At 48.8% G+C, this 126,040-nt stretch overlaps 2 protein-coding genes across 5 annotated transcripts; one reads left to right on the top strand and one right to left on the bottom strand.

The window, feature by feature from the left end:
* The first annotated feature begins 6,241 nt into the window (after positions 1-6,241).
* On the top strand, positions 6,242-88,813 carry efr3a (EFR3 homolog A (S. cerevisiae)). Of its 4 annotated transcripts, XM_030362652.1 has the most exons (25): positions 6,242-7,148; positions 40,189-40,265; positions 43,981-44,108; positions 45,049-45,199; positions 48,980-49,101; positions 50,241-50,390; positions 56,125-56,277; positions 56,681-56,759; positions 57,121-57,256; positions 58,383-58,454; positions 59,865-60,032; positions 61,929-62,043; positions 65,848-65,899; positions 67,090-67,262; positions 67,583-67,658; positions 70,766-70,927; positions 72,615-72,746; positions 73,193-73,260; positions 73,556-73,683; positions 75,864-75,914; positions 82,888-82,967; positions 83,059-83,107; positions 83,259-83,362; positions 83,465-83,514; positions 84,234-88,813. In XM_030362652.1, the coding sequence occupies exons 1-25, from the start codon at positions 7,139-7,141 to the stop codon at positions 84,337-84,339; spliced, it is 2,592 nt and encodes an 863-aa protein (XP_030218512.1). In that variant the 5' UTR covers positions 6,242-7,138; the 3' UTR covers positions 84,340-88,813. The 4 variants fall into 4 exon arrangements, with proteins under 4 accessions (XP_030218512.1, XP_030218513.1, XP_030218514.1 ...); XM_030362653.1 differs by lacking the exon at positions 75,864-75,914 and having other exon boundaries at positions 82,882-82,967; XM_030362654.1 differs by lacking the exon at positions 58,383-58,454.
* Positions 88,814-89,377: 564 nt separating this feature from the next.
* On the bottom strand, positions 89,378-107,097 carry oc90 (otoconin 90). The gene is made up of 19 exons (XM_030363349.1): positions 106,428-107,097; positions 104,922-104,982; positions 104,067-104,135; positions 102,711-102,885; positions 102,159-102,271; positions 100,763-100,894; positions 100,149-100,307; positions 99,682-99,759; positions 99,196-99,519; positions 98,747-98,818; positions 96,434-96,646; positions 95,583-95,760; positions 95,225-95,415; positions 94,036-94,161; positions 92,992-93,087; positions 91,962-92,148; positions 91,162-91,268; positions 90,478-90,733; positions 89,378-90,115 (listed from the first exon to the last, which is right to left on the bottom strand). Exons 2-19 carry the CDS (start codon positions 104,968-104,970, stop codon positions 89,755-89,757), a joined length of 2,886 nt encoding a protein of 961 aa, XP_030219209.1. The 5' UTR covers positions 104,971-104,982; positions 106,428-107,097; the 3' UTR covers positions 89,378-89,754.
* Positions 107,098-126,040: the final 18,943 nt, after the last annotated feature.

Here is a 126,040-nt window from a genome sequence, read left to right on the forward strand (position 1 = left end):
TGGTCGGCTGAACACACACAAGCTGGAAGAAGAGAAACCATGAATCATTGGAGGAGGGGTTTGCACAGAGACCAATCATTTTATGGTTATATTATCCAATCCAGTGGGAGTAATGGCAAGTGGTCAGCCAAAACGTTTGACCTTGGCGCGACCTTGCATGGTTACCAACTTTGGGACTCCGGCTGGAGTGAGACAAACAAAAGAGACCGGGGGTACATGTATGTACAAGTACAATACATTTGGATATTGTGATATATATAAGTATCAGCTGTCTGTTGAACTGCAATTGCTAAGTGCAATGTACTATGTTATAGTATAGTTGACCCAAGCTGTCTTACTCTCCTAGCTGTCTTACTCTCCTTCCTGTCTGTCTGTCTGTCTGTCTGTCTGTCTGTCTGTCTGTCTGTCTGTCTGTCTGTCTGTCTGTCTGTCTGTCTGTCTGTCTGTCTGTCTGTCTGTCTGTCTGTCTGTCTGTCTGTCTGTCTGTCTCTCTCTCTCTCTCTCTCTCTCTCTCTCTCTCTCTCTCTCTCTCTCTCTCTCTCTCTCTCTCTCTCTCTCTCTCTCTCTCTCTCTCTCTCTCTCTCTCTCTCTCTCTCTCTCTCTCTCTCTCTCCCCCTCCCCCTCCCCCCTTCTCTCTCTGAGGATCAGAGTGTATTGAGGAGGTGTTCTTAGCAGGTCTCCATGTGAATATAGAAGACAAATCAGAGAGGTAGGTCTCACACACACACACACACGTACACACGTGTGCACGCACGCACACACATGTGTACGCACACTCACATGCACAAGCACAAAAATACACACTGCTTTCATTCTCCAATACAGAGACACATATTGAAGATAGTCGGGGCGCGAGAGAGAGAGTGGGATGGAGGAGGGAGGGAGGGAGGGAGGGAGGGAGGGAGGGAAGGAGGGAGACGGAGATGGCGGAGGGAGATAGACAGAGGGATGGAGGGAGGTTCCTTCTTCTCTGCATCTCTCGCTCTTGAAGGAGAGAGGGGAGGCGAGTGAGTGCAAGAGAGAAAGAGAGAGAGACAGTGGGTGAGAGATATATAGAGACGGAGAGGGAGAGAGAGAGATGCAGAGAAAGAGAAGGGAGAGAGAGAGAGAACTCAGGGAAGACTGTGGCCCTGAGGACATATGAGAAAATATGGCCTCATTAATATTCAAACGTGCAATTAATAGAATCCGTCACAGTGTGATTAGTTCACGTCGTTTAGGAATATATCAAATGAAATAGGATTTATTTATATTCATCCATATTCTGTTCAGGGTCTTGAGATGAGTTAAAAAGCTCAGGAGGTTTAGTGGGTTGGCTTGTAACCAGAAGGTTGCTGTTTGATCCCCGGTGATCCCTCCTCCAGTGTCAAGGTGTCCATGAGCAAGACACCTCACCCTAACCGCTCCAGACGAGCTGGCTGTTGCCTTGCATGGCTGACACCGCCGTCGGTGTGTGAATGGGTGTGTGAGTGTTAGGCAATATTGTAAGGCGCTTTGAGTGGCCACTGGTTAGAAAAGCGCTGTATAAATGCAGTTAATTTACCATCGGTGAGAGGATTGATTGATCAATTACAGGGATCGCTTTCCCCATCATCACCGCTATCGAATTTATATATATAACATCAGTATACAATCAATATGATCAATAAGATAAGAGAAGTGGAGCTTTTTAAGGGGAGGAGAGAGCTACCCTCCGTTCCTAGGACAGTTTCTATTCAGGCTGAGTGGATTAATTAACACTTTCCATGGGCACCACAGCCTGATGTATGTGCTGTGAGACAGAGACACACACACACACACACACACACACACACACACACACACACACACACACACACACACACACACACACACACACACACACACACACACACAAAAGCACACAGGCACACACAAACATACAAATACACAGGCACACACACACACAAACACACACACACACACACACACACACACGCACACACACCATCACTCAACCACCATCATGGTCTTATTAATACGAGAGTCACTTCAGACGCAATTTGTCTAACCTGCCGTCTAAAGAGAGAGCTGCGTCTGAGGCGCACAGAGAGTGTGCCTCAGACGCAGCCTCCCCTGGCCTCAGAACCCCTCTCCCCTCTCTCTCCCCTCTCTCTCCCCTCTCTCTCCCCTCCCCTCTCCTCCCCCCTCTCCTCCCCCCTCTCTCTCCTCTCCCCTCTCCTCCCCCCTCTCGCTCCCCTCTCCTCCCCCCTCTCTCCCCTCTCCCCTCCCTCCTCTCTCCTCGCGGTGCAGACTCCAGGCTATTCTCGGTGCTGCGCTCCCGGAGATGAGGCTCCACGTGTGACGGCTGACAGCCTTTTAATGAGGAAAGCACAGAGCTGTTGTATTATGGGATGTTATACCGAGAGAGTCTCACCTGGCTGAAGGCGAGATGCGATAATATATGTGTGCTTCAGATTACAACACAATGCCAATCAACACCGTCAAACCCTGAGGTGTAAGCGATTTACCTGTAGGTACCCCTCAATACGAGGGGGGGGGGGGCAGACGAGGAAGAGGGATGACTCAATTAGGAGATTAGATCAATGGAGATGGATTGTACTGGCCAGGCCAAATCTTCCTTAGCTCAGATAAAGTCAAACTAAATTCCATTAATTTGTATGTGTGTGTGTGAATATATAAGATAAATGTAGTATTTTTGAGTGTGTGTGTGTGTGGTTGGATAGGCTTATATAAATTGTGCGTGTGTGTGTGTGCGCGTGTGTGTGTGTATACGTGTGTGTGTGGATTGACTGAATCGACGGCACCGGGAAAGAAGGAGCCCAAATGTCAGCGGGTTGGAGACGAAATGTCAACTCTCTCCGAGAGAGGAGGTACCGGAGAAAGAACCCCCCCCCCCCCCTCTTCTCCGCCTCCTATCTCCCCCCCCGGACCCCCGCGACGGCCTACAAAGACCCGCCAGGCGCAAAACGTCTGGTCCGACAAGGAGAGAAAAACGCGACCATCGATTTCTGATGCTGGCGGGAGTGGCTGAGGAGCGGAATAATCCATGCTATCGACGGGCTGCCGCTCTGTCGCTCCGCCGCTCCACCACCGCTCTACCGCCCCGCGTTAATGTCAGCGACGCTGGAAGGCAGAACGGTCTGCCTTTAATGCTGCCATAATGCGGTCGGTCCACAGACACACACGCACGAGCACGTACACGCACACACGCAGCGAGCGAACTAGCAGGTTTTTCCAGGAGAACTGAAGTAGAAATAGCCCAACACAAACATCACACACAAAAAAAACAACTATAAATCTCTGTTGATCAAACTTCTCCACCAACACCAAGAAACTGACTCCATGATAACCCCAACAAGCAGAACCGGAACGTTCTACTGGAACATTCCGGTTTGGGTTAATTTAACCAAGTGGACATCGGGGGACAAGCAATTTGTTCCAAAACCTTTTAACAATAACCTGATCGGGTCGGGAGATTCTGACCCGACATCCTGTTGATTGACTGAATTATGATGATCTTTTTCTTTAAACCGTGTTAATACGCAGTTTAGATTCAAACAATGACAATGTGGAAGACGTGTCGTCCGGGCAGCTCGTGGGGGGACAGAACGCAGCTGGGCAGACACACTATCCAAAGTTGTGTGCAGTATTGCTGTAGTCTGCTGTTCTCTAGCTCGTAGCGTCATGCATGTGTATAGCAGAGGGGCTTAGCTCATTCATTAGTGGTGCTGGGTCAGGTCAGAGCTCAGGGGTCAGGGGATGGGTCACCAGTCCGTTGAACATTATAAAGCTTTTACAGAGAGGTGCTGACGTAGTCCAGCCATACAAAACACGACGCTACACATGCAAAACCATACTTGGTACATAGATCAATGACGTCATTCCGGGGACACTCAATGAATTTGGTGATCAATGAGCTCTAGGGGGCGCTCTAATTAACGAAGACGTGTTTTAACTCCTCTCTCGTCACATGAGTATATTTCAAACTTATTTTCAATGTCTGGTGATGCTGTCAGACTGCCCAATATAGCTCATAAAATATTTCCCATGGCAACATCAGAAATTGGCCGCCATGTTGAAAGTTGTCAAAATCTATAATACATATCCACTGGCCACTGGTCTTCCAAAACAGAACTCACTTGATGAAATGCTCATGGCACAGAGGCCGGACAGATGAGAGTCACGTGTGTTAGTAGGTTATAGGATATGTAGCAAGCTAGGACACTCCATAAGTTAGTAAGTAAGAGGTTAGTTCTTGGCAAGTTAGTTACTTAACATGTTAGAAGAGTTAGAAGTGGTTGGTTGATAATAGTAATGATAATAATAATGTGTCTGCACATGAAGACACTGCTTACGTCTGCTAACGAGCTGACAAGCTGGCTGTCACCTTGCATGGTTGACTCCACCTTCAGTGTGTGCATGTGTTTGTGAACCATTGTAAGTTGCTTTGGATAAAAGCCTCTGCTAAATGTAAAAATGTAAATGCTTATCATCTAAACAAGGAGCGATTCATCTGATTCACCGGCAGTTATACACAAACACATATCGTCTCATCGGACAAACAAGACATCAAACATCTCTATCAATCGCCATCACATCCCATTCATGCATAAAAGGAAACTTCACTTTTCAGGCCTGCGGGCTCCCGTTTTGGCAGCAAGCCCCGCCTCCTCGACCCCTGAACAGCTCTGTGGGGCTCCGCCCACATGCGGGACACACGGAGGTGATGGACGACCCGTTTACCTGCAGGTCGGGAGACGTGACAGAGGGAGCAGCAGGGGGGACCGGCCCCGTGTCAGAGCTCTTCCTCGGGGTACGGTGATGGATGATGCAGCCCGTCTCCTGATTGTCCACCGCACTACGGGCGTGCAGCATCCCCCAGGCCCAGAGGCTAACCCGTCGGACTCGGGCCAGGTGAGTCTGTTTGAGCAACCGGCCGCCACCCCCACACACACAGACAACCGCTCCAAACGCATACAAAATACACAGTTTATATATCACATGTGTCACCACGATGACCTACGTCTGACCTGGTTGTCACAGCAAAGGTACACACACACACGTCTAAACGGTATATATTTCACATGTGTCACCACGACGACCTACGTCTGACGTGGCAATGACCCCGTGGCCATGCTTCCTCTGTTGGTTGGTGACGTGTACCTCCGCACGCGATCCGAGGGTAATCCACTCAGACGGGCCGACGGATCAACAGGAGTAAACAGCAGTTAAAGCGATGTTTATTGCTTGATAAGCAATCAATTTAGAGCCAGCAGCTATTATCTCTGACATTTATCATGCTCAGTGACACGACATAATACACAAACAGACATGCACATATACAAACAAGCACACACACAAATGTATAAAAACAAATATACAATAATACAAACACAAACACAGAAATACAAACACACAATAATACAAATACACACAGACACACACAATAAAACAAACACACACACACACACATATATTCAATCACAAATAGAAAACACACAATAATAACACACACATAAAAACGCACACACACACAATGGGAGATTGAAGCGGAATTGACATTCAACCACTCAGTATACATTTTTTGGTAAATTTGATGAAAAACCTTTTACACAAATTTGATATACAAGAGGATATAAATGGTACCAATGTAAAGGCCCTACAAACTAAGAGAAATCAAACAGTGATTGCCATATGATGCCTTCAGCTGGAAGGCAGGCCTGCAGAATATCTAAACCCTTGCTGCTGTACAGCTATTTTGAATTAATAGTGTTTGACGGTAAAGGCCGTTCACGGTCTAAACTAAGGCTTTGCTTTGACAATATCATGACCGCTCCTTCCCTCCCCTCAGCCCGCCCCTCTGCTATGATGGGGGGGATTTCCTCTGAAGATTAATTGCTGAGATATGATCTTTGTTGTTGGGTCGGGTGTTGCGCTTGGACTTAGCAGATGCCTGGGATTCCGGTAGCTCTCGCTAAATCCTTTAATCAGCTCTGCCCGCGAGCCGCCTGAGCAGCAAAAGTCCAGAGAGGATTAGCGAGCCCACACAACTCTCTCTGTTGGTCATTTCACTCTGTGTAATACCTCACCTACCCTACACTACAACCACTCATTTCGGATTATTTGACCAAACTAAGGCTAGTTTATGTAGAGAGTTCAACAGGCTAGATGAACTGGTCATTTAATCTGGCTTGTTGCCAAGGAAATGTTGGAGTAGAAATGGCAATGCCTGCTTTTTTTTTTTTTTTTTTTTTGCCTGCTTCTTCCTTCATATAGAAAGGGAATAAAACCTTAAGATGTCAGTGTTGTGCCAAATCTGTAGAGCAACAGGCATATAAAGATTATCATTATACGGAAATGCAATTTAAAAAATATATATTTTCTAAAAACTTTAATAACAAACAAACAAAAAAAAAAGTAGCACATTATGAATTATATATAACTGGAATAACAAAAAAAATGCATCTACTCTTGGCAATTATTTTTTAACATGTTTTTACAGAGTTTTGACAGCAGGAAATGCACTATACAAAAGAAAAGAAAAGGCAATTTAACTTTAGTAACAAACACATTTAGGTCATTTACCTACTCTGGAATAGCAAAAATATTTTCAAAAACACGTCTCGGAGATCCCTGTGACGGAATTTAACACGTTAACATGTTTTTTTAATTGGGTGTATTCTGGTTAACACCCAACAAAGACAGGGCCGAGTTTGGATTTCCGCGTTGTGCTTGAACGCACCGCGTCGCGAGCAGGAAGCGTTGAGACTCGCGGGTTAATCTCCCCTCGCGCTTCACAGGTATTCGTACTAATTACCTCCCCTAACACCCCGTGTACGTCCAGGGTACCATACCCGAACCCGACGTCGCTGGGGAATCGATCCGCTGTCGGTCAGGTTCAGATCGAGGGTGTCGAACACAACACTCCCGGCGGGTATCGATCTCGGGAGTCGAGTCAAGTGTAGTGTGCCAACAATTAACAACACCTCATCCTCGGCTGTCAGTCACGGTGATCCGCGGAGAGACCCGGGTCCGATGCTCGACGACGTGAGACCCGGGGACGTTACCGGACAGGAGGGTACATGTTATCGGTCGACTGACCGGAGACCTACCGGTGTTCAAGACAGAGGAACGGCGGTACATTAACAGCCACAGAATGCCAGCAGGTAAGCGATGCGTGTGTGTGTGTGTGTGTTTGTGTGTGTGTGTGTGTGTGTGTGCGTGCGTGTGTGTATGTGTGAACGTTAACGTATGTGTGTGATTACGTGTCTGCAGAATGACGTAAACGCCAACGTTCGTGGCAGTTATTGTGTGTGTGTGTGTGTCTGTGTTGATTGTTACCCCTCGCTCTACAACGCTCTAAAGTAGGCCTAGTCCTACGAAACGTAATTCGTGAACGCTTTTGGGGCGCTGTGGTCCGAAGGGGGATAGGCCTACTGCTACACCGAGGCTAGCGGTGTGCTGTACGAGGCTCGGTCGGGTTTAGGACGAACACAAGGACGCTGAATAACGTTAACACACCCACCGTGTTGTGTTGCGTTAAAGAGCCGACATGGTGGACACCACCCACGGGGGCGTGCAGGGCCCTTGTGGGAGGCGGTACCTCACCCTCAGTGTACCTCACCCCGAGTGTACCTCACCCTTGGTGTACTCTGTAGTCAGTGATCAGGACCTGCACAGCTGCCGTCCAAAATGTTCACCTCCACCTCCTTAGTACTGCCTCTTTGTTAGTACTGGCTCTTGGTATGATGACCCAGCCTAGAGGCTTTGTGATCAAGGGTTGGCTTAGCTCAGGAGGTAGAGCAGTTTTCTTGTAACCAAAAGATTGCTTGTTCAATCCCCAGCTCCTCCTAGCTAGGTGTCGATGTGTCCCTGAGCAAGAAACTTGACCCTAAATGCTCCTGACGAGCTGGCCTTGCAGGGTTGACTCGTCGGTGGGTCAATCTGTGTAATAAATTAAATTGTTTTGGATAAAAGCGTCTGCCAAATGCCCTGATTGTGATGGCAGAGAGTAGATGGGCCACACGGGAGTTCCCTGGAGAAGTTCTGGTGATCTTTTGTGTGGTACTAATTTTAGGACTTAATCTGGCTCTTTTTGCCTTTTGGGACACTCTATGACACTTATTGGATTGTAAGTATGCCGCCCCACTATTTTGTGTGTGTTCTATTAACGCCTTATGTGTAATTATTAATTGAAGTGACTTTAATGGCCTCCTTTGTCTTGAACACAAGTCTGTGTCTCAGGGTCACAGTGAATTGTGCTATTAATTATAGCTACAACGTGTGTCTGGCTGCTCCAGTTAGCCAGGCGTTTGTGTGTCAGTGTTTGTGTGGACTTGGACCTTCATTAGGCCTAAAAAAAAAATTTGTTTGGTTCCCGTTTCCGACCGACCCTGTCCATTTGTGTGAGACACAAATTATTTTATGAGCTTTAAAAAAAAAAAAAAAAAAAAAAAAGTTTTTTTTTTGATGCAAACTATAATTACGTTTTTGTACAGCACCTCTTCATTCTGTACAAGGATGAGCGCATTCTCTCGTTTATAAATGAAAACAACCTACTTATCATTCGCTGCCGCTGGAAAAAATAAAATAAATTCCCTACCTACCCATAGGAATGCGCGATATAAACGATATACGATATCAACGATAAAAAATGGCCTACGATAGAGATTTTAGTTATATTGCTCTATCGCGATAATGTATGTTTGACGCGATCTATCCATGACTCGCGAAATATAAAGAGCCACGAGCTGCAACCGTCTGCAACGCATCGTCCGCGACCCGCGAATTTTAAAAAGGGCCACGAGCTGCAACCAGCTGCATCGCATCATCCGCGACCCGCGAAATTTAAAGAGCCACGAGCTGCAACCGGCTGCAACGCATCGTCCGTGACCCGCGAAATTTAAAGAGCCATGAGCTCCAACCGGCTTCAACGCATCATCGTCATCTAAGTAAATATGGCTGAAAGCGAAACGGAGGAACTGGTGATTGCGCTCATTTCATGTTCATTTCAAAATGATATGCGTTCATTTTGCACTTGTTGTTGTATGTTTTAATAGCAAGTATCTGTGCACACACTTGGAAGATTTTTCTTTATTTAAAATCCTTTTACAGCCAACGTCATCAAATAGTTGCGTGCGCATGCCGGCAACAGAAGTGGTATTGTTTCCCAGTCGTTCTGACTCACACAGGAGGTAGCAACTGACTAGCAAGAGTTTATAAGTGGATCAAAAAGAGTTTCCAGCATCAAAATGTCTGGTTGTTGCGTATATGGTTGTCAGAATCGATATTCCACCGGCGGACTAAAGTTGTATAGGATTCCGACAGGATCACAACCATTTAAGAGCAACCGGCGGCGTCTGTGGCTGCAGGCGATTAAACGTGTTGACTGGAATGAGGACATAATACAAAATTCTGATTTCACCACATAAAACTCTAGTCATGTCATTGTATTTGACGTTCTGTACATGACCACAGACAACGTATTCATAAGCATCATCCAGTGACTTATAGGCTCGTAATTTCTCTGGTGTACAAGCTCGGTTTCTCTATTAAATACGTAAGGGATAATGTATAGAACGCCGGTCATTATCGAGAAAATAAGCCCCGACAGGGCGAACAGGACACCTCCGCTGCGCGTCGGTGTCCTGTTCGCCCTGTCGGGGCTTATAAAAATAATTCACCGCCGGAAGTTGTGAAGTGCCCATGCAAGTGAACGGAACGTTGAAAAGACCCGTGTAATAAGTATATATATATCTGGCCACTGTATATTCGGCCACTTGCTGACTTGCTTGTCTTCAACCCATTCATTAATAGTACACGGATCTGGAAGTCGAACACCATTTGTCAAAGTCAACTTGTTGAAGTAAAATTCGCGATCTTGTGATAATTCCCTCGCATAGCTTAACAAGCTGTTGATCTCTGCCATACTTCTGTTGCCGGACTGCGCGCGCATGCGTTCTACGTCATCATTGTGTACAAACAGTAAAAGGACGTGGACGTATTTCCCTAATTCACAGTATCCGTTTCTTTATTAACAAGACCCCACCAGTTTTAATTTCATTAAGAGAAGTATACGTCATTACACAGAAGATTTCTTTCTTTTTTAAAGTCTCTGCAGCTACAACATTATGTTGTATGATTAGTTTTGCAATAAATGTTCTCAAAACGACATACTAAGTTTCTTTCTTCTTTTGTTTTATACATTTAGCAGTTTGACTTTCCTTAGAGTCTATGTAACCTGTTCTGAAATGGTTCTATTATGATTTATATATCGTGATATATATCGTTATCGCAATAGGTTGCAATGTATATCGCAATATGGATTTTAGGCCATATCGCCCATCCCTACCTACCCATGACCTCAACTGACAACCAACATTTTTTTTTAGGCCTTACTTTCAAAGTGTGAAGCGCCACATTCAAGTGATGATGGAGTAAGAGAGGCCTTGAAGGAGAGGCAGGATATTCTAGTTGGGTGCTTGTCTTGACAGGCAAAAGTTCCATCCCCAATATCAACCACAGTGTACATTTTAGAATCCTAGAGCAATATGCCCCTTACCCCTACCTGCTCCTCAATGACCTGTCTCTGTACTGTCTAACCCCTACCTGCTCCTCAATGACCTGTCTCTGTACTGTCTAACCCCTACCTGATCCTTAATGACCTGTCTCTGTACTGTCTAACCCCTACCTGCTCCTCAATGACCTGTCTCTGTACTGTCTAACCCCTACCTGCTCCTTAATGACCTGTCTCTCTACTGTCTAACCTCTACCTGCTCCTTAATGACCCGTCTCTGGACTGTCTAACCCCTACCTAATCCTTAATGACCTGTCTCTGTACCGTCTAACCCCTACCTGCTCCTTAATGACCTGTCTCTCTACTGTCTAACCCCTACCTGCTCCTTAATGACCTGTCTCTCTACTGTCTAACCTCTACCTGCTCCTTAATGACCCGTCTCTGGACTGTCTAACCCCTACCTAATCCTTAATGACCTGTCTCTCTACTGTCTAACCCCTACCTGCTCCTTAATGACCTGTCTCTGTACCGTCTAACCCTTACCTGCTCCTTAATGACCCGTCTATGGACTGTCTAACCCCTACCTGCTCCTTAATGATGCGGTTGATTGGTGAATCAAGGGCTCTAGATATCCGCGGTATATTTGAGTTGTTATTGTCTTATTGCGGATGTTAACACTTCTAGGTTTTTTAATATATGTTTTAGCCATTGAGATGAAAAAAAAGAAGAAGAAGCAATCGGATCCATTATAATAAGAGCATCTTCTTTAGTTGAAATGTGTGGCGATTTTCAGTCTTTAGAACGTCCTAAATGCCAACGTGCGAGAAACGGGATGCTATTAAGATCTGTCAGCTGGACAGCGAGTGGAGACTGTGACCAGTGCCCTGGGACCACACGAGCTGTCCGGGGCGAGACCACACATCCATCTCTCTCCGTTCTCACCACTTAGCCTGGTTCCTTTTATGATAACATTCTGATGGGTGGTGCTACTCCACTAGAGGAGGAGACGCAGACCGGGGCTGAAAGGAACATTATTTGGCAGCGATATTCTAAATATATCAGTTTCATATCTAAACAGCGGCAAGGACGGGAGATTTCTGAACTTTGGCAGGCCCAAAGACAACATTCCAAAAGTACAATGTGGACCCTTGACCCAGATGATGATGATGATCATGTTACCGGAGCAAAGTCCTACGCGTTACTCTCCAATCACTATACTTTACTTTCCATGTGTCTGTGTTTTGCGTTTACCTTGATTTGAATGAATTTCATGGCAGATTTTGCCCTGTATTTGTATAGAGAGACTGTAGCTCTGTGTTACACCTACTGTGTAGTTATTAGCCTCCTGACTAACATGTTGTTAGCTAGCTGTTTCTCAAGGATGTTCACGGCCGTAGCAATGGATGTTCATCAGCCCATTATTAACTTGTCATTAACTCATCATTAGCTTGTTATTGACGGGAGACCCTGAACAAACAAAGGCAGGATTGACAAGCCAAACACAGACATAATAATAATGATGAGTATTTTACATGCAGTATAGCGCTGGTCCTTTGTTATTCTCTAGACTGCTTTGTTGCCTCATACTGTCTTTGTAACAATGCACCGTGTTTCTCTCTGTATGCACCAAAGTGCTGAAGGGTACAGTGAAAGTTATTATGGTCTGCCGGTACTTAAAGTATTCTAGATGAAAAATCATTGACACTAAAAATAATGATTTATAATGCTCAATAACATTAAATCATAAAGGATTTTATTGTAGCTAAGGAAGTTCTTCAGAGATCTTTAGGCCGTAGCCAGCTGTAGTCTGACCTTATTTAGACATGAAAACAGAAGTTGTTTGACCTCTTTGAGATATTTCTGTAGTCTTTGCTTCAACTCTATGGAAACGGGCAGATATCACTGACCTGGTCGACACATGAGGAAACACTGGCACATATGTGGAACGACCAAAACTAAATTATGTTCCCTAGCGCAACAGAAATAAATAAAGTCAATAAGCAGAAGTACCAGGCTTTGACATATATTCCTTGCAGCCTGAGGAAAGCCACTATAACAGACTGTATTAAAGATCTACTTCTAAGTTCATCAGCATCAACAACCGTCGCACTTCTGAATCAAGAAGGCGTGCATCACTTCAGTTCTGGCATCGTTGCAATTGTCTGTGCATGTCTGCCTGTCTGTCCTTCAATCTGTCTTCCTTGCATGTGATTTGCATGCATATCAGTGGATGGATGTTGAGCAAAGCAGGATTCACCTAAATATAACTTCAAAGGAAGAAAGAGTGTGTGTGTGTGTGTGTGTGTGTGTGTGTGTGTGTGTGTGTGTGTGTGTGTGTGTGTGTGTGTGTGTGTGTGTGTGTGTGTGTGTGTGTGTGTGTGTGTGTGTGTGTGTGTGTGTGTGTGTGTGTGTGTGTGTGCAATGCATGTGTCTTGCCTGCTGGTATGTGCGTCCTCCACACTAGGTTTTGTATGTTCAGTGGCTGTTTGTTTTCCTGCATTAATTGGTTGTGTGCTGTTCTGTATGTGTGTGGATTGGTAATATATAAGTGTGTGTGTGCGTGCGTGGTTGTGAAAGTGTGTTGTGGCAGCAGTCAACATGGAGGTGCTTTTTGAAACGTTCCCTAACGGACGAGCCCAGCTGGGTTGGGTTCTGCTGTAACCATGGTGACGCGGGGTCAGTCTTAACGCACCCTTCCTTTCCCACCTCCTCCGCCCACCGTGGTGTGGTTCATACACGCAAGGCGCGTGATGAGGTCATCGCTCTACAGCAAGCGCATACGACTCCTGGACGACCTTGGGCCAACGCCAGTGTGCGTACATGCTAGTGTGTGTGTGTGTGGATGTGATTGTGGACAGAGAGGAAACGGGATAGACTAGTAGTGCACTGAACAGAAGGTCTGCTCTCAACAGGGCGCCCTCTCTAGGCAGTAGGGCTGGGCCGTGAGTCAATACTGTTGTTCACCTTTTGAATGGGGTTATGTCATCATGAAATAATGTCATAGACTTCTTTTGAAGCCCAGTTGTATAGTTAGCAATTATCCGCCGAAGGCGAAGTGAATAGATTCACGGAGCCTGAGGTGAATAATTGTTTTAGTATATACTACACGTGAACACTCCAAAAATAAACAAGACAACACTTTTTGCTGGGATTTATTTGATTTTATTAGCGTGACGAAACGACCGTCACGCAATATCCCGAGTTTAAGATCTCAATAATGGGATTACCCAATAAACAGATAGCAACCCAATCAAATTTGCGCCATTTTAGGAGGTTCAAGTGGAGCTTATACTAATATTAATTATTCACCATGTGATTATATACCCCTTAAAATTATTGTTTAAAGTGTCCAGGAGAAAGGGAAACTAGTATAAGTCCCCACAACTATCGGTGTGTTTACAATGTTCCAAATCCCCCAGCTTTGCTAGGAAGTAGGGATGGGCACGAGTAGTAAATTCCAAACTCGAGTGATCGAAGGAATTCCTCGAGGATCAATCGAGTACTCGTTTAATCGAATCTATTTTTAGAATGCAACGCATCTGCAGCAGGAATAGGCCTGATGATGAACGGCAATATTACCAACCAAACATGTAATGCTTATTCTCCATCAAAACAGTCAGTTATCAGAGTATTCATTATTTATTTTTGCAAACGTTTAAAATACATTTTCCTTACAAAAATAAATAGGCGTCTCACAATTTAAATCACGTCGAACCAAGGCCTGTAACAGTTTTAAAAAAAACAAAAACGAAACAAGTAGCCTAACCATTGCAAATAATTTAAAGCTGCAAATAAAACGGCAGCAAATGGACTATGGAAATACTCAGCGTTGTGATCTTCTCTACACGCCCGGGATTACAGCTGCGTCTTGCGGCGGTGAAAATAGCCGACACACTTGGTTGCTGCGGGACGGCTTTCCCGAACTCACCGTTGTGTTTCAGGAGCATATGTTGCCGCATAGTACTTTCTGGTAGCTCGATTTCGCTTGGCATATTGTACATTTCACCTTATGATCTCCTATTTCTTTAAAGTATTTCAATTCTTCGCTGCGCTTTGCTTTAACCGCCATCTCTTAACTTTTTGAATTCTGGCGTGCCTGCACACGGCACGGAACGCGCCACACAGAAATGGATACATTTCATTTGCTTTGTGCCCACTGCATGCGTTAGTGGCGCCGACCGAAAATTGATACATTTGCTTCAGAAAACTTTGTTTGTGTGTGTATATGCAAACTCGAGTTTGCCTGTCCACCAACCGAGTTCATTTGTAACGAGGAGCACTCGAGTAATCGATTCCTCACGCCCATCCCTACTAGGAAGCATGCTAGCCATTCAGGTGAAGCCTCTGTCTGAGTGGGCGTGGTCAACCATCATATCTCTGAGTCCAGTGTTGACATGAATGTGTTGGCAGCAGGGAGGCCTGCTTAAGTTTGACAACACACCCTTGACTCACGCTGTGACTCAAACTACAGCCTCTCCTCATTGCTCATTAGGATGTAGGAACTAGTTTAACAGGAAGAGGCAGTGCCTGCTTCTATGATGACGATACACACCTACACATACATGTATATAAAGGCACAGAGGGTGGGGTCAGCATCCTGTCTAGCAGCCAAGGGCCCCGTTTCCTGAAAGCATCGTTAGCCTAAGTGGATCGTGAAGTGCGTCGTACGAGCATCGTACAGTTTTCACACCGTTTCCCGAAAGCATCCTTGGTAACGAACGTCGTGAAAACGCTCGAAGCTAACGAGGACTCCAGGGGTTGGATGCTATAGCCTCAGTGGCGTCACCAGCGGACATTCCGTGTATTGGATGCGTTTTATTAAATCACATCCAATACCACGGAATGCCCAGCTGGCGCGATTTCGCAACAAAAAACAGTGGTTACCGCCGATATATTACTCATGGACTACTGATAGATTTAAACAGTAAAGATAGAGCCATGTTAGAAGTCAACAACAACATAATTTATTGCAGCAATTTAAAATTCCTACACATGCGCAGCCGAAATGTACCGATCAAACGCCACGTCACAAGGCGGCATATAATGAAATCAAATGATTCCATTGCTCTTGTGTGGGAGGTCGCTTTTGAGCTGCACTTGCTGTCTCTCTGATTTTAATTCGACCATCGTGGTTAAAATGACCTCATATTGATCAATGGCAGAAGACATAGGCTACTGTAGACATGAATCATGCTGAGACCAGCGGGTGTCAGAGAATTTCTGCTGGCGTTTTCTGTTGCGATTGTTTGCATTAAGCACTGTAGGCGCTTCGGTGAGGCTGTGATAAAGTTAAATATTTATTGGACCGTACTAGACAGTAACAAACATCCCTGACCATAGTTAATCGCGTTTGTAGTGTACACTCAGACGTAAACTCATTATTGCATGCGGGTGTCCTGATTGATAAAAAAATTAAAACATTCGGGAGTTTGCAAAATACAAATTATTCTAAAGAGGTCTCGACTCTGTGCCCCGCCTTCTCCAGTGAACCGAGAAAGCCCGCGCCTTGACGAACGGGGGATTTGACCCCCTCGGTTTTTACACAAGAAACTTGAGATAAGGGGAAATCGCCGGGCGTGCCAAGCTGTGACCGAACCGGCTTGGCAGTGTAAAAAGACCTAGCCTATAGCCTACATCATCCGGCCCAACAATATGGGAAGGATCTAGACCAACCTCTCCTAATCGGGTCAGCAATTGCCGTGCATCAATGCCTAGCCTCTGCGTTTGAATGATAATGAATGAATGGAACGTTGCATTTTTAATGTCTAGAAATATTCTAGACTAGAGAGTGTGCACCAATCAATGAAATCGGAATCAGATAAAGTCGGCTCTTTGCTGCGCAAAGCATGTTTCAGAAATCAGCACGTTAAGATAAATGTAGTTGTCACACAAGCTATTTTTTATTTTTGTATTATGGAATTATTTCAGGGAAAAAAAATGTACGCACAGGGCATTCAGGATTAGGGCTGATATCGGCCTAGGCTTAATCAATTGTGTTTTAATATTTTTAGCATTCATATTATTGCAGTCTCTTCTTTTCGTAGGCTACTCTGCTGTTGGCCTTGATGGGGAGATATTTTAATGCTTTTTAACCCCATTTTCATGCGACATTTCTGCGTCTCCCCCATCACACGGTGCCCATTTCAGCACCTTGTCAGTAGGCAATCCTACGAACGTCGTGAGTGCAGTGAACGCGTGTTCATGTTAAAGGGTGTTTCGGGAAACGCTCCTAAGAAATTTACGATGGATCGCAAGATCCATCGTGAGAATGATCGTACGAGCGTGGATCCGTCGTTATCGGGAAACAGGGCCCAGTCCAGAACCCGGACTAGTATGGTCTGGTGGAGCATAGCCCGGTCCAGTACATTGTGGCCTAGTCCAGAACAAGCCGGTCCTGTCCAGTATTTTCTGGTCCGTAATAGTGTGATGTATTCCAGTATAATCCTGCCCAGTCTGTTATGATATAGTCCAGTATAATCCGGGCTAGTGTAGTTCAGTCCTTAATAGTGTAGTGTAGTCCAGTATAATCCGGTCTAGTGTAGGTCAGTTCAGTCCCTTTGCAGGGTTCTGTGGATCTGTATGGCTATTACAATATATAAATAATGTGTTTTCATTGCTTCATCATCACCTGTGTGTGCACACGCATGCGTGTGTGTGCGTGAACATTGTGTAATCAACACAGTCACCATCAGCATAGTGTGTGTGCGTGTGTGTGTGTGTGTGTGTGTGTGTGTGTGTGTGAGATTTGGTGCGACGACCTTGAAACCGCATCATTTTCTAACAATAGTGTGTCTGGCCACCAGGAGGATGAAGCAGCCACATACACACACACACAGGATACTAAACCGACTGTAAAACTCGTCTTCATTGTTTCAGCTGCCTGTGATTACTCTGTAATCAGGATGATTAAAACACCTGCAGATCACTGCCCTTCCATGACGCAGTGTTACCAAACCAACACACACAAAGTACTCTACTATCATTTCTTTATGAGCTAGCGTACACGCAAGTGCGCATACAGCCTAAGGTGCCTGTGAGCTGGCGTGCATTTGAGCTAGTGTGCGTACATGCTAGTGTGTGTGTGTGTCACTGGGAGGCAGTTGACATGCTACCCTGCGAACATGCAAGGGCGCCTTTGAACTAGTCCATGTATGTGCTTTCAAACTAGTTTGTTTACATGCTCCATGCTAGCACGTGTACCTGCTGGTGCAAATTCAGGAATGGCTTTAGCGTTAGCTGTAGCTGGTTGCCCTTTAGGATGCTGCGGTCACTTTGACTCTCTCTCTCCCCCCCTCTCCCTCTCAGAGAGAGAGAGAGAGAGAGAGAGAGAGAGAGAGAGAGAGAGAGAGAGAGAGGGGGCTGAGGGAGAGAGGGAGGGAGAGAGGGGGGGGGGGCAACAACGAGAGAAAGGGATACCGATGTGCAGTTGGTATTCTAGAGAGGATGAAACGGAGAGAGAGAGAGAGACAGACAGATTGAGTTGCAGTGGGCGAGAGACAGCAGAAGACAGTGGGTCCTGTACATCACCTCCCCAACAAGATGGACCAAGAAAGCTACGAGTCTGGTAGAGTGCATATTTTTCGACTTGTGTGTGTGTGTCTGTACTCACCTGTGTGTGTGTGTGTGTGTGTGTGTGTGTGTGTGTGTGTGTGTGCTTGTAGAGAGTGAGAGAGAGGGAGAGAGGGGGAGCGGGCGAGAGACTATAATGTACTCCAGGTTGTGAAGGACTGCAGCAGGACTATCGATCTGCCCTCTGTGTGAAGGAGCCAGCCCCCTCGTCGCCGTCCTCCAATCATACGGCTGTTTCCATCTGACGGACCTGCCTAATGACCAATGACATGCCGGGGGTCTGGTGGTGACAGCAGTGATGGAATGCTCGCGTGCTCCAGCTCAGATTTATCACCTTAGTTTAGCCCCGCCCCTACTAATCCTCCAAAGCCAATCCGCATCGAGTTTCACCTGATTGACGTTTCCCTCTACAATGACGTAACGTTATGAAAGGTTTAAGCTTTTTGTTGCTTTGTTCCCATAATACACACACGCAAATATGCACGCAAACACGCACGCACACACACAGCTGTGCAGAAACAGATGAGTGATTGACAGCTGTGTTCCGCAGAACCAGAGGTCGTCTGTTGTCATTCATGCTCAATTAGTTCCGCACCCCCTTTAAGTGCAGCCTGCTAGAGGATACACACGCATAGATCTACCCAGATAGACAAGATACACGCATAGACAAGATACAAACACACAGACGAGACACACGCATAGACAGGATACAGGCACACAAATAGAGGAGACGCGCACACACAGACAAGATACACACATAGACAAGATACACAAACACGCACACAAAGACAAGACACATGTCTGGCTCCACCTGTCATTCAAAGGCAGAAATGCAACCATAGATATGAATAAGACGGAAACGTTGTAACGATGATGGCAGACGTGGGTTATGCCGTGTTGGCTGGGTGTTGTATAATTGTCTGTGAAGATTTTGATGCGGACTGGAGAGATGCAGACCAGGGAGAGGTCTGTTGTGTCTCCTGGCTCCAAGGCCCTTGGGCAGAGCATTTCAGGACTCGGTGGAGAGGTTGTTAGTTTGTGGCTGGATGTCAGGTTAACTTTGAACGACCCCTGACCTGATGTGACCCTAGGGGCCAGCCCTTCAAGGTGCTTAACGATTGGTCGAGGACTCTATTGATGACAAATCCTAAAAGCTTTCAAGGAGTCGGACCGCGGACATCAGGGGAATCGAACCCGGAGCCCTTTGGCCTTGGAGCCTGACCCCCCTGACCCCTTTACGTCACCCATCAAATCCTTGCTCGACTCCCCTGATCCCTGACGCTTATTCGACCAACGGGACCAATGGGAGAGCTCATCTCACCTCCAGCGCCTTGTTCCCGCTCCGATCGTTAAGCTGGAGAATTAATGAATGAATGAATTAATGAATTAATGACTGAGTCTGGATGATGTCGCTGCTCTATTACTCTAATTCAGCGGCTGGCAGCGGGGTCAGAGTGGATGGCTGCTGCTCTTGTTGTGTGTTCACGGGCAGCTCTGGTTCGGTAACGTCGCAGTCACGAGATTAAACCGACATTTGAAGTTTAAATATGATCCCTCTTGAAATAGTGTTGGAACATATATTTAGATTTCCTGGGATTGAACCAAGATGGCTGTGAGGTGCGTCTCGTCCCATAGATGAACCGGAGCACCCTCAAAGGGCAGAGGGGGGTGGTGGGGTGTCACGATCAGTACGGTCAAATTTACAATGCATATTAGAATATTATTGCAATAAAAAAGATAAATTAACGTGGAAATTGCTAAATTGACCAAAAATGTACCTAAGACTTGAGGGTGGAAGAATCAATCATGAAAATCTGGACCTGTGACCTGACTTTCTCCCCCTGATGTGAGGCTTGAGTGGGACCCCCTGCTGTGAGATGTGACTTGGACTTGTTTTGAGTCTCTCTGGGGACTTGAAGGCCGAAACGTGAGTTTCTAAGGTCTGTGATAAATGACCAGGGTACACATTGTTAGTTTATTGCATTGTTATTCCAAAAGTTAATGCAACCCCCCCCTCCTTATTCATGTGAAGACCAAAGCAAACGGAACCGTTTTCTTCTTATTCATAGCACGGCGACACAAACAACAACTTGAATCATGTTTAAATAACTCGCATTATTTCCGGTCTTTTTACATTAATTTGGGTGAATTTGATTGTTGGCTGTCGTTGATGTCACACGTGCCACTGCTCTGATTGGTTGAAGAGGTCTGTCCAATGGTGTCCAGTGTCGCGTTTTCTGCGCTGTTGATAACAAACCTTGAAAATCGAAAATGAACCAAGAGGTCCCAGACTTACACACATTTGCAAATTGCTCTGCCTGTGCCTGCTCTGTCGGGCTACATCAATGACGCATTTCATGCAATTTTTTTGTTTTATGCATATTCAACATGAACATTCAAATATATTCGAATCTCCGTCCCTTTTTGGAATGCAGTATTCAAATGAGATGTGCTTGTCACAGGCCGCTGGACAGCCCTTCTCAGGGGGAGGTTCTGGAGGAAGCAACAGTATTGTCTTCTGGAGACGGGCATCAAGCCAGCGGCGCTGCTGTCTGCTCCATGGACAGCAGATGGATGTTTCAGCATGTCTTAACCCAGCTGACATCCCATAAACACAACCATATGGTGGAGCCGCCCCCCCCCGCTCCCTGTACACCCCCTGCCTGTCCTCTCGGCCGGGCTGAGGGATGGATGCCGGTCTGCTGGCGTCCTGCTGGAGGAGGCCTTCTGTTCTCCGACGGAGAGCCATGCACAAGAGGAGGCTTCTTTGTAACCATCCACTTTGCCAAGAAGATGGCGGTTGTGCCTTACATCTCCGTCTTTTCTTCTCTCTACTGTGAACTAGAGTTGTACAGATACCGATACTGTTATCGGAAATTACTCCGATACTGCCTAAAATGCGGTATCGGCGAGCAAGCAAGTCTAGGCACCGATCCCATACCTTCACATGACTAGCCCCTTTACCCACTATACATTGCTGTCATCGTAAGAGAACCCTTCAATAAGATCAAGTGCCATTAGTAGTTACAATGCTAGATGCTGTATTCGTACTTTGTATCGGCCGATACTGAAGTTCAGGAATCAGAATCGAAAAAAAATGATCGGAACAGCTCTGCTATGTTGTGAACTGGGGGTCTGAAGATGCAGTAGAGCATGAAGCAAACAGGATGTGGTGTATGAGCAAAACCACAACGGTATGAAAATTTAACCTCACGGTTATTGTGACCAAAATGATCACGGTTTTCGGTATTATCCAAAATATGCCCATACTTCAGATTTAGTCCTCTTGAAGGTGGGGGATGGTCAACGATCGTCGAATAGTCGGTGTCACGTAGAATATCGAATAATGAATGTGACTATCATTATTTATTACACGGCTCTTCTCAATGATGTTGAATGCTCTGCTGACTTGCATGGGCCTTCACAACTTCTGGTGGTGGATCATTTTTTGATAATTCACCGTTGCTAAGCATGTAATAACCGCTGTTATTACATGCAAGTTGATTTTTGTTTTTCTATCGTATCACTCCGCAAGTAGTCCGGTAACTTTTCAACCCCAGCGTCCTCGGTTGCTAAGCGACGTCAAACTCTTTGGCTGACTATTTCTCTGCTGATTTCTCTGCTACACTACGAATGCTGGTAACAAATAAATTGTTGGTTTTTTTGACGTGTGTAGGTCACCGTCATGCAGGATGTGTTCAGTAAAATAAATAAATAAATGGCGATCTGTTTTCGGCGCATGTAGGCCTATCTGCCTAAGTCCACGTTGAAATAATTTTGATGTTAAATGTTTATGGCGCAGTTGCTGAAATAAACAGATTGATTTCATACAAATCATAAAAGCCCCCACCCTGTGTCATTGTTTGCGTGTATCCGAGGTGCGTGCGTGCGTGGGGGGTTCTTGATTGACAGATTTTCGAATATTATTAGAATACTTCTCAGCGAATATTGAGTAGTATTTTTGCCAGAAATGCACATCCCTATTCAGTGTTTCCCCTAGAATTTTTTTTAGGCCCGGTGGTAAGAGCTGATAGTGTGATTTGTTATACATGTTTCATGGGATGCCAGAGTATTTGTTGGTTATTTCCATATAAAACACTTGCTTAGCCATCACAAGTTGGTTAAGTTATGGACATATAAAGAACGAGGCTAGTGTTTTGCGGGGGCGGTAAAAATGCCCATGGTAACGGCGGGCTGAACCAATCAGACGTCGCATTTACGCGATCGGTTCGTGGTATAGTTCTTCTGCCGGAGAATAAATGTACTCTCGTTTGGCGCCGTGTTTAGGAAGAACCTTGAAATACCTTTTTGTCCTTCATCCCTTTTAAGTTTTTTTGGTGGTGCCATGCTAATGATGATATAACTTAATGCTGCCGCATTATTATTTATTTTTTTCTTCACTTTTTTTTTTTTTTCTCTTTTTCATTTTTTTTTTTTTTTTTGGCCGGTTGTTGGCCTGGCGGGGGCGCTCATTGGCCTGGCGGCCCGCCAGGCCTGAACAATGGTAGGGGAAACACTGCTATTTGAAGGCTGATGGATGTCTTGAGCGCTGTCGTCTCCTCCTTCCACCATGATTCCAACTTCAAGAAACTTAAACACCAGACTGAGGTTCCAGACTAATTGCAGTTTGCAGTTCGTCTGGCCACGCCAGGCTAACTCCCAGTGATGGAGTGGGTAAAGAGAGTAAGGAAAGGCTGCGATGTATCAGGAGAGGGCCAGAAAGCCCGGCTGCCATACACTGGGTTCGCAGGCCAACTTGGCCAACCGCTAGATCGATGACCACGTAGCCACCTGCTGGTCCTAGGCTACATGGCATTCCCTCTCTCCAACAACCCACTCTCCCTGCCGCTTTCATCGCCATGCCCGTACAAATCAAACATGCATAAATGGATAAAGAGGAAGGTTCTTCAGACGTCCTTTATGAATGACCTATACCTTCTCCCCCTTTTCAGGATAACCAACCACCCATCCGATGGATCAGGATATTTCTTCTTTTTTTTTTTCAATCCGAGGTAAAAGTTTTGAAAAACCCATAGGGCAGGTTTGATCCAGATCAAATGTAAGATAGGGTTAAATGATCTGATCTCAGTTCGGAATCCCGCTTTTGCATTGAAAAACCCATTTCCAAGATTTGATCCGAACCGTGATCTGATATCCCACTGGATTACTTTTGAAAACTGGGCCCAGGAGATCACAAAATCTGCTGTTTTAATTAGGGCTGAACGATTAATCGAATCAAATGGTGTAATTACTAGTCATGTGAAACCTGGCATGAAATCCTCTGGATTGTAGCAGGAATCTGTTTAATGTTATGTTTTGGAATTCTAAGGTTAGTTTCTTCAAATATCGCCATAATCACCGTCTCACAGGGCCTCCCAGGAGAGATTAAGGGTGTCCAAGGAAACACCCTTAATCCAGGGGAGGAAACTCCTTTAATCCAAGGGAGAACCAACCCTCCAAGCGGTGGGTAGGATGAACGGGCAGACGTGATCTAAAATAGGAAAAAAAACTCCTGTAAGACCCAGTTGTTAGAAGCTCGGTAGGAGTATTGAGTTAGAATTGAATCGTCAATGTGAACTAGTTTCTCTAGCACACTCAAAGAATAAGACAAGTCTTAATCTCTACACGGTTCACAGTGGTATTTAGGGCTGTCAAAATTGCTCAAAAATGACATTCGAATGTTCGTTTGGAAAAAAATCACGAATTCGAACTATTCGAATATCTGGTTGCTTATTTTACGCAGTTGCCGTCAATATGTCAATAATGCGACAAAACCATGGTTCAAATTAGTGGGATATATATATATCCTATAAACAGCCCAGTAACGTGGGGGCCTAATCATAAGAAAGCAACAACTTTGTATCGCTTGCATTTCACCACTCACCTGCAAGCGCGCAAACTATAGTAATCTGAAGAAGACGCCCGCTTCTGAATGTTACAAAGTATGCTAGTGGTAACGTTCCTTGCTTTGCTTACCATTTATCGAGAAGGCCTATTAAAATCGATAAAGAAAAAGATGCATGTCGCCTACGTCTTCCACCATGCCAGCGAAAGGGCCAGCACTACGCACCGTTCGGATTCATGAAAAAAAAGCTGTCTCGGACTTTGCCGAGAACATTGCGTTATAGCAGCTTTCACCAGCCAGACTACTAGCTCCCTGAGCTCTACTTCGGATGCTTATTGAATGGCATAGCCGAGCTGGAATACCTATATCCAAGTACGGAAACCCCGAGGGGATAAAATACATTCGCTCTTCACAATACTAGTCTGTTGCACTGGATTGCACCGCGGGAGTGTTTTTTCACATTCGAATATTATGAGGGACATCGCGAACAGACAGAGGCTCATTCACAAAGCAGATAGAGGCGCTTGTACCGCGGGAGTGTTTTTTCACATTCGAATATTAATTTTCACGTTCGAATTCGCGTTTTTGGATACATTTCGAACGAATATTCGAACTTCGAATATTCGTTGACAGCCCTAGTGGTATTACAGAATGCTAATATTATGTTTTGGATCCTGTATGATGCCCATTCTGACGTCAAGCAGTGTCATCGCTAGCGCTTACTAATGCTAACGCCCGATTATCCTGACAGCTGCAAAACCTCAAACATCAAAGGCCTCTGGGTGGGATACCCGGTGAGTTGTGGCCGGTGTAGACCACCTAGGGTAATATATTAAACAGCCTCTTCTAGCCCCATCACTCTTAAAGCACCACCGCCTGGCAGCGATGGTAGCCTCACCCTGCTCGCATCCTCTGGGACTGCTGCTTGGCTAGCCTGCACCGTAACCTCGGCCACTGTTCCTGGAAATCCAGCTAATTGTTGGACTTTTAACGTGACATTTTTATACAGAGCAGTCCCAGGCCCTGAGTTATCTATGCCTGTTATGAAATGATGTAATTTCAAGTTAAAAGCCTTCTGCCCCTCACAGACCCCCCCCCCCCCCCCCTATAGATGCATGCTGGGAATACATATGTCAGCAGCAGCTACTCACCCAGTCTGTCACGCCTGTTATTTAGGAGTGGAGGGATGTGAGTCAGACGTGGTGGAAAGGAACATGTTGTTCTGAAGATGGATCTATTTTCACCTCAGTCAAATTTCAGTTTGAATTGAAACATTGAAACATTCTGTTCCCTATGCACTTGGAGACAATTGCCAGAACATCCAGTACCCGTTCTGTGTCTTGATGTATTTATTGGAAAGCATTGCAGAGGTTTACTGTCGTGCACCGTCCCCCCTTGCTCAGCCTGCCTGTATCTGAAAAGATCTCGCCTCGGTCCCTATAGCACGCACACACCCACATGCATACACAGTACATGATGCTTGTCATACGTCATACATGCATCTTACTCTGCCTTTCCCATTTCAAGCAAGCACAAGTGTGTATGTGTTAGGTTGAGTGTGTGTGTAGGGCGTGTGTGTGTGTGTGTGTGTGTGTGTAAAGCATTTGTGTGCCTGTGTGGTGAGTTATTCATCGCAGTAATGACCTCTATCTCAGTCATGCTTTTCAAGGTGGGAGTGACGATGATGGAGGGATCTAAAGGTGATCCATGGATGATGAGTGTGTGGATGCATTTTTAAAATGGCTGGACAGGCCTTGGGCTGTACGGTATGGACTAAAATGTATTCACTCACTGTATGATTTGAGGCATAGACGGTATGGGCATTATATCACGGTATGTTCTTTTTTTCTTCTAATTTTGATATAAATGATTCTGAAGGGTTCAAATACTGGTTAGCTAGCAAAGCTGCATGATAAACAAATGCAAAATCTTTTTCTCCAGTTACTTCCATCTCGGAAAAAAACTAATGTTTAATGGTATGGATTTCTTTCTCCACTTGCTCGCGGACCTTGCGGTCTGGTTTTGGCATCTCAATTTGGCTGACGTGTAGGGATTAGGGCTGTCAACGAATATTCGAAGTTCGAATATTTGTTCGAAATGTATCCAAAAACGCGAATTCGAACGTGAAAATTAATATTCGAATGTGAAAAAACACTCCCGTGGTACAAGCGCCTCTATCTGCTTTGTGAATGAGCCTCTGTCTGTTCGCGATGTCCCTCATAATATTCGAATGTGAAAAAACACTCCCGCGGTACAAGTGTAACAGACTAGTATGTGAAGAGCGAATGTATTTTATCCCCTCGGGGTTTCCGTACTTGGATATAGGTATTCCAGCTCGGCTATGCCATTCAATAAGCATCCGAAGTAGAGCTCAGGGAGCTAGTAGTCTGGCTGGTGAAAGCTGCTGTAACGCAATGTTCTCGGCAAAGTCCGAGACAGCTTTTTTTTCAGGAAACCGAACGGTGCGTAGTGCTGGCCCTTTCGCTGGCATGGTGGAAGACGTAGGCGACATGCATTTTTTTCTTTATCGATTTTAATAGGCCTTCTCGATAAATGGTAAGCAAAGCAAGGAACGTTACCACTAGCATACTTTGTAACATTCAGAAGCGGGCGTCTTCTTCAGATTACTATAGTTTGCGTGCTTGCAGGTGTGGTGGTGAAATGCAAGCGATACAAAGTTGTGGCTTTTCATGATTAGGCCTCCACGTTAGTGGGCTGTTTATAGGATATATATATATCCCACTAATTTTAACCATGGTTTTGTCGCATTATTGACATATTGACGGCAACTGCGTAAAATAGGCAACCAGATATTCGAATAGTTCGAATTCGTGATTTTTTTCCAAACGAACATTCGAATGTCATTTTTGAGCAATTTTGGCAGGGATTGAGTGTTTTGACCATCTCTCGTTCCACCGCTGACTTTTTTGGTCGTAAGGACTAGCTTTGGAAAATGCCTGCGGAAGCGATGTCTGTGGAAGAGATGCAGAGACAGCTTCACGGCGTGCTACCAGTGTCTGTCTTGTACGGTGTGGAATGAGAGCTTGTGAAGGGACTATTGCGCAAGCATGCCTGCGCGCTTTCTTAATAGCATACTGCTTGAGAAGGCAGTATCGCTGTCAAATCTGTCCCTGGGAAAAGTAACGTCGCGCCGAATTGAAAAAGGAACTACGTTTCGTTACCATATTTTCAGCAGTTACGCACAACTTTACTTTTTACATGAAAAAGTAGTTGCGCTTCTTTATTAACTTGTTACTTACTTTGTCACGCGTTACACACAACACTGTCTACCGGTCACACCGGTCTCACGGTAACGTCTAAATCCATACAGTGGCACCAAATTCACACCAGTGTACTTTCCATACCGTTTATACTAGGGCTGGGTATTGCCAGGTACCTCACAATTCAATTTGATTCTTTAGGTCTTCGTTCGATTCGAATTTTGATTCAATATTGATCCAATTGCTTCGATATCGATTCAATAATGCATGCAGATGACAAAACTACCTAAATATTATTTAGAATTAACCATTTCATAATGAATTAACCATTTCATTGTGCTTTAACTAGCAAGAAGGGAATACACCATTGTATAGTATTGTTCCCGAGCTAAACTTGCAGCATAAAAGTAATAATCATAACATGGACAAATGTAAAAGGGCATGTACATTTAGGCATACTCGCTTTTAAATTACAATGACTGAGTATATATATATTTTTTTTTTTTATGGAAATAATCGAGAACAAATAAATTGCAGTGCATTGATGAATCGATATTTTCACCCAGCCCTAGTTTATACCGTACACCCCTAGACAGGCCATCAAGGTGTGCCCAATCAGTTTTTGCTGCAGGTGTTGGTGGATCTTGGCCAACAGCGCCCCTAGTGGCTCAACCCAATCATGACATGTTTATAATGATAATGTTCCTTTTTATTGCACCTGTCTCTCCTCCTGTAACAATAGAACAATTCTATTGGATAATAAACACTATCCAATCCATGTCACATGATTATGCCCCCTGTGAGCTCAATGGTCGATGCTAACAGACCTCTTCTCCTGTTCTCCATCAATTTGCCTCATTTGGGGGGGTGTGTGTGTGTGTGTGTGTGTGTGGGGCAGGTGTGTGTGTGTGTGTGTGTGTGTGTGTGTGTGTGTGTGTGTGGCAGGTATGTGTGTGTGTGTGGCAGGTATGTGTGTGTATGTTTGTTTGGCAGATATAATATGTTTGTTTGTTTGGCAGGTATGTGTGTATGTTTGTTTGGGAGGTATAGTATGTTTGTTTGGCAGATATGTGATGGATGTTTTCTCTGATGGGATGTACCCTTAATCCCTGGTGGGTATTGACCCCTTCCACCCTGCGGTGTTGGTGACCCGGTGTTGAACCCCCACTGGGATTACAACCCATACCCCGTCTGGTCCATCTTATCTCAGCCCCCTGCTGATGCAAAGCGATTCACCTGTCATATCTTATACCACACAAAAGTGCGTCCTTGTCAGCGTCTCACAAGCAAGTGGTTTGTCAAGCTGTCAGCCATGTTCATCACTGGTTGTCATGACCACAGGATAAATGGCCTCAGCCAAACTTCAATGGATCTCTATTCTGGGAAGAGTAACCCCAGCCAGGTGGAACTCAGACAGCAGGCAGCAGGACCCAACGGGGAGATGAGCACTGCATGGGCTCCTCTGGGCGGCCACAAAGCCATCGATCAACACTATTGATTATGAACCCATGCCATGACCTGATTCACAGGAGCGTTTTGTCAGTGGGTCTGAGGTGTGTTGTTTTTAATCGTTTAGTTTTTATTGAATAGAAAGTGTCTGAAAGGTTGGGGGAACGGTTCAGGAAATACCGACACACGATGACAGGGGGGGATGACATTAGACACACACTGTCCTCCGTACTGCTCACCTCCTCTGAGCGCTCGCTCCTGATATCGCAGCATCGGCTCGTTTATTTGATGAAGTCAATGAGACTGACTTTTTACCTTGTTCCCTTCAACTTTGGAGTAATAATCTGTTATCAATCCATCTGAGCACAGACTGCTGCTTGAGTCCGATCCCAATATCCACTTGGGTATTATTGAAATTGAAATGATTGCGATGGAAATGTGAGCAGCAGCCTAAAACCAGGAGACGGGTGACTTCCATCTCTTGGCAAACCCTAGCAACTACCCAATATGACTGTTACATAGTGACTCAAACGCAATGTTACGACTACAACATGACTGTTACAGTGATTTAACCGCTATGTTACGAATACAACGTGACTGTTACACAGTGACTTAACCACTATGTTATGACTTGTTTTAGCAAGGGGATTTTGACCACTTTGACAAGCAGTCATTTACCCCTACCAACAATATTATCTTTTATTTCTTTTGATTTTTTTGAACTCTCTCGTTGGCCACGCCCTTCATCAATATTCATAGGAGGCGGGGTCGGTGGCTTCAGGTATCTGCTGCGGTCATCGCGGTGTTTCAGTCAGATGAAAAACTTGATCGGGACTAGCGCCAAGATGGATGATCTGCCCCTCCGATGCCATCAGATGTCCTCTGGAAGCTTCTGAATTAAGGATGACGATGAAGATTCAGAACTGAAGCGCACACAGATTAATAACCTCTTGCTACGGTGGCTGGCCCAGACAAATAAAAACAGAGAACAGGGACTTTTTCTAGAAGTACATTTGTTCAAAACAAAGCAGTGTGCCAAGCCAAGACTGGGCTGTAGCTCAATATTCCCCTTAATCATATTCCAAAGGCATTGTCTCAGCACCAACTTCGAGGAAAATAATAGGATCCAAATGATTGATTTTGGTTGCTTTAGTTTCGTAGCCGAACGGAGATGTTAGGGGGGGGGGGGGGGGGGGGGGTGTGTGTGTGTGTGTGTGTGTGTGTGTGTGTGTGTCACTAGGTGGCGAAGTTGTTATATTAGCATGGAGCTATGGCATTTTGTGTGCGTGTGTGTATGTGTCTTAGCATGGCGCGGAGTTAGCTAAGGCAGTCAAATTAACATGGAGCTATGGCCTTTTGTGTGTGTGTGTTTGTGTTAGCATGCTGCTGTATGTGTTAGCATGGGCTTATGGTCCTGCTCCATGCATAGCTGTGTTAGCGCAGCCTGGAGGAGGGGGACAGCCGCAGAGCTGGTGATGGACGACAGCAGATGGTGTTGATACATCAAGTGAATACTAACACGGTAGCACACACACACCAACACATACACACACACGTACTAACACACACACACACGGTGTGCAAACATTAACACGCACGTGTGCAAACACACCAGCACGCACACGCGCACACACGTGTGCAAACATAAACACACGTGTGCAAACATGCACACACGCAAACATTAACACACACAGAAAAGGATGCGTAAAGACATATCGGAGCACACAGGCCTGCTGCCCCGGTTTATAAATCTCCCATACATTTATTGCATTATTTAAAAGGCTGGTACGGAAACAGACCTCCCTGTAGGCAAGTCATTGGTTGGCACTTCTGAAAGGAAAGAGGGCCCAGTCTTGTTTTATTTGAGGGTCATCCGCGACCAGATCACTACCCAAGCAAAGGCTAATCCAGCTAATCTCCACATTCATTAAACACAACCGCCTAACTCAGAGGGAGAGATCGGGAGGGGAGTACCATATCGTTTGTGATCGGTCTCAAGAAGTGGGGCGAGGCTGAGATGGGCCGACACAAGTGGCCTAATTCCAGTGGCCACCCTGACGTGGAGCGGAGCTCAAGTGGTTTCGTTTCACCACGGCCTTTTGAAGAGTGCACTAGGTGGAGTGGCTGTGACCAAAGTGGTCCCGCAGAACGTGTAAATGTACTCGCTGAAGAGGCCCTCCATGTAAACCCCGACACTGCGGCCCTAGTAGGTCGCCGTCCGGAGGGGTGGGCAGGGAGAAAAGACACAAAGTCCCCCCCTCCCCCCGGGGGGGGATGACTTTGTCTTTTCTCCGGGCTGTGGGGAAGGTGAACTGAGCTGTCGCCGTGGCAACACTCACCTCGTAATGGTTCCGTCGAGAGACCCGGGGGCTGCCTCCTGATTCCTTTAATCGTGGCCCACTGAGAGCCCAGACGGGGGAAAGAGGGGCACAGGCTGTAAATAAATCCACCCCAGACTTCGGTGGGTTTGAAATAGGCTACCGTACGGGCAGATCACAGGCCTGGGGAGAAAGGCGGGAAAACGTGGGCCGTCACGATTCCCCCCCCCCCCCCCCCCTCCTCGGATGGTGCATGAAGGTCGGTGAAGGTGAGAGGCAGCAGCAGCCAGACGTCGCCTTCCAGCCCGTTTAACCCGGGGATGGAACATGACTCACTAGGAGTACAACAACAGAGTAACTGAGTAACTCGGAAACTCTGCCTGATGCAACCTGTGGTCTTATGGGGAGAAATGTATATCCTGCTCTGAGGTGTCTCGTCTTCATTAGAGGACTGATCGGGGTTTTGTAGTAAATGGACTGCATTTATAAAGCGCATTTCTAACCAGCGCCACACATGTGCTTAATATTCATACACACATTCACTCACCGACTGCGGTGTCAGCCTTGCAAGGAGACAGCCAGCTCGTCAGGATCAATCAGGGTGAGGCGTCTTGCTCAGGGACACCTCGACACTAGAAGGAGCCAGGGATCGAACTAGCAACAGATTACCAGCCAGCCCGCTCTACCACCTGAGACACATGCCGCCCCCGTTTTCCCTCCCCTGTCCGTGGCTCTCTGTCGGGCGAAGTGTATAAACAAACCTTTCTTTGATCAACCTAATTATTAATTCTCATAATTATCTCATCCGTCATGTCCACTTTGAACAGAAAACGCCCTATGTCCGTTGCAAACTATTCGGCTGTAATTGTAATGCTCCGGGTGCCTTTATTATTTGATTATTGAGCCTGACCTTCCCTCGCAGCCGTGTTAATGGTCTACTCTGTCTCGTTCCCTTTGGGTGTTGAACCAAAGCAAAACTAAAAACCACAGTGTGACTTCAGTGTCAGTCTGTGGGTCTGAGTACAGAGGTAGCCTGGAGCCCGACGATGATACAGAATCCCTGCCCTGGACGGAGAAGCGTGGTCGAGGGAGTGCTGGAGGGACAGGGACTCCCCGGCGTGAGAAAGATGTCGTGACTCATGCGCTGGGCAAAGAGCAGAGAAACACTCCGGGCGAGGCGTAGGCTAATCTCTTAGATTAAGGCTAGATGAATGACCGACAGCAGCTGCAGCCGTACGGTTTGCAGAGGCTGAACCCGCATGACACTGGCACTTCTTCTCCTCCTCCTCCTCACCGGCTCAAGTGAGGAGATGAGAATTGATTCGACAAGAGTTGAATCGCATAGACCTGATGAGGAGATGACCCCCCTCCGTCCAGAACCACAAAAGAACCTTGACAACATTGTTTTTGTCCCGGCCGATCTGAAGCAGTGAAAGTGTCTATCGTTAAGCTCCCATTACCTCATCATTTCCAGGGCTACTGTAACCAATAGCAACCGGACCCAGATCTGATCTGTTCTAGTGTTCCTGTAACTAATAGCGACCAGACCCAGACCTGAACACGGGGCGGCCATCGCAGACGATTCTTATGACATACTATTGTGTGGCGGGTCTGAATTATTCACTCTCCGGACTTTCCAAGAACAACTGCGCCTCTCTCTCGTTTGACAAACGGGGGCCGGGATGTCGAGGAATGATGTGTCGTCACCGCCGATATCTCCACTGAGATGTGCTGTCATGCTTCAAGGCTTTCACCGCCTTGACCAGGGTGTTCTCCTTCCTCCACGTCACGGATGAGTATCCATTTCAAAGTAAAATGAGGAGGACGGGTTAAAGGTAAACCCCGGGTGACGGCGTTCAGAGGGGAGGGTTCGGCCTCCGCTGAAGGTCGGCCCAGTCCTGGTTTTACCTCTCTCCCCGCTCCTCCGCGGAGGCTGATACTCCTCCGCAAGCGGAGAGCGTGGCGAGGAAACCGGAGACGCCCCACGGACGAAGCACTCGCCGGTGTCTCTTCCCCCTAGCAGACCTGCTGGTGCTGGGGGTGATGGGGTGGGGGTGGGGTGCCCAGGTGTGGACAGGCTGAAAGGGCTCCAGCCGGCAGCCGATTGGTCGCGTTCCGTTTCCGTTGACAACGTTGACCGTTCTAGAATAACCTGTGGCACCTTCTAGAAGAGACGTGTTGAGGGGAAAGGCCGGTCTTTTAAAATGCAGTGATCCTTGCGTTTACCTTCACTTGGGTTCTGGTGGCCACTCAGGTGTTTGCAGATCTGAGCTGCGTGCTGTCATTTTCTGAATGGAATCAATCTCAGCTTCTACTGGACTCTGGGTTCGTTTGGATCGATGGTGGCTGGACCCCTGAGATGTTTTGAGGTGTCCACTGGAAAAGCTTGAGAACATTTTTAACGCAACATCAACCATCAACCAGTGAAAGTGCCTTTGCTGAAGAAAATATTCAAAGCCAAACTTTTTGAACAGAAAACCTTTTGAGGACTAGACTTGTGAGGAGCTCAATCTCAAAGAAGCACCTGTGTAGGTCTGCCAGGTGGCCATGCCCTCCTGCTGTGAGCCTCTGAGGAGGGGCTTGTTGCGGCGCTACAGGCAGGTCCCGCGGGCTGAGGCCGACAGAGCCTTCCCCTACCGGGGCCGGGGGTCCACCAACCGATGCCTGGTACATTTCGGTAGGTCAAACATAGCCCCCCCCCCAGCACTGAGCTCTGGATCTCCCTGTCCTCCCCCTGCCTTCCCCTTCCTGGTGTTCCTCATGGTACAGGAAGAGGAGGTTTCATCCTTCATCAATAGTCTGGGCAGGGAGTAAAAGATTGCAATTTTATGTCACAGACTAATTATCCTGTTTTATTTTCACCAATATTATATTGAGTGGGGAGGGCTATGCAGAGTCTAGGTGAAATCTGGGCACCTTGGGTTTAAATTTACACAAACATGCATCCTGTTCAGTTTAGTCCCAGCTGGGGGAGATTTGATATTTTGTTTAATTTCAAGACAATATTATATTGAGGAAAATATTAATATATTCAGATTTTCAATATTGTTCAATATGTTTTGATTAGAATTATTGACAAATGGTTTGTGGCAGTATAACGTGTCTGGCTTGATTGGCTGGACCCAGTTGTCGTTGTATTTATCACAGCTATAACGGTATTGTGATCGAGAGTAAACCGGTTTGTCAGAACGACAGAAGAAGAAATGCCGGATAAACCGATAAATTGTATAAAAACTCTGTTCTTCTTTGAGCATTGAAATGTTTCAAAAATCGATTTAACTAATAAAAATGTCTTTGTTATATTTAAAAAGATCACATTACGAAACAATCTATCGATTCCCTGTAGCTCCCCCTACTCTCTATGGACTTTCACAAGTTCATCTCCAGTGAGTCTAATTGACTGTCGCATCGACTATCTCACAAATGGAGTTTGATTTTGGGGAATATGAGCGCTGATTAAGGCGTTTAGTGCCCTAATCTCTCCGGTGCCTTCTGCTCTCCTGTTGTGCCAACAATAGTTGAATCACTGATCTGAAGCCAATCCAATGGCTAATTAAACGTTCTGTTAGCTTCCAGTCTCAAATGCTTCAAATACGTTTCCCATCAATTTGAATCAGTAACTTCATGTCGGTCAGGATTAGGGATGTCCGATATTGGCTTTATTGCCGATATCCGATAGGCGATATTGTCCAACTCTAAATTTTCGATTCCGATATCAGCCGATACCGATGTCGATATTTGGGTTATTTTTCCTCAAACCTAATTTAGGTAACATTACATATCTCCTGTTGTGGAATTAACACAACATGCTTAATGTTATTGTGATGCCCCACTGGATGCATTCTTGAATGCAACAAGGCTTTCCAAATGTTAACATTGTCTGTGCAAAATAAGAAAAATACTTCAACTTAATTTAAGGGAAAAGTGCCATGTTTATTTTTATTTTTTTAATGGTCTCAGACAACAGTTTGGATTACACTCTCCCTTAGATAATCTTGACAATGCCCACAACAAATAGGGCAAACTTGACTTCACAAATGATAAAACATTGTACCTGAACAACTATGTGCAACATAGCAGTATGTTTCTTTAACTAAAACTCAATAACCTTAATTGAATAAATGCACAAATATGAGTCAATTACAATGTGCACTGTACTGCACAATTTTGAAAACATTTATTTGAGCTATAAAAAAAATAAAATAAAATAAAATCGGTTTTAAGGCAAAAAAAATCCGATACCGATATTGACAGATATTACATTTTTATGCTAATATCGGGCCGATAATATCGGTGGGCCGATAATATTGGACATCTCTAGTCAGGATTCCTTCAAACCTCCAGTGACGTTTCTATTTTTGTTGTATGAGAATCATGGTCTTCTTTCTAAATTCACTGAATAGTCTTTCTGTTTATCACCTCAGCTCCTCTGTGAGTGCACATTGTGGCGCGTGGATCGTAAGTCATCAAAGTGATATCAACGGATCCTTTGTCTGTGTCCTTCAAAAGACTCAGAAGCCACTTCTTCTGTGAAGATATTCACCCCAAACCGATCCCTATAAACACACTAATATCGAGTGGACGGCTCAGACAGCCAGCACCGGGCTTATGGGATCCACCCTTTGTGTTCACGTGTTATCCCGCAGGCTCTTTGTTCCGACTGGAACCCGACTCCCCTGCTCTGAAGTGGATAGGTAAATGGTTCCCCTATTGTGGTTCCTGTTTCCATGCCGTCACTTCCTGGTCCTCTGCCTCATCTGATTACCGTGCAGACCGTCTGATACCCGATGCTGTCCGCCCGGATCTCGTCTCAGCCGCTACGTCTGCCCGGTCAAGATTGTGGGATACTGGTAGTGTTTGTTGGACTGGGACCCCCTGCTGAGTGACTGCAGCCATGAGGTTTAAAAGACAGTGTTCCGAACATTCAGCCGATTGTATTATTAGTATGATGGCAAGTCATTACAAAGAAAATAATTGTTGACTATTTGTTGTGGGGTTTTGTCTTGGAGACTATAAATACTGTTATTTTGTCCAATAATAATTTAGACCCATCGGTAGTTATCTTTACAAATTGATTTGCAGATGAAAAAGGGATATGGAAAGAATCCATATCCCGAGAGGATATAAGGGACGGAGAAAGGATGGATGCTGTACCAGTTTTCTTTGAGCCCATTCTAATCTCATGGCGTCCAACTCTCCTGTAATCAATCTGTTGAAAGCATCTTGTTGTTGTCATGGAGGCGCGACCAGGAAGTGGAGAAGGAGGAGGAGAAGCAGGTGGAGGAGGTGTAAGGAGGAGGAGGAGTAGGAGTTGTTAAGGAGTATGAGGCATGACTACCAGCTAATTGCCTGACCTCTTCATCCTCATCTGCATCTCCTCACGTCGTTCTCAGTTCTGTTGTCTTGCGGGGAGACCACATTCACGACGGCTTCTCCTAACCTTGTACACGAGTCTCATAACCATCTCTAAGGGTAGTCCTTGAACAGGTCGGAGAACTGCAATGCACTTGACACCAAAAACGCCACAGCATCTTAAAATTCCATTCAGATTCACTGATTTCACTGACTCTCAGCAGCCTTCTGATGGCCCTGGATCAGCTAAGGGAATGGTTCTTTGCGGGCGCCCCACGTTTGTCTGTGAGGGATGTGGGGCTTCGGGGTTATCGTTTACTTTCAGTATTCGTTCAAATCCCCCTGGCCCGATAGAGCTGCATGGCTCGGCAGCCAAGATGGCTCCCTCCGTTCTGGTTCAACTCCCAGCGGCGATTTTCGCGTTACGCAACAACTAAACCAGGAAGTGGAACTTTGGGGGATTATTTTATTCATCAGATCAAATGCGGCTTTCCAGTCGAATCCCCGTGTCTCCCACGTGCCGCGATCAGGACGCCGACATTGGCCGAAACGGGCGGCTGAGCGGGACGTTGTCGTCCTCCTCCACTCGACCGGCGCCACAGAGCACGTCGCGGGCGAACGGCGCCACAGAGCACGTCTCGGGCCTGGCTCACGACGGCCCACACAAACATCGACGACGCGTCTCTTTCCATCTTCCCACACATCTCCCCTTTATCAAGGTCTGGAACCCCCCCCCCCCCCTCCCTTCCCAGTGGCGCCAGTCCAGCGCTTTGATCCCTCCGTCGCCATGCAATTTTAATCACCCGTGTAGGAGTTAATGCCTCTTTAATGTATGTTCTCCGCCATGCATCTCCCCCCCCGTGTCACGCAACCCTAAACCACTTGTTTGGGTAATGGCCGTCTGGTCTCCCAAGAGGGGAGTCTGTATCGCGAGGAGGGGGTTGAGTTCACAAGGATATTTAAACATCCTGGAACGGGGTCATTACTGATTCTGGGCCCGTTAAAGGGTAGCAAGCATCCAGCCCAGATCATTCGTTAAACCAAACGCGGGTTTAGCGAATTACCCGGGCTGGATGATGTTGTCTACCGCAGCTACATTTACATTTAGCAGACGATTTTATCCAAAGCGACTTACAAAAAGTACATTGTTAGAAGAAAGAGAAACAACAATATATCGCTGTCGGTACAGTAAGGATGTTCATAGAACCAAGGGCCAACCACTAGCAATCACTAGGTTAACCCATTCCCCGTATACAACAGAGATAGCTAGGATAAGATGCTACACAGTGCTAAGTACTATTTTTAAGTCGCATGATGTGCAACACACAATAAGTGCGTAAGAGGGGGGTGGGGGGGGTAGGAGGGGAGGCTATGCAGAGTCTAGGTGAACTCTGAGCACCTTGGGTTTACATTTACACATGGGTGATCCCGTGCAGATTAATCCAAAGTGGGGGAGATTTGAACCATCATTTGATACGCGAGGTCTGCTTATCTTGTCCCGGCATGTGTAGTGGCGGCCATCCAGGGAGGCGACTCCTCCTATTGTGACGAGCGCCGCGTGAGAGCGGCGGCGGTGGTACCATTTAGCAAAAGACTCTGGAATCCAGGATAAAAGGCCAGATGGATGGAGGATTGCTATCTGTCTCCTGTTCTCTCTTGGTCTCTGTCGCGCTCTTTCGTTCTCCCGTTCTCTCTCTCGTTCTCTCTCGTCTCTCTCTCGTTCTCCCTCTGTGGTTCTCTCTCGTTCTCGTTCTCTCTCGTTCTTGTTCTCTATCGCTCGTTCTCTCTGTCTCTGTCCCTGTCTGAAGGTGCACCACATCTCCCCCTCCACTCAGGTTCAGACGTGCTGAAGCTAATTAAGTCTTTAAACCCGGGGCTGGCGGTTTCTTACACCTGGGGCGCATTTATTCTGAAGCCGTTCAGAGATTCCAAAATCAATGTCATCTGAGGCACTCTCAATCGGCCATTAGCAGCCCTTTATCCATATATGGTGGTGCATCCCATACCGCGGTGGTCCCCTCGTGTGATTGGCTGTTGGAGGTCAGGGGGCGGTCCTGCGGCTGCTGCCCTCTAACGTCTCCCCATACGGTCATGGGTCGTTAAGGGGGAGGGATAAATCAGGTCTCTCACCGGCGTGGTGCCCCTGGGCTTAACATGGCACCAGGTAATTGCGGCCGCTGTAATGAGAGACGAAAAGCGGGAAGAGGTTAGCGCCTCGACCGCACTGCTGTTAGCACGCTTAATGATATTATTAATATCCGAGAGGGGGGAGAGGAGGGAGGGAGGGAGATGGAGGGAGAGAGGAACATGAAGGGAGCGTAAGAGCTTTCGTATCGAAAAACTGTTGAACCGTGGACGATGGGAGTCGAACCGGGTGCATATTCCGGCTGGGAATCGAACAGCCTGACCGATACGCTATGGCGCCAACGCATCACCTCCATCTGGGGTCCCTGAGGAACAGAAGGAACATTATGTCTCCAGTGTTCCTGTTCCTTGACTTCCTCATCAGTCTGTCATCGCTGGAGCACTGACTGGCAATTATTCCTTCAATTAATAGCGACGAGGATCGGAAAGCGTTTCTTTTTTTTGGGGAATAGTCGGGTTTAATGGAATGTGTCCGCTTGTCTCCCTGTCTGTCTGTGTGACAGTAGTGCATCGATATTTGCTGGCTGGTGGCTCAATCTTTGCGCCTGAATGTCTGCCCGCCTGTCCGTCTCCCTGCCTGCCTGTCTGTCCATCTCTGCCTATCTGTCTGTCTGTCTGTCTGTTGGCTGGCCTGTCCGTCTGTCTGTCTGCCCATATGTCTGTCTCTCTGTGGTCTTGTGCGCCAGTCCATCCGTCTCGGGGCCACAGTAGAGTGTGTTAAGCTAACTAGCGTGGCTCCATCGATTCTGTCAGCTAGCCGGAGATCCTGGGTGACCTTTAACCCTGACTGGCTGCTTCCTCTAACGGAATGAAAGTCTCATGGAAGATGGGCCGATCCGCTGGGAATAGGGGGGGTGGGGGAGGGCTTGCAGCTAGGTCATCCACCCACACACACACACTGAAAGCATGTACGCACTACGCACACACTCATACACTGACAGCATGTTCTCAAACATACACTGACGGCATGTATTCACACACACACACTGAAGGCATGTACCCGCACGCACACTAGCACACGCACGCACACACACAAGCACACTGACAGAATCTATGTACCAACACACACACACTGACTGCATGTATTCACACACAACACTGACGGCATAACACACGAGCACGCACATGCGAAAGCACACACGCACACACTGACATCATTTATTTATTAACACACATACTGACACTGACAATATGTACACACACGCCCACACACACTGACTGCATGAACGCACTCACACTGACAGCATTTACACACACACACACAGACAGAAAGACAGACACTGACTGCAAGTACCCACTGTCTCTGCCTGCATGGGAAACCAGACCTGTGTTAGTCCAACACACTCTTTTAATTAGAAGATGAAATGTACGTTTGAATCTATACGGGAAAGAAGTATTGATTGTCCGAGGAGCAGAGAACTTGTGCTTGTGAACTGGCCTTGGTATAATTGATCGATGTTCATTGAGCATGAAGGGTGGTCAGGGAATTCATCTTCCAGGCCTGGGGTTGCCGGTTAAAACCGTGTGGTACAGTCCCGATCTTAAACCCCTATGTGTCCTGCTGAAAGCCATATGGCTAGTAAGTAGTTAACTAGCATGCACTCTACACTGCACCAGATGAGTGTGGAGTCGGGATTTGAACCTGCAACTCGGATAATGTCATCTAATCCTGTGAATGTCTCAAAGAGCCCTTCCCGTCTCAGCTGGTGGTGCGGGTGCGCTGGGTTATTACCTGATGTGCACAGCGGGGCGGAGCCTCCCTGATGACCTGTGTGTGTCTGTCTGTTTCAGGAGTGTGTGGGTGCTGCGGGCCCCTGAGGCCCCGCTACAAGCGCCTGGTAGACAACATCTTCCCAGAAGACCCCAAAGTAAGTAACCACTGGTGAACCCCTGTTAAGAGCCACGTCTGTTTGTACCCCAATGTGTGGGCCTGGGACTGGGTGGTTCATTTCACAGTCCAGGACCTGATCCACAGAACCAATCCAACGTCCAAAGTCATACATGGAAAGGCACACTCTTGGAAGAAAAGATTTGAGTGATGTACCAAATACTTTTATGAGTAAATACTAACAGTATTGAGTATAGTAGCGTGTGTCTTTTATATTCATAAGCGACGATAACTTCAATAATGATCATGATACGCATGCTAGTATGCTACACATGCTTTACAGTTACACGTGACCGCTACAGTTTGTGTTGCCATGTTTTGCTCAATCATACATCAGAATCATAACAAGCGCGTTCTTTTTGTTCGTTTCTCTTTGTGAACAGCTCCTTAATGAGCTGTCAATGGTGCTGAGCGACAAAACCTTCATTCTACAAAACCATGATTGGATTTTCAGTATCAAAATACACACAAAGATGTTGTTGTGGGGAAGCATATTTATAATTATATATATATATATATATATATATATATAGAGAGAGAGAGATATTAGCTGTGGCGTTAAGATAATTGGACTGTCATACTGGTCCCTGAAGCCTTAACGAGCTGAGGGATCTCGGATCATTAACATCGACATCACATTAACAACACATAACTCCCCCCCCACACACACACAACCACGTACCGTCAGCCTTCCAATCAACCTCCGCTAATGACCTTGCTAAGTGCTAGCGTCGCGCAGCGTAGCAAAGAGACTCCTCTCCCGCCCTCCCCCCCCTCACACCCCTCAGTGTTGAGGTGTGTGCGTGAGGGAGATGTGTGCATGAGGGAGGTGTGTGCATGAGGGATGTGTGAGGGTGTGTGAGCAGTGCGCTACAGACAGGGTTGCCAGGTTGGGACAGATTTCCCGACCAATCTGGCAACACTGACGCACCTGTCTGATGGATCTGAGCGGTAGGTTCTGGAGGGGGGGTGGAGGGGGTCCCTTGCTGTCAGCCGGCAGGTGGAGAGGGACCCGGTTCCGCTCGGCTGATCCTGACCTTGTCCATTTAATTATTACCAGTCTAGAGCTCAGCAGAGCTCTGTCTCTGGGGGGGGGGGGTCCTCAAAATGGCTTCATCTTCCTCCCTCTGGCCCCTGTGACGAGACGTCAGCCCTGCTTTCAAACACCCGCGCTTGTCTCTTGGAATTGTGTGTTTCGATTGCCCCGAAACACGGTATTCAATGGCTTTAAATTAGGGCTGTCAAGCGATTACATTTTTTAATCGTGATTAATCGCATTAATGTCATAGTTAACTCTGATTAATCGCGATTAATCGCAAATCTTTTTTCTATGCTAAATATCCCTTGATTTATTTTTCCCATTAATTGTTCTCATTTTAATGCTCTTATCGACATGGAGAAGTGCATCGGCTTGCCTAGTGCAAATGTTTTTTTATTGATAACAACATTGGCATATACTGATCAAAGCAGGAAGATACAAAAAAAAGCCTATAGTGCAATTAAACGATGAACATACAAACATACTGCCTTGAACATAGCAGTCAGGCTACTGCTTCTTTGTTTTGAGACAAAAAAAAAAAAAAATATTTTTTTTTTCAAATATGAATTTGCGTTAATTGCGCGATAAAAAAATTAACGTCGTTAAAATTGGTTTGCGTTAATGACGTTAATAACGCGTTTAACTGACAGCCCTACTTTAAATCTTTAAGAAACAGTGGGGGGTTTATTTTGATTGGGAACATTTTTTAAAGAATGATTGACAGTTGACTGTGTGAACAGGATCAGATATAGCTGGGGCTGAAATGGTTGTGTTAACCTACCTTGGAATCAAACGGAATTCCTAAGTGAGCCTGTATCAAATCGAAATGCTAATTACATTTTGAGGCCAAAATTAAATGTATGTATTAAAGTTACGCCTGGAACTTTGAATGCTTCCAAACCCAAGTCGTGTGTGTGTGTGTGTGTGTGTGTGTGTGTGTGTGTGTGTGTGTGTGTGTGTGTGTGTGTGTGTGTGTGTGTGTGTGTGTGTGTGTGTGTGTGTGTGTGTGTGTGTGTGTGTGTGTGTGTGTGTGTGTGTGTGTTCGGCGCTGTGTTTAAGGGGAGAACTGATTTCATGAGCATTATTCAGCACCGAGCCTCATAATGTGCGTATTGTGGGCCGATGAAATAAATCAAATAAGTAGAGCTAAAGTTAATTAACAGAATTCATCACACTGCTATAATAACTGGAATAGGAGCAGTCACACGAGTTAATGAGACGCAGTGTGTGTGTTGGATTAAGTTGATGTCAAGATATGTTCAGTAATGAGCTAATTCTTCAGTTGTTTGAAGCAAGTCAAATAAAGTGATATCACATGTGACCTGGTTGAAAGGGCCAGTGTCCACCAACTGGTGGACACACTGCTGCAGACAGTAAGAGAGTAACGTAAAGACTGAGATGGATAGTCGGAAAGAAAAGTGACATTAGGAGGGAGATGGAGGCGGTAAGAGAGTGACATTAAGAGTGAGATGGAGGCAGTAAGAGAATGACATTAAGAGTGAGATGGAGGCAGTAAGAGAATGACATTAAGAGTGAGATGCAGATAGTAAGAGTGACATTATGCGTGAGATGGAGACCGTAAGAGTGATATTAGGATTGAGATCGAGACAGTAAGAGAGAGATTGACCTTAGGAGTGAGATGGATATAGTAAGAGGGAGAGTGAAATTAAGGGTGAGATGGAGACAGTAAGAGAGAGGGTGTAATTAGGAGTGAGATGGAGCTGGTAAGAGAGAGGGTGACATTAGGAGTGAGATGGAGCTGGTAAGAGAGAGTGTGACATTAGGAGTGAGAAGGTGATGGTTAGAGAGAGGGTGACATTAGGAGTGAGATGGTGATGGTTAGAGAGAGGGTGACATTAGTAGTGAGCAAGAGAGAGCGACATGGAGATGGAGAGACAGAGAGAGCCAATAACAGAAATAAAGAGACAGAGGGATGGGGAATGACAGAAGATGAGCAGAGTGGGAGTCAAAGACAGATGGACAAAGATGGAAAAAAACAGGTTACAGCTGGAGATATGTTGGCTGAGACAGCAAGGCAAATACTTCAGGGGATACTGAGAGAGAGATGGAGACAGGAGCAGAGAGAATGAGAGAGAGAGACAAAGATACAGAGCTACAGAGAGCGAGGGGCAGAGACACCCGTAGAGAGAGACAGAACTAAATGTGGAGAGAGACGGAGCGACACAAGCACACACTTTTAGGGGCAGCAGATGGAGCGATAGAATTAGAAAGAGAGGCTGAGGCAGGGAGAGAGGCTGTGGGAGGGGGAGATGGGGAGAGCAGATCTAGGGCTAGAATTAGACAGATAGACGCTGAGGGAGAGAGAGAGAGGGAGGGGGAAGGAAAGGGGTGATGGAAAGAGTTAGAGGCAGATAGAAACAGAGTCAGAGGAAGATAGAGAGAAACAGAGTTAGAGGCAGATAGAGAGAAAAAGAGTTAGAGGCAGATAGAGAGAAACAGAGTTAGAGGCAGATAGAGAGAAAAAGAGTTAGAGGCAGATAGAGAGAAACAGAGTTAGAGGCAGATAGAAACAGAGAGAGTTGGAGGCAGATAGATGGAAACAGAGTTGGAGGCAGAGGGAACCGGCGAGAGAGGCAGGTAGAGCTCGAAGCGGACGCCGCAGAGAGGTGACCTCTGACCCACGTGTCCCCAACAGGACGGGTTGAGTAAGTCGGACATGGAGAAGCTGACCTTCTACGCCGTTTCGGCGCCGGAGAAGCTGGACCGCATCGGGGCCTACCTGGCAGAGAGGCTGAGCCGGGACGTGGTCCGCCACCGCTACGGGTGAGCTGACCTCTGACCCCTCCTGACACAGTACCGCCCTGCACACAGTACTAACATAGAACTGAACCACACAGTACTGGCATAGTACCACCCTGCATACAGTGCTAAAAACTGAAAAATAGTACTGTCATAGTAACACAGTACTAACATGGTACTGAAACCTATAGTACTGGCATAGTACCACAGTACTAATATGGTACCTACAGTACTCGCATAGTACATACTGAAACGCATAGTACTGGCATAGTACCACAGTACTAATATGGTACCTACAGTACTCGCATAGTACATACTGAAACACATAGTACCACAGTACTAATATGGTACCCACCTAAAGTACTCGCATAGTACCTACTGAAACACAAAGTACCACAGTAGGAACATAGTAAATAGTATACTGAACGTTTCTGAAACACATAGTACTGGCATAGTTCCACAGTACTACCATAGTACCAGAGAACTAACATGGTACTTACCTACAGTACATGTAGTACTCCCATAGTACCCCGGTACTGCCGTAGTACCCCTAACACGGTACAGGACGACGTGGAGTCTGACTGGTTGAAGGGGCTCTTGTTGTTTTGGGGGAGAATTCTGGTGTTGGGGCAGAACAGGCCTGGTGGACGACGGGACTCAAACCGTAAGATAGAAACAAGGAGCGGCGTCTCTTGAATGGACTGACTCCAGGGAACCCACAATCAATACTGGCAAGAAATGATGGATGTTTTATTAATGGGGAGGGAGGGAGAGGGAGAGGGAGGGAGGTCTCTCTGAGCGATGTCTCCCCCTGTTCAATGTCAGTGTCCCTCGCCCACACAGGCCAGCATACAGTCAGTCCACTCTTACCCATGTTTATGTTCCCAGTTCACCATGATTAGAACTAGTTAGCAGAGCTAACCTGAGCCTGTGCTCCCTGAGACTGACCCCCATCCGTCTCCAGGAACGTGGTGATTGCCATGGAGGCCCTGGACCAGCTGCTGATGGCTTGCCACTCCCAGAGCATCAAGCCCTTCGTGGAGAGCTTCCTCCACATGGTGGCAAAGCTGCTGGAGTCCCGGGAGCCAGACCTGCAGGTCCTAGGCACCAACTCGGTACGTACCCCTCCCTCTATCTATACTGCTCCATACTACTACATACCAACTCAGTACGTACCCCTCCCTCTATCTATACTGCTCCATACTACTACATACCAACTCAGTACGTACCCCTCCCTCTATCTATACTGCTACATACTACTACATACCAACTCAGTACGTACCCCTCCCTCTATCTATACTGCTACATACTAATAAATACTGCTACATACCAACTCAGTACGTACCCCCTCCTTATACCTATACACATATTAATACATACTACTACCCAGCAACTCGGCATGTTCCCCTCCTTATACCTATATTGCCACATACTAATTCATTCTACCGCATACTACCGCATACTATTACATACTGGTTGATGGGTTTGGGAGGGTGTAAAAGGTGGTGGAGGATGTGGATTGGTGGTGCATGGGGTTGGGAGGGAGTAGAAGGTGGTGGCGGAGGAGGTGGTTCATGGGTTTGGGAGACAGCGGGGGATTAGTGTGCTGTTGCCGTTAGCTGGGAGCTGTGCTAATTAAATGAAGCTCCCAGACCTATCCTGACTTTAGGAGGAGTTTACAGCCTGGCAGAGGAAGGTGTGTGTGTGTGTGTGTGTGTGCGTGCGTGCGTGCGTAGGGGTGTGTATTGTGATGATGAAGTGTTCTTCATGAGTTGGAGTCGGCCGCGCTAAACAGGAGCATTCAGGGCTCCTCCCAGCGAGGCTGTGGTCCTGAACGACCTGGGTCTTCACGGGGCGAAACCAGCCAGGGGAAACATGTTGTTAATGCTATTTATATGTTGTATTATCAACATGTGAGTATGCAATACGTATACAGTGAAAATAACGTCTAAAGCACCCTATGATTGGAAAGAAGCTAAACTACCTACTCGTCTTGTTCTCTTCTCGTCTGTGAACCGAGTCGCTGACGCAAACGATCAAACATCTGAGACGGAGAGGCGAGTTACGACTCCGCCGTCGGACTGAGCGCGTCACGGCCCTCGAGTGTGACCCCCTCCCACGCTGCCGGGTCCCCCTCTGTGATTGGCTGGCGCGGTAGTCGTGAGGTGAGGGCGCCTGTCGATGGGCCGGCCCCCCTCGGCGCCTCCCTTTGATCCGCGGCGCTCCTCCCCTGCCGTTGCGTGGAGCAGAGATTGACCCCCTCGGGCGCGGTGCAGTGTTTACCGTCTCGGGGTGAAGGCACACACGTCGTGCTGCCTCTCTCCGTCTTCTCCTCCCTTGCTCCAGCTGGTTTGTTAACAAGATGGCCGTCCGGATAAGCGCTCTCCCCTCCCGGTGTGGGCCGTCCTTGGAGAAGGTCGAGCTAGTTCCTTGCGAATGGGGGCTAGCAGCTAGCAGTAGTGGCTAGCTGGCGTGCTATCCTACTAGCTTATTTTAATGGACAAACCTCCTCCTCCTCCTGATGTCTCCTCCTCCTCTTTAGTGTCCTACTCCTCCTCTAATGTCTCCTACTCCTCCTCTAATGTCTCCTACTCCTCCTCTAATGTCTCCTACTCCTCCTCTTATGTCTCTTACTCCTCTATGACACATCTCCCTCTCCTTTAATTGGGCTTTCAGAAAAGCCCCCCAGGGAGGTGGGCATTTTATTAGCAACGCATAGTGTGTCACGGTGATGTAAGGCGCACACACACGCACACACACACACGAACACACACACACACGCGCACGAACGAACACGAACACACACACACAGTGTCTGTCTGTGTCACGTTGAAATTAGCACACACACACACACTCATCCACGGAGCCTGGTCGCTAGAAGGCATCTGTGACATATGAAGGCCATTTCCCCGCCACTCGGCCTTATTTGCATGATTAGATCGGAGCTCAAACAATCCGTCCTCCATCTTGTCTGGACTGGTCCATCCTGCAGGCCAGGATGTTTCTCCTCTGCTCCTCTTTGTCCACTCTGTTCTGTTCGGTCAAAGTCACGTTGAGGTCCCACAAAAACGCTCTGATGGCGGGCTGTGAACCGACGTTGATCTGGGCCCACGCCGTCCCCCTCTTCCTCTCCCTCTTCCTCTGATGTCGGAGCGGGCAGGACCTTCAGCGGGGGAGGCCGCGCTGAAGGGTTCTCCTCTCCCCTCCTGTCGGGTTCTCTTCTCCCCTCCTGACGGGTTCTCATCTCCCCTCGCCTGTCGGGTTCTCCTCTCCCCTCTCCTGTCGGGTTCTCGTCTCCCCTCCTGTCGGGTTCTCCTCTCTCCTCTCCTGTCGGGTTCTCCTCTCCCCTCTCCTGTCGGATTCTCCTCTCCCCTCTCCTGTCGGGTTCCCCTCTCCCCTCTCCTGTCGGGTTCCCCTCTCCCCTCTCCTGTCGGGTTCCCCTCTCCCCTCTCCTGTCGGGTTCCCCTCTCCTGTCGGGTTCTCCTCTCCCCTCTCCTGTCGGGTTCTCCTCTCCCCTCTCCTGTCGGGTTCTCCTCTCCCCTCTCCTGTCGGGTTCTCCTCTCCCCTCTCCTGTCGGATTCTCCTCTCCCCTCTCCTGTCGGATTCTCCTCTCCCCTCTCCTGTCGGGTTCTCCTCTCCCCTCTCCTGTCGGGTTCTCCTCTCCCCTCTCCTGTCGGGTTCTCCTCTCTCCTCTCCTGTCGGGTTCCCCTCTCCTGACGGGTTCTCCTCTCTCCTCTCCCCTCTCCTGTCGGGTTCTCCTCTCCCCTCCCCTGTCGGATTCCCCTCTCCCCTCTCCTGTTGGGTTCTCCTCTCCTGTCGGGTTCCCCTCTCCCCTCTCCTGTCGGGTTCTCCTCTCCCCTCTCCTGTCGGGTTCTCCTCTCTCCTCTCCTGTCGGGTTCTCCTCTCTCCTCTCCCCTCTCCTGTCGGGTTCTCCTCTCCCCTCTCCAGTCAGGTTCTCCTCTCCTCTCCTGTCGGGTTCCCCTCTCCTGTCGGGTTCCCCTCTCCTGTCGGGTTCCCCTCTCCCCTCTCCTGTCGGGTTCTCCTCTCCTGTCGGGTTCTCCTCTCCCCTCTCCTGTCGGGTTCTCCTCTCTCGCGTCTGTTTGGCGTGCCCGTCTCCTTGACCCCCGTGAGACGCCGGGCGCGTTGGGGGGCTTGGAGGGGACCGCAGGCAAAACGTTTCTCGCCGTTGGACGACAAAAGCGGGGTTTTGGATCCGGGGCGGCCTTTGTGGGGGCTTCCATTAGGGAGGGGGGGGGGTGAGGTCTATTTCCAGCACCACAGCCGCCGCCGCCGCCACTAGCAAGCTGATGTCTCCTCTGAGTGTCTGCTGCATTCAGCGTTTGACACCGGTGCTTTATGCCCGCGCTAATTAAAATCCGGGCCGTTAAGGCTGTTTAAATCTGAATGCTGGGGGTGGGGAGAATTAACATGACGAATGGTTATCAGCTCTGCGCACACAGACACACACACACAGACAGACAGACAGACGCACACGCACACAGACATGCACACACACACACAGACAGACAGACACGCACACACAGAGACACATACAGACACACACACAGTCCCACACAGACACACACACACACACACACACAAACCAGTTGGTCTGAGCTCCATGAAAACATTTCAATCCCTGCCTTCCGATGCAGAGGTGCAGGGAAAGGACAGGAAATTATGTCGTACTGCAACATATTCAAATTGCTCGGTTGGATTTTAGTTTTAATCCAATCATCCACGGTGAAACGGTCACAGAAGCCCTCTGGGCCGTTTTTAAAGAGCTCACCAGGCTAACTGGGGTCTGGGGATGGAGGATGCTAGTGTGAGAGCATTAGCATACCAACCAGGTCGGCCGCCCCATCAATCAGAGCGCGTCTCTCTCGTCCCCACAGTTTGTGAAGTTCGCCAACATCGAGGAGGACACGCCCTCGTACCACCGGCGCTACGACTTCTTCGTGTCCCAGTTCAGCGCCATGTGCCACTCCATGCACGAGGAGCCCGAGACACGCTCCAGGTACACACACACACACACACACATACACATGCACTCCCTCCACACCACAGCCAGGCCTTGGGGGATCATTCCCTCTCTCCTCATTGGTCAGGGCTAACGACGCGAGCTACCTGTATTCATGTGGTTTGTAGATGATGAGTTAATTAGTTAGTTCATTAGTTTGGAGATGAACTGCTATTGGTTTGGATGTAATGGAGCAGGGAGGAGCATCTGGCTCCTGTACGGATGGAACATTGGTTTTTCGTCAGTCAGTCTGTCTCTCTCTCCCTGTCTGTCTGTCTATCTCTCAGTCTGTCTGTCTCTCTCTCAGTCTGTCTGTCTCTCTCTCTTTACCTGGTTGTCTCTCTCGACCTGTCTGTCCCTCTGTTCGTCGCTGTCATTCGACCTGTCTGTCTGTCTGTCTCTCCCTGTCGGTCTTTCTCTCGACCAGTCTCTCTCTCTCTCCCTGTCTGTCTGTCTCCCTGTCTGCTTCTCTCCCGGTCTCTCTCTCTCTCTCTCTCTCCCTGTCTGTCTGTCTACCTGTCTGCTTCTCTCCCGGTCTCTCTCTCTCTCTCTCTCTCCCTGTCTGTCTGTCTCCCTGTCTGCTTCTCTCCCGGTCTCTCTCTCTCTCCCTGTCTGTCTGTCTCCCTGTCTGCTTCTCTCCCGGTCTCTCTCTCTCTCTCTCCCTGTCTGTCTGTCTCCCTGTCTGCTTCTCTCCCGGTCTCTCTCTCTCTCTCTCTCTCTCTCTCTCTCTCTCTCTCTCTCTCTGTCTGTCTGTCTGTCTGTCTGTCTGTCTGTCTGTCTGTCTGTCTGTCTGTCTGTCTGTCTGTCTGTCTGTCTGTCTGTCTGTCTGTCTGTCTGTCTGTCTGTCTGTCTGTCTGTCTGTCTGTCTGTCTGTCTGTCTGTCTGTCTGTCTGTCTGTCTGTCTGTCTGTCTGTCTGTCTGTCTGTCTGTCTGTCTGTCTGTCTGTCTGTCTGTCTGTCTGTCTGTCTGTCTGTCTGTCTGTCTGTCTGTCTGTCTGCCTGCTTCTCTCTCTGTCTCTCCCTGTCTGTCTTTCTACCTGTCAGTCTGTAGGATCTGGGTGGCGGGATACACGGGGCCTGAAGGGCGTGGTGAGGGAGCCTGAACCTGTCTCTCTCTCTCTCTCTGTCTGTCTGTAGGATCCGGGTGGCGGGTATCAGAGGCCTGCAGGGCGTGGTGAGGAAGACGGTGAACGACGAGCTGCAGGCCATCATCTGGGAGCCGCAGCACATGGACAAGCTGATCCCCTCCATGCTGTTCAACATGCAGGACGCCCAAGACCTCGACAGGTAGCCCACATGGTCCCTCTTTAACGCATCTACGCGCCTAAACCAATGGTTCCCTATGCAAAAATGGTGATTTTCTAAGCCTCTAACGCGCGTAATGCGGTCGGCGCTGCCGTACCTTAACGCCTTGATGTAGCGCCTCGTCAGGACCCGTCTGAGCGTGTGCCAGACAGATGGCGCTTCCTGTGGCTGTCATGGCGACAGTCCGACTTCCTGTTGCCGAGCAAACAAATACGCACGAACACACACATACACCCACCTGCACGCTTGCGCAAATGCACGAGCACAAACACAGCCCGGAGCCCAGAATATATCTTTAATCCTTTCTTTTTTTTAAATAAACCCCAGCCTCCGTCATACTGTCACAGCCTTTTTCCTCTGTACGTCTGTCTCTGTCTCGCTCTCGCTCTATCTCTCTGTGTGTTTGTCTGTCTGTCTGACTGACTGACTGATTGTCGCTGCTTGTCTGTCTGACTGTCGCTGTTTGTCTGTCCCGGTCTATCTCTCTCCTCACTTTATCCCTCTCTGTGTGTCTCACACACACACACATACACATACACATACACATACACACATACACACATACACACACACACACACACACGTTTCCCTACCTCCTAATCCCAGTCCTGTAGCTTTCTTTCTTTTGGGCTTTGTTTGTCAGTTTATTTCTCATCTTGCCCGCACCTCATTCCTCACGCCCAGATTCTCTGCCACGGTCTGGTTCTCCCCCTTAGACCCTCCTAGGTTCCCCCAGATCCCCCTCTGTCCCCCCGGATCCCCAGCCCCAGGTACCTGAGACGGGGCGCCCAACCCTGGTGTTTCACCCCAGGAGGGCTGCCTGCTCCCTGGGGAACGGAGGGGTCGGGAGGTGGGGGTGCTGGGTGGATGCTCTTCTCCTGCATGCGTCACTCTCTGCTCCTTTCCCTTCTCTTTGAGGACCCGCCTCTTCCTCTGCGTTCTCCTCCCCTCCCATCATCCATCATTCCTTTATTAATTCCTCCTCCAACCCCCCTCCCCCTCCCCACCTTATCCTCCAAGTAGTTTCCATGTCAACACACATCTATTTTTAGAGCCACCCCCAAATCCCCACCCATCCCAACCCCCCCTCTGACTTCAATGTCTCTGTACCTAGAACTCTGCCTCCATCCTCTGCCTCCACCCTCTGCCTCCTCTGCCTCCACCCTCTGCCTCCTCTGCCTCCACCCTCAGCCTTCACCCTCAGCCTTCACCCTCAGCATCCTCAGCCTCCACCCTCCGCCTCCACCCTCAGCTTCCTTCCGCCTCCCCAGCCTCCAGCCTCCACCCTCTGCCTCCTCAGCCTCCACCCTCAGCCTTCACCCTCCGCCTCCACGCTCAGCCTCCTCAGCCTCCACCCTCAGCCTTCACCCTCCGCCTCCACCCTCAGCCTCCTCAGCCTCCACCCTCAGCCTTCACCCTCCGCCTCCACCCTCAGCATCCTCAGCCTCCACCCTCAGCTTCCTTCCGCCTCCCCAGCCTCCAGCCTCCACCCTCTGCCTCCTCAGCCTCCACCCTCTGCCTCCTCAGCCTCCACCCTCCGCCTCCACCCTCAGCATCCTCAGCCTCCACCCTCCGCCTCCACCCTCAGCTTCCTCAGCCTCCACCCTCCGCCTCCACCCTCAGCTTCCTTCCGCCTCCCCAGCCTCCACCCTCTGCCTCCTCAGCCTACACCCTCCGCCTCCACCCCCTGCCTCCTCAGCCTCCACCCTCAGCCTCCTCAGCCTCCACCCTCAGCCTCCCCAGCCTCCACCCTCTGCCTCCTCAGCCTCCACCCTCTGCCTCCTCAGCCTCCACCCTCTGCCTCCTCAGCCTCCACCCTCCGCCTCCACCCTCTGCCTCCTCAGCCTCCACCCTCTGCCTCCTCAGCCTCCACCCTCAGCCTCCTCAGCCTCCACCCTCAGCCTCCTCAGCCTCCAAGCTCTCCCAGCTTGCGCGGCCATCAGCCTCAGGACAGGAGGATTGGCAGCCGTCCTGTTTCCCAGACCATCTTCCCCTTTCTTAGAAATGGCTGAACGGTTCAAGTTCCGTCCTTGCCGTTCTGTGTTCTTCAGTAGACTACGTCTTTGAGATGAACCTCTTCAGGGCTGTTCTCCTGTGGAGACCAGCTTCACATCAACGGTTAAACGAACCACCACCAGCAGCGTGTTATTCCCCCCCCCCCCCCCCTCTTAACGAGGGTCAGTTTCAGACGTCTGGGGCTTAATGAGCCAGTCTGTCGCTATGACGACCACCGGCAGGCAATTAAACGCTCAATGTGACAAACTGGCCCACCGTGCCGAGCACCATTTCAAGACCCCGGTACGCCCAGGAAGAAGACTCAGTTTGGTCTGTGTAGTGTTCCCAGTGGAACCCCTCCTCCCAACACAAGAGATATCTGACATTAGCTCCCAAGGATCCTTCCAGGTCGGAATCAAACCCCTAACCCTGGCAGCGCCCGATAGAAAACTGGATCAGTTGTAGAGCGTGGTTGTACTGGGCTGCTCCCAGTATCCCCCAGTAAAAGACTGGTACATCCTCTTTGGTGTTTGTGTAAATTCAAAGGCTCCTGGTCAACTTTCAGGAGAGAGGGAGAGAGGGAGAGAGGGAGAGAAGGGGAGGGAGGGAGAGAGTGAGAGGGAGGGAGAGAGCGAGAGGGAGAGGGAGATCTAGCTCGTTCGCCCAGCCCAGAGAGAAGCAGAGCAGCTTGATGCATCTTTTCTTAGCCCTGATCGATGTGGTCTCAGCGGGGGTCTGAGCACCAGAACCATCCGGTCTCTGGCGTCCATCCGTCTCCAGCCCCCCCGAGAGAATAACATACTCTTCCTCCCTGACGTCTGCATGTCACTGCTGGAACAACAAGGTTTTTATTAACTGAAACTATTCAATATTCGGCTGTCCGGTTTTGTCCGATAAACCGAAAATGGAAACGCACCAGGTGCTGTCGAAGCCAAGCCGTCAATATGCGGCAATGTTTGGCCATTCAGGAATGCTGCTGTGTCACCAGCTAATCCCTGGTTCCATGACCCGCTCTGAGGCCACTGGGGTTATTATTCATTATGGAAGGCATTCTTTTTGGGTTTGAAAAGATTTATGAAGCAGCATCATGGGATCATTGATATCTGTTACCATGTTGCCTGGTAAACTACGACATCAGCTTTAGGCAGAGGTGGGAAGTGACGAAGTACAAATACGTTGTCACCGTAATTGAGTACAGTTTTCAGGTATCTGTACTTTACCCTGACACCTTTTATCTTTTGCTCCCTACATTTTAACACAAAATCTGTACTTTCTACTCCTTACATTTTCAAAAAACACTTGCTACTTGAGTATTATTACATTTGAGGGGAAATATCATTTGTTTATTTATTTTACATCATTGCGTGCCTTCAAAACATCAAGACGATTTCACCCAAAATGGAAAGGACAACATCACACAGAATAGACGATCCTTCCTCTGTGAATCGATCAGTGCGTATCAGGCAGACAGACGTAGCGAGATGAAAAGGGCATAAAACACGCAGAGCAGGGAGACTTCTCCGTGAGGAGCGGTGTCTGGGAGAACTAGCAGCCTAGTGAGGATGGATGAAAGTGAAGCCGCACACACCGCAGATGGAGCCGATTCAGCGCAGCGCTCTCAAGACGTTCCCCGTCCGCGGCCGTGCTCAGGAGAACTGTTTGAAGTGGTCGCTCTGATAAGTATTCTTGGCGAATGCTTTGAGTCCTGTTGAGTTGAGGGAATTTCTAACAAAAGGGTTTAGGGCTTAATTAAACGAGAAGTGCGTTCTTGTTTTGATCATAATGTTTTAAGTAATGTGGCTGACATTGAAAAAATATTTAACGTTGAAGCGAAGTTGATGTTCAGTATATAGTTTGTTTCATTTGAAGTCAGAATGGTTTAACTTTAACAGTCTGGTATGTTGGATTTGACCAGAAATTCTGCTTGCGTTAAGAATTTGTGTACTTCATTTCTTTTCAAGAAGTAAATTCATTCATAAAAATATTCAGCCAAATTCCCATTAGATTTTCCCCCCTTTAGAATATTCCCGCAAGAATGCTACAAAAATAATGTATCTAGCTGAAAATTTCCACTAAAAATCTTCCCCAGAACATTTCCACTAGAATATTACCAGCTGAATCCTACCACTAGGATATTACCACCTGAATTCTGCCACTAGAATATTACCAGCTGAATCCTACCACTAGGATATTACCACCTGAATTCTACCACTAGAATATTACTAGCTGAATCCTACCACTAGAACATTACTAGCTGAATCTCTTAAGTAGAGTGTCACCAGTAGAGTGTCACCAGTAGAGTGTCGCCAGTAGAGTGTCACCAGTAGAGTGCCTCCACCATAACACCCCCAGCTGAACCTCTCACGCAGAACGCTGGCAGTCAGACGGGCTGGGATGGCTCCAGCTGTGTCTGTGGGTTCATTCACAGCGCTGTGAGCAGGCTATAAATAGAACGCTCAGGTTATTGGATGAGTTAGGACTGCCGTACCGAAGCCCCACAGCAGACATCCTGTCATGATCCGGCAGACGACGCAGAGAGTCTGAATCTCGCTCGGCTTAACGGCACTAATAATTAATGGCTCGGCACCAGGGCATAAAGACGCTAGCTCTCAGTGTTACACAGCGTTATGTAATGTTATGATCTCCACCTCCACGCCACACACTGCTCAATGCAGGGCTAGGCAGGCTAGCCAGGTGGGGAGCTACATGGTGGGCTAGGCAGGTGGAGAGCTAAAAGCTAGGCAGGTGGAGAGCTAAAAGCTAGGCAGGTGGAGAGCTAGAAGCTAGGCAGGTGGAGAGCTAGAAGCTAGGCTGGTGGAGAGCTAAAAGCTAGCCAGGTGGAGAGCTAAAAGCTAGGCAGGTGGAGAGCTAGAAGCTGGGTAGGTGGAGAGCTAGAAGCTAGGCAGGGGCAGAGCTAGAAGCTAGGCAGGGGGAGAGCTAGAAGCTAGGTAGGTGGAGAGCTAGAAGCTAGGCAGGTGGAGAGCTAAAAGCTAGGCAGGTGAAGAGCTAGAAGCTAGGCAGGTGGAGAGCTAGAAGCTAGGCAGGTGGAGAGCTAGAAGCTAGGCAGGGGGAGATCTAGAAGCTAGGCAGGGGGAGATCTAGAAGCTAGGCAGGGGGAGAGCTAGAAGCTAGGCAGGGGGAGAGCTAGAAGCTAGGCAGGGGGAGGGCTAGAAGCTAGGCAGGTGGAGAGCTAGAAGCTAGGCAGGGGGAGGGCTAGAAGCTAGGCAGGTGGAGGGCTAGAAGCTAGGCAGGGGGAGGGCTAGAAGCTAGGCAGGTGGAGAGCTAGAAGCTAGGCAGGGGGAGAGCTAGAAGCTAGGCAGGGGGAGAGCTAGAAGCTAGGCAGGGGGAGAGCTAGAAGCTAGGCAGGGGGAGGGCTAGAAGCTAGGCAGGTGGAGAGCTAGAAGCTAGGCTAGGCAGGTAGAGGCATAATTGGCTAGACCCGAAGAGAGCTAGATGCTAGGCTACACGGGAAGAGAGCTACATGCTAGGCTATGCTAGGCATATGTTCTTTGATGGTAGATCAAAGAGAACGTGCTTTCCAATAAATTTGGGGCTGAAAATGTAATAGTGCATAAATCAATTATTATTCCAACAACGGAAAATAGATTAAAGGAAAATTAAGATGCTATCTGATTAATCTCTCGCGCTTCATCTCTCTCTCTCTCTGTCTCTCTCTCACTCCCTCTCCCTCCCCCTCCCTCCCCCCCCCCCACTCCCCCAGGGTGGGGCACCCCGCCAGCCCCTCGGTGGGGGGCCAGGAGCCCGACCCGGACCACCAGGAGGACCCAGTGGTCCTGGCTGAGAGCTGCTTCAGAGAGCTGCTGGGTCGCGCTGCGTACGGGAACATGAACAACGCAGTCAGACCGGTCCTGGTGTAGGTTCACTACACACGCACTCACTCACAACCACACACTTACTCACACACATACTCACTCACTCACTCACTTTGGGGAGTTCACTCACTCACAATCAAACAAATACTCACTCACTCACAATCCCACACATACTCACTCACTCACAATCGCACTCACTAATTGACTGACCGACTGAATGACTCACAATCACTTGCTCTGTCACAATCTTACTCACAATCTCACTCACTCTCAATCACACACACACACACACACACACACACACATACTCACAATCTCGCACACAATCACACACTCACTCACTCTGGGGAGTTCACACACAGACACAGACACAGACGCCCACACACACAGTCTACCTGTCTTTCTTGACCAGGGCACACAGTGACATGTTCTTTTTCTCTGCAGTCACCTCGACAACCATCACCTGTGGGACCCAAACGAGTTTGCCGTTTCCTGTTTCAGAATCATCATGTACTCCATCCAGGTAAAGCCCCGCCCCCTCTCCCACAGCCTCCAATCACAAACTGTGTGTGTGTCTGTGTGTCTGTGCACGTGCAAACACAACTCACTAGTTGTGAGTTGTTTGGTGATACGCAAACTTTTTTGCAAGGTCAATAGAAGCATATTTCCTATTTAACGTTATGCTGTATAATTATATATTTATTTTACCATATTATTCTTATTCTATTTTTGGTAGGACTATAGACATTGGGACTCAAACCCACAACCTCTAATCACAAGACGCCGTTATCCAATGGGACTTTTTTTAGATACAGGTGGCCTAGAGCCAGCAGACCTCGGGGATCGAACCCTGAACTGCGTCTCAACGTATGTGCTCCCCCCAGGCGCAGCACTCCCACCATGTGATCCAGCAGGTACTGAACCACCTGGACACCCACGGCCGCAACACGCCCCGGGTCCGCGCCGGCATCGTCCAAGTGCTGCTGGAAACCGTTGCCATCGCCGCCAAGGGCTCTGTTGGTACGTCACTCTGTCCGCTCTAGCTCTATAGAGCCTGCATTGATACACTCTGACCCCTCTAGCTCTATAGAGCCTGCATTAATATACTCTGACCGCTCAAGCTAGAGTAGTCAGAGTGTATTAATGCAGGCTCTGTAGAGCTAGAGCGGTCCGAGTGAATTAATGCAGGCTCTGTAGAGCTAGAGCGGTCCGAGTGAATTAATGCAGGCTCTGTAGAGCTAGAGCGGTCCGAGTGTATTAATGCATGCTCTATAGAGCTAAAGCACTCTGACCGCTCTAGCTCTACAGAGCCTGCATTAATACACTCTGACCGCTCTAGCTCTATAGAGCCTGCATTAATACACTCTGACCGCTCTAGCTCTACAGAGCCTGCATTAATACACTCTGATCGCTCTAGCTCTATAGAGCCTGCATTAATACACTCTGACCGCTCTAGCTCTACAGAGCCTGCATTAATTCACTCGGACCGCTCTAGCTCTACAGAGCCTGCATTAATTCACTCGGACCGCTCTAGCTCTATGGAGCCTGCATTAATACACTCTGACCGCTCTAGCTCTATAGAGCATGCATTAATACAAAAAACTCTGACCGCTCTAGCTCTATAGAGCCTGCATTAATACAAGAAACTCTGACCGCTCTAGGTCTATAGAGTCAACATAATAACAAGTCACTCTGACCGCTCTAGCTCTATAGGCAAGGCAAGGCAATTCTCCATCTCTTTCTTCTTTCTTTCTCCGTCTCTCTAGCTCTCACTCCCTCTCCCTCACTCTCCTACTCACTCTCTCTGGCTCCAGTGGATGTCATATTCAGTCTGCTCTGATGCTGTCATCCTTGTGTTAATGTGTTGTTGTGTGATAATTAACACCCACCATGCAAGTATTTGTCATTCTCTTTGAGTGACAAACGACACTCGACTCGTTCCGGAGAGAACTACCGCTGGCCGGTTGCAAATGGTTCTTTAACTGGTTCTGACTTGTTCCGGCCAGTCAGAGCCGTATTGTTTCGTACAGACTGCATGTTGTCTGTGTCAGGTGAATGGGTATCGAACATTAGCTAAAGTCTCCGCATGTGTGCTGCTGTTCCAAACCCCTAAAACCCTTCAGACCAATAAAGAAACTTTTGACAGGTTTGACTCAAGAGTTCAAAAGACCAAACCCCTTCGAACCGGAATGCCAGACTCCCACCAACCTCTGGCTGGGTATGTGACCTTAGCTAGTTAGCTAGATAGCATAGCTCCCTCCTGGTTAGGTATGTGACCATAGCTAGTTATCATAGCGCCCTCCACCATTTAGGGATGTTACTGTCGCTAAATAGCATAGCTCCCACCTCTGGTTATGTAAGTGACTGTAGCTAGCTCACTAGAAGGCATAGCTGCCACCGCTGGTTACGTATGTGACTGTAGCTAGCTCGCTAGATAGCATATCTCCCACCTCCAGTTAGGTATGTGACTGTAGAGAGCTAGCTAGCTAGCTATATAGCATAGCTCTGACTTCTGTTTATGTATATGAGCGTAGCTATTTAGCTAGATAGCATATCTCCCTCCTCCAGTGTAGTATGTGACTTTTGCTAGCTCGCTTGATAGCATAGCTCCCACCTCCGGTTTAGTATGTGAGTGTAGCTAGCTAGCTTAATGGATAGCATAGCTTCCACTTCTGTTTATGTATGGACCGTAGCTAGCTAGCTAGCTAGCTAGCTAGGTAGCATAGCTCCCACCTTTAGCTGGATATGTGACTGTAGCTAGTTTGCTAGATAGCATCGTACCTCTTAGGGTTTCGAGAGCGTGACCATTGACCGCTGGTCCACCTTGCGTGTGTGTGTGTACTCCTGGCTAGTGTGTGTTTACTGATGGTGTGTGTGTTCTCCAGGCTTGTGTGTGTGTTACTGATGCGGTGTGTGTTCTCCAGGCTTGTGTGTGTGTTTACTGATGGTGTGTTTGTTCTCCAGGCGTGTGTGTGTGTGTGTGTTAACTGATGCGGTGTGTGTTCTCCAGGCTTGTGTGCATGTTACCTGATGCGGTGTGTGTTCTCAAGGCTTGTGTGTGTGTTACCTGATGCAGTGTGTGTTCTCCAGGCTTGTGTGTGTGTTAACTGATGCATTGTGTGTTCTCCAGGCTTGTGTGTGGGTTAACTGATACGGTGTGTTTTCTCCAGGCTTGTGTGTGTGTTAACTGATGCATTGTGTGTTCTCCAGGCTTGTGTGTGTGTGTTAACTGATGTGGTGTGTGTTCTCCAGGCTTGTGTGCGTGTTAACTGATACGGTGTGTGTTCTCCAGGCTTGTGTGTGTGTGTGTTTGTGTTAACTGATGCAGTGTGTGTTCTCCAGGCTTGTGTGTGTGTGTGTGTGTGTGTTACCTGATGCGGTGTGTGTTCTCCAGGCTTGTGTGTTCGTTAACTGATGGTGTGTGTGTTCTCCAGGCTTGTGTGTGTGTGTTACCTGATGAGGTGTGTTTTCTCCAAGCTTGTGTTAACTGATGCGGTGTGTGTTCTCCAGGCTTGTGTGTGTGTTAACTGATGCGGTGTGTGTTCTCCAGGCTTGTGTGTTTGTTACCTGATGCGGTGTGTGTTCTCCAGGCTTGTGCGTGTTTACTGATGCATTGTGTGTTCTCCAGGCCCCACAGTGCTGGAGGTCTTCAACACGCTGCTGAAGCACCTGAGGATCAGCGTGGACCTGGAGCTGGGGGAGGGGCCTCGCCGGGCGTCGGCCGCCAGCGCGTCGTCAGGGCGATTCAAGGAGAGCGAGGAGCGCATCGTCCAGAACGCCATCATTCAGACCATCGGTACCACAAAACTTTATTGAAACGGTTTCAGTAACACCACCATACAGACCGTCGGTACAACAAACTTTATTTAAACTGTTCCGTAACGCCATGATACAGACCATCGGTACCACAAAACTTTTTTAAAACTTTATTAACACCGCCATACAGACCAGGGGTCTTCAACGTTTTTTACAGGCCAAGGACCCCCAAACTGATGGAGGGATGGAGCAGGGACCCCCTACTTATATATTGTATACATTTGTGTTTTATATTAAACTGGTCCTATGGTGCCATGTATAACTGTACCTTGTTATTACGCATTCAATACTAAGATATGCAAATATTACACAGGTTCAAATATTCATGTTTTCATTTTGAACATGTGCAAGGTACAATGTGTAGGGAGGCCATGCCACTGCCATTCATAAACAGAACATAATAAACTGATACCTGCCAAGATCATGTATGTCAATTGCATGTAATCATGCATAAAAGCTATTCTAATGGACATTTTTAAAACATAACTGTGGAAACGAAAATTTGTGATGTTTGTTAGTGTCTTTCTTGTCACTCCGCAAATAGTCCGGCAACTTATCAACCCCAGCGTGTCCGGTTGCTAAGCGGCGTCAACGTCTTTGTCAGAATATTTCTCTGCTGATGGCCTATCTTCCCGATAATGACCGGCGTTCTGTACATTATCCCTGGCGTAACAGCTCTCTCTCTCTCCCAAAAGTATTGGCTGCGCACTCTCATCCAAATACGTATTGTTTTCGGCGGAGGAGGGGGTAGATATAAAGACCGGACGAGAACTGTCCTTCTTAATTGGAGGAGCAGGCAGAGAAAAGCTCTCTGCTGGGCTTTCATTACAAATACATAAAAGTGTCGCAGCCAGTCCAGATGTGTCAGGTGTGCGCCCTCCTTTGTTCTTATGTTCAATACTATTGTCTAGCACCTGTGGATTACCTTTGGATGTGCGCAACACCCATCTTTTAAGGTGTGCGCGAGAGACATACGAACGTACCACTTATGTGAATGCCATACATATAGTACATTCGCATGATAGGAATAGATCTATTCCGATTAGAAATAGGATCGAAAGTGTCCATGTAAACGCGGCTAGTGTTTTGGATTGACGTTAATGTGTATTTAAAGACGTTTCAATTTGTGGAAAAAATTGCAGGGGAATATAAAAAAAATCAATCAACCAAAACTTTCGCGCCCCCCCCTCCCCCCCCCTGCAGTACCTCTGTGGACCCCCTGTTGAAGACCTCTGATACAGACCATCGGTACCACAAACTTTATTTAAACTGTTCCGTAACGCCATGATACAGACCATCGGTACGACACAACTTTATTCAAATGCATCGGTAACGAGTACATCGCTACCACAAAACTTTATTTAAACGTTACCGTAACACCATCATACAGACCATCGGTACCACAAAACTTTATTTAAACGTTACCGTAACACCATCATACAGACCATCGGTACCACAAAACTTTATTTAAACGGTTCCGTAACACCATCATACAGACCATCGGTACCGCAAAACTTTATTTTAACATTACCGTAACACCATCATACAGACCATCGGTACCACAAAACTTTATTTAAACGGTTCCGTAACACCATCATACAGACCATCGGTACCGCAAAACTTTATTTTAACATTACCGTAACACCATCATACAGACCATCGGTACCACAAAACTTTATTTAAACGGTTCCGTATCACCATCATACAGACCATCGGTACCACAAAACTTTATTTAATTGGTTCTTTAACGCCACACTTTTACGTGTGTGTGTGTGTGTGTGTGTGTGTGTGTGTGTGTGTGTGTGTGTGTGTGTGTGTGTGTGTGTGTGTGTGTGTGTGTGTGTGTGTGTGTGTGTGTGTGTGTGTGTGTGTGCAGGGTTCTTCGGCGGTAACCTTCCCGACTACCAGCGTGCGGAGGTGATGATGTTCATCATGGGGAAGATCCCTGTGTACGGGACACCCTGCCACTCCATGGACACGGTCAGGATAGGGTGAGACTCTACACACAGCACTGACACAACCCAAAAGGCACTGACGCTAAACACACAGCACTGACGCTAACACACACAAGGCACTGACACTAAACACACAGCACTGACACAACACACAAGGCACTGACGCTAAACACACACAAGGCACTGACGCTAACGCACACAAGGCACTGACACTAATCAAATACATGGCACTGACACAAGACAAACGTCATATATATTACATTTTTTATATTTTATATATTTATCTTATTATATATTTGTTACATATTTTATTGATATATATTTCTTTTCATATATATACATTTATTTTATTTTATTTATATATATTTTTTAATATTCTATGTATTTTTTTTAAATTATATTTAATTATATATATATATATATATATATATATATATATATATATATATAATGTCCCTCGGCTCTTTCTCTGTGTGTGAGTGTTTGTTTTATTTTCTCCTTGAAAGTGGGCTACAGCAAATTGTTGGCATCAAGCTAACCATGCGTGCGTGTGTGCACAGTTCATGTCTTGGGGGCTCGTTGGTCGTGTCTGACGATGCGTCTCCCTCGCTGATCAGAGGATGACATCGTCTTCGGTTCCCCTCTCCTGAAGAGCGTTAGAACGTGGACAACACAGAGCAGAGCCGTAGTGGAGACGGGTTCCTTCAACACAGAGCAGAGCCGTAGTGGAGACGGGTTCCTTCAACACAGAGCAGAGCCGTAGTGGAGGCGGGTTCCTTCAACACAGAGCAGAGCCTTAGTGGAGACGGGTTCCTTCAACACAGAGCAGAGCCGTATGGAGACGGGTTCCTTCAACACAGAGCAGAGCCTTAGTGGAGACGGGTTCCTTCAACACAGAGCAGAGCCTTAGTGGAGACGGGTTCCTTCAACACAGAGCAGAGCCTTAGTGGAGACGGGTTCCTTCAACACAGAGCAGAGCCGTATGGAGACGGGTTCCTTCAACACAGAGCAGAGCCTTAGTGGAGACGGGTTCCTTCAACACAGAGCAGAGCCGTATGGAGACGGGTTCCTTCAACACAGAGCAGAGCCTTAGTGGAGACGGGTTCCTTCAACACAGAGCAGAGCCTTAGTGGAGACGGGTTCCTTCAACACAGAGCAGAGCCTTAGTGGAGAAGGGTTCCTTCAACACAGAGCAGAGCCGTAGTGGAGACGGGTTCCTTCAACACAGAGCAGAGCCGTAGTGGAGACGGGTTCCTTCAACACAGAGCAGAGCCGTAGTGGAGACGGGTTCCTTCAACACAGAGCAGAGCCAGAGTGGAGACGGGTTCCTTCAACACAGAGCAGAGCCATAGTGGAGACGGGTTCCTTGAACACAGAGCAGAGCCGTAGTGGAGACGGGTTCCTTGAACACAGAGCAGAGCCTTAGTGGAGACGGGTTCCTTCAAAACAGAGCCGTAGTGGAGACGGGTTCCTTCAACGCAGAGCCGTAGTGGAGACGGGTTCCTTCAACACAGAGCAGAGCCGTAGTGGAGACGGGTTCCTTCAACACAGAGCAGAGCCTTAGTGGAGACGGGTTCCTTCAACACAGAGCAGAGCCGTATGGAGACGGGTTCCTTCAACACAGAGCAGAGCCTTAGTGGAGACGGGTTCCTTCAACGCAGAGCCTTAGTGGAGACGGGTTCCTTCAACACAGAGCAGAGCCGTAGTGGAGACGGGTTCCTTCAACACAGAGCAGAGCCTTAGTGGAGACGGGTTCCTTCAACACAGAGCAGAGCCGTAGTGGAGACGGGTTCCTTCAACACAGAGCAGAGCCGTAGGGGAGACGGGTTCCTTCAACACAGAGCAGAGCCTTAGTGGATACGGGTTCCTTCAACACAGAGCAGAGCCGTAGTGGAGGCGGGTTCCTTCAACACAGAGCAGAGCCTTAGTGGAGACGGGTTCCTTCAACACAGAGCAGAGCCTTAGTGGAGACGGGTTCCTTCAACACAGAGCAGAGCCGTAGTGGAGACGGGTTCCTTCAACACAGAGCAGAGCCGTAGTGGAGACGGGTTCCTTCAACACAGAGCAGAGCCGTAGTGGAGACGGGTTCCTTCAACACAGAACAGAGCCGTGGTGGAGACGGGTTCCTTCAACACAGAGCAGAGCCGTAGTGGAGAAGGGTTCCTTCAACGCAGAGCCGTAGTGGAGACGGGTTCCTTCAACACTGAAGGAACACTGAAGTGATTTCCTACATCATTAAAAGCCTATTTGATGAGTGACAGGCTTTTGTCAATAAGGGTGTCTCTTGGCCGAAGGCTCTGGGATTGAAAGGCCTGGGTTAAAAGGAAACCCTAACATTCAAGAGACCTCAAAGGAAACGGCGTCTGTGACGTTTGAGTGTTTGATTCCCGAGAAGGCAGCCCTCTGCTAAGAGGCTGGGGAGAGATGAGACGGGATGTTACCTATGGTCCCGGCTGGGGATTCAGGTGTCGGCGAAGACAGAACAGGACAGTAATGGCATTCAAAATAGATTTTACAACCGTTTTAAAAATGTACAAACATACATTTTTTAAAAGATCCAAAAGGCTTCGGCTGACGTCGTTTTTGGGGGACTGCTCCTTTAAGAAGCCCCGTGCTGGGGGGGGTGACTCAGACTGTGTGGTTGTCTGGTGTGTTGTTCCGCTCCATGCCTCGGCCAAGCAATCTGCTGCCTCCAGGCCGTCTGAGGTTATCAGAACCAGAATCTTCCTGAGGAAGTGTCCTGGTGATTTGAACCTAACTTTCATACCAGGCTGCCTTTGTCACACTGGGGAAGTGGTTTCTGATTTAATTTGCAGGTGACTGAAAAGGTGTAGAAATAACCTGAACACTCTTCAGGTCTCCTCTCCTCTTTCTCTTCTCCTCGACTTATCTCATACCCCCTCTGCTCTTCTGTCCCCCTCTCCCCTATCCTCTCTCCTGTCCCCCTCTCCCCTATCCTCTCACTCCTGTCTCCTCCTGCTCACGATGTCTGTGCTCTGTCCTCCTCTCCTCTCTCCTCCTGCTCACTTTGTCTCTCCTCTGTATCCCCCTCTCTCCTCTTCTGTCTCCTCCTGCTCTCTGTGACTCTGTGTGTCCTCCTGCTTCTCTCCTCTGTGTCTTCTCCTCTCTCCTCTCTCCTCCTGTTCACAGTGTCTCTCCTCTCTCCTCCTCTCCCCTCTCCTCTCTCCCCTCCAACAGCCTCTCTCCTCTATGTCCTCCTGCTCCCGGCCTCTCTCCTCTCCCCTCTCCTCTCGCCTCCTCTCTCCCCTCTAATAGCCTCTCTCTCTCTCTCCTCCTGCTCACCGTGTCCCTCCTCTCCCCTCTCCTCTCCTCTCCTCTCCTCTCCTCTCTCCCCTCCATCAGCCTCTCTCTCCTTCTGCTCACCGTGTCTCCCCTCTCCTCCCTCCCCTCTGACAGCCTCTCTCTCTCTCCTCTCCTCCCTCCCCTCTAACAGTCTCTCTCCTCTCCCCTCTCCTCTCTCTCTCTCCTCTCCTCCCTCCCCTCTAACAGTCTCTCTCCTCTCCCCTCTCCTCCCTCCCCTCTGACAGCCTCTCTCTCTCTCCTCTCCTCCCTCCCCTCTAACAGTCTCTCTCCTCTCCCCTCTCCTCTCTCTCTCTCCTCTCCTCCCTCCCCTCTCCCCTCTCCCCCCTCCCTTCTGACAGCCTCTCTCCTCTCTCCTCTCCCCTCTCCCCCCTCCCCTCTGACAGCCTCTCTCCTCTCTCCTCCTAGTCACTGTTTCTCTCCTCTCCCCTCTCCTCTGACAACCTCTCTCCTCTCCCCTCTCCCCTCTCCTCCCTCCCCTCTGACAGCCTCTCTCTCTCTCTCTCTGCCCTCCTGCAGACACCAGGGCACCAAGAGGATCCAGACCATGCTGCTGAGCTCCCTCATCATGGTGAGTGAGATCCTAATCTGTTATCCCTTATTGCTGTCTGCCAGCGCCCCCGCACCCAGCTAGGGACAGCTCGCAGACAGGCCCATTAGCCGCAGCAGACCAGAGCAATCGGGCCCTGATGTGCGGCCCGGTGGAGAGTGATGGGCAGGTGGTGTCTCACGGCTGCTGGATGGTGTGGGGTCACACTGCTTGGGTTCCAGTGGTATCGTCTTCTACTTCCAAATGCTGCGCTTACCCATCTCTACGGGCTAATGCCTCACATCTAGCCTGACTGCTAATGTAGAACCAGCCTACCATAGTACCTATGACCTTAAACGTCACTGTCCCTTATACATCTCTAACATTATACCTAAACTAACCATCTCTAACATAATAACTAAACTTAACTATCTAACCTAAAACCTAAACCAACCATCTCTAAGCCAAAGCCTAAACCAACCATTTCCAACCTAATACCTAAACTAACCATCTCTAATCTACGACATTAACTTAACCATATCTGACCTAATTACTCAACCTAACGATCTTTTAACTAATACATCATCTATTATATTTAACCATCTCTAAACTTACACCGAAATAAAACATACTGCTGGATGTCATGAAATAAAAAATATATTTCTGTACATCGCTCTTACTCTGAAAGACATTTAATCTCTCAGACGGCCAAACACAGCTGGGAACACAGACACACACACACACACACACACACACACACACACACACACACACACACACACACACACACACACACACACACTCACTTTTAATTCCTGTGATTGACTGAATCATCTTTCCTGCTCTTCGCTCATCCTCCTTTCTTCTTACATCCGCCTCTTCTCTCCTCCGTGTCTTTCATCCTCTCCTCCTCCCCCCTGAGCCAACCCCTCTCCCCTCTCTGCATCCACCTTCCTCATCCTCCTCCTCTGGTCCTATCACTCCCCTCCAACTCCCCCTCAGAGTTGCAAGGCCCTTACCCTTGCCCCTCCCCCTTGTTTTGAAGGGGGAAGGGGAAGGGGGAAGGGTAAGGGGTAGAAATGGGATTGGGCCTTAGGATTTGTAGCAACATGTAAACTACTGCCAAACACTACATTAATTACTACTCAGCGCTCAGGGGGGGAAACACTGTCTTAGGGTGGTAGGACAGAGGGGTCAGAGTTCAAAGGTTGGGTGTCTTGTGTTGACTGCAGGTGACCTCCGGGTTCAAGTCTAAGACCATGGTGGCGGCTCTGCCCCCCCCCTTCCTGGAGCCGCTCTTCTCCATCTCCCTGATGGAGGACAGCGAGCTGCGCCAGCTGGTCCTGGAGATCCTGCACAACATCATCGATCGCCACGACAACCGCGCCAAGCTGCGCGGCATCAGGTACCGCTCAGTTGCTAGGCATCCGTCTGGGGGGGGAGGGGGGGGGGTGATGGTGTGTGTGTGTGTGTGTGTGTGTGTGTGTGTGTGTGTGTGTGTGTGTGTGTGTGTGTGTGTGTGTGTGTGTGTGTGTGTGTGTGTGTGTGTGTGTGTGTGTGTGTGTGTGTAAAGGCGTGCTGTGTGTGACACTCACAACACATGTCTTTATACACACATTAATCTACGTATGCAATGCAATTATAATTGGTGTATACCTAGTATTAATTGGTTTTGCATGGATTAGTGGTCCTGCTGTTCATTGCTCTCTGTCCTCGCCCCTCCAGAATCATCCCAAACGTGGCCGCTCTGAAGTTCAAGAGAGAAAAGATCTCGAAGCAAGACGTCGCCTTCATGAAAAAGGTACAAGCTCTGCTGTCTGTCTATCTACATTTCTGCCAGTCTGTCCGTCAACCTGTCCGTCTGTTTCCATCCGACGGGGAAAACTCCAACCCTTCCATAACCCGTGAACCTGCGTGTTCAGATCTTCCACCAGCGTCTTTAGGAGGCGGTGCCTGTAACAGCTGCAGGCGTGACGCAGCTGAACCACGCATGAATAGCGCCTGAATGGTCCTGTGCTGCCGTCTGGGCCCTCCAGGGTGGAGAGGTTGTCGGGGGGGCTCAATGGAGGCCCTCCAGCCCGCCGCCTCCTCTCCTGGCTGGGGGAGACGCGGAGCTCTCAGGGCCTGGGGAGGCTTTAGGGAAGGAGGCGGTCACTAGGAGTCACCTGGTTATCAGCACCACCCGGGAGCCCAGTCTAGCAGCCAGAGACTGGGGTTGTACTGGGCAGCTCCCAGTTCCACCAGTAGAATAATGTGGCTATACTGGGCAGCTCCCAGTGTCCACCAATAGAAGACTGTGGCACTCCTTTTAAGTTACGTTTTTTAAACCCATTTATTCGGTTGTTTTTTTTTGCCTTCAGTTGAAACCTGTGATTAAATCTGCTCTTCAGCTTCGATTGCCGGTTGTGTCTGTCAACGTCTCGTCTAAGAGGTCGAGCAGCCGCACAAAGCTCTGTCTATCAGAGTGTTGGGTTGCTATATAATCTCTGCCTGCTTCAGCAGAGATGTTGTTGTTGTGATGCTTTGCTCCATGCCAGCGTCTGCCATCCAGGAGCCGTCAGGCTCAGGTCTTCACTCTGTTGGTCTGCCCGTTAGTCATTATGCAGATTCTCTTGGTATATGATTAAAGGTTGGATGAATGTTTTTTGGCAGACGGAACCGTAGACAGAAGCGATGCCCAGATCTGTACCACAGCTATCCCAGATAAGCCGTGCTTCGTTCCTGATTACCTGGTTTCTACTAGTTAGTTCCTGGTTAAATACAGTAATCTCCATCTGATGTTGACTAGTTAGCTCCTGGTTTGCTACAGTAATATCCACCTAGTTAGCTCCTGGGTTACTCCTGGTTAGCTATAGTAATCAGCACCTGATGGCTACTAGTTAGCTCCTGGTTAGCTGCTACAGTCATCTACACCTGATGCAGTGTCTCCCCTATCTGCAACACTGCATTTTTTATTTTATTTTTTTTGCAGTGGCGCTGACAATCCAGCAGCTGGATTGTCAGCGCCACTGCAAAAAAAATAAAATATTACGCTGCAGCGCCACTGCAGCGTAATACCCACCTAGTTAGCTAGTGTTAACCAGGAGCTAACTAGGTGGGTATTACTGTAGCAAACCAGGAGCTAACTAGTCAACATCAGGTGGAGATAACTGTATTTAACCAGGAGCCAACTAGTAGAAACCAGGTGAAAGTAATCAGGAACGAAGCAGTTTATCCGGGATAGCTGCAGTACTGATCTGGTCATCGCTTCTGTCTACGGTTCCGCCGCTGCTGGATTGTCAGCACCACTGCAAAAAAAAAAAATTGCAGAAAGAAAAAGCTTCTGCCAAGTTCAAGGCAAATTTGCACAATGATCTGGTCTCAACAGATACCTTGACGCTGTTGGTTGTTATGTCAGACTTGGAAGCTCAATCTGTACACTTTTCCTAAAAACATTCACAAGAAGTAACCATTAAAGGGTTATTTTTCAAAAATGTAGGGGATTGGTAGGGGAAACACTGCCTGATGTCTACCTATTTGCTCCTGGATAACTCGTAGACTGCATCTCCACCTCCAGCCTACTAGTCGTGCAGAGATGTGTGCCTGTCTTCTGAGTAAGATTAGAAGCTTATTAAAAAGGTAATTCTATCCACCTCACCTCCTCGTCGTAGCGGTTCCCACTGCGTTGTACCGCACCAGCCTCCGGCAGAAGTACCACAGGCAGATGCTTACCACCTCACAACGCTCCCTGGTTGGTTACCATGGGTTACCATCTGGTCAGGTCTTTGATGACCAGGCCTCGGTGGGTTTGGTCTCCTCCTGGTCCCGGGGTCGGTCCTCCGGCTTGGCTCCAGCCTTGTCCTCCACCACGCCGTGTTCAGCACACCTCTCCCGCCGGCCGGCATCATTAGCGGTCGCTAATTGCGGTCATCATGGATGAATAGCGCGCCGTCTTCTGCAAACAGAATGACTCCAGGTTCCATCAGAGCCGTCAGCCGAGGGAAGCGGCAGCAGGGAGGTGTCGATGGGCGGCGGCGTCGGCGTTATTTCTGTTAACAGAGGAGAACAGAGGCTCCTCCACCGCCGGAGAGCCAGGAAGCTCCTCTCCGTGAGCGTGTGAAGAGGAAACACCTGGGGGGGGGGTGGATGTTTCACCTTTACACCTCGGGAGGGAAGAGAACACACTTCATCCTTCATGGTGGCCATGCAGAACTCCATGGAGATTATGCATGGCCACCATGCCTTCTCCCTCCTCTTGCTCCTCCTGTTCTTGCTCCTACTCCTCCTGCTCTTACTCCTTCTCCTCACTGGATAATCAGTTCAGGGTATTTCTCGGCTTGTCTTTATAAATTGTTTTGTATAATATTTGTACTTTTGACTCACAGACCAACACACAGAAATAACTGTCAAAACTCACTCACACTTTGTATTGTTCTCTCCTCATCTGTCCCCTCCTGTCTCTTTCTCTTCTCTCCTTCTCCTCTTCACCTTTCATCCCCTCTCTCCTCTTCCTCTTCCACCTCCTGCTTGTCCTTTAACTCCTCCTGTCTCCTGTCTCCTCCTCCATCCTCCTCCTGTCTCCTCCTCCTCCTGTCTCCTCCACCTCCTGTCTCCTCCACCTCCTCCTGTCTCCACCTCCTCCACCTCCTGTCTCCTCCTCCTCCTCCTCCTCCTGTCTCCTCTTCCTCCCCCTCCTGTCTCCTCTTCCTCTCTTCCTCCTGTCTCCTCCTCCCCTCCTCTTCCTCCTCCTCCTGTCTCTTCCTCCTTCCCCTCCTGTCTCCTCCTCCTCCCCCTCCCGTCTCCTCCTGTCTCCTCCCCCTCCTCCTCCTCCGCCTGTCTCCTCCTGTCTCCTCCTCCTGTCTCCCCCTCTTCCTCCCCCTCTTCCTCCCCCTCCTGTCTCCTCCTCCTCCTCCTCCTCATCCTTCTCAGCATGGCCAGCAGCTGTACCGCCACATCTACCTGGGCTCCAAGGAGGAGGACAACGTCCACAAGAACTACGAGCTGCTGTTCACCACGCTGGCCGTGCTCACCATCGAGCTGACCAACGAGGAGGTGGTCATCGACCTCATCCGGCTCGCCATCGCTCTGCAGGTACCGCCCGGGGGTCGGGGGTCACAGGGGTCACAGGGCAAACCTTCCTCCCTGTCAGGTTATGGTTTTTGTACTGAGGAAGGGGATGAACAACTCAAAGTTTATGACGGCAGCAGCTCAGGAGGTGGAGCGGGTTTCGGCCGGTAACCGGAAGGTTGCTAGTTCGATCCCCGGCTCCTCCTAGCTGAGTGTCGAGGTGCCCCTGAGCGTGTGGCCTCACCCTGACTGCTCCCGACGAGCTGGCTGTCGCCCCGTGGATGACACCGCCGTCGGTGTGTGCATGAATGGTCGTAAGTCGCTTTGGATAAAAGCGTCAGCAAAATCCCCTAAATGTGAATTTAAAAACTTGTTTTTAATGGTGATGGAGGAACCAAGAGGAAGAACAACTCAAAGTGAGAATAAATAAAGAAGGGACTAGAAGTTGGAGTTGAGAAGATGTGTTGTTTTTTTCCTCTAATTCACCAAAATAAAAACTCCAGCCGCTTTTCATTTGAGTGCAGGTCCTTAATGATCGCAGATGACATTAGGGACCTGCCGTCTTTGGAGCCCCTGCTGGGACTGAATGACAAACAAAAAGTTTTAGGATGGCTGGCACCTACACACACGCAGCCAACGACGTTAAAAGCCACACAGGCAAACACACACAGAAATAACAAAGGCCATCACACGCGCATCCCGACAAGACAACAAAAACACTGTTCAGGTTCCTCTCACAGCAGGTATTTATCAGTTAGTAACTGTCACACACACCGACAGATAGCCTCCTGCTGGTGGGGGGGTGTGAGGAGGCCGGTCTGTTCTCATGTCCTCAGGTCGAAGGTCGTCGGAGGGTCATCCCAGTGTCAGCAGTGGGGTGTGAATCCCCTTCTCCTCCTCCTCTCCTTTACAATTTCCTCATCTCTTATCCTATTCCTCTCCTCCTCCTTATCTCTCCTCCACTCTCCTCCTCATCCCTTGTCCAACTCCTATTCCTCCTCCTCCTCCTTCTTATCTCTCCTCCTCCTCATCTCTCCACTCTCTTCCTCATCTCTTATCCTATTCCTCTCCTCCTTATCTCTCCTCCACTCTCCTCCTCATCCCTTGTCCTATTCCTCCTCCTCCTCCTCCTCCTCCTCCTCCTCCTCCTCCTCCTCCTCCTCCTCCTCCTCCTCCTCCTCCTCCTCCTCCTCCTCCTCCTTCTTATCTCTCCTCCTCATCATCTCCTCTCCACTCTCCTCCTCATCTCTTATCCTATTCCTCTCCTCTCTCCTCATCTCCCCTCCTCTCAGCCCCTCTCCCCTCTGAAGAACGCTGTACCTCCATGACAGACTAGAGCATATGGCTGTGCTGTAAGATCTAACAAAGACATTGTTCAAAGTCACAAAACTATTCCAATCATCAGGGACTGGAAACAAATGTTACGGTCAATTTAATGTTTTCATTTCTGTTTTTAATGGAACCGACTGAGGAAGACCCTTAATGTTCCACGGATGAGTAACGCTGTTAATATTGTCTTGTTTTTGTTTGCTTTTAGTGAATGAAGAAACAAAGTGGTTTTAGTTTTTTGAACAACTTACGAAAAGGAGATTTTAGATTTTGGCGTTATGAGCTCTGCATATTGATGAGACGGGGATCTTTAATGATTGAGTGGGTCGGGGATGAGTTAATAGTCGACCTCCTAAATCTGAGATGTGATTGGCTCCTGCAGGACATGGCGCTGGCCAATGAGGAGAGCATGCCCATGGTGATTCGCTGTGGCATCATGGCTCTGGTGGCGGCCTACCTCAACTTCCTGAGCCAGATGATCGCCAACCCGTCCTTCTGCCAGCACGTTAACAAGGTACGGCGCTAGCATGACTGATATCTTCTGCCCGCACGTTAGCAAGGTACGGCGCTAGCAGTACATTGTTAGCTTATGCAAGCACGTTGGCAAGGTACGTAGCTAGCAGTACACTGTTAGCTTCTGCCAGCGCATTAGCAAGGTACGTCGCTAGCATGACACTGTTAGCTTCTGTCAGCACATTAGCATGACACTGTTAGCTTCTGCCAGCATGTTAGCAAGGTATGGTGCTAGCAGTACACTGTTAGCTTCTGCCAGCACATTAGCAAGGTACGTCGCTAGCATGACACTGTTAGCTTCTGCCAGCACGTTAGCAAGGTACGGCGCTAGCATGACACTGTTATTTTCTGCAAGCAAGTTAGCATGGTATATCGCAAGCAGGACTCTGTTAGCTTCTGAGGCACGCCAGCATAGTACATCTCTAACATGAATCTCCTCCGCTCCAGGTGGTGGAGCTGAGGAGCCTGGACGCCCCGCATCTCCTGCCCGAACACATCTTCAAAGACAAGTGTCCGTAAGTGCCCCTCCCCACCTCCTCCTCACCTACCACTCTCCACTCGGGGCTGGTTTCACGTTCACACTGCTGCAACCGTAGCACCTTCGATCCCCAACGTCTACAGCCTCCTGCGTAGGCGTCCTAGTGCATGATGTCCTATCTGCTACCCATTCATCTCAATTCACCATGTCACTTTGGACTAACGGGTGTCCATAAAATGGCTGAATACTCAACATGAAAAAAACCCTGAAGGGAGTTAATTCTACTGGCTGAAGGATGTTTGGTCACCATGGAAACACTGTTTCTCCCCCAGCCTCCCGGACTCTCTGGACAAGGAGGACCGGAGTCTGTACTTCCAGACGCTGGACATTGCAGAGTGTCTTGCGGGACCAACGTACAGCGTGGACCGGCTCTCCATCTCCTACGTCCCCCAGGTCACAGGTAAGACCTTCAACCTCCCCGGGGGGGGGGGGGGGGGGGGGGGGGGGTGCACCGGGCCATTACTGTCAACGCGTCGCGTACACACTCGGATTGCAGCTGGACTGAAAAGTCATTAAAGGGTCCCTGATTTGACCACCTGTGGTGATGTTGATTATCCATTAAAAGATCAACCTTCCAGTCTTCCAAGTGAACTGTTCCCCCTTGATGGGCTGGTGGGTTGCTCTAGCCTTCATGCTTCTAAGTGGACACTTCACACTTGTGATTTCCAAATGGCTTTTAATGGCTTATAATAATCATCCCTGGTCCTGAAGTAGAGGAAGGAAGAGGAACTTTTTAAGTCTCTTACTGTAGTTTCCTCTTACCAAAACAACTTTACTACATAGGAGTGAGATTCACCATCTAAAGAACATAATTTTGAAGTTGTTCTCTAATCTCTTGAAAGAGCTTAATTCACTGTGCTTATGAAGACCCAGAGAAGCTCTTGGACGCCAACATCTGTTGTAGTTTGTTTACTGTGAAGGAAGAGGAGATCACTGTTGACGTCCTCTTTAAGGATTTGTTATCATTTCACTTTCTGCCTCATGGGATTTCTCTGGAGAATTCGAATTTGAAAAATGTCTGCTGAAATAAAAGACATGTAAAAATGTCTGGAACCAATTTCAGGAGGCCAGAGGCCTGTACTACGAACCTCGATTAGTGGGTTAGCGAGGTATGTTGCGCTCAAAGCCTGGGTTAGCTGGCACACGAAAGTAGATCTCTTTTAGCGTTGCGGTACTACCATGGGGACTTATGCTCTCAACCAAACCTGGTCGGGAGCAGGTTTTCAGCTTAGTCTATCGGGAGATCGGCTACTTAAAGCGACGTGCAGCTTCCTCGCCCCTCCTCTGACAATGGCGTCACCGTTTGTGGGTGTTCCCGTGGACCTCGGAGCCCGTATCGAACAGGGGTCTCCGACAGAGGATCTCTCGGGAACGATCCCTTGGCATTGCCTGAGAATATTCTTTATGAGAGATACAGGTGCTCGTCAAGAGGGTATTCGCTATTTGATCGTCCTTGTTGGACCTTATGTAGACAATGCTTACTGTTGCGCATTGTGTCTCCGTGAGAGAGTGGTAGAGTGGAGGTAGCGCGTCAGTCTTGAACATCTGCGCGGGGCGTTCGACTCCCAAGTGACGCGCATTTATGTGAAGCTTAAAAAGTCCCAATTCACATGCATCTGGAATACTTATTCATCAAAGGTTATGAAATTATATTTTTGTGCTTATTTCGAAATTCAACCCATATTTTCAAGGCCGTGCTGGCACCACATCTATGGGGGTTAAAGGCATGATGATAAACCGGTGAGATTTGAACCCCGGTCGCTGGCGTTCGGGTCTTATACTAATCCACTACGCCACCGCCGGTACCTCTCAGCGGTTGAAAACATATGCAATACATTTCTTACATAGGGTGTATTTAAAGTGAATTCCCTAAATTATAGAATAAGGCAGGTTGGACTTTTCTTATGCATTTTGAAATCATCATCATCATTCTATTGGGTTTAATGGCGAACAATTCTGCATTTGCCATAGTTATTTAATAGACAATATGCATAATCATTTCACTTATACGCATTTGTATAGACCGCTTGATATATCCAGTTTGTAAAGGTGAGTAAAATGACGCGATAAACGTCCCTTTCACATGAACGCGCATTGAACCTAAAGCGGAAAACCTGGCTCGACTAATCGAATCCTAAATGAGCTTCGTAGTACCATTCAACTCTGATCGCGAGTTGCGTCTCTGTCGATCCAGGCTTTCCCAAGAAAGCCTGGGTATGTTCAGCGAGGATCGTAGTATACCCCACTGATCAGAAGCCTCTATAAAGTTAAAACTCTGGCTGTGCAGTGACGGGACAAGGTCGCTCAGACACACCGTCACCACGAAGTCCTGGAAAATGTCCTGGAGTCACGGATCAACTCCTTCAAACTCAAATACACATCATCAGTAGGATGGATTATTACACTGATTCAATATTTATGTTTTAAGGTGCCAAAAAAAACCAGCAGCCTTCCATTTCTTTCTGAATACCTCAACTGATTCTTGTATCCTTCAAGTTCTCCTTGCATTTGAAGGATGCAAGAAGTATGTCTGGGGAGTCATAACAGTATTAACACGTTAACTTTCTTCTGTCAAACAAGTCCTGTACACGGTAGGCAAGATTCTTCACAAGTGCAAACAGTCATCAAGAGGTAACCAATCACCTGATCCCTGGCTTATCAATAGGTCCCTGTGATCGCTGTAGACAAACTCCTTGTTAAACAGAACTGTGCTGTATCAATAGATATGTGTCTGATCAATAGATCATGCAATAGGGAATTTCCCTTATCAATAGGTCCCTCTTATCACTGTGTAGAATCCATCCACTGTAGAGGATCCGTCCCTTATCAATAAACCCCAATAACCTCCCCCAGTATGTAACCCCCGTCCCACCTCCCCTAGCCACCCCTCCACCAGTGTGGTGTCAGTGGAGCCCCTTGGTCCTGTACCTCGGTATCTCTGTGGAGTGGCCCCGGAGGGGTTCCAGCTGATTGATGACGGATCTGTCAGGAGTGGCCGTTAGAGAGGGCCTGGCGTTTTGAATCCGTGCCGGAGGTTCGTCTGATGGAACAGCTCCAGATAGCCGTGGATGGCATTTAAGTCTGTCATCATCACTGGCTTCTTACGAGCGGCGCTTTGATCTCTTTGAGGTACCTGATGATAGGCAGCTCCAACCCGGACAAACCCTCTCGTTTCGGTCCCCTCGGATGGACGGGGACAGAGGAGAGGGGAGGGGGGGGGGGGGGGGGTCTATTCATGTCTTTCCAGCTATGTGAAGAGACATGAAGATCTCGACTACAATGACCTTTGCGTCAAGCAGCTATTCACGATGTAAATCGTGAATAGTCTGCTCTTCTGAGTAACTACACATCTCATGCTTTCTCGTACAGATTGGAATTTCCAAGAGTCGCATAATGCGTGAGTCAAATGGCATGAGACGTTTGACCTTTGAATCTATATAGGAAGTAGGAAAGGATTTTAGTGGGGGACTCACGGCCTCCTATCAAAAGCAGATGGAGACAGATTCGTTAAGTGCAGAAAGGAGATTGGATCATTTTAGATGAGCTACATGAACTAGCTAGAGGTTCACTATTAGGGTGGCTCACTGTGTTGTTCCCAGGTTTGGTGATAGTCTGCTCTAGTCATTAAAGTACATTTAAAGAAAGCTCTCTGGGCCAGATTGATATTCAAGTAGTTGATGGATCGATTATTATTTTTTTTTTAAGTTGTATCCCCCCTGAACTTCCATATCGCATAAACGTTGAGGCAGACAGACAGGCAGACAGACAGGCAGACAGGCAGACAGGCAGGCAGACAGTGAGTGAGAGAGTGGTGTTGTTCCTTAGTGTTCCTGTTGGCAGTATCAGGTAGAGCCAGGGAGCGATGTAGCAGGATGGAGCCTCCTCCCGACAGACACTGAGGCACTGGTCTGCTTTTTGTTTTGTTTTACCATGCAGGGAATAGAACCTGCCACCCGTGTACTTTGTGCTTCTGCTGTGCTAGCATGTTGTGTGTTGTGTTAGTGCTGCTGACTAGCATGTAGCTCATTAGCCTGTAGTTACATGCTACATGTGATATAATGGTATACAATTTAAAAAAGTATTTTTCTTGACTGCCCGCCTATGGATGTATTTGCTGTGGTAAGTACACGATGCATATGTACAACTAAGTGTATTGTCTAGATAGATTAAGATGATAGATTCTGGATTTAAGATTGTAGACCCTGGATTAAAGATTGTAGATTCTGCAATTAAGATTATCGACTCTGGATCAAGATTTTACATGGATTAAGGTTATATACTCTGGATTACGATTATAGAAATGGATTACGATTATATACATTTTGATTAACATTAAAGACATTCAATTAAATTTGAAGATTCTAGACACTAGATTATGAGACAGTGGATTATAATTATAGAGAATGGATTAAGATTATATAGACGCTGTTTAACCTCTAATCAAATCAGAACTAGGTTTTCAAAAGGGTTGTGAACCTGCATAGAAACCAAATGGAATTTGGGATGACCACAATTAAAAATAATAGATGGGATTTTAACTGAACTGTATTTCAGAAATATAACTGCATGACAGTAATCATAGATATAGTGATTCACAGCTACATGGGGTGCAGTAGAACACACACACAGACACAGACACACGTTGATGCAAGAACAGTTATCCTACACAAAGGCACATCTGCACTTTACACAGATGGAGAGAGAGGGGGAGATGGAGAGAGATAGGCAGAGATGGGGAGATATGAATAGATGAATACTTTATCCCTCCCTGTGGGTAAATTAAGGTGTGACAGCAGCACAAATTGGTACGAAATGACGACATAAAAACAATCAGCAATACAAACCATAGTATAAATATACGATCAACAACGGTGATATAAACAGGCGGGTTCAACCTCCTCAGAGCCCCTCTGTGGGGATTCAAACCAGCAGCCCTGCCATCGCTCAAGGCCTTGTTTCCCGGGGACCATGTTGTTCCAATCCGCCTCCTCCGTCTCGGACCGTCGTGAGACGACGACTCCTGAGACCGACCCAGTAGTTGTGAACCGCCAGGAGCACTGGAGCCTCTAATGGGGCACACAGATCCCCCAGGTGTGTCCACAGACACAGGCTGGGGGGCCCGGCCCACCCTGAGGGGGGCCGTTTAGCAGATGATTTTATCCAATGCGACTAACATTATGTACATTTGTCAGAAGAAAGAGTAAAGATAGCCAGCATAAGATGCTACATTATGCTAAGTACCACAGATAGCTAGGATCAGATGCTACATTATGCTAAGTACCACAGATAGCTAGGATAAGATGCTACATTATGCTAAGTACGACAGATAGCTAGGATAAGATGCTACATTATGCTAAGTACCACAGATAGCCAGCAAATGTTGCTACATTATGCCAAGTACCACAGATAGCTAGGATAAGTTGCTACACTATGCTAAGTACCACAGATAGCTAGGATACGATGTTACACAATGCTAAGTACAAAAGATAGCTAGGATAAGGCGCTGCACAATGCTTAGCACTAAAGATAGCTAGGACAAGACGCTACACAATGCTTAGTACTATTTTATAAGTGCCAGGACTGCAACACACAATAAGTGCGTGCATTAAGTGCGAGGACGTACAACATAAAATAGGTGCTTCAATCAGGTGCCAGGACATACAACATACAATAAATTAGTAAGGGGGGGTGGTAAGGCAATGGGTCTAGGTGAACTCTGAACATCTCCTGACACATGTCTTACTGAGAGAGAATAAGAGTGGAGCTGGGTGGAGGTCTCAGACCCCTGTCGTTATTGGGGTCCCCTGTAATAAACGAAGGAGGCGTGTGATATGTTTGGTGCAGCGTAGGGCCAAAGGTGTCCCGGACTGACGCCAGCTCCTTTTATTGACGTGTCAGCCTTCGGGTCGCACAATTATTGGGGTGGAGAAGTTGGAAGAGGAGGCAAGAGGCAGAGTTGTAAAGGGAGCGTGCACGAAAGAGCGAGAGAGGTCAGGGTTTGGAGAAAAACAACTCAAAGTTCACTGCTCCCTGCCTCCCTCCTCCTGACGTTTCTAAGGTGATTGACAGGCAAGACGGACTCCCAGATCCAATCACTGTAGAGATGGCCTTGGTGGTCGGAATTGACCTTAAATGGAAACGGGTTCCTGCAGAGGCGGACACAACCGGAGACAGATATTTTCAGAGCATTTGATTCACTACCAGCCAACGGTGGCTGTTGAATTTCTAACAAACTCCACTCCAAACGCCAGCTCCTGAATCGTACCTACGGCTCCCTTGACTTTGAGATGAGCCCGGCATTAATTACAGGCTGTAGTAGATTGTGCCAATTAGCATATTCCGATTTTGCTGCTCCCGCCCCAAGCCCCACCCCGATGTGGTAATTGATGCTCGTTTGCCGCGGCTAACGATAACGAGCGGCAGTGTCATTAATTAAGCTAGTGTCCTCTCATGGCTCTTTCATTCCTTTTTTATTATTGTTCATTTAATTAGCCCTGTCGTTCCGGGGGCCGGGTAACACATTCATCCGTTGCCATGGTGACGTCGCCGTGACCCTTGACCCCCTGGCCGCCGACTCCGTTCGGAGCAGCTGCCGCTCAGACTGAGCGTCTGGTTCGACCCGGAGTCCCGATGCCTCGTCTCAGCGGAGGACAGCATGCGCTGTGCTTATAAAGAGCGGGCCTCGACCCAATGTCCCACAAACTACAACGCGTCGCTAGCCTGGGTATACCCATGTGCCTTGCGCGCGATTTCATTCCGCGCTGCGAGGCAGCCTGGATTCCATGGATCCGATTTTCGCCTGAGATGGGGAACTAATCACAGAACGGGGAGGGACGGCAAGACGATGTCGACGTCTATGCGACACACCGAAGCTTGTACTTTACGGATCCAAAATGGCAGCAGACGCGTTACCTTTCGATGCAGCCTTAGATAGTGTTCTAAGTAGTTTAGATCGCAAGTTTATTTAAAAAAATACTTTCATTACCAAGAAGGATGTCTTTGCCCTGCTACCAACAGGCTTCGATTGGCTATGAGCTACGTACAGACTCATATGATAGATTTTTTTGTAGCATTTGTAGCACCCAATAAACGGCTCCGGGCAATCGTAAACCACGCCTCAAAAACGAGAAAACGAATGTGTGGTTCCCAGACCTCATCTCAATGTAGATTGAGTTGAGGTCTGGCGTTAGCCAGGCTAACGCGTCGTTGCTCAGACGACTTTAGAGTCTGCCTCTCCCTGAACGCGTCTCAGACTAGAGTCTGCCTCTCCCTCAACGCGTCTCAGACTAGAGTCTACCTCTCCCTCAACGAGGCTCAGACTAGAGTCTGCCTCTCCCTCACCACGGCTCAGACTAGAATCTGCCTCTCGTCTGCCTCTCCCTCACCACGGCTCAGACTAGAGTCTGCCTCTCCCTCACCACGGCTCAGACTAGAGTCTGCCGTCTGCCTCTCCCTCACCACGGCTCACACTAGAGTCTGCCTCTCCCTCAACGCGGCTCAGACTAGAGTCTGTCTCTCGTCTGCCTCTCCCTCACCACGGCTCAGACTAGAGTCTGCCTCTCCCTCAACGCGGCTCAGACTAGAGTCTGTCTCTCGTCTGCCTCTCCCTCACCACGGCTCAGACTAGAGTCTGCCTCTCCCTCACCACGGCTCAGACTAGAGTCTGCCTCTCCCTCACCACGGCTCAGACTAGAGTCTGCCGTCTGCCTCTCCCTCACCACGGCTCAGACTAGAGTCTGCCTCTCCCTCAACGCGGCTCAGACTAGAGTCTGTCTCTCGTCTGCCTCTCCCTCACCACGGCTCAGACTAGAGTCTGCCTCTCCCTCAACGCGGCTCAGACTAGAGTCTGTCTCTCGTCTGCCTCTCCCTCACCACGGCTCAGACTAGAGTCTGCCTCTCCCTCACCACGGCTCAGACTAGAGTCTGCCTCTCCCTCAACGCGGCTCAGACTAGAGTCATACAGTGTCTGTCGTTAAGGCCGCCAAGACCCCTCCCTGTTCCCCGGACCCCCTCCCTGTCCCCCAAGACCCCCTCCCTGTTCCCCAAGACCCCCTCCCTGTCTGCCCGCTGGTACCAAAGTCTGGTACGGAGCCATCGGCCGGCGATCGGACACACGCGTCCACTGGCAGCACCACGGGGGGGCGCCCTGCTCCTGGGCTCGGCCCCCAGCAGAGGGTCATTAACGGAGGGAGAGAGCGGGGGATGGAGAGTGCCTCCTCCATGCTCCATTCACGACCCGACCACGGCTCCCGAGGAGGAGGAGGTCTTTTACGAACACTTGATGAGGAAGACATGAAAGATCTTAACATTCTCTGATGTTAACCTTTCAGCCTGCGCGGCGCCAACGCTAGGCTAATGCAGCGCTATCGCGGCGGCGCTACGACGTGCATAATGAGCGCTAGCAGGCTACTGCGGTGGATTGTTGTAGTGCTAGCATGCTATTCATCTCCGCTACGTCATTAGCGTTCTGGGCGGGTGAGTCAGAGCTGGCGCTCCAAGTGGGAAGACGAACCTCGTGTGTGACTCACTCACACGCACGCGCACACCTACGCACGCGCACACACACAGAACCCGGGCATATACCTTTCCCTCCGGTTCTCCTTCTCACCGCAGTGTACGGCCCCATGGAGCTCTGACAGGGGCGTGTTCACCGGGGTGGCACATACGCCCTCAGGCACCCTCCCTGAGTAACAAACTAAATCTGTCTGATCCTTTTGGTTTTACAGTATTTTATTTTACTTTATTACTCAAAAAAAAATCCACATTCAACTGAGATGACAATTCCAAGCAATAACAGTAAAAATACAAATAGTAAACAAACATGAGGTCATGGGATGTTCACTAAATTAAAAAAATATACTATTTTAAATAAAATGGTACATTTCAGACATGCTATAAAACGTCACCTTGGCCAAATAAATACAGCATTTTTCCCACGGTATTTTTTCCCAGCTCTTGCATGAGACGTACGGCATGGTTCTTGTAGTATTATTCTGTGCTTCTCCGGGTCTCTCCTGCTAGATGAGCCGAGAACATGCCACTAGTGGTACCCAACATTGATGGCCAATCCTCCCCTCTCCGAGGAACCGGGAGCAGGGCAAAAGGCGTGGGCGATCTCAGCGCTGAGTAGAGTCTGAGAGATGTGTCCGGACTCTAGGACAGCGTCTGATGCTCATCGACCTCGCTGTAATAGCGAGGTCATCATGTGTTGGCCAAGCTCCTGCAGCTACCAACTATATAAGCACACCTTTTACCGGACGTCCGGACGGAATCTTGCTGGATTCGTCCCGCAATGTTGTCCATCATTCCCGCATTCACACACTCATTCAAACACTCATCCACACACCCACGGCGGTGTCAGCCACGCAAGGAGACAGCCAGCTCGTCAGGAGCAGTCAGGGTGAGGCGTCTTGCTCAGGGACGCCTCGAACACTCAGCTAGGAGGAGCCAGGGATTGAACTAGCAACCTTTCAGTTCAGAGTCACCCGGCTCTACCTTCAGAGTTCCCTGAGGGCCTCTATAGTTAGGAGCGAGTGCTAGCTGAAGAGACGGTAAGCGGTACGATGCCCGGGCTGACCTCTCTGTCTTCTCCACCCAGATGAAGACCGCCTGACCAGGAGGAAGAGCGTTGTGGACACCATCTCCCTCCAGGTGGACATCCTGCCCAACAACCTCCCTGATCAGGTCGGCTTTCCTCTCATTCTGGGTTTAGTGATTCCTGCTGTACATCGGTCTGTCCCTGTGTGGAAGAGGCTAATCTTTGTGTATCCTGCAGTCCCAGCTGGCCGAGGAGATCACCTTCGAGACCTTGAAGAAGGCCATAGGTGAGGTTCATTGTGGTCTTCATCACTTCTGATTGATCCAGCTCACAGGATCTCTGATTTGGTGCACTGATGTTCTTATTGGTCAAGGCTTCGTGTTAAAAAACATTAAGATTGGTCGAGGCGCCTGATGACTGTCTCTGATTGGTCGCAGACACCACAGGCCTGGAGGAGCAGGAGCGGGAGAAGAGGCGTCAGGTGATCGAGAAGTTCCAGAAGGCTCCGTTTGAGGAGATCGCTGCTCACTGCGAGTCCAAGGTAGTGGTCCCAGAGACCTGGGCTATAGGCTCTCCTACCAGACAGACCCTAAGAATGCGGGGTCACCGTGCTAACTGGCTCTGTTATCCCCGTCTCCCCCAGGCCAACATGCTGCACGACAGACTGGCCCAGATCTTTGAACTGACCATTCGGTGAGTGGTTGAGATTCAGTATAGTTTTACTTTTCGACTAAAGTTATTTGTTTTAGTGGGCTGAAATAGCATGTAACTGAAATATTTGCTAATGATTACAATATTGATATTAATATTAATATATAAATATATATATACTGTATTTGTTAAGGCAGTGGTACACGTGTACAGCAGGCTACATGCTAATTCTAACAATAATAACACGGTGTACTTCTATAAGGCTAATCTTGTGTTGTTTGAGTATGCTCCGTGCTAACGCTAAGGCTGCGTTGTGTGAGTGGGCTAAATGCTAACGCTGTGTTGTGTGAGCAGGCTCCGTGCTAACGCTAAGCCTGTGTTATGTGAGCAGGCTCCGTGCTAACGCTTACCCTGTGTTGTGTGAGCCGACTCCGTGCTAATGCTAACACTGTGTTGTGTGAGCCGGCTCCGTGCTAACGCTAACACTGTGTTGTGTGAGCAGGCTCCGTGCTAACGCTAACACTGTGTTGTGTGAGCAGGCTCCGTTCTAACGCTAACACTGTGTTGTGTGAGCAGGCTCCGTGCTAACGCTAACACTGTGTTTTCTGAGCAGGCTCCGTGCTAACGCTGACACTGTGTTGTGTGAGCAGGCTCCGTGCTAACGCTAACCCTGTGTTGTGTGAGCAGGCTCCATGCTAACGCTGACACTGTGTTATGTGAGCAGGCTCCGTGCTAACGCTTACCCTGTGTTGTGTGAGCAGGCCCCCCCCCAGTCCGTCTGGAGTGGTGTCCGTCTCGGCCGGCCACCCCCAGCACCAGTCGGTCCCGGTCTACGAGATGAAGTTCCCCGACCTGTGCGTCTACTGACCGGGGGACACCGTCGGGACCATCTGGAGCCCTCTAGAACCTTCTAGAAGGACCCAGCGAGACTGAACATTCAAGAACCTTTAGAGGCGGGAACGGTGGGGAAGTGCGTTGAAAAGGTCTTCATTAATCGGATCTAATTGAATGCATTGTAAAGCACCATGACCTCCCCCCCCCCCCCGCTTTTAGACCATCTCATCGCCGCAGGTACTGTCTAACCCAGCACAACAAAAACCCAAATCGGTCCTATTTTCAATGTCAGTTGGGTGTCGTTGAGGGGTTGGTTTCTTAAATCGTAATCTTTTGAATCTTATTGAAACCTCTTAAAACGATTAAAAGGCCATGGAATGATGAGGCCTTCATCAGCACTGCTCCACGCCGTAACCTCATGTCACTCACACACAAACACAGCGCACAGTGGTGAATTGAACCGGCAGATTCTCAGAGACGGTTGTTAGTGTGTCCACGTCTTGTACACGGTATAAATAGGATCAGTTCATGCCGATAACCTTCTCCTGATGTATGCTAGCTAGCTCCCCTTGGGTCTAGATACCCCTTTGAGCTGCAGTTCCTCCGTCAGCCTCAAGCAGTCCCAAGTTTCCCTTAAATTAAACAGATCAGCATCGCTCTCCAGCGGTCGCTCTCTATCTCAGTGCCCCGATTGGTTTTATGGAGTTAAAACGACAACGGGAGATCGGTAGATTCTGTGTAAGAATGTCTTGAGCAAAATGTTATGGCGTTCCCCCTGAGACGGAGAACCAACGGATCAATATCTATGTCAGGAGAACCGACAGGTTAGTGTCTCCAGTATGCTCTCAGCCCTAAGAACCCAACGCCTCCTCAGGCTCTGAGTGTCCATGCCCCCCCCCCAGCGTCTAGCAACCATGCTATCAGACTAATGCAACTACAGTGTACTGAATGGAGTGCCGCTAGGCTACGTTATGGCTAGCTTGTCTATTGCCATCAGCTATGCCACGGCTAATGATGTAGCCACCTACAATGCTAAGACTAGCGTCGGTTGTACAAGAAAAGCCGTCAGCGAGAGAACAGATGCAGCGAACTGGTACTTGTGATGCATTGTGGGTATTAAAGTTTATAATAATATAATGGGGGTTTTGTGAGAGAACAATAAGGTTTTATATAATTGTGTCCTATATTAACGCCGTTTGGCAAGGCCTGCACTTTGGGAGAATACAGCCACTATGTTCAAGAGGAGTTATAGCAATGTTTCATGAGAGGCTTGTGTAGAGTATTAATAGTATTGTATATTACTCATAGGAATACTGCTTCTGATTAAGCAATAGTGCACTAGATATTTAAACTAACTTTTAAATATCTCTGGCGTGCATTTCTCCCAGCCAATCGCGTTCCACTTGCCTCCGCAGTGGTCGTGGAACCAGATACTACTATCAGTCGTGCCCGTATGGTCCCAGCGTACATTCCCCTCCACGCCTCCCCGATGCAGTGCACATTGATCTGTCATCGTGCTCGCTGAGTCTGAAGGCATGGCGGGGCTACGTGCTCCCACTGCAGAGCTCCCACTCTCATGACTAGATTCTTAGTCCCCTGTGTAGCCGTGGTGACGCCTTCATGCATATTACCTGTAGTGTGTGTGTGTCTGTGTGTGTGTGTGTGTCCCATCCTGACACCAAAACAATTCCATTGCCAAAGACGAAGCCAGCTTCAGTTGGGTTCTCTCACTTAAGTGTGGAGCGCCGGAGTAACACGCACACTTACACACGTACACACACGCAAGTACACACACACACCAGCAGGAAGTACCTTTATAATCCCTAATGCTGAGCGCTATCTGTGTGTGAAGCTGTGCCTGTGGAATAGGAGAAGCCGTCTGGTCTTTCTCGACTATCAAGGCAACGCTGTGTGTGAGCGTGTTACCCATGATCCTCTAGTCGTCTCTTCTCGTGGCTCTAGCGATTGTTAGTGATCTCAGCAGCTGATCCAGTTCAAAGCGTGTGTTCAGTAGTTTGAACCTGAGGGCCGGTTTAATCCGGTTTAAGTCTGGTCTCGCAGGTAGACGCGGGGGGGGGGGGGGGGGGGGGGGTTATGTAGATAAAGAAGATGACAGGAAACAGAATGTGGAAATGTTTGGGCACATCCAGGTAGACAAGAGAAGGTGAAAGGTTTCTTTTGGTGTCTGGTTAACAAAAATAGGTTTGCTTTGGTCGACTTGATGAGATGAGGGTTTCTATTGGCCGTTTAGTCACCAGGAAGGTATGGAAAGTTTATATTGGCTCTATGTGTAAGTTTGTTGTGTGTGTGGATATGTCATGAGACTCGGTGTTTAACAGGATGAGAAGGCAGAGGGGGAGACCGAACTGTTTTTCAGATTGATGTCCGCTGTGTTTTATTCTTACTGTGATAAGATGAGGTAAGGTTGTGTTCTAGGAATCCATGAGTTATGTGATGCTAGGAGTCCACTAGCCAGACCTACCCCTAGGGGGCGCTGTAGTGTTTTCACAGGTTCTATCCACTATGGATTTTAATAATCAAACTAGTTACCATATTTACAGTTAGTGATGGTGCATCCTTTAAGTGTGTTTTTGCGCTTTTACCTTGGCTGAGGGTTCAAATGTTGTTTGCCACGTGAATACACCGTTCTAAAAGAGTTAGATGTTCTATTTTTCTATAGTCCGTGTTCATCGTCGACTTGCCTGCTAGACATCGGCAAGCTGGTCTTTTCCAGAGTGTAGAACAAAACACAGGTACGCTTTTACTTTGAAATTCATCAGCAGTGCTGGCATCCTTGTGGAACATCAGCCGAGATCAGTCAAAATACTTGGAGTCTTTTAATATGAAAAGTGTTGTGTGTTGACCGCTCAATCCTCTCTGTTGGGTTGTTTATCGTGTGAGCATGTGTCGTAGTTCCTCAAGTACGAGCTGTGATTGACAAACACTGCATTAGTTCTTATCGGTTCATGTAGCTGTGAAACACACAGGTCTTAAAGGCACACAACAGCCCTGGATTCTCCTCAAACATGGACTTCAAAACACCTCCCTATAGCTCTCCAAGCGACTCGGATCAGCGCAGTTTGTCGAGTCCGACTCTCAGAGTTTGATTGGTCGGCCACTAGCCCCGCTTGGCTCTGATTGGCCCGAGAAGCTTCGTTAAACGGGACCGATTCACCTCTCAAAGGGCCCGGTGGTTCTCTGTGGAAAGCCCGGTCTGCTGTCTGGAATTCCAGGCTGTGATGAATAGATTTAGATCTGACAGAAAAACACACGCTCTTATTTTGATTTCACGGCGGGTGCTAAGATACTCAGCCCTCGGCGACAAGAGCACAACGCTGAATACTAACGAGTGTTTTCAGTTCACACCTCGTGGTCCGTCTGCTCAGTGGAGACTACTGAGACACACATGAACCAGCAATTGATTTTCTCTTGCCAAAGCACAGGCTAACCCACAGGCTAGCTAACGTTAGCAAGCGGCTCATAGGTTGAATTATATTACCACTCAGCTGTGCTAGATGTAGATTATAGATTCATAGCAAAAAAAATACAGCGATAAATACTAACTAATAAAAGTGAATAAATATGGGAAATTGTGAATGATTTAGTGCACTTTGACCATTGTGTTTCCGGTGATCTGAGGACTTTGATGAGTTCCCTTTGCTACGTTGTGTCATTTTACGGACAGTGTTACGTACAGCAGCAATATTGTGATCTCTCGTTCAATACCACCGTACTATATATATATATATATGCACTATTTAGAACCATACTGCTCCAACATGGTGATCCATTAGGCATCCAGTCTTAGCGCGTATCATACGGAGGTTCTGGAGAGATTACTTGACGGTGAATTAGCACAGACACGACTCACTGCCTCAATAATGGTTCTGGTTCTGTGTGGACAACTTAGTAGTGCTAGTTGAGAACTAGTCAAGAGGAACTCGAGCTCTGACCTGGAGCGGGGAGAAGGTACTTTAGGTTGTTTAGGGAACTAGACTTCTGCTCTTCATTCTTGTTCGTGGTAGGTCCGTTTTGTAGAACAATTCATTGTATGTATTTTCATTGTATTCAGCAATCAGAATAGTGATGAGTCTCAATCGGTTTCAAGGTGTGTGTTTCAGACCCCCATTGGGAGGATCTGAACTCTTTCTGTTTGATGCAAGATATATTTTTTAAAAGCTAGTTCATTCGTTCGCTCACGCCTCGATGCAATTCTCGGACTGTGCGCTTTTCAATTTGCCAATTCAAAGCAGTCCACTGGGAGGGGCCCAGTACGACCCCCAGTGCTGTACTGGTGGGTGGGTACCAGCAGTGTGTAGATCGATTGTAAACGGTGCGATTGGTTGGGTGGGGCCACGGTTTGTTATTTTGTCGCACGCTTGGACAAAGTATATGACGTGTTTAGAGGACGATCGATGGTGATTTCAACGCTATGTTCCGCTGTGAATTCTGCATCAACAAGAATGTATCTGAAATCAAATAAAGTCAAATCTTTCTATCAAACCAGTCCCGGTTTCCTGTTTCTTACAACAATGTGTTCACAGGGTGACAAACCTCATGTTTATTAAACGTAAACTGCAAAATAACTAATATCTACCCGATAACGAATAAGTTACTCCCGAAATAAAATTAATGTGGAAATGTAAAAATCCCCCGTATGAATAATGGAATGTATAAATAATTTCCATAGTGTGTTTAAATGTATAAAAACGATTCCTTCTGGCATTATGTCTGCTGATCGCACCGTGTGATCGTTAGAAGAACCTTCTAGTTCTGTAAGAAGCCAAAGTAGGAGTGTGTTATCGTACTGCTGTGAGTCTATTCCTGGCCGGTGGGGGTCGTGGGGTCACTCTGCCGACAGCTCTCTCCACGTACGCAGCAGACTGCGGAGAAGAATCCCTCCTCTCCTCATCGTTTCGGATGTGTTTGTACACCGCCACCATCATGTCAGATATACCATATCTATACGGAACCAGGTGGCTCTCCTGGCGTAAGTCTTTTCATCCTAGTGATTGCTCTGGTTTGGATTTGACATTAATGAGTTGAAAAAAAATTGTCCTCAACTCCCATTTATCAATTTTATTGTTCAATAATTGTAAGAACAGTACATTTAATTTATGCCTTTAGTATCAACATGTGGGAAAGACCAAACAATACGAGGTGTTTTGGACGGCAGGTTGGATTAACATAGGCCTGGAGACGCAGCTCAATGTGTTAATTGTGGGGACACCCCCCCACCTCCCCAGAGATACTGCTCGTTAACACCCTCCTCCCCCCGCCAAAGTAAAATCACCACAGTCGTTTAACAATTCATTAACTTGAAACACTTTTATTTTGAAATCAACGCGTTAATGACTGCATCTAGGCTGAGCGCCTGGGGAAATCTGCCATGGCTTTTACTTTGAAAACCCAAGGATTGTCCACCACTGCTGAGGAGAACCGTCACCTTCATCTTTTATCCTCTTCCTCCTCCTCCTCGCCCCCCTCCTCCTCCTCCTCCTCTGCCTCTGCCGGGGGGGGCCCTGGTCTCTCCGGGGCCCCCGGTCTCTCCAGGGGCCCGGGGCTGGGTCTGAAGGGTCTGATGGGCTGGTGGTTGTGGGGTTGAATCCCTCCGGATGTCGGGGGTCTCTGGGGCCTGGAGGTCTCCCCGCTGGAGGCAGCTGCGGCCGAGTGGGGAGGGGGTTGGGGTGGAGTGGATGGTGGAGGTGGGGGTCTTGAGGGTGGAAGTGGGGGTCGTGAGGCCAGAGGTGGGGGCCTGGAGGGCGGGGGTCTGGCAGGAGGTCGCGGCCTCACCTCCCCGCTCTCCTCACTGAAGAAACAAAAGAGGTCAGATGGGTGAGCTGAAGATGCACTGCTTCTACTGTTCAGTGTGTGAGCGTACCTGTCTGCAGGTGTGTGAGCGTACCTGTCTGCAGGTGTGTGTGCGCACCGGTCTGCAGGTGTGTGTGCGCACCGGTCTGCAGGTGTGTGCGCGCGCCTGTCTGCAGGTGTGTGAGCGCGCCTGTCTGCAGGTGTGTGTGCGCGCCTGTCTGCAGGTGTGTGAGCGCGCCTGTCTGCAGGTGTGTGTGCGCGCCTGTCTGCAGGTGTGTGTGCGCGCCTGTCTGCAGGTGTGTGTGCGCGCCTGTCTGCAGGTGTGTGTGCGCACCTGTCTGCAGGGGTGTGTGTGCGCACCTGTCTGCAGGTCCACTGGTAGGAGCCGTCGTGTGTTTCCCTCCCTCCATGTGCGAGTGGCCACCGGCGGACTCCCGGCTCTCCTCGCTGGAGGGCGGGGGTGTGGGCCGGGGTCTGGGCCGGCGCCTGCAGGGGGCCGCGGGCCCCTGGCACTGGGCGGGGGGGCGGCTGTGGTTGAAGTGGGCCGCCGCCATGCACTCTGCGCTGGTCTTGTCGCACACACACTGCAGCTTGTCACACCGGCCCTGGCCCTGGCCTAGGGAGGGTGGGGGGCATGGGTTTAGCCAATCAGGAGCACGGGGGGTGGTTTCAGCGATTAGTTCCTTAAACTTAGAGGTACGCTTTGTTATGATCTTATATAATGGTAATGGAGTGTGTCATGGAGTGGTGTCCTGGGTAATGGGGGGGTGTCCTGGGTAATGGGGGGGTGTCCTGGGTAACGGGGGGGTGTCCTGGGTAACGGGGGGGTGTCCTGGGTAACGGGGGGGTGTCCTGGGTAACGGGGGGGTGTCCTGGGTAACGGGGGGGGGTGTCCTGGGTAACGGGGGGTGGTGTCCTGGGTAATGGGGTGGTGTAACTTGAGATGACGTAACGGATATTTGAGGTAACGTATTGAAACCCTGGGTAATGCGTTATTGGACGATCCAGAGCGTTGACGTGTGAGAGGCGGTCCAGGCGACTCACAGCGAGGGGTCCCTCCCTCGCAGGACACCTGGGCGCTGAGTCTGCGGTCGGCCTTGCAGCCCATGGTGGAGATCTGCCTCAGACAGCACTGGTGGAGGAAGCAGCAGCTGCAGCACACAGGAAGGCTTTCCGTCAGGCGTGACCATGAATACCAGCAACGGCTAACTTGTAAATGTAAAATAACTGGCTTAAGCTTAAGTGTTGTGACTGCAGTACAACTGGCACCAGTACTGGGACTGCAGTACAACTGGCTTAAGCTGGTTGTAAGCTGGTTCAAAGTACTGTGACTTCAATAACACTGGCTCTATTGTTGTGACTGCAGTACAACTGGCTCCAGTATTGTGACTGCAGTACAACTGGCTTAAGCTGGTTGTAAGCTGGTTCTGACTGCAGTACCACTGGCTCCAGTATTGTGACTGCAGTACAACTGGCTTAAGCTGGTTGTAAGCTGGTTCTGACTGCAGTACCACTGGCTCCAGTATTGTGACTGCAGTACAACTGGCTTAAGCTGGTTGTAAGCTGGTTCTGACTGCAGTACCACTGGCTCCGGTATATATAGACGGCAGTACAACTGGCTTAAGCTGGTTGTAAGCTGGTTCTGACTGCAGTACCACTGGCTCCAGTATTGTGACTACAGTACAACTGGCTTAAGCTGGTTGTAAGCTGGTTCTGACTGCAGAACCACTGCCTCCAGTATTTTGACTGTAGTACAAGTGGCTTAAGCTGGTTGTGACTGCAGTACCACTGGCTCCAGTATTGTGACAACAGTATAACTGAATAGCGCTGAGGGGTCCACTGACCGGTCCAAGGGGTCCTGCGGCGGCCCCCGGCCCTCCTGGCCGCAGTAGCAGCCGTACATCTTGAACTCATCGGGGCAGCGGCCCGTCAGGCAGCGCAGCATCTGGCCCAGCGCTGGCAGGGCGCGGCCCGGCCCGCCGTCCCGCCCCGCCACCGTGAAGACCTCGCTGCACTCTGGGGGAGACGGAACTGTGAGGGGTTAGCAGAGCGGAGAGGAACGTAGAGCAGCGAGCCTAGATCTTCATCCTGGCACCAGGTCGCAAAGAAAAAAAATTCTAATAATTTATATTTTATTTTGAAAATCTCCGGATGCTCTCTCACTCGGCGGGCGATCGCCCGGTGTCACAGACTGAATGAAGACGGAGTGATGGCGATATGTTTATCAGTAGTGAACTCAGTCTACGCTTTAATGTGTTTATCAGTATTGAACTCAGTCTATGATTTAATAAAACTTTGATCAGTGGTGAACTCAGTCTACTCTTTAATACGTTTATCAGTAGTGATCTCAGTCTACGCTTTAATACAACTTTTATAAGCTGTGATGAACTCAGTCTAAGTCTAACCTTACGCTTGTGCTTGTTGCAGAAGATATGCAACAGTGATCCCCGATGTTACACTTTATGATGGCTTACAGAATACGGTGTAACACCGGTCCGCCAAGATATTGTCTGACGTATTACCGGCCTGTGGTGTAAACAGGCTGGGGACCGCTGCCCTAGAGGACCTTTCTATATTCATTATTTGGATAAGACGAGGAACGGTCCAACTGGTTCCCCGGTTCCCTGTAGAGACACACGGCCGACAGAACCCATCTGTTCTGCTGTCTGGGACCTGTTGCTGGCCGGCTCCATCTCGACCGTAGTCATGGTAACTAATAAATCTGTACTCTGCTGTGACGGGTAAATAGATGTCGAAACTGTAGCCTTCGTAAACCGGCTTCTTCTGTCCTCGTTTCCAAGATAACAGATGTACTGGTGGTCACTTTAGCAGTTGTCTTTAATGGTTGTCATGGTAACGCGTGTATGTGTGTACCTGGGCCCTCGGGGGGGAACTCGATGTCTGTCATTCCCATGGCCTCCAGCAGAGACCAGGAGAGAAGCCCCGCCCTTTTCTGTGCCACGCCCCCTCCTGACAAACACAAACACAACAAGGTACTGAGTAATGTAGCATAACTGATATGAAGAGTACTACAGAGTACTGACCAAGTACTCAATACTACAGAAGCCCTCAACCAGACAGAAGTACTGCCCAGTTCCCAAGGACAGAGTACCAAATAAATACTAACTACCGTAGAAATACTAGATACACTAAACCCCATGTAAGTACTGAGAACACTACAGAGGTACTCTGTACAGAAGTATAATACTTTTGTTCTCTGTACAGAAGTACAGAGTACCAAAGGAATGCTAACTTCTACAGAAGTACTGAACACCAGGTAAGCACTGAGCACACCAGAGGTTGGACGACAGAAGTGGGTCCGGACCGAAGCCCAAAGCACACGGCACAGATGTGACAAACATTGGGCCAGACCGCTATCACTAGCTCGGTGCTTCCACTAAAACAAGAGGACTTTAGTTCTAGCCCTTTGAGTTCTCTAGCTCTCTAGTGGTGCTATGGCTTTGGGGCGGAACGCGCTCTGTGTGCTTTGGGCTTCAGGATGGAGTCAGGTTGAGGTCGGTCCTCTCGACGTCTAACCGAACCCTGAGAGCCGTCTGCTGCCCGCTCCTCATCACAAGGAGGCCTGTCCTGCTCCTCCTCCTCCTGCTGCTCCTGCTCCTCCTCCTTCTCCTCCTCCTCCCCCTGCTCCTGCTCCTCCACGCTGCGTGAGGGAGGTGTTGTGGGCGTAGCGTGGAGGTCGTAGAGCGGTGGGAGTGCTACGGCGCGGTTGCGGCGCCTAGCGACGGTGGTCGTGCGGTGTGTCGTCTCCGTCGCAGTGGGAGACTTTGCTGCCCAGGGCGTGGTTGTCGTGGCTACGGCATTCCGATCTTAAAGGGCGAGGCGAGCTGACGGGGTTAGTGGGGGGGCGGGGTTAGGATTAGTTGGTGTCTGCTCCGGGTGCTTCACCTGTGGGCTCACCTGGGTTCGGAGACGGGGGGTTGTCAGGGGGAGTGGTCAGAGGAAGCTCCGCCTCCTCCTGTGATGTTTCAGAAGGAATGGGCGGGGCTTCGGTCGAAGCCGTTGGTCGAGGCGACGAGGGGCGCGCTGATGGAGAAGGATCACATGTGAGAACCCCGGGTACCTGAGTCAGTGTCTTGCTCAAGGGTCACCATCTTGTATAAAGCATCTCTGACCAGCGGGTGTCTCTGACCTGTGGGTGTCTTTGACCTGTGGGTGTATAGCTGGTGTCTCTGACCTGTGGGTGTAGCTGGTGTCTCTGACCTGTGGGTGTAGCGGGTGTCTCTGACCTGTGGGTGTAGCGGGTGCCTCTGACCTGTGGGTGTAGCGGGTGCCTCTGACCTGTGGGTGTAGCGGGTGTCTCTGACCTGTGGGTGTAGCGGGTGCCTCTGACCTGTGGGTGTAGCGGGTGTCTCTGACCTGTGGGTGTAGCGGGTGCCTCTGACCTGTGGGTGTAGCGGGTGTCTCTGACCTGTGGGTGTAGCGGGTGCCTCTGACCTGTGGGTGTAGCGGGTGTCTCTGACCTGTGGGTGTAGCGGGTGTCTCTGACCTGTGGGTGTAGCGGGTGTCTCTGACCTGTGGGTGTAGCGGGTGCCTCTGACCTGTGGGTGTAGCTGGTGTCTCTGACCTGTGGGTGTAGCGGGTGTCTCTGACCTGTGGGTGTAGCGGGTGTCTCTGACCTGTGGGTGTAGCGGGTGCCTCTGACCTGTGGGTGTAGCGGGTGTCTCTGACCTGTGGGTGTAGCGGGTGTCTCTGACCTGTGGGTGTAGCGGGTGTCTCTGACCTGTGGGTGTAGCCGGGTGTCTCTGACCTGTGGGTGTAGCGGGTGCCTCTGACCTGTGGGTGTAGCCGGGTGTCTCTGACCTGTGGGTGTAGCGGGTGTCTCTGACCTGTGGGTGTAGCGGGTGCCTCTGACCTGTGGGTGTAGCGGGTGTCTCTGACCTGTGGGTGTAGCGGGTGTCTCTGACCTGTGGGTGTAGCGGGTGTCTCTGACCTGTGGGTGTAGCGGGTGTCTCTGACCTGTGGGTGTAGCGGGTGCCTCTGACCTGTGGGTGTAGCGGGTGTCTCTGACCTGTGGGTGTAGCGGGTGTCTCTGACCTGTGGGTGTAGCGGGTGCCTCTGACCTGTGGGTGTAGCGGGTGTCTCTGACCTGTGGGTGTAGCCGGGTGTCTCCATGAGGTTCGTGTTGGGGTCCCAGCCTGCTCCATGGAGTGGTCTGTGGGGGTTGTCCTGGTAACCGCAGCCATTGTTTTTGTTGTTGTTGACTTAAGCGGTATCGTGGTTACGGACATCAGGGGGACGGCCTCTACTTGACGAGGGGCAGTTAAGTAGTCAATAACAATAATAGACAACCGACAAAAAACTCAATACCGTTATTTGACGTTATTCTGTTTTGAACCTCTAGGTGGCGGCAAACTCATGAACGGCGTTAAGCGTTGAGCTGAGCTTTAAAGAAAGTAATGTGGTAATACTACCGTAACACATTGAACAAATATGATTCTCCCTGCTAGGGGTCGTACTGACCTCTCCCAGTCCGATGACCTAACTCTCTGTGATCTTCATCCTCACCTTCCTCTCTACCATCATCATCATCCTCCTCCTCCTCCTCTTCCTCCTCCTCAGAGGACTGGTGTGGGCGTAGCAGCGAGGGCCTGCTGGTGGCGGTTCTGCCGGGACGTGGACCTTCTGTTGTCACAAAAACAAGTGTGTTTCTACTCTCTCCACCAGACTGTGACCTGGCCGTGTCGTCGTAGTCCGGTTCGCATCAGAACAGAGAACCCTCTCGGCCTGGACCACTGAGCCCCCTCGGCCTGGACCACTGAGCCCCCTCGGCCTGGACCACTGAGCCCCCTCGGCCTGGACCACTGAGCCCCCTCGGCCTGGACCACTGAGCCCTCTCGGCCTGGACCACTGAGCCCCCTCGGCCTGGACCACTGAGCCCCCTCGGCCTGGACCACTGAGCCCTCTCGGCCTGGACCACTGAGCCCTCTCGGCCTGGACCACTGAGCCGCCAGCTCACATCAGCAGCTTTTTGCGCTCTAGCGGAGGACGGGGAAGGTCTTTAGGCAGAACGACAAACGCCCATGGAGGCTGAGGCGGGGGGGGATGTGGCTCAGGAGGAAGAGCGGGTAGGCTGGTAACCAGAAGGTTGCTGGTTCGATCCCCCGGCTCCTCCGAGCTGTAGAGTGTCGAGGTGTCCCTGGGCGAGGCACCCCACCCTAACTGCTCTCGGTGAGCTGGCTGTCGCCCTGCGTGGCTGAAACCGCCAACGGTGTGTTCATGTGTGAATGAACGGGTGAACGTGAGGCAGTATTGGAATCTACTTTGAGTGGCTGCTGGCGGTTGAGACCCTCCTTACCGTCGGAGCCCGGGGCCCGGTGTGGTGACCCCACTTCGTCCCCTTCCTCAGAGGACCGCTCGGCCGGGGGGGGTCTGGACGGGCGAGGAGAGCCGACGGAGCTGTGGGACCCAGACGAGGGAGCGGGGGGCCCTCCGACGTCACGCCCCCGTGCGTCGGGGGGCTGGGTTAGCGGCGGGCGGTGCTGCGAGGGGCTGAGGTTCCCAGTCGGGGCTGAGACAGGGAAAGGAAGATATCTGGTCGGTCTTTGATGCTCGGATGATAGGAGCGTTTGGACGGCGGAGGCTACTTCTACGTCTTCAGTCGTCACGACGACGCCTGGAGGAGACATGTGATCTCTCCCTAGCGCCGTTTGATCCGCGCTCGCATGTTAACCCAGTTCTGTCCTGACTGGATACACATCCTCAATTATTTAAATGATCGTTTTTTCTTCCATGACCGGATCCACTGTGTTTTCTGTGAGATTAGAGTGCGCTACGCCCACGGGCGCTAGACGCTACGGCTGAGAGGAGGAGGGTCTGTCTGTTTGTTGGTCCGTCTGTCTGTTGACTTCTAAGACAGCAGGGTTGCGGAGATGGATGGGAAAACCTTATATTCCCTATGTTCCCCTTTTGGGAGACACCACATATTTTATGTAGAGCTAACCTCATAACTTCAATTCATTTAAAAAGTTTACTTACGAGCAAGACGCGTCGAAAGTCGAGAAAAGTAGAAGTTAAATAAAACTAAACATTGGCTCTAAAATCTTGGCTTTTATAGACCTCTGAAGAATAAGTCCCGCCTCTGAATCTCCCTCTGTCAAATGTCCATGGTAAATAACATGGCGTTTTGTGTGAAATGATCGTACATTACAAACAGTGGGTGGCGAAGAAGTAAAAGCTGTGTCAACTTTTTGAACTACCCACTTTTTCCTTCTTCTTCCTTTGGATTGTCTGTGCCGTTAAGTAGTAAACGATTATTAATGATAACCGGAGGTTAGTTTCAATCTTCGCAGACTTCATGCGTCATACTTGTTATGGAGGAGGGAGTAGATGTCCTTGCTTGCAACCATTCACAACCTGACGTGATGGTAATTCCACATGTAATATCAGTGGGCCATAAAAATTAATCACTGGCGAGGTTCATTTGTTGGCTGTTATTGAGACTAGAGTTTTCGCGCGGGCGTTGCACGCACTCAACCTCTAGTTCTAATTAAACCCATAGCAATAATGTGGTAACCCCAGTCGATAAATAATTTCTGCGCGCATAATATAATAACATTTTGCCTATAATGTTGCGAAGTATAACATTCGTTCACCACAAATTACTCTTAAAAGCAGTGCATACATTTAAATATTTTTTAACCATTCAGCGAACAAAAGGCAACAGGCTGATTATCATTTAGGGGGCCACTCAAGGATATGCAGAAGCCTCATCAACACGCCAACTGAAGTAATGTGAGAAATACCGACTTTCTACTCCTTATTCACATATAGGGTCATTACATTTCCTACGGAGAAAATACTACCTCGGGGGTAATATTATTAATTTCAATTTCAGGGTACAAATGTCAGGATATGTTGTTCACACGTACGGCCCATAGGAGAATATCAGGACTTACACGTGTGCCTGAAAGCAGTTAGTGTGTGAGCATTTAAATACATTATAAAATTGGCAAATGTATGGTAAGAGGGGAAATTTTTCAATGTAAAATGTAGTATGCTATGCATGCGAATCAATTATTAAATAGCTTTTACTGTTATTCAGGGCTGAAACGTGCATTGACATTTTAAAATGCAAGGCAACTACTATTGGTTAGTTGAAAATGAGTATCATCATTGAGATTAAACATCTCTTCCAGTATCCTGGCCAAAACAGGCAGCAGTAGTCACACATAGCATACATGTGCGCGTGTGTGTGTGTGCGTGTATGTTCGTGCGCATGTGCGTGTGTATGTGCGTGCTTGCGGTAAGCTGCAGGCTGCTTGGCACATGCGCACATGAGCAACTCGAGTAACTGGTGTGACAGGAATGTTATTATAGTAGCACGATTTAGATCGATTTGATCGATTTCAAACATGAACGAGCATCGTTGGTGCCACCTCCGTAGGCGGGCTCTGGTGGTCTGTTCATATCTGCCTTAGCATTATGTTTCTTCATAATAGTTGACTACTTTAACCGCACCGACAATCCAAAACCCCTGTGGAAACTAGATGGAAAAAGTGTGTGGTTCAAAACGTGGGGTATAAAGAGAGAGAGAGGATAGCTATTATCTGAAGGACCTTTATGCTTCGCCCGGCTCCATTATTAAACTAACGAGTAAAGACAAACTCACCTGTACTGACGATGCTGAGGTAGTCAGCGGGAGGCCATGCCCCCTCTTCCTCCAGCTCACCCTCCTCTTCCTCTGGAGAGAGAAAGCACAGAATAGCAACTACATACACATACTAACGCACACACACACACCTACACACCTACACAGCTACACACCTACACACACATTCCTCTCAGAGGAGAAATGACTCAAGAACTAATATAACTAAAAGAGAATATATAAGTTAAAACTCGCTTTGGTAATGATGATACGATAACTAAGCAAGTAACCAGAGTAACTTATCGGAATATTTGTATGATTCCCATGAGTCAATACAACTAATAGCACTAATGGTGCGAACGCTAACTTTATTTCTTCGTCATGTTTAAAGACAGTGTTGTGACGGCCGCGCCAAGGCCACTAACACCCCCACATTGTGGCAAAACGTTGGCCGTCTCGAAGGGGGATACCTGGAGTCTGGGACGGGGGGGCAGGGCGCGGGCTGATGAGGTCACTGGCGCCGCCCAGACCTGTGATGTCTTGGCCCGGACCTGTGATGTCATGGCCCAGACCTGTGATGTCATGGCCCAGACCTGTGATGTCATGGCCCGGACCTGTGATGTCATGGCCCAGACCTGTGATGTCATGGCCCAGACCTGTGATGTCATGGCCCGGACCTGTGATGTCAAGGCCCAGACCTGTGATGTCATGGCCCAGACCTGTGATGTCATGGCCCAGACCTGTGATGTCACTGCTGTTCTCGGCTGCCGCGTCCCAAGAGAGCAGTCTGTCCACTGTCCACACAGAACGAGAGGTTATCGTGACGAGGTCATACCACACACAACAAACTGGTTTCATTAAGTTAGGTTTCCTTCAGAATGACCGTGGTAAAATAGTTAAAGATTAGAATAAAAACATAAAACATGAAGCCGAGCATAATGTACGCATGCTGTTACCTTCGTCCAGGTAGGAGGAGTTAAAGGCTGTGGAGTTCTGATAGGAGGAAAGACCCGTCGCATTGTCATACTCACTTCCTGTGAGAGGAGGAAGTAGAAAGCAGAGGGGTGAGAGGGAGCGGGGCTAGTTTCCTCATAGCTACTGTGTCTAATTCAACTTTATTTTTAGTAATAATCGATTGCAGTTTAAAGTGAACTAATATGGGTCCTGTTCATGGTTCTGATTGGAGGAGAGCGCGGTAGTGTGAGTCAACACTCTGTCTTACCGGCCAATCAGTTGTCCTTGCTGAGGTGACATGAGGGACCTGCTGTGGATCAGTGTGTGTGTGTGTGTGTGTGTGTGTGTGTGTGTGTGTGTGTGTGTGTGTGTGTGTGTGTGTGTGTGTGTGTGTGTGTGTGTGTGTGTGTGTGTGTGTGTGTGTGTGTGTGTGTGTGTGTGTGTGTGTGTGTGTGTGTGTGTGTTTGACCTGCAGCTTCCGGGGTAGAGGTGACATTGTCATTGTTCCCGCCGACGTTCCCGCTGACGTTCCCGCTGACATTCCCGCTGATGTTCCCGCTGGCGTACCCACCGACGTTCCCGCTGGCGTTCCCGCCACCTGCATTCCCGCTGGCGTTCCAGAGCATCCCTGCTTGGGGAGGAGACATGAAGAAGATTAGCAGGTAAGCTGCAGGAACCACGCAGACAGAAAGGCAGAGGGACAGACAGACAGACAGACAGACAGACAGACAGAGAGAGAGAGATTGAGACAGACAGACAGACAGACAGACAGACAGACAGACAGACAGACAGACAGACAGAGATTGAGACAGACAGACAGACAGACAGATAGAGAGATTGAGACAGACAGAGAGATAGAGAGGTAGGCAGACACTCAGCGAGACAGACCGTCAGACAGACGGTTTTACCAGTTGGTTAGTGTCACGGTTAGGACTGTATAGGTGGTAGTTTTACAAGTGAGTTGGGAGGTTAGTGTTTGGGTTAGTAGGGTAGGTTTAGGAGTGTGTTAGGTATCTGTTTAACCATTGGGTTAGGGTTAGGAGGTTAGTGTTAGGGTTAGGGTCATATAGGTGGTGGTTTTACCAGTTGGTTCCAGGCCAGAGCAGGAGGTTTCCGGAAGGTTCCTCAGGGAGGCGTTGTAGGGGGTCAGGGCCAGGCACCCCACGGCGGCCGCGTCGCACTCGCAGAAGCTCCGGGCGCACGGCGCTCCCACATCTGGAAAGCACGGGACATGCCTTCATCATCATCATCACCTTGGTCACATGGTGGCTCCACCTCTGAAGAGAGACAATAACAGGCAGCCGGCCGGAGGCTATGGTGGCGTTCCCAGCTGGAGGCTAGGGCGTTCCCAGCTGGGGGCTAGGGCGTTCCCAGCAGGAGACTAGGGCGTTCCCAGATGGAGACTAGGGCGTTCCAAGATGGAGACTAGGGCGTTCCCAGATGGAGGCTAGGGCGTTCCCAGCTGGAGACTAGGGCGTTCCCAGATGGAGACTAGGGCGTTCCCAGATGGAGGCTAGGGCGTTCCCAGTTGGAGGCTAGGATGGCGTTCCCAGATGGAGACTAGGGCGTTCCCATTTTGAGGCTAGGGCGTTCCCAGTTGGAGGCTAGGGCGTTCCCAGATGGAGGCTTGGATGGCGTTCCCACATGGAGGCTAGGGCGTTCCCAGTTGGAGGCTAGGGCATTCCCAGTTGGAGGCTAGGGCGTTCCCAGCTGGAGGCTAGGATGGCGTACCCAGATGGAGACTAGGGCGTTCCCAGCTGGAGGCTAGGATGGCGTTCCCAGCTGGAGGCTAGGATGGCGTTCCCAGCTGGAGGCTAGGATGGCATTCCCAGATGGAGGCTAGGGCGCTCCCAGTTGGAGGCTAGGGCGTTCCCAGCTGGAGGCCAGGGTGCTGTTCCTAACAGTAGGGTTCTGGGTTTGAATGAAGCCTTTGCAGTCGTTCATCAGGCCGAGAGAGCACTCTCCAACGTGCCGTCCAGTGAGCTGAGCTGCATGTCGTAGCCGGTAGGGGTCACATGATAGGGGCGCTGCTAAGGAGGTGGACTCCCCAAGCCCAAAGGGACGAGGTTCCATCTCCTACCAAGCCTAGCTTCAGCAAGCTGCATTTACATATAGGTTCAACGGTTCACACACACATTCACACACTGACGTCGGCCTCATCCACGCAAGGCGTCAGCCAGCTCGTCGGGAGCAGTCAGGGTGAGGTGTCTTGCCTCGACACTCAGCTAGGAGGAGCCGGGGATCGAACTAGCAACCTTCCGGGTACAAGTTAACCCGCTGTCCCTCCTGAGCTAAACCAATCCCAGAAGCAGCTCCCCCTACCTGCTCCACCAGGGCCTGCAGTGGGAGGAGCTCGGGGGGGAAAACCCCGTCTTCAAGTTAAAGGATGATCAGTGCACAGTGTGTGAGGACCTGAGGGAGGCCGCACTGTCGGCTGTTTAATTAGAGGTCGTCTGCTTGAAGAAGGCCGGCTGCTCACCACAGGTGGTGTTGAGGGTGGAGCAGGTGAGGTTGTCCAGCGCTGGGGGCAGCTCCTGCCAGCAGGGGGTGGCAGTGACGGTTTCGTAACAGCGCCTGTGTTGGAAACAACAGCTGGGAGGGGGGGGGGGGAGGGGGGGGTTTGGATTGGTTGAACCTCTGACTTGTGTTTAGAACGTTATTTATGTCATTTAAGTTTTTCCTGACCTGTCTTCACCTGTCTTGTTATCAACGAGCATTACCTCTCCTCACCTGTCCTCCCCCTCACAGGTTCACCACTCCTCACCCTTCACCCCTCACCTGTCCCCACCCCTCACCTGTCCTCACCCCTCACCTGTCCTCCCCCTACCACCTCCTCCGCCCCCCCTTTCCTCCCCCCTCACCCCTCACCTTTCCTCACTCCTCACCTTTCCTCAACCCTCACCCAGCCTCCGCCCCCCCTTTCCTCCCCCCTCACCCCTAACCTTTCCTCACCCCTGACCTTTCCTCACCCCTCACCTTTCCTTACCCCTCACCTGTCCTTACCCCTCCCCCCCCCCCCCTCCTCCCTCACCTGTCCAGGGGGTCCAGGGGCGGCCCCGCCTCCCGGTGTCTGCAGCAGCAGCCGTAGTCCTCCAGGTCGCGGAGACAGAGCCCCCCCGCGCAGCGCAGCCGCGCCGCGAAGCTCACCAGGGAGGGGAAGCTCCCCAGGAGGGAGTGGAGCCAGGTGAACCTCAGGCCCAGGCAGTCTGAGAGGGGGAGGGGGGGAGGGAGGGAGAGGGAGGGGGGGAGGGGGAGAGAGAGGGGGGGAGGGGGGGAGAGAGAGAGGGGGGGAGGGGAGAGAGAGAGAGAGGGGGAGAGAGAGAGGGTCAGAGAGAGAGGGTCAGAGAGAGAGAGAGGGGGGGGGGGGGGGGGGGAGAGAGGGGGGGAGGAGAGAGAAAGAGAGAGAGGGAGAGGGAGGGGGGGAGAGAGAGAGAGGGAGAGAGAGAGAGAGAGAGAGAGAGAGAGAGAGAGAGAGAGGGTCAGAGAAACACACAAAGAGAGGGAGGGTTTAGGGTTTTTGACACATATTTTATGCGTCAGTGTTTACTTTCCTTTCTGTGCAATGTAGGAAATATATCGAGAGAGGGAGATGACAAATGAACAGGGGGGAAGATGAGTGACCAGAATGAGATGAGAAAGAAGCTGGCAAAAAATAAAGTGGAGAATCCCCTCCCCCCACCCCCCCCCCGTTTCCGCAAATTGGTTTCCTGGCAGGGGTCTGAGATTTAATCAGAGATAGCGGGCCGGGTCTGGTCCCACCAGGAGGCTCCAGACGGGAGGATGGGAGGAGCAGAGACGGACCGGCTCACCGGAGATTACCAGACGTGACCCCGGCCGAGCCCTGGATAACCATCAGACCTCCGCGGGCCCCTAGCGCGCTGGTCCTGGGGCCAGGGGCCACCAGCGTAGAGAGTCAGGTCTCTGTGGCCACGCAACCACTTTCTTAGGATTGAATATTGTGCGTTTAAACCAGGTCTTAGCTTCCATTTAATTCCCTTTTTCACCCGAGGAATATCTTTTTTTTTTGTAATGTCTTTTTTGAGTGCCTTTCCCTTCGTCTGTCTGTCTGAGTGTCTGTCTTCTTGACTGTCTCTCTATCTATCTGTCTGTCTGTGTGTCTGTCCCTCTAGCTGTCTGTCCTTCGTGTCGGTCCCCTCGCCTGTCGGTATGAGTGTCACTCTGTCTGTCTGTCCCTCTGTCTGTCTGTCCCTCTGCCAGTAGTGTTTGATTGTTTCTACATATTGATGCATACATTCAAGCAATGAATGCAATCCGAGACGATCCATTGGTTGACAGCTCATAGGCTCTCTAAGCCACTCTGATTGGATGAGCCTTTGTTATCCTTCTCTGAGTGGCTGGTTGTAGGGCGGCCCGGGGGTTAACTCACCAATGAGGAGGCCTTCTGGCTCGCCTGTCGTCGTGGGGTCGGTGCAGAAGACGGAGGTCTGGGCGGAGCCTGAGAACAGAGTCAGTGGTGAGTCAGTGGGGGTCTCGACCCCCTGCTGTGCTGCTGGTCTTGGGGTCCCAGAGGTTGACGGATTATGGAGACTATTCAGTTCTTTAGAACAGTGGTTCTCAGCTGGGGGTAGGCATACCCCTAGGGGTTCTGTGGAGTACTGCAGGGGGAACCCAATTTTTTTTTTTTGTTATAATAACAACTTTTCCTTTTTTTCACACTGAGCAAGTTTAAATTCTTACAGCTAGACAATAGAACATCCAGAAAATGGAAAAGTGGTTGAAACGTAAACAGGGAGAATCCGTTAGAAAGAACGCACATCCAGAGACACCAAAATGTCGTCAGTTTCAGCAGGAATATATTTCACTCTGACCCTCCCCTGTCGTTTTGCTTCTTTTGGGAGTTCCTTGGAGCTGGGAATGGAACCACCCAACCACTGTCTAGTCTATTGGTTCACCTCTACCTGTTTCCATTCTGTCCTGCGGTCCTATGCTACATCGTTCCCTCGCTACGTCAACACACTTTCCTATCTTCACTCCTGTTGATACAGACGGATAAACCCGTGTCAATTCTATTTTGAATAATATTTCTTAATATCTTCTGCTTAAAATACCATCACCTTTCAAACAATATCCAGGTCCTCAACACTCATCGTTGTTTAACTTCTTGATAACTCAATCTCTTATCTCCACCCAGCCCGGTGCTGCTGAGCAGGTGGTGTTGCCGTTCCGGTGAGATGGCGGTGTAGCCTAGTGTCCGCTGTCTGCTCGGGGGCGTGTGACTCACCTCTGGCCACCGCCGCCGCCAGCAGGAGCATCCATTGGGGGAGGAACATGGCGTCTGGCACCTGAGGGGGAACAACGCAACGTCGTTAGCTCGTAAGGAAGCCTAAGCTCATGTACCCGACGGGGCATTCCCGCCGTGAACACCTTTAGCATTCCCAACGGGCGCTGACGGTACCGAGCCAGACTGTTTTTATTACTAGTGGACCAACGTTTAAACGTCTCATCTGGGCTTTCCCCGAGCTTGGTCATGCCGCCGGTCTTCTAGAGACAAACTAGCAGCTAGCTAGCAGCTACTTAATGTTGTATTAATGGATGCTTAAACAACCTCATGAAGGCACAGCCTTCAGTGGCCCTAAGTGTCTTATATATAGGCTCCCAGATGCCCCTCTCATTGCTCTCTGGAGCGCCCTGGTGGTCTCCGATATATTTTACAAGTTATTTAGTCATACAGTGATTTATTCAGCTATACAGGATGTCCTTAAGGAGCCGGTAAGGGTCAGGACGTCTTCCTCAAAGACAGGACTGCTCTACCGGACGACTGAAGATTTCTTCCTTTTGCTGTTAACCTTTGTTGCAGAGAATGTCCGTTACCGTAGTGTTTTATCCTAGCGGTGTACATGATGGATATGGTAACTAGGTTCGAATTAGCACATCAATCCATTGGATGTGTTTTGTCAGATGACCCGGGTGGACCCCTGCTGTGAGCGGTAGCTTGAAGCTAAGGGGGGGGGGGGGTGGCGTGGCTCGGAGCGGTGCTTTTATCACCTGGATCTGTAGCCGAGCTCACTGCCCGGCAGCTGGCTTTATTAGCACGCTTATAAACGAGCTAGCGCGGTGTTCCGCCAGCCCGGCCCACCCATGGGTCCGCTCAGCGGGGGGGCCGCGGTCAAACAGAGTGCTAACGCTCAAGCTAGTCTTCAAAGAGAGAGGGAGAGAGGGAGAGAGGGAGAGAGAGGGAGAGAGGGAGAGAGAGAGAGAGAGAGAGAGAGAGAGAGAGAGAGAGAGAGAGAGAGAGAGAGAGAGAGAGAGAGAGAGAGAGAGAGGGAGAGGGAGAGAGAGAGAGAGAGAGAGAGAGAGAGAGAGAGAGAGAGGAAAAGAGGGAGAGCGAGAGTGGAAAAGAGAGAGAGAGAGGAAAAGAGGGAGATGAGAGATGGATAATGATGAAGAGAGAGAGGGGAGAGCTCAGAGAGGAATAGGGACACACTCAGTTATACTGACACAGAGAGAGAGGGGCGGAGAGAGAGAGAGGGGAAGTGTTGCTTCTCCTTCAGCAGATGATTATAAATCCTGAAAGCAGCCCACACTCGACATCCTCAACACAGACCCCAGGTCTCCTGCGTCTGGTCCCCATCCCTCCATGAAACATCTAGACCTGCTTGTCTTTATCCCCGTCTCACATTAACAAACTATTCAGACAGTATGGACGACGGACCCTCAGCGTCCACCAGGAGCTGATCTAGGATCTGTCCCAGAGCGGACACACCGAGCGGAGAACACGGACCCTTACCGTGGTACGGCCGGTCTGGGCTCGGTTGCAGCGTGGCGTCCTTCAGGCTCAACCAGGGGTCATGCTCCAGACAACGGCCGGACCGGAGTGGAGCCAACAGGCCGCCGGAGGGACCGGTCAGGGTCCCGACCTGTGAGGGCACCAGGAGCCTCTAAAGACACACTTAGAGCAGAGTAGAACCTGCACTGATCACCTCAGGGTCCACAGGTAGATGGTTCCTCTCTCTTCAGGGGCCACAGGTAGATGTTTCCTCTCTCTTCAGGGGCCACAGGTAGATGTTTCCTCTCTCTTCAGGGGCCACAGGTAGATGTTTCCTCTCTCTTCAGGGGCCACAGGTAGATGTTTCCTCTCTCTTCAGGGGCCACAGGTATATGGTTCTTCTCTCCTCAGGGGCCACAGGTAGATGGTTCCTCTCTCTTCAGGGGCCACAGGTATATGGTTCTTCTCTCTTCAGGGGCCACAGGTAGATGTTTCCTCTCTCCTCAGGGGCCACAGGTATATGGTTCTTCTCTCCTCCGGGGGCCTACAGGTGAGTGCACTACTCTGGAACCACACCCCACCTGAGCTTTATCAGCTCTCGTCAGACTGCCCCAGGGGCCCCTTGATGGTGTGGGGCCCCTGGGTGTCGGGTGGCCCCTGCCCAGGCATGTGCCCCGTCCTGCCTCAGAGGAATTCGGAGGTTGACAAGGGACCCTTGTGGTGCTGAGTTTGTCCCGTGGGGGGGGGGCAATGGTCGCAAGGCAGAGGGAGGGGCCCCCCTTAACGGCCCCTGAGGGGGAAGGGGGGGGGGGGGGGGGGGGGGGGGGGGGTGGCTGACCTGCCCAGCCCAGCAACGGGAGCTTTGAGGGCTTCATGATCCAGAGATCAAAAATAGAGGACCTTTGTGTGTGTGTGTGTGTGTGTGTGTGTGTGTGTGTGTGTGTGTGTGTGTGTGTGTGTGTGTGTGTGTGTGTGTGTGTGTGTGTGTGTGTGTGTGTGTGTGTGTGTGTGTGAGACAGGTGACCAGGCTGTATTCCTGAAGAACAGAGCAGATGTTTGCGTTGCCAAACAGAAGAAGAATGTGATGAGAGGGATCCTGTGTTTCAAACAAGGTTCTAACAACGTAACAGAGCATCATGTGATCCACCAGTCCAGTGGGTGTCTTACCCGGATCAGGATCAAATACTAAAAACGGACCAGTGTGCTCAGAGTTTATATTAGTTTATTATTGAATATGGATATGACGACATGCACCCTACATGTCTCTTAACTCTTGAAGTAAACACGCATCTAAAAAAAAAACATTTACAAATATTAACAACATACGTTCTGTCTCGCTCAAGGATTCTTCATTAATGCAGGTAAGGGTGGTAATGATGCCAGGTGAGTTTAGGTAACGAAACCCAGTGAGCTTAGGTAATGACACCAGGTGAGTTTTGGGTAACGAAACCAGGTGAGTTTAGGTAACGACACCAGGTGAGTTTAAGTAACCACAGGTTAGTTTAGGTAATGACACCAGGTGAGTTTAGGTAACACAAAGTAAGTTTAGGTAATGACACCAGCTGAGTTTAGGTAACGCCATCAGGTGAGTTTAGGTAATGACACCAGGTGAGTAGGTGTTAATTACAGCAAAATATTCCATATTGAACATGAACTAGTTTCAAATTTCTCCAAAACATTTGATTCATCACAACATTGCCATTCTATCAGCAAGAGAAAAGCTGAGGAGCGTCTCTTCTCATTAATTTTAACCTCTTGAGAGGAGGATTGATGAATATGCTCAGAGCCACACAGAGCACGTGGTAATAGAGGATGGGGTATTATTCTGGGATGGTTCCTCTGATTATTTCCGTCTCCGGAGCGGAGACCACTGTTCTGGCTCCAGTGGTTCCATTGAACCGTCTGACTCTACACACCTCGTATCACTTTTAATTTCCTGTTCTGGATTGGAGATAGATGACCGAGCTTTGCCCGTTTTGTTAATACGACCCGTTTAGTCTGACTGCATGTCCTGTGTTTAACCTATCTAAGGATCGGGCCACTGATTCCGACGTGAAGGGTCTTGTTGACAGCGCGTACCTCCAGAGTGATCTATTTCGATTTTCTTGCCAAGTAAAACAAGATGAGGGATAAAGGAATGAGGAGATTGGTGCTAGTGGGTCTAGAATTCATAGTTACAAAGATTTTCGGAGCGCTTTGTCACACAACAATAATATGAGGATGGAAATTAACAAAAAAAGTAAAAAGTCTGGATTCCAACGGTGCTTTTTAAGGGGGATGTGGTCTGGCGTGGGGGGGTTAGGGGGTGGGGGTTAGGAGTTGGGGGAGGTCGGTGGTCACGTGCACGGACTCATGCACAGGCTGGTTCCCGCCGCGTGCCGATGAAAAGCTCTTTGTCTCCCAGCAGCCTCTTCCTCCGCGATCCCCGCTCCTGGCGTCACGGCCGACCGCACATCTTAGCCAGGCATCTCTGTTTGAGGTCTGAACACAGGGGAGAGGAGAGGCTCAGGGTCCACCGCACTCCTGCTGTTACATCAATGTTATCAGAACCCCCCGGGAGAGGAGGGGCTAAGGGTCCACAACACTCCTGCTGTTTCATCAACCTTCACTTCAACGTGTCTTGAGAGGCCAGGACGGTCCACCTTGTACGAACATACAATAGTATGATCGGACAAGAAACCCTGGTGAACCTTCCAAATTGTTCAGGATACTCATAGGCATCCTTGAGCAAGATGCCCACCAAACCATACCTGATCCTTATTGGTTGGTATCCGGTTTCACTCTGCTACGGATATGGTGTCTGCTAAATGACTAAATAATTAGAGTGAATGGGGTAGGCACTAAACAGAATACCAGATGAACATGCCGACCTGTCTGGAAACCAGCGTCCTTCATTCAGGTTGTAGGACACACTGTCTCTATGCAGATGATGTGATGTTGTTCTTTTGTAACACAATAAACAACAGGGAACAGGGGAGGGTTTATGGGACATAATTGTCTTCTATATATATATCAAGACATATATGAATCATGTATTTATATATATAAACTGATAAACTATGTATATATGTATATAGTTTATGTTTATATATATATACATATATACACTGAATATATATATATATATATACACATATACACAAATGCACTTTTTTTCTATATATGTATGTGTATATATAGCTGTATATATATGTATAGATGCATGTAGATATATAGTATATATATTTATAGTATATATATATATATAAAGACATGCATGGGTCTATATCTGGCACTGCAGGAGGTCTCAGTGACGGCTGACCTGGCCTGACCTTAGCAGACCATTAGCATAGTCGCTCAGTGGCTAGTGGCCGAGAGAAGGCTTTAATGAGGACGACCGAGCACCACACAGAGAGAGAGAGAGCGAGAGAGAGAGACAGAGCTGTTCCATTTGGCGTGGAGTGTTTGACGTCTTGTGACTCTACTTGATAGAGCCATGATGTTAAGGGGATGTGAAGACCCATCTTGGCTCCTGTGGATCAGTGTGATGAAATTCCATCAAACAAAGACAGTGTCTACATGAACGAGCAGCAGGTGGTTCACTAATGGGACTTTGATGATCTTGTTCTGTTTAGTACAATTTTGTCTTTTTAAATGGTGCTCAGGGGATGTAAGCTCTGGCCAGACACCCCAATTGCAGTCCTATCCATCTAGCAATAAAAAAGGCATCTCATGAAGCCCTTCTCACAGCTTGGAGTGTTGTCGTGTCAGGCATCTAGTAAAAGGCATAAAGGCATAAAATCACCTTTATACACAAGGTTTGTTCGTTCATGGCATGAAGGAGATTAAAGACAAGGAACTAGGAGGAGGTGACACGTAGCATATGACCACATGAAGGACTCGCACCTGCGTCTCTGCAAGGCATACTATCTACCGCCATTTCATTCATCATTATTTTGAAACAAAATAATAAATACAATAAATGACAACAAACTCTACTGTACCTCTTCCTTCTTACTTCTGCGGCCGTAAAACGTCTTGGCTCCTGGGTGTTTGACGGCCTCGTAGCCTGACGCAAAGTTTGTCATGGAAGTGACGCTAGAGTGGCCAAGTTCGGCTTCACAAATATACTAAACGGACTCCATCACTTTTATTTCATTAAGTTTTTCTTTATTCCACCGTGTTACATTGTATTTGTATAGCTCTGTGTCAGAGACAGGCGTGGTGGCATCTGATTGGTTCGTCAGTTCATGGGGTACCACTGTATACCTGTGGCTAGTTGTCTTTGGACATTTGTGCTAGCCAACAGCGCTCGGTGAATTAGCTTCAGCGGGGAGTGAGCGTGAACTCCGGATATTATTAGAGACGAGTGGGCGGACGAAGAGTTGGTCCCATTTCAAAACTTTCAGTGAGGACAGAACAACGAGCCAAACCTCAGCCCCCGCCATGAGGGGTGAGGCCAGATTCAGAGGGTCTCACATGGGGTTCATGGTATTCAAGCCAATGGAACGGGAAATCACTCTTGTGCTGTGCAGTTTGAAGATGTTTCTGTCAAAACGCTTGTTTTAGTGTACTTCTGATAGAACCCACAGAAGATGGAGATTGACTTCTTCTGTATCAAACATGGATACCTTCTAACAGCTGTGGTGGCAGGGGCTTGGTGCCACCCCTACTAGATCTGGCATTTGAAGGACATGTCTAACATTTTTTTTAGGTATATTATCCACATTGATCTGCAAAGACTGGGAGTGGAAAAACAAGCCTCTAATCCTACTTTATTCGTCTGCTAAACGTCCAGTCGGCCATAAGATATCAGACTGCAAGATGGCTCTTTAAAAAACATACATCTATGCTTTCGCATTTGAACGTGAGGGCTACTTTGATTCAACCATCTTTTAGCCCATCTGGACTTCATTGTTTTATGGTTCCATTCTGGAATTTGTTCAACCTTCGAATTATGTTGTTATTCTGTCAGGAATTGTTCAGAAATGTCCGGTAGAATACATTGATTCCACTAACCTTGTCTTATGATGCTGATAGATTGTACTAACCTTTTGTTATAATTCTACTAACCTTGTCATGATTCTACTAACCTTGTGTCATGATTCTGATAGATTCTATGGTTGGGTCGTCTTTCCAATTGAGTGTTTAAATTGACTGTTAAATGACTCAGTGCAGGGGGCTACCGGCACGGTTCTGGTCCGACCGGGTCACTTACTCCTGGAGAAGGCGATGCGTTTGAGGCGACCGCACAGCTCTGACGTGTGTTTGCGGTACCAGAGGTCGCTGTCGTCACAGTACCTGGGGGACGGGATGAGAAGGGCAGCTTTCTTTCAATGGGTTTAAAGACGTATTTTTAGCCTGAACGCCGGTTAGCTCAATGTTCTCCAGGTGTGACTCACCTAGCTAACCTGACCTTAAGGCATTAAGGCATTAACTTTCATCACGGCAACAGCAGAATGACTCAGAGAGTTCATCTTAGACTGGCCCTGTTCCACCACCAAGTGGGAGGTTAATTGGCCATTACTAGCCATCGCCACACATCCAAGTAGGCTGGTAAATCGATCTGTCGATCAATTATCTGAGTGGACCCTCCCATGTGCGATGTCACTGTGGGGTCTATTATTTTTAAATGGCTTGTAATAGCTCATCAACATCAAGCATTGTGTTGAAAATGGGGCCCTTAATATTAATAGTGCACAAGGTTGGATCAGTCTCAAATAGTTTCCCTGGAGATTGTTTAGTGTACTCAAAACATGGGTAATGGATAATGCAAACATGTAACATAACAGCGGTTCTGGGGAGTCTGTCTGTCTGTCTTCCTGTCTGTCTGCCTCTCTGTCCCTCGGTCTGTCTGTCTACCTCTGTCTGTCTGTGTGCCTCTCTGTCTGTCTGCCCTCCTCTCTGTCTGTCTGTATGTCTGCCTGTCTCCATATCTGTCTGTCTGCCTGCCTGTATACCTTTCTGTCAGTCTGCTCTCCTCTATGTCTATCTGACTGTCTGTCTGTCTGTCTTACTGCCTGTCTGTCTAACTGCCTGTCTGTCTGCCTGCCTACGTGTCTGCCTGCCTGTCTGTCTGTCAGAGGAAGGACTAGCTGCGGGGGGTACCTTCTCTGGGGGGTCCTGGGCTGGTCGGCTCTGCAGAGGCACTGGGAGAAGAACTTGCAGAGCTCCAGGAGGCAGGGCTGCAGCTTGTGGGCCCCCAGGGTGGGCCAGGGCCCCTCGGGGCCCCCCGGGACGCCGCTCAGTGCGTCAGACGCCCTCCTCCACGGACAACCTCCCACAAGACAGGCTCAGGTTAGCACCTGTTAACATCTGGTTATCACCCGGTTAACATCTGGTTAACGTCAGGTTCAAAAACAGCTTACATCTGGTTAACATCAGGTTTACACCTGGTTAACATCAGGTTTACACCTGGTTAACATCAGGTTAGCATCTGGTTAACATCTGGTTAACATCTGGTTAAAAAACAGCTAACATCTGGTAAACATCAGGTTAACATCTGGTTTACATCAGGTTAGCGTCTGTTTAACATCAGGTTAACATCTGATTATTCCTTGGTTAACATCTGGTAAACATCAGGTTGATACCTGGTTAACATCATGTTAACACCTGACCGCCCTGTTCGTAGCACACTAAACCTAATTAAACTGAGATAATAGGTAATGCATTGTATTTATTGCGCTTTTGTGAATAGTCAACAACGCTTCACCATGTGAGACAGTGAATACAAAGGAATAACATGGAAAGAAAAGTAATCGATTCATTTTGTGTGTGTGTGTGTGTGTGTGTGTGTGTGTGTGTGTGTGTGTGTGTGTGTGTGTGTGTGTGTGTGTGTGTGTGTGTGTGTGTGTGTGTGTGTGTGTGTGTGTTTGGGGGCGTGGGTGTGGGTGTGGGTGGGTCTGGGTCTGGGTGTGTGCTACATTAAAGTTCCGGATCCATAATGGCCGCATTAATGGAGCAAGATTTCTAATTTAGCAGCACAAAAACTCGAGACGTAACCCCGACTGAAACAACGGTAGTGTCCACAGTTAACACTGACTCATCTGCTGACAACCAAACGGTGTATGATAAATACCCCCCATGGAGTCCACTCCTTACTCGGTACAAAAAAAATAACGGCTTTATATGTGAGCCACTTCACCGAGAGAGAAAGGAAGTGAACCCTAACGGAGTCCTGCCGTGGTCCCGGGTCTGGCACTACACTCCACACCTTGAGCCGCAGCGCACACATGCGGTCACTGTTGCTAGGCAGAACGCCAGGACGGCGGTGCGGTTCTTCCGCGACCCGCTAACGTCACCTGGTGGTCATGTCGTTCACTACAGCTCAGCTACTGTCACCTGGTGGTCATGTCGTTCACTACAGCTCAGCTACCGTCACCTGGTGGTCATGTCGTTCACTACAGCTCAGCTACTGTCACCTGGTGGTCATGTCGTTCATTGCAGCTCCTCAGAGCACGTCAATCATTTTAGCAGGGAAAATAAATACATGGAAGCATGTCTAATGTCTGTAACGTTACCATTGGAAACGACCCTACAATAGACTTTCAGATTAGGACTTACAAATAAAAAGTGTGCAATATCATTTGGATACACTAATATTTCCTAATTAATATATATATACCTCTGAATATGTGTGAATAATCATCACACATAAAATAAATCTGTATGAAGCACAGACAGACTACAGCTACGGTCCAATCAAAGGAAGCACGGGAGAGGAAGGCAAACGTTAGGTTAACGGAGACGGCCAATGGGCTTCAAGGGGGAGGCGGGTTCTCGCTAGGGGCCCAACTGTCGCCATGGGAACAGAGAATAAAAGTGAGGCCTCGATTGGCCCTGGATCTCAACTTAGAACCCTCAAAGGGACACGCCCAAGCTGGGGCAGACGCCGCTGCGTTGCCATGGTGACTATCTATGGCCCGCCGCCGGGATTACCCCCACCATTCCCATTTCCATCTTTCTCTTTCTCTTTCTCTTTCTCTTTCTCTCGCTCTCTCTCACCTTCACACACACATAATGTTTTATTAAATATATCAGACAACGTGAAAAGCACATTTTCCTTTAGTTTAGTTTCTTATTCAATACTACATTGTAGTGTTTCTTTTGGTCGTTTTTATACTTAGTAGTGTTTTATTTTGTTTTTAATACTGTATTTTTTCAGTTTGTAGCTTTTATTACTGTATTGCGTTTCAGCTTGTGGAAAGTGAACAATGTATAGTGTTTCCATGGTTACCAGTCACTCACCTGGTTTTTCGGTGGCTACGGCGATGGTCGGAGCTACGACAGGAAGTAGACCAACCCCACTGGTCCTCCAGGGTGATGAGGTCCCTTCCTGTTGGAGCAGGACGGTGGGAGCGGGGGGGGGCGTGGCTCCCTGGGGGGCCCCGCCCCCACCTGACTGTACCTGGTGTTTAGTTGTAGATGCATGCTGGGAGTTTGTAGTCTCCTTCTTGGCTGTGGTTGTGGTTTCCCGAGCTGTGGTCAGCTGACCCGGTCTGACGGCGGGCGGCGAGGTCTGCGCCGTTTGAGATGACGTCACAGCGGGAAGGGGCGGGGCCACGGTGGGTCTCTCCGTCGTGATTGGTGCGGCGCTCGCCGGGGTCGGCCTCGCGGACGTCGTCGGGGGCGTGGTGGTGGAGGTGGTGGAGGTGGTGGTGGTGGAGGTGGTGGTGGTCATGGACAGCATCCCGGGGTCTGTGGCGGTGTGGGCCGGGCGGGTGGCGGCGGTCCTGCTGGTCAGTCTGCGGGTCACCGTGGTGACGGTGGTCCGCAGGGTGGGGGGGGAGGGGGATGGCGTCGGGGGGTCGCGGGGGGGCGGGGCAGCCGCATCGTCTGGAGGAGAAGTAGGAGGAGGAGGAGGTGGTGGAGGAGGTGGAGTTCTTCCAGACGTTGGATCCAAAGCCACCGTCGTGGCCGAGTCTGTTGAAAATAACCGACCAATCAGAACCCTGTGAGAGCCTGATGTTGCGATGCACAGGGTAAGAACTACCGCCAATCAATTCTAACAGCCAATCACATCGCCACCAGGGTGTCACCAGGAACGCCCCTCACCCTGAACCGGCTCTGTGCTGGGGGTCTGGCCGTCGGGGGGGGGCATCTGCTGCCAAGCTGGAGATGAGGATCACCCCAGGGGAGAACAACAGAGAGGTTCAGGGGAGCAGAACAATGGAGAGGTTCAGAACATCAGAGAGGTTCAGGGGAGCAGAACAATGGAGAGGTTCAGAACATCAGAGAGGTTCAGGGGTGCAGAACAATGGAGAGGTTCAGAACATCAGAGAGGTTCAGGGGAGCAGAACAATGGAGAGGTTCAGAACATCAGAGAGGTTCAGGGGTGCAGAACAATGGAGAGGTTCAGAACGTTGGAGAGGTTCAGGGTGACTATCTTAGGCCCCCGCTGGGATTACCCCCACCATTCTCCACACAGTCTCTCTCTCTCTCTCTCACTCTCACTCTCACACACACGCACGCACACACGCACGCACACACACACACACACACACACACACACACACACACACACACACACACACACACACACACACACACACACACACACACACACACACACACACACACACACACACACACACACACACACAGATATATTAAATATAACAGACAACGTGAAAGGCACGTTTTTCCTTTTCGTTTAGTTTCTTATTTTACATACTGTACTGTAGTGTTTCTTTTGGTAATTTTTTGTACTTTAGTGTTTTCATTTGTAGTTTTTAAGGGGAGCAGAACGGGGAGAGGTGCAGAACATTGGAGACGTTAAAGAAGATCTGAGACCCTCAAAGGACATTTAGGAACATTGTAGAACGCTGAAGAACATTGAGGAACATCACAGAACATCCCACAACATGTGAGAACATTATAGAACAGTGGGAAGCCCTAAAAGGACATCAGGGGACGTCAAATAACTTCAGGGAACATGGAGGACACGGAGATCAACAGGCAGCAGAAGAGAGGGGAGAACACAGGGATCAACAGGCAGCAGAAGAGAGAGGAGAACATGGAGATCAACAGGCAGCAGAAGAGAGAGGAGAACACGGGGATCAACAGGCAGCAGAAGAGAGGGCAGCACATGGGGATCAACAGGCAGCAGAGGAGAGGGGAGGGCAGATGTTCTCGTGGCTGGGAGACCCACCAATGGAGCTGTGGTGGAGGCTGAGGTTCCCGGCTGGAGAGGAACAGGGAAGCGGTTCAAAAGCTTTATCGATATATATATGTATGTATATTTCTTTATATTTACATAAATTATATTAAAAAAAAAATACAAATAAATTGTAAACTCAAATATGATAATATAGTACAAAAATATATGAATACATTAATATAAACTTTTTTAAATGTATTAAGATATAATCGATCTACATTTTTTGTGTGGCTATTTCTTTTTAAGAGTTTGGGTTTACGTGCGGATGTGGCCCAGTGTCTGTGTGTGCGCCTGTGTGTTTGTGTGTGTGTTAACAGACATCTGTTGGGGTCCTCTATGATGGTCTGGTTGAACAGAGGGGTGATCAAGTCTGAGTCCCACAGCTTAGGAAGCTCTCTGTCTAGAGAGAGAGAGAGAGAGAGAGAGAGAGAGAGAGATGGAGAAAGAGATGGAGAAAGAGTGAGCGAGAGAAGGGAGACTATTTCCCTGTTGTGACTCAATCTGAACATCCCACATATTTAATTAAACCACCCCAATGTGCCCAAATTTTTTTACCAGACAGAGGTTTGAATTCACTTTTCGGAGTCGGACGGTTTGTGTTAGGACACACACACACACACACACACACACACACACACACACACACACACACACACACAGTGAAAGACAGACAGACAGACAGGCAGACCTGCTTGTCCAGCCATCACACAGATATAGATGCAGTCCGTTTCATTCTTCTGACTCACTGAAACAGGAAACAGGAAACAGTCAGGTGTACGCTCAGTGGTCTGAACAGGGGGGTATTTGGTTGAGTGTTAAGTGGTTAGTTAAGTGTTTAGTTGAGTGTTTGTGTGTAGTGGTTAGTTGAGTGTTTAGTTGCGTGTTTACCTGACAGGATGGAGGTGGATTTGAAGATCTCGTGCAGGTAGCTGGAGTTGGACATCACATCCAGCAGAATGGCAGTGAAGTCTGACCACGCATTCGCGCGCACGCATGCACATGCACACGGTTGCACATGCACGCACGCACACACACACCAATGGACCCGCACGCAGTCAAACACACACATACACACAAACACACGCACGAGCACACAAACCCACCCACACACACACACGCACACACACAAATCACAAAAACAACTGTCATATGCTTCTTATTCAAAATGATATCAATCAAATTATAAAAGTAATAGCTGCATTAATTCAATTTCATTCATTGATAGAAACTACATTTCCCATGCTAGTTGTATCTGTGTTCAACAAAAGTAGCAAAAAAATTTGCCACAACAGCTGCACTTTAATTTCTTGTGTGTCTTCATTGTTTGACTTTAGTTATATTGTCTAGTGAACAAGCCTGTATCTTCGTTGGACTGCTGTGTTATAAGGTAAAGGTACGTAGAGTTTTAGTAGGCTTCCCATTGGTCCTCAGAGGGTACGCCATAAGGGCCGCGCCAGGCGAGGTCATGCTGCTGTGATGTCACCTGTGATGTCACCTGTGAGGTCGTTGGTCTTGTTGCTCACACAGTAGCAGAACCTCTGATGAAACATCTTGCTCTCCACACTCACACTGGAGACTGGGGAGGGGGGGGAGGAGAGGAGGGGGAGAGGAGGAGGAGAAGAGGGGGAGGAGCAGGAAGATGAGGGAGATGAGAAGGAATAGGGGAGATGTTGGGAGGAGGAGGAAGGGGAGGAGGAGGCGTTGGAGGAAGATTACAATGTTCTCCATGAAGGTTTTCTTTCTTTATCTAAAAAGAGGGAATAACTAATAATTGAGTGTAAAAAAATTGTGTACATTCAGTATCCATTATGTCGTGTATTGTTGTTCCCAAGAGGCATCGAAGATTTGACAAAAAATACATTTCCCCTTGCATTTACAGATTTCCACCACTAGAGGGAAGCATTTGCTCAGGTTCAAAACCAGACAAGAGACACGCGTCCTGTATTTTGTGAATTGCATTGCTTCTAAAACGGATCCATTTTGATGTTGTTTATTAAGCAAGGATAAATTATGGGATTCAGTTTGTAGTGGTTAAACACAATGTAAATGGTTTAGTGTGATTAAGATCTGCGTAAACCTGACTGTAGATGTGGGCTGTGTAAAGCTATGGGGGGGGGGGGGGGGGGCGGGTGTACGGTGTACGGTAGTGGTATTTACTGTTGTAGATGAGCAACGTGAGTTTGTGGAGCTCCAGCGAGCTGTAGGAAGTCACACTGAGCAGGGAGAAGAGCTGCAGGGGACCTGGAACACACACACACACACACACACACACACACACACACACACACACACACACACACACACACACACACACACACACACACACACACACACACACACACACACACACACACACAAATGAATACAAACCATAGAACCAAGCACACGAAACCCTACATCCAAAAACCCAAGTGCTGATGTACTTCCTTCCTTTCTTTAGTAATCACTAGTGTCAAGCCCTCATAACTCTGATGACTGCTGAAGAGGAAAGGAGCTGATGGGCTCAGCAGAGTGTCCAGCTGAGACGGCTCATTGGTCGGCCCTTCCATCTCATAGGCAGAGTTCGCCCTGCAGAAGCGTCTTGACAAGCGCAATACATTTCTTTCTGCTTCCGATACGATTTTGCGGGAGCCGATCAACAAGCTGGCTTTTCCCCCTGGCACGCTAATAGCTGGTTTAACACAATGACGACATGGAAGCCATCGACGGCAAGCAGCCAATTGCATACAGAGTAATTTGAACTAGGTCCATTGATCACACCTCTTGTGCTGAAGAAATTGACGGCAGCTTCCCCAGACCAACGTGCAATCTACGATTGCGCTTGGTCTGGCAATAGCCAGGCTATAATATAACGGTTGGTGATTATACTTCTTATTATTCTCCTTTAACCATTATAGGTAGTAGTCCTTCTAGTAGTAGGCCTACAAAGGCAAACACGCGTGTGTGTGTGTGTGTGTGTGTGTGTGTGTGTGTGTGTGTGTGTGTGTGTGTGTGTGTGTGTGTGTGCGTGCGTGCGTGCGTGCGTGTGTGTGTGTGTGGAGAACCAAAACCAAACCCTATCCCAAAGGAACCCCAACCCTAGCACCAAACCCTAGAACCGTTAAAGGTTGTATAGGTGATTTGCTTTTTTGGCCATTTTTGCAAAATTACTTGCAATCCTTATCATAACCCGCTTACAGCCACTGAGTTAGAAGTACTGACATGAAAATTAAACAAGTCAATCATCTGTGGAACGGGCAGGGCTCGAAAAACTCCAGCCAATCATTTCCATTGCCACCGAGTTGCATTGGACAGTAAGTACGTCAATCAAACGGTCGTACTGCACTCCCCCTCCCCCGCGCCCCGCGCGCGACCCCTTCGTGCAGTACTCGTGACCCAGAGCTCGTGACCCAGAGCAAGCTCCTGTTTGTTGTTATCCTGCGGTAGCTACTGGAACTAGTTAATCCACATTTGGACCTAGCAGTAGAAGACAATTTCCATGGCAGACAAGACGCCACCATCCCCACCACCACCACCACCACCAGCAAAGAGAAGGAAAACTCTTTTTCAGAGAGTAATTGATAATAAAAACGCTGAAAGAGAAAAACTGAAATCAAGAATAATCCTAGGCGCTGCTTTCGAACGTTGGCGGCAACTGAAGGACGAGAAGGGTCTAAAAACCGATGCTTGTGTGGCGGTTGACCTAGTTTCAAAGTTTATACCGTTTATACTCGGTAATACCGGTGTGGAGACGAGTGTATTACTCGGTGTGAAAATGTCCACACCGCGGCAACCCTAGTGAAAACCAGGACTTCCAATACAATTATATGAAACAAACATACATTTTCTAAAAATAGTAATGATTTATGTGACCGTTTAATGTTTATAACATCTGGTCCAACCATTGCAGCGAGAACGTATTCTCAGCAGGGGGTGCTGGGGAAAAAAAAAACTCAGCCTGCACTAGACTCGCAACTCGTTACATTGATAAAAAAAGATGTATAGCAGCGCAGCTCAATTACACCAGTGCATGCGCGGACAGTTGAAAATCGATCGTTCACATCCAGCTGCTCACAGAACAAGTTTAACGCACCACCGCTACCCTCACAACTTTTTCATATAACCTTTTTTCAGCACTAGGTCATATGAGCATTAAATAAATGCTGCGTCTCAAAATGCCTTGGACAGCGCGAGGATGACTCGCTTTGCCACGGGCCGAAACAGTTCGGAGCGACCACAGCCAGAGCGAACACAGCGGGGCAGAGGAGTGTCAGGAATAGTCTTTGGTGTACACATCAGTACGGCCTATTTGCACTACTGTTTAGTGGCAATGCAGTGTTTTATTCGATGCCTTTTTATTTTCGTATATTATTTCAATGAATACAATTTATTTATTCATAAAAAACGGATCTGGTCTTCAAATCTTTTTTCCAAATATAGGTCGTCTTACAATGGGGTTTGTGTTTATATTCGGACCAATACGGTACAGCGGGCGCTCACATGACGTTAAGCATTTCCTGGTGCATAATGTGACGCTTCAGAACCTAAAATCCCGTTTCTCCCCGTTGACACGACAACACATAACCGGCGTTTTCAGAAATCTCCACTTTGGCCGGAGTTTTTAGAAATGATCGTTTTCTGTGATAAGACAGGGTCTCGGATAGGGGGTGTTGCAGCACCCCCAGCACTCCTACTTCCCGCGGTACTGGGTGCAACTTACAGCTGAATGTAGTGCCATGTTGTTAAACGAAAACCTAAGCTAGCCTGGCTCGCTCTCGCGCATCTCTGTTCGCGCTCGTGCATGATTGCGCGTCCAGGTACTTGGAATGGGTGGAGTCAGAGTCAGCGTTGAAGGAGAGGGGGTAGGACCATTTGAGTTGTGTATTTTCAAAATCTGCTGGCGTTTCGCAAATCACCTACCCAACCTTTAATCAATCAGTTCAATAAGAAATGTTGTCTATGTTTTTTCGTCCAAGAGGCGAGGTGCGGCGCGGCGAGGCTAGGCTAGGCTAGGCTAGGCTAGGCTAGGGCAACCTACCAGACTGGGTTGAATTGATCAGCGTATTGACCAGTGGAGCCAGGTCTATGGCGGCCGGGTCGATGGAGCCCACTGGGATCTCTGGGGAACAGAAGAAAACGGTCACTCTGACACACTGTGACACCCCCCAGACCCCTTCAGTGTCTAGGGGTGAGGACCTGCTCCCGCTGGCCCTCACTTGTTGGGACCTGCTCCCGCTATAGCATTAGCATATTAGCATATTAGGGTGTTACTTGTATTATAGCTAAAAGTTGAAATGTAGGGCGATAAATGTTATACATTATTATTTTTTAATAAACTCACCATTCGTTAAATTAAGACATGTTAAAATTATGATACGCTATTCATCAAAGTAAATGGACCAATATAAATAATATGTAAAAGCGGGTAGGTTCAAAACAGACGCCATACCAGTGGAGACGATGAGGTCTCTGCTGCGTCTCGGCTCCGTCTGATCGAGTCCTACAACTTGGTTAGTACAAACAGTTAAGAAGTCCTTCAAATACAGCCCCTACAGCCTAGGGCCGGTGTTATTCAAATAGGCCTAGGAGAACTTTCTGTTTAAATATAATTTGAAAAATAAGGCTATTAAACAATCACTAGGCCTAACCCACATCAGCAGTAAGAGTAAAATGCTGATTGAACATAAATCACAACATAAGCGCAAATATTAATTTATATTTTATCTAAAGCACACAGGCTAAACTAAAACCAGCTGTTTGTGTTCAGAGGCTTAATGTTAAAGACCTCCTCTGGGACCCTGCACCGAGCCGCATCCGGAACAATCTCCATCTCATTACGGGACAGCACAGATACCTCATTCAGACCAACACTGGGGGACACGGTTTGGAAATCAAATAAAACGACTCTCCAGTCCGGCCCGGACTGACCTTGGCTGAGCAGCAGCAGCAGCAGCAGCAGAGATCCGGACGCCCCGACCGCACGGAGCCGGCATGCCGCCCCGGGGCTCCCTGTTCCCGCCATAGCAGAGGGTCCTCGACTGCCAGCGCCACAACCAGTCTGGTTCTGGTCACCCGGGTACCGAGCACAGCACAGCGGAGGGAAACAGGGTGAAGTGAACCGAGACAACACACACTCGTACTGGGTTACCGGAGCCCCGATCCCGAGCCGGTTACAGCCTAATCTTCTTTTCAGCTGCTATATTGTTGTGAGCGGTTCCTCTTCTATAGGATGATGACGGCCGCGCACAAACTCTTCATTTCACCGAAAACTGCTTTGTTCACTTTTTAACTTTTTTGCAATTCGATTGTACTCTCCAAGGGAAGCTGTTTTGTGTGTGTGTGTGTGTGTGTGTGTGTGTTTTTGTGTGTGCATGTGCGTGTGAGTGTGTGTGTGTGTGTGTGTGTGTGTGTGTGTGTGTGTGTGTGTGTGTGTGTGTGTGTTTGCGTGTGCGTGTGAAAGTGGGCCTATCTTATTTGTAGTGGATGGTCCCTGATTACTCTATTTAAATTGATAACCATTGATTATTTTACAATTCATTGTTAATATGTCAGTGGTTTCAACATTAGGGATGAGTTGAAGCCTTTCTTATAGATTACCATTGATTTGGACAGAATCAGGTTTTCTCTAACCCCTCCCTATGATAGGTCTTCTGTCTCTCTCCTCTCTCTCTACAGCAGGTCACACCATCTCCATCATCACTGTTAATCAGGCAACAACAGACCTTATCATTTTATTCACGCTAAAAAGCGAATAATGGACGACGATTACGACAATTATGTTCATTTGCGCTACAAAGTGTGAGCGTATCTCGTTGCAGACCCCCGGTGGACTGACGTGTTTTCTACCTTCTCGCGGTGTAATCTAAGCCAGGCTTTTCCGAGGGTCTCTCTTGTCCAACAGGACTTTTTCTGTCGCTGAATGCGCTGATGAGCGCCTCGCTGTCACCGGACCCCGCGGCTCAATGAGCCTCTTTCTCCGGATGGCATTCAAAGCGTGACGACCGCTCCGCGCGCTGGCGGGCAAGTGGCAAAACACTAGCTCACGCTGCTCCTGGGGGCCAGAGGGCCCCCGACTGGGGACTTTAAAGAAGGGGTAAAACAAACTGAAAAGGCCAATTCGGTTTGGTGAGTGTCAGGATGAAATCCGAGAAAATGTCAGAGAACGTTTTTTGGCCTTGCAAAGGGGGAATATAATTAACTTAATGGGTTACCAGACGACCTTATCCCGCCAAATGTACAATAACTACAATTCCCATGATGCAGTTCGACTCTCAAAGCGCATAATAATTGGATCATTGAGACAGTATAATCTTACAAAGTGAGATATTGAGGCGTCTGTCTTTTTTATTCAAGTCCCGCACTATTGGGACACGTTTCAAACCTAAAGTAAGTAAATAGGTCGGTTCTCAACGTCATGTCAGGATTACCTTCTGATTTATCAAATATATCCACGGAAAACACCATAAATATCTGCCAGGGTCTGCTAATGAAAAGTAGCTTGCTATCTAATTCTAGGTCAGTTACTAACCACCAATTGTTGAATAAATGAATAAATAAATGCCACGGGTCTTCGTTTTAAAACTTTATTAGTAACGAGTGCAATTGAAAACAGGAAATAGATCAATGGATAAAAAAAACATGTTATAAATACTGTTTGCATATTATTATTATCAAATGAAAAGATCCAGAGTGACAGATTACAGATGTAGCCAACCTTCCCTTTACCTACGTTGTTGTTTCACTAAGTCGCTGAAAGGCCCTTGAAGGCCACTAGTGTCGATGTTACACAAACGCCACTCTAAAGTGTAAAATGAATTAAAAATAGTATAAAATCAAGGTCAAAAGTGATGCATGAGGAACATAAACTAATTGTCTTCTCACGGTCCATCCAGCCCGGTCTCACACCCTTCTCTGGTGTCTTCAACCCTTCACTGTCACAGTCATCGCAAATCCACTGTCCCTATTTGTTATGTCTCCCATATGCTTCAAAGTAAGAGCGCTCAATGTGCGGTTTTCATCATCTCTCTGTTGATTAATTAGTTATGACTTTATTACGTTAGTGTTCGGTATTATTTAGCAACGTTTCAAGAAGAAGATACGAATATATAAAGATATAAAGTACTTGTGGCGTCCCTCTTCTTGAATGAACCCCCAACAGAAAGCGGGACCCCCCCCCCCCCCCCCCCCCCCCCCCACCCAGGCAGACGACAGCGTCCACACATCTGATGTCGTCCGCTGAGAAAACAACAGTTCGGAAAGCCAAGGCACAAAGAAAGAGTAGCAGGCCAGATGTCCACAGCCGGCGGGCGATGGGATGTTGAGATGTGGAGCACACGGAACAAGACACACGTTCTCTAAAAGAAAAAGAACACAGAGCCCCTGTAGCAAGCAGCCCCCCCCCTCTTCCCACCGCACACACACACACACACACACACACACACACACACACACACACACACACACACACACACACACACACACACACACACACACACACACACACACACACACACACACACACACACAAACACACACACACACACACACACAAACACACATACATGCACACACACATATACACACTTACACACACACACACACACACTCCAATGATGTGTCTAGTGGATCGTTAAAGTTTGGGACTAATTCTGAGTTAGTTGCAATGTTGTTTGCATGTCAAATAACATGAACTTCACGTGGAGTAATGTTCGGATGTTGTGAGCATTATTTTGTGACGAACTAAGCACTAGGAAATCAGAATAGTTTGAACATGATACGTAAAACTTCTCTTCCACTCGGGGTCTACCTGCGGTCCCTAAATAGTTGCCTCGATTGATTTGAAAAGGCAGAGGTTTACATTTCATTAAAGCAGAAGCATTCATTTGTGTGTTGTTGCTCCAAGGGAATCCTCCATTCTAGGCTAATTTTCTCATCTTAGGCCGTGTTCACATCTAGCGTTTTTTTTTAAATCTGCCACTGCTTGTTTTACTTTATATTCCTATGGAGCAGAGCGTTTCTGGAAAAGCCAAGTTCGGCCGTTTTATTAAACGCCTCTCCAAGCGTTTTTTTCTGCCGTACGGAGCGTTGAAAAAGTTCAACTTTAAGGAAGAAAGCGGCCGACGTCAGGCGTCTTTTTGGCAACTGACCAATCACAAGCGGAACATTGACACTTCGTCACGAAGGAAACTCTGAACGGTCAAAACAAGAAAAAATGGCAGACAAGCCACTCGGGAAAGTGCCGTCGGAGCAATTAATAGTTGTAATTACAGAACATGTCGAGATCTACGACATGTCTAATGGGCTCTAGCCTGGATACATAGTAGGCGATTAACGTCGGGTCTAGAATGGGTTTGTTGCTAGGCGATAGATAAAACGCTCTCAGCGCTTAGGGCAAAAAAACACTACCAGCTTTTCTTTTTGTTGAAAAAAAAAAAAAAAAGTCGCCTCAACTTTTCCCTATTACAAAAAACGCTAGATGTGAACGCGGCCTTAGAGGGTAGTGTTTTATCTGTATGTT

Source organism: Gadus morhua, chromosome 8 (assembly GCF_902167405.1).
Source record: "Gadus morhua chromosome 8, gadMor3.0, whole genome shotgun sequence".
Lineage (NCBI taxonomy): Eukaryota > Metazoa > Chordata > Actinopteri > Gadiformes > Gadidae > Gadus > Gadus morhua.

Bases quoted from the DNA above. Each gene is read 5' to 3' on its own strand.
- efr3a (XM_030362652.1), top strand. The intron at 73,684-75,863 runs GTAAGACCTTCA...CTGTCAAACAAG, and splicing joins CTACGTCCCCCAGGTCACAG to TCCTGTACACGGTAGGCAAG. The intron at 83,363-83,464 runs GTAGTGGTCCCA...CGTCTCCCCCAG, and splicing joins CTGCTCACTGCGAGTCCAAG to GCCAACATGCTGCACGACAG.
- oc90 (XM_030363349.1), bottom strand. From the start codon at position 104,970: ATGTTCCTCCCCCAATGGATGCTCCTGCTGGCGGCGGCGGTGGCCAGA. The intron at 104,136-104,921 runs GTGAGTCACACG...CTCTGTTCTCAG, and splicing joins GGCGGCGGCGGTGGCCAGAG to GCTCCGCCCAGACCTCCGTC. The intron at 94,162-95,224 runs GTCAGAGACACC...CTTCTCCATCAG, and splicing joins ACACCCGGCTACACCCACAG to CGCGCCCCTCGTCGCCTCGA.